Consider the following 144,179-nt stretch of genomic DNA (forward strand, 5'->3'; position numbering starts at 1 on the left):
TCCAAGGTATATGTGACTTTCTGAATACTAGCTGTAGTGACCCTTTAGTGATCAATTGGGTAAACAGAAGGTATACAACAGACACTTGACTCAAGGTTATTGTACCAGTTACTCAATGCAAAGCTATAGCATACATGGTTTCCATATTCCACATTCCAAAGTGGAGGGAGCCAGTACTATGTAGGTTTTTTATGCCATAACTTATTTCCCCTGATTTACTTGGGGCTACAGACTGCATGCCCATTTCAATTAACCCCAATCTTGGAAACATGGAAGAAGACAGACTAATCACAAGGATTTCTACTCCATATACTGCCAGGTGGCCTATAATTCACATGATATAAAATACAATCTGTCTGCAGACCATCCAGTCAGTATCCACATGTGGCGCACATGTGATTTATATCACTAGTTTGTGTGAGGTGATTTTACACAGGGGCATCTTACTGGTGATGTTGGCTATACCTTAAGCCTTAATAAATCACACCTATCATAAATAGTCAGAAAAAGACAGACAATGGGTAACAAACCTGGGTCATTGTAAAATGCATTTTCATCCTACTGAGGCCCCATATACACTGTCTGTATGTATCTGGTGGTGTCCTGCAGTATGACCCCACCACATGCAGTAAGATATTTTTTGTCTATGCAGTGTTACATAGCATCATTACTTACACAATGTTACAGTAGGGCACACCCATTTAGGAAGAAGAAGTCACACAACAGGAAGTGGAAGAGAATTCTGATGAGGAGCCCAGGAGGAAGCCATCTGCAGAAAAGTATTATGCCAGGCGAAGGTGAATGATATATGTCATGGGTCTGACTAAGAGGAAGCAGTATGTTCATAACTAAAGGCCAGACTAAAGCAGCATACAGAAAAGTAAAAGTGATTCATGCAAACCTTCATCCAGAATGTGGTGTTCCATGCATACACTGGCTACACTGTGGAATAAGACATAGACTACCCAAATAAGAGTACAGAGGACAGGGCATAATTATCATCATTTGCATAGGTGAGGAGGGCTATAGTGTCAAGTATCATCCATGGGCAGTTGTTGTGTTTGTTGGTATAGGCAAATCTAACTTAACCCCAAGGTTGTGGTTGTCGGATATGGAAGGGGGACTTAGAGTGCACTGGGTAGGGAAGGGGGTCACTAATATTATGTTTGTGTTCGAAGCTGTACCTTGAGGATGACAAGAGAGAGAGTGTGTGTGTGTGTGTGTGTGTGTGTGTGTGTGTGTGTGTGTGTGTATGTGTGTGTGTGTGTGTGTGTGTGTGCGTGCATATGCAGCTTCATTACAGGACTTTGGTAGGATCGTACATACAGGTCAGGGGCACCCACAGGAGATGTGTGTGCAGACTTTGCATGTCCCAGTCCACAGAAGTAGCATCTCTTGTGAGGGTTGCAAGTACTACCAGACCAAAACTAGAATGCTTCATGGATGTGAACAACTCCTGTAATGTGAATCAATGCATCATGCATTCCTGATCATTTTGGATGCAACTTCCGTCCACACTGGAAAGTAGCATTAAAGTGGTGGCACTATGTGTGCCTAATGATAGCCTTCCATTCAATGGTGGCCCTTACATTTGGACAGATAAGTGGAGTGGGCATGGAAAATGTGTCAGCCGTGATGCCTGTGTACACAAGGCAACCTAGATCTTGCAACATGCCTACACAACATGTCAGTGAGGTCACACTTGTGAAAAAATAGTTCCTAGAGGCCAACACACACACACATACCTCATACCTAATAAAGCACCTACCATCTCAGCAAGGCCTAGATGGTGACCCTGCATATTCACTGGATAACAGGTTTTGAGAGACAGCAAGCTTGGGTGGGAAATAATACTGTGTGTCTAACTACTGGCAAAACATCCACCACTGCCACCTCTGTACATCAGTAGAACTTGTGCCATCCATGGGGGACTGCACCACAGGAGAGACATCCCTTTCTCAGTAAACCTTTCTGTACCTCCTGTCTTTTTATGTGATCATGTGTATTTGGGGTGAGCTCCACAGGCACAGAGGCTGTGTCCACTGACTTGAGTGAGTATTTAAAACTATGCCTAGTCACCATGTAATGTTTTTACGGCACTACACCCTTTAAATACTTGACTTGTTTTTTATTAGTGTTAATTGAATATTGAACTTGTGATTTTTTTTTTTTGTATAAAAACAGCTGGTTGTTCTCTTTTGAAATTTATTCTCATGAAGTCCTGACAAAACAAAGGACAAAAGTGCTTAACTGTGATTAAACTTGCACTTCTAATACGCAGGTCATTAATTTATTTTTTTGGTTACCAATTGATTTTACTGAGTGGACACAGTGCATACCTTGTGATTTGTGTGGTTATTTGTTTTAAGTAGCATGGTACTCTACATTTATTGGCTTCGGTTTTCTGTGGAGAACACACTATATCCTCACCAGAACTGCTCACTGTGAATGCTTACTGGGTATGACAGATGAGCAATGTTGTAGATGTTCCAACCAGTAGTTTTGGGATGGTTCATTCTATGTAAATACTTACCAACATCCTGCTACAACTAATACAACTTTTAACTCCTATGGTGCATATATTAAATAAAGATCACCACAGAGACATGTCTTTGAATTATAATAAGGGCAGATTAAATTAAGGGGCTTGTGGAGAAACGCACGACGACAGTAATGTTCCCCCAACTTTATTGGATTCTTCTACAGCTACTGATATAGCTGTGTGACCTTGAGTGGGGAGAGTTGATGGTTTTGACCCACAGCCACAGCAGACTATTAGACATGATGGCCCGACAACATGAATTCTAATGTGTATTTATCAGCACGGTAAAATAAGAATTGCTTGGGATTTACTCAGACTGAAACGATTAAACATGTAAGTGGTACTTTTGATTCACAACTTAAGTCTTTTCAACTAAAACTTTCTAAATGCAAATAACTGTAGCTTGATAAAAAGTACCTCAATTAATTTATTTTGAAAAGAAGGGTACCTAGGGCGTTAAGAGTGTGGAAGTTTCTGAATGGAGTTGCTAAAGATTATGACTTATATCAAAGTATGAGCTCTTTATTTGATGGGTGCGGTTGTCAAATGATTGGTTTATTAGTGCAATGCAAGAAAATTGTTATGGCTGGGTTTTTAAATGATATCAAAAAAGTTGGATTTACCCTTAAAGAACTACCTGCAATTTGAGGTCAAACAGCTAAATCACAACAACATTTTTGAGGTCAAACAGCTAAATCACAACAACATTTCTGGTCACGTAGACACTGCTATTGACAAAATTAAATTAAGAAAAACAAAAAAAAAAATGGTGAGAGGTGAGAATGAATATGTGAACATCATTGCATATCCAAAGAGTGCAGTGCCAATAATCAGAGACTTAATATGCTATCTACTTCAGACACCCACTAAATGGATGAATTTTACGAAAGTGTTACTGAATTTGTTATGAGTGATGATACCAATAATTTTTTAGGGATGGAACAATTTCCATCACTGCACCAGTCTGAAAGGATAGAACAGAGGTATCAAAACCACAGCCCACCCTTAGGAAACCCCTTGAATCACACAAACTTTTACAAAGCTGGAGAGAAGAACAAACGGACCTGGAAGGGAGAATGGCACCAATATTAAGTGACACTGATGAAACATCATCCTTCTTTATCGATAATTATTTTACAAACAATGGGGTAGAACTTCATGGAGGTTTTGCAGAAGTGGCAAAACTGAATGTTGACATTAGCCTGGGGATTCAGTAAACTCCGTGTAGACTTGGCGAGAGGCCTACTCTGAGTTTATGTATTTGCATGATGAGCAGCAATGCTAATTTTATATGCATGCTGTGAATCATGTTTAAACGCAAACAAGAGTGTTTTTTTTGGCCAGCAACACTGTTGCCAGCCAGGAAACAGTGTATACTAATACAGACAGCAGAAAAGTAAATCTGTTTATCTATGGGAAAACTAGGTTTGCTGGATTGTGCATAATGCCACAATGATTACCAGGGTTATTGAAAAAGCAATGCATATAGTTTCAAAACATTACATGAAAGTGTATACAATGCAGACTGTTGTAGAAACCTGTATCAGGCATATTGAGTAGAAGCTGTTTAAATGATCAGTAAGGGTACATAGACTACTTTATAAATAAATAGTCAGCGGAAGTGTATATATTGAAAAGGGACACCAAGATGAATTGTAGAAATGAACACAGGCGAAGAAGATGGTTGAAACATGGCAATGTACAGCAAATGAGGTCATGCCAATGAGAACAGTAGAAGCATGAACATTAATCACATATTGACATGCTACTGTACAGACTGCACAATTATTGTATATTATGTGACAGTCACACAAGGTGACATATCAACAGAGATGATATTTTGTGATATAAGTATCTTGATATGAAGAAAGGAGAGGATATATGTCAGAGATTGTATATACAATTGGGATTATGTGCATATTATGAAGCTGTGCAAAATGAGTTGCCTGAATATGAATATAATATAAGCATAGGTCCCAACCAAGTGGTCCACAAAGTAACAGGCCCATGGACAACAACAGACAGAAGCATGCACAATCATGGACAATATCAGAATAATACCACCAGTAATCCCATGTCTTTGACATTACATATGCAGTTGTGATTGATCATAGATTGCTCTGCAGGAACATGCTTATACAACTATTATGATTTATCAGCAATCTCTTAGTGGAATCAAGCACACCTCCCTCAAAATGTAACATCTGCTGGAGGTGTTTGCAGGGACACTGTTACACCTGTATTAGAAATAATGAGCAATTCTGGATATTTGATATGTGCACATATCATTTGGTCTACTCCTAGGGGTGTGTTATTCATATTGTAATGATCTTGTGTATTTGAATTCATACTGAAACTATCCACCCACAAGTTTCCTTCATCTATCTTGCCCCCATGGCTGTGGCATCAGTCCTGTATGCATGTTGATACTGTCTGCATTAACCAATACCACACGTGAATTCAGTGATTGTCTGCAATTTGCAGTCCTCCACAAAGCTGGTTGGAGAAAGGATGTGTAGGTCAGTTTTGATGTGTAACACTTATATAATGGATTGCTAAGAGCATACCATAGAGTCCTAAGGTATGGACCTGGTCACTGGACTCTGAATAGAGGTAATTTCACACACTGCAACATATTTCTCTGTCACGTTTGTGTTCCAGTTGTCTACCCACTTGGTGATGTAGGGTTTATGGCCACTTGTGACAGTTTCTTTGTAATACCTGACTGTGGATTTCTGTCAAATGCCTTAGCTTGGTCAAGTTACACAGGATGATAGTGGTGTCATCAAGCATGTCCTTGGTGACCTTCTTGAAGAGAGTGGACAGATGTAACAGATGTAATGTAACCTGAGCAAATCAAATGTGGGTTTAGTACAAAGTCAGGAAATTACATGTGTCCTTTTAGGCAAGGTCCATGATGACTCCTTAGCCTTTCTCATATATGAGGAGTGTCAGGATAGGTCTATAACTCCATACATCAGGTGATGGTACCCCTGAGTCAGAAGGATGCATGTTGCTGTACACTCATCTATGGGAACATAGACTTTCTGGAGGCTGTGTTGAAGTGACAAGCTGACTGTGTCTGTTAAATCAGGTTCCAATGAAAGCTATTGGTAACCTATAATGTTGTCAGGACCTATTGCTTCTGTTTTATTAGCTGTAGAGACCAGACAGATGTGTTGCCCTGCTGAGAATAAAACATGAATAATGATTCCATGTATACTTTGGCTGACGGCCAGTGACAACAGGGTGGTGACATATGAGACAAGCTGTCAGCTAGTAGATTGTCTATGCCCTCTGGGTTGGTATGTCTGCTGACATCCACACACAGATCCATGATTAAGTTGCATATTCCACTTAACATTTCATATGTATTAGGATAAATGATGTGTGACAAGACCTTCTGACAGCCTTGGCCATTCACTGCATTCCACACAATGGCGCTATGCACACAGCCATACAACTGTACCAATGTCACATACATACATCACTTGCACAGCATATGCCTATATGAGTTTCACGGACAAGCTGTGTTTTAGTGGCCTGAAGTCATATTATGACACATTAGAAATCAAGTTGTTTTGTGTTTCATGCAGAACCTTTCCTGACACAAATGTTAATAGTCACACAATGGCACTGCTGACCACCTCAATCATCCTTGGGTGTAGCTACAAACCTGCTCAAATAAGGAATTTCACAAGGCAGCAATTGCAAAAAAAAACATGTGATGCACTGGTTGTGTATATCACAACATAACAAATGTGTATGAGACAAGGCTTATGTGACCATGTAATCAATATGAATTGATATCAATGTCAGTCACAGAACCTTTAATGATGGTATGAAGACACACGCACACCTGTGCCGTACTGCAAATTTCACTGTGATGGCAGAATGCGAACTGTGTGGAAGGTTGATCTGCTCCACTACAAAAACCTATGTCCTAATACACCAACAATATACCTAACAGTGTATCATACCATGTTGACAGTTCTCAGGAGGCATATTACTGCAGCTGTTATAAAAGGATAATGTACTGCAATGGCATCAATTGCCATAAATACATTTTCTCCCATCACAGATTGCAAGACTCTTTTGTAACCATTCTGTACATCCAAACTTCAATATAGCACATGTCAATGACAGGGACATTGACATGCCAACTGTTCATAGGGTCATAGGACATTATTAGGCTAATGGGCAATATCACAATATCACATGGAATTCTAGCCATTATTAAACCCTTTAAAAAATCTCTATATCTATATTATGGAAGATAGTAAGTCGATTGTGAGTATGTGTATACTTGTTTGATTGCATTACATCCTGCCACTGTCCAAATGGGACAAATGCAACACACCATGACAAAACTGGCAGTCACACATGTAGTTATCTTGAGATGACTTGCAGAGGCTCATGGAAGGACTCTGCTTCATGATGTGTGTATGCATATTTGGCATGAGGACATCCTCCACTCCTGTGCAGGAAGGATGTCATGTGGCCAGTGGAAAAAGGAGGATGGTGGATGCATGGTGCTACATGAAAGTTTTTTCAAGTGATAGTGCAATGAAGAATGATTCCAAAGATCATGCAATGGCCATAACATACCACCAGCTCCACACATACACAGCAATAGACTGGGCCTGGTTTGAGCATCATACCTGTGTAGGTGTAGAATATAAATGCTATGCAATGTCACAGTAGCAACTACATGTCTGACAGCAACACTGTCACATTGCACTTTATGAATTATGATAGCATCATTATATGCTGAGGAAACTTGCTGGGAGGAGTGTAGGACATGGATGTGGAGTCACATCCCTGTGTAAGATTGTCTAAAGACTGACAGATGTACATACAGTGAGATGTACATACAGTCATACAAGTCATCTCCTGTCAGATTAGAACCCCTATATGTGTAGATAAAGTAGTTTACAAACACAGTAGTTAATGCTACTAACACAACAAATGTGTTTCTTGAATACTATCAGATTGTATATTATACAGGATGACACCATCATGAGATGTTTAGAGTAAGATTTGACATATCTGTAGACTCACATATCATTTTAAAATTGTCACCATAGTGAGTGCTGACTGCACACACTGTTGACTGTAGTGAGACAAGAACCCTTACCTAACTATTTACAAAGTCCAGTACTTAACTCAAGAGCCACAGCACAACTCTGGCTTTTATGCTGACTGACAACACTTTATAGCCAATGACATCAGCAGTGTCTAATGAGAAGACCATGGTAAAAGCACTGTCTGACATCTTGGCATAAAATGTTCTCTCAGTGTCAACCAAGTAAACACACACACACACACACACACACACACACACACACACATGCACACGCATACCAATTGACCACAGTGTAAAGATGACCCCTATCTATCTATTTACACAGCACATTACTTAATGCAAGTGCCACAGAGCAAATCTGGCTTTTATAATATCCAACAACACTTTATAGCTGATGACATCAGCAGTCTCTGGTGAGAAGGAGGTGGTAATAGTACTGTCTGACATGCAGGTGTAAAGGTTTCTCTTGAATGTCAACCAAGTGAAGACACACACACTAATTGACTGCAGTGAGAATAGAACACCAACTTACCTGTTTACACAGCACAGTATTTAACACAAGCACCACAGAACGAGTCTGGAATTTTTAATGCTGCAGTACAATTCATAGTATATGACATTACCTTTGGATGTTGAGAGTAAATGTTGTGAGGTCTGCATGAAATGGATGAGTAAGCATGTACAACTTTCAAAATAAAGGTACTCCATGGGGTTGCACTTATGACCGAAGGATACACAGTTACAGTATGCCCTTTTGACTAGACAGACGCAGACACACACACACACACACACACACACACACACACACACACACACACACACACACACACACACACACACACACACAGACACACGTGCATTGGCCACAGTGAAAACGGAACCCCTACATACCTATTTACACAACACAGTACTTAATGCAAGCATCACAGAACAAGTCTGACGTTAGCAAACAAGACAGTTCATAATGGGTGACATCACCATTGGATGTTTGAGAGTAGATGTTGGAAGGCCTGCTTTAAATGGATGTGTAGGCATGTAAAACATTCAAAATATCAGTACTTCATTGAATTGTACTAATGACTGAAGGATACACAGTTATGTTCTTCTGACTAGAAACACACACACACACACACACACACACACACACACACACACACACACACACACACACACACACACACACACACACACACACACACACACCAGTTGAGTGTAGTGAGAGTAGGGCCCCTAACTAGGTCCATTAGATAGACAACTTAGTACTTAACATAAATGCCATGGTACATGTCTGACTTTTACACTGCTACAGGACAATTTATAGTTGATGACATCAGCAGTGAATGTTTGAGAGAAGATGTTGGGAGGTCTTTATGAAAGGGATGTGTAGGCATGTACAAATTTCAAAATACTGGAATTCCTAGGGATTGTACTGATGACTATAGGATGCATAGTCATGCTATTCTGGCTAAACACCCAAACACACACCAGTTGACTGCAGTGAGATTAGAACCCCTACCCAACTAAGTACACCAAGTAAATAACTCCCTATTTAATGCAAGCACCACAGCACCACTCTGTGTTTTATAATGCTGCAGGACAATTTATTGTGGATGACATCAGCACTGGATGTTTGAGAGCTGTTGGGAGGGCTGTCTGAAATGGATGGCTAGCCAATTACAACTGTCAATATATTAAATTTCTACATGTTACCAGAAAAAGAGTGTGCAAAGTTTAGCATTTGCTGTTTTGTTTCCAGTGTGCATGTATACCTTAAAAAGACAACTTTGCAAACTATATGCAAACAGCTGTCCACATTACAAGTATTGGAAAATCTGAATGTTTATTGTCAGTATAAAGGTGCATATGGCATATAATAAAGCATTTTTTTATTTCTGTAGTGTAGTCACTGTATTTGGGAACAAGTACTGACAGACCAAGTTTCAAGTGCATGGGTGCAGGTAACACATGGCTACAGTGTAAATATGTGCTCTTTCCTTAAAAAGTGCATTCCCTTAGTATTTTTACATGTACTTCCATGGGAAGAAGACTAAATGGACAGTAAGAATAAGTAATACATGCTAATGAGTACATTCCATAGTGTACCACCGATTAACTGGTTTGCACAATGGATGGCAAAGTGTTTGCTCATGATATATACACATTTATACTGCTTTCCCCATTTGCATGTAGTTAATCTATGAGCAAATGTAATCCTCTGCTTCACTGATAAAATGATGAGAGTTCTACTGGTTTGCTTACTTCTGCACAATCATGGCAAGTGAAGGGGTGTGTCAGTCAGCACTGTGGATAGTCCTGAGTGCAAGAAACACTCATGCAGCCTAGATAAGTCTGTGTGAGCAGGTTTAAATGCATTGATAGATTTCTTTTTGAGCTCAGATGTTGCAGGGTTTGAATCCAGGCATATCTAATAGTTTTAAATATGAATTTATAATTCACTGAGATAATTCTTTATTCTACATTCAGTGTGTGTTACCTTAGTGCAGCATGTTTAAGCACCTTTGTGCAGAGGAAAGTGCACCATTGAAAAGCCAGTCATGGTCACTGGGCACTGATGCATGGTGCCAAACTCCACGTAAAGACAAAGGACAAAAAGTGAAGGACTTCATTGTTTTTTTGTTTTTTTAACTTATGTGTGTGGTTTGTGATTCTAGTTTTGACCAGATTAAAGTTAATAAAATGGTATAGATAGAAAAGTGGTGAAATGAGGGGCAAGCAGGGGGAAGAACAAAGGGAAAGCAATATAGCAATGTGCAGAAGGGAGGTAGTAAAAAAAAACATAACTGTCCACTTCTTCAACAGTGGAAAAATGAAAATATGTACGGAATATTAGCTGAATTTGGACTTTCATCTCAATAAAGGGGGGGAGGGGGGCAACAATGTAATCAAATTTATAGCCAATTTTACTGCAGTGTGTCAAAAAACATGTGTGATGTGGAGATCTATGTATGGGACAACATTTTTTTTACTTCAGTAAGAGAGGAATGCTTGGAAAGAGACATATTTATGGGTCATTTAAGTAGGGTAGGTAAGGAAGCAGATGCAGACAAACAGGACAAACAAGCGATGGTGAGGGGCATGACATGTTGGGAGACCATCATTGGGGTTAGGGAGGGGGCAACTGATGTCCATTCTTGTCAAACATGGGGACGGTGAGAATTGAGTCCTCACCCACAGGACTGTCATTACTCTCCCCTTACTCCACTGGCTGTTGGAGTACTTGACATCTTCTCCTGTGGACCATAAAAGAGCGCATCTTCTCCATCCAGAGTAGGCATGCACCAATGGTGCTGTGCATGACCCTATCCACCGATCCTGGCAACTTCTGAAGGGTGATAAAATCCCCACCTCTGCCAGTACTCCCAGAATGTACCACAGCACCAGCAGCTAGGGTAATGCTACCTGACGTGGAGGGCCCAGGTAGTGCTGAAGCAGCAGAGGCAGTACTGCCAGGTTGTGTCCCAGATGTGCTGGGTATCAGTGCAGAAGCCAGTGGTGCAGGGGCAAGCTGAGCCATTGGGGTTGGCCTACTACCTTGTGCTGTAAAGCATTTTTTGATTTGTCACAGAAGGATAACATAGAAACGTTTTGATGACACACAGAAAAATAAAAAAGAGAGATAAGGGTTGGGGTAAGAGAAAAAAGAGATAATTAGTACCATCCATATGTGACACATCACGCATTATCACAATAATAAAGTATTTATCTATACTTATATATTTAAGTATACTTCTTAGCAACTACAAACTCTAAATAATGATTGCTCAAAATAATTGTTGAAATGTTTACACATTGCACATATACTTGGCCAAGTTACAGAGATTAAGTTAACAGCAGGACATTTATACCATTTCTGTTGAAATTAAATTACGTAACATTTTAAAAGATTTTACTATATTAGATTTCTTACTTGTGGTATTTGAACCCATTACATCTGACTACAGTATTAGATATGAGTGCTGCAGATGGCTTGTGCTACAGACTGAAACATGTATGCTTGCTTTTACAGTTAGGATATGCATGCTTAATTTGCTACTCCTGTGTAGAAGAACAATACTTTAGCTAAAATAATAGTTATGTTGTGCTACATACATAGAGCTTGCTTCCCTCAGTCTCTCTAGATTCTCAGCATGGACCTTACTATTAACTATGATCTCTTAGTTGGCTATGGAAAAAAAAGAAGAGAACAAGAGAAGAGCATTAAGCATACCAGTCTGGCATTTCCGCAGCTGCTTATCTAGGTTTAATTCTCTGTATCAATATGCTTACACAGCTGTGGGATGTCAGTAGGCCTAAGCTCATCCAGCCAGTTGTTGAGTTTATCCTGTTTGCACCTATAGAGATCATTATACTGATGCCTACACTGTTCTCCTAGTGTGTGGAATGTCAGTCACACTGGATACAGCCTTCACCAGACTATTCAATGCCTCAGACATCTACTGGGAGCTGGTATATTCCCTTTGCAAGAGCCTTTGGCTGTGACACTTTACAAGGAGTCCAATGAAGATTCAGAACTCGTCAACACCCCACCTCTGCCCCTTAAATTGGGTACCTTCCCTTCTACCACCAGACATGTCCAACCAGGAAAAACAGCAATAGTTAAGAATGATTTCCTGCTTAAACATTTTATCATGTTTACTACTACTGAGCAAATCCAAACAAGCATGTCAAGTGAGTTTTCATGAAGTTAAGCAGAGATCAACAGCGCCAAACAGAAAGGAAAGCAGTTTGTCAACTAAGAAGAGCAATGAGACTCTTGGAATTATTTTTTTGGTTTGGATGCTGTTGTACCTGTTAGTTGAATTAACTTTGCACACATGTATTGGGGGTATAAATGATATGACCTGACACATTTTTCGTTTGGATTTACACTCTGATAAAAGTAGTTTATACAATGTGGGATTCAAACCTATGCATTAGAAACAAATTATGTCCCTCCATATAGGTGATTTCTCGTCCTTCTCACAGAAGAAGTGTTTGTTGAACATGTTCATTAATTATATATATACACATATACACATGACAGACTGAGGGGTTAACGAGGTATGTGTCTAACCTGATGAGGTCCTGGTTTTTACATTCATGTGTGTATGAGTATTCTTCTGAATTGGTTGTACATATGTTAATTTTAGAAATAGTGCAATGAGTGATCCTGCAACAACTTATGACTGCTGCTTGCAGTAATTCAGCTCTGTCTTCTCTTTGAATGGTGTTCATTCTTATCTTATCTGAACAAACTAAAACAATAAGTGAGAAGGACACTGAAAAAACAATCAGTAAAAACAAAACGAAAACTCCAGCAAAGCTAGAACTTCCACTGAGTGACCTCCCAAACCTTGCCTCTAACACAAGAGGTTTGGGAGGTCACTCAGTGGAAGTTCTAGCTTTGCTGGAGTTTTCATTTTGTTTTTATCTGTTATCTTTACAGTAATTTGAGACAAGCAGTCTGTAAAGCATTTTGTATCATTGTCCTTAAAATATATGAGAATATTAAATGGCAATAATATACTGCTTTCAAGAAAGGCAGGGGAGTTTGGATTTTACTGAAAAAAACTGAGAAATGTGGGCTGCTTACTTACAATTTAAAACCTTGATACAATTACTTCTACACTTTGTGAGTGTAACCTGAAGGACACACCCACTGGAGGTAAGGGAGTTTGAATTGCTGTTGTATTTTCCTTCTCCCTACCAGAAATCATTCACAGTTGCAATTCATTAGCAACAAACATTTTTGGGATTGCCTGCACTATGCTTACACATGCTACATTTAGCTAAGAATTTGGGAATCAACAATTTTAATGAGGTCACACCTCATTTGCATATTCACTGTGTTCACAGGCCTGAATCTACACTACTAAAAGGTAACCATGTAGCAAGGGAACCTGAAAGTGAGGAGAGCTGTGTATGTGGATAACACAGAAAAAGATTGCTATTACACTAGATTAATCTGCACAGAAGACTACAGATCTTGATATGGTATGATTGAATTTTTTCATTTATATACTGGATTTACTCTCAGATTTTTATATGTATATATGCATTAGCAAATGCAACTTTTATCTGTATGTACTTCTTAGAAGTTTTTTGATGGCATAGGCATTTTTGCCAGGGCATTTTACTTTCTCAAAGAAACAGTTATGGTTACAACTGTTTTTGTTTACACTCTTCTATGGTATTTCAGTAAAATGTAAATACCCTGTATTGTCAATGCTGCAGTGATGTTAGCCTTCTATAATGGCCCATAGACATCTCTAAGTAAGTGCTGGGCACAGGCAGAGGTGACTGGCAATTGCATAAAATAACTGTTCTGTAGTAAATGTGCACACATGTTTTTGGGACAATTTGGTTGAAAGCACTTATAACAGTTGACTGATGTGTAATTCCTTGTTTAGTACAAAATGCCATTTATCTGCTGATGTTGGGGTGAGTAACCCAAGTTCCATATCTGTGTTACCACAATCAAAAAATGTCTTTAAAAAGTTTTGCTTTGCTATTGTTAGTCTTTGCTTTGGATCAAGCTTGGTTTGTGTGTGACTGTAACATTTTTTTATTTTAATAACTGAAGCTTTTTGTTTCTCCAGTGGGTAATATTGAAAACTATTAATATGTGTTATAGCTAAGCAGGACTTTTATTTATGTGATATTTATGTGTAGTAGCCTTCTTTTTCATTTTATGTCACCTAGGACCATGGCACCTAAACTTCCCAATCCAGCAACCCCCCCCCCCCACACACACACACTTCAGTGAGTCAGAGGACAACATGATTGTACAAGTATTTCATCAACATGGTGTGGCCAATGGATATCTGGCTCCTGGGGGGGGGACTGCTACAGAGCCATCACTGACAGCAAATGAAGAGTTTATGTCCACTGTCAGGGATCCAGAGACCTCAGAGGAAAGTGTAACAGTATGTTATTGATGGTGGTGCTTCTGCTTCAGGGAGAACAAGAACAAGTATTCCTTAGAAGGAGATTCCAGGTAAGCTTACATATGTTTTAAACATTTCTTGTATAGTAAAACATTGAAAGCAATAGTTAAGTTTGTTTAATAATCTTTTTTTTGGGTGGACCTATTTATAGAGTGATACAGTTAACAACACATTGTGGTTCATTAAACATGGGCTTGGGGTGGATGTGTTATCCAAGTTTCGGTTAAATGTATTGTTAATGGACATATAAAGGCCAAATATGCCTCCCCTGTGCTATTGTTATTATGATGATGGTGTCCTTAAGTGTTGCCTGACTTCTTCCAAGATCATCTTCCCTAGCAAGTGTGGAGCCATCTGCATATGGTAAGCTAAACATTTTTATATCAGTACTGATGAGCATTTCATAAAAATATTCATTTAGCTGTAAGTGTGAGGTGGGTGACAAGACTGTGTGTATATTGCTGTACCATCTGTGATAGCAGCACTAGTGTCAGTTTGTTAGCATATGTATTAAACTGTAGTTGTGTAACTCTCAATTAATTTCCTATGTTTGTTGCTTATTATGACACGTGATTCTGACAGTGGAAGTGTAGGACTCTTACCACCTGGTATCAGACTCTGATGATGGTGGCCAAACACAGGCACAGTCATGGGGTGCATAGGTTGAATCTGATACTGAGGTTGATATTCAACCATCTCCTGTAATTCCGTCAGACACAGCAGACAGACCTACAGAAACCCATTGCATTGAGCTCTCAGATATTGGACAGGTGGAGGGTGAAACACTTGATCAGGGTACTGTGGTTACTTCAGCTTCATTGTCTGTTGACTGTGGCCATAGCCAAAGTGTGGGTGAGGTGCCATGCAGGACAGTTGTTTGGGTTGCTAAGAGGAGGCCTCCTGTCCATCCTCCACCTTATCCTGGTGTATCTTTCCATGCCACTTGAAATATGTTTAGGACCATCATGGAGGTATAGGTACATTCCAAATGGGCCTCTGAGGAAATGTTTAGGGTTGCAGATGTGGCACAGACTGACATGTGTGACTGCCTCGACCATGTTGCCTATTGAATGGATCAAATGAATAACATTGTGGAACAGATGGTGTCTGTGATGGAATATGTACTGGGAGGAGGACAGGATCTATTTGGATGTAGGTCAATCTGATGTTAGTCAATGTGGCCGTGCCTGATCATGGTCTTGTAGTGGCATTACTTCCACTGCTCCATTAGTAGTTGACGTGTCCACACCCGGACATGGCAAGCCACGGGGTTGTGGTCCTGGGAGTACTTGTGAGGAGAGCTCATTCAGCAGACATCAATCACATTCAGATAGCAGCAGTGCATCTGACCATGGGCATCAATGTGCCAGTGCAATTTCTGGCAGAGACAGTTCTCGGGGTCAGGGATAATGACGGTGAACTGTCACCTCTTCCATGCACAGCTCACACCTGTCCAACATACCAGAATGTAGAGCTAGCACAGAGTGTGGATGCGCTTTTGCAGAAGCTCACACACCAATTTCACCTAGAGTGCCCATGCAGACACACACATAATAGTTACATGGGTCAGTTGTGAGGCTTACAGCTCATTCAGTCTCTGTGGCCATTTGCTACTTTATCCAAATGTCTGTCTATTTCTCTTTCTTACTCACATGCACTAATTACCTTTTGAGTCGGCCTAGGCCTCCTGCCCCCCCCCCCACACACACACACACACACACACACACACACACACACGCACACTATTCACACACAGCACCCTGTGCAAATTATAATAGTTGTGCCATACCCTTGTTTTCTAGCTTTTGGATTCAGGGGTACATAATGCTTTTGTCTGATGCTCAGGATGCACAGCTGACTTAGTGCTTAGTATCTCTGTGTTTGTGATGCTGTTTTGTGAATTGTACTGCTTTCTTACAGGTTTTTGTAATGTGTACATCCCTCCAAACCTGTTAGACCAACAAAGCTGGACCAAACCCCCCCCCAAAAAAGGGTGACAAAGGCCCAGCAATGGGGAGTGTTTTTAAAAATTGTAATCTTACAAACTTAGACAATTGATAGAATAACAGATTTTGCATTTTTATTTTTCTGCTTTTTCTGAGTGATTTGAAGTCAGAAACTGACATTTCTGTCATTATTTTCTAACATCACTCTTTAATTAGGTGCCAGTACAAAAGTATGAGGCAAAACTGTAGACATTCAGTGAAAATATGTACATTTTAGATGAACGAATGTGTGAATCGTGGATACATGAGGTCTGTCAGTTGGCACAGGACACATATATTCACATAAGTGACTGCTGTCGTATGCTGATGCAATTGGTGCAAAAATCACCCACTTTATACTTACTTTACCAAGTAAAAATGTGTCATTCCTTTATATTTAGTAACATTTATTTTTTATTCCCAGTTCAACCTTTACCTCGAAAATATGGCACCTGCAAGAGTTTTAGTTCAGAGATGAATCTGTCTGATGCTAGCAGTACACAACCATTACATGGGTATGTAAAGGTTGTGAACATTGTCTGGCATCAATGTTGTTGTATGTATGTGCATAATATAAAGGCTTTACCTCTTAGGTAGTGAGCATGTATGCTATCTTTTGCCTCTTGGCCAGTGAGAGAGCATATTGTGCTTGCCTAAATCTGCCTACACCCACAGCAGCTGCTGACTCCCCCTCTGACTCTTCACCTGCGTGTGGCTGTGGTGACCTTTTCAGTGGTGGTGGGATGTGTGGTCCTTCCCCTTTCTGTTCCTACGTAAGCTATTTTCTCAGGATAATGTTGTGAAGCATGGCACAGATGGTGAATATTTCAGCACATGTACGGGGATTGTACTGCAGGGCTCCCCCATATGTATCTAGGCTTTAGAACTGTGACTTCAGCAGCCCAGACACACAGTATATGATATTACTTGTTTGAGTGTGTGTGACTAATTATAGGATTCTTCAGTTGGTGTGTGTGCATTTCTGATGGGCATCATCAGGCATGGTTCTAGTACATAACCTGTATCTTCCAGTAAATGACCCTGGGAGATATCCCCCTTAGTAAACATCTTATACAGTTGACAGTTGTGTCAGATATGTGAGTCTTGGTAACTGCCTGGGTTGCCAGTACACATATTCAGGATGATTCCCTTAGCATTGCACAGAAGCTGGTAGTTAATGGGATGGTAGCACTTTCTGTATATGTACACCCTTGCCTGTTCCCCAGGTGGTGCTTTGATTTCTACATGTGTACAGTCTATGGCACCTGGGATGTCAGCGTACTGTGCTACAGGTCCGCAGGTGTACAGAAAAATTATATGAGGTCACTAGCATGTTGTAGCATAGCATTAAGGAATTGATGGAGGATCCTGCATGCTGATGCCTATGCCACCCCCAACATGTCCCCTGTTGGCCACTGGAAGGATTCCGTAGCTAAAATTCTATGTGCTATACATACCGTAGTCACCAATGGGATTGGTTCCCCCAAGGTAGTGTGTCACTATCTACCTGTAGTGCTCCATAGTTTCCACCTCATGCTGATTGTGAAAAGTTAAACAGGGTCTAAACACCCTTCCATTTCTTGGCCACTGTCTATCAGCAGCAGCAGCATAGACTTGAGCCTGCTGCACATACACACAAATAAGAGCAACAACAGCCCCTAACATTATTTCCATGTAGCCTAGTGTCCATGGCTGTATTCCAATAGGTTTTGGAATTTAGGGAAAGCCAACACTGAGGCTACACTGTTGCTTTATAGCTTTCTGAGGCTACACTGTTGCTTTATAGCTTGTTGAATAGCTCCTCCATCTTGGATTGGCTGATTATCATACAATTCAGCTGCTTATGCTATTATTAGCATGTCATGATTTTTACCATATTTGTGTGTCTCTACGTGGCTTGTAGTGCTGATTACTGAATTTAAAACAGTGTGCTGCCATGACGCACACACAGTTTTATCGGACCAGGTAGACTTTATTGAATCTGCACCTAGATCTTTTATAAGTGAATATGGATTTTTAAGACTTATAACTACAGCCACTTAGAAATTGACAAAAGGCATTTTGAGCTGTTTAGCAAAGGATTTACATTTGTGCCTAGAATAAGAATTGAGATTGTTGAGGTTATAATTGAATTAAAGTTACATGTTCAAAAACTTAATTTAAAATTATTGTTTCAGGGCTTGGGCACTACTGTTAACACCCATGTGGGCGTTGCAGAAAAAGTACTTTGACCCCACCACTGCACCCTACATTACAACTTTTTGAAATGTTTTGTGAGAGGGATGTTAGAAATCCATAAAACACACATTTATGTATGTGGCATCATCTAATCAAAACCGAATAAGATTTATTAAAATTATTGAGTCTCCAAAGAGAAGCTAGATTTATGAAGCCCAATAAAGGTGGAGGCATTGTCTTAATTGATTATAAAAGTACAATGTTCAAAATTTTAAACAATACATCACAATATATTAGAGTCTCCATCAATAAAGTCAATATGGTGCATTACAAGATTGATGCTTTTTACAAGATCTACTTGAATGGATTATAAGTTGTTTAAATATGTAAAAGGTGATTTTCCAATGACTCCAACTATTTTCAGCATTCTAAAGATACATAAAGATGTATCAGACCCCTCTACATCAAAATGTAGCCATTTCAGGCTCTAAAATGCACCCCTTGGCTGTTTATATGGATGGGACACTCAGATTTTCTTAATGGCTATCCCTACATCTTAAACGATTCTTGGGATTTAAAAAAAAAACAGTAAGCAAGTATTTTATGATGAGAACATTTCATCAGCTACATTTGATGTAGTAAATCATGTTTCTTACATCCCATATGAAACAGGGCTTAAGTGATTTAGATAAGCCTGTTATAACACTGACTTCTTATCTAACAGACACCATTATGCTAGGTAATATAACAACTATATTTACTTTTAGGATGAGTATTTCAGATAGGTGTAGGGTGTTGCCACAGGGGTTACCTGTGCTCCCCTTTATGAAAATGTTGTGTTTTGGTATTTTGGGAGCAGAATGTCATTTTTAAATCTAGATTTATGGAGTGCATTTTTAATTGTTAAAGGTTTTTAGATGACCTATTTATTTTATGGAAAGGCACTAATTTGCAATTTGAAGAATTTTAAATTTTTTTTTAAGTAACACTACTGATTTTTTGAAATGATAACCAAGTAGACAATCTCCAGAGAAAGTTTTTGGAAAGAGGGTACCTGATGGCTATGCTAGATGAAATTAAGTGTAAGGTTTCATAAAACAGAAAAGACCAACTATTTTTTCAACTACCAAGTGTTGGTCTTTCAAATCAAAGTGATATTTGTACCAGAGTATTTAACAAGGAGGGAAATGGTTTAGACAATTATGAACTGACCTTGACTATTAAGTCTGGCATTGGAAGTAACAAAATTAAAGAAATATTAACTAACAGTTGGAAACACAATAAAATGTGATGATGTTTGTAACGGTATATTAGGTGATCAACCAAAATGTATTTACAAATGAAAATCTAATTTAAAAAGAAAAGCTATTGGTAGGCATTGCAAAACCTTGACATGAAATCATGTGGTGCATGCCCTAAATGTAAATATATATATATACATATATATATATATATATATATATATATATATATATATATATATATATATATATATATATATTTAAGGGGCACAATATCAGGTTAATGTCCATTAACTTTGAGTTTAACATTAATATGCATTCTGATTGCAACAGCCAAGGAGTAGCTTATTTAGCATTTCGTGATTTATGCTATGCATACTATGTGAGTAAGACTGAGTGTGTATTGAAGAAGAAAATTTATGAGCATTATTATGATGTTAATAAATGCAACACTAAAAATACATCATACAACATTAGGCAAAATGTGAAGAAATTGCAAAGTTTTATTTTTTTTCTCATGGAAAAGGTTCCATTTAATCCCCGGTGTGGACCATGGGAACCAAAACTCGAATACAGGGAGCTGTTGTGGGAAATTAATTAGAAGCCATCTCCCACTCAGGAATGAGTGATTCTATTTTCATAAGTAGCATTTTAAAATTATGAGCAGCTTAATTATAACTTGTTTTGGAAAGTTAATTAATTTGATTTTATTATAATTTTTATTAACTTTATTATATGTTATTAAGGCGTACATTTTATAAACAAATCACAGAAAAAATACTAAAACCAATGACTAACAGCCGAACTGTGTTCAAAAAATAAAAAATAAACAGCAAATAAAGCACAGTGCAGCAACCAGGGCAAACGGCAGAAAAACAAAGAGGCTCCATAAAAGCTCTAATAAAACAGAATTGTAAAAGGATAAGTGCTTTCACATATCATGCTTCATCAGATGCTAACAGACAAAAAACAGAACAATCTATTTAAAAATAGGCAGCCAATAACAAAATTCAAGCAATTAATGATGCAATGGTCTAGATTTCAAAGCAGATTTTAAAGGTATAGTATAGTTTAAACCAGGTAACCTATAAGCTTGGAGTGTTGCTATCCATTGCATTTCGAATAACTCTGTTTTGTTGACGATATCCCCCCTTCTGGCAGACTCACTAACAAAATGCATAGGGACAGGCTTGCTTACGATAATGGGTCGGCCTATCCAGAACCATCTTCAGCTCAAATTTCTAATGCAATGAAGCCCTTTATTGCTGTACAGCAGTCCAACAACGTTGTGCAACCTGATGACAATAACCAGACTGTCATTAGACGTAGTGAACAGATTCGTAACAACAACAGTAACAACTGTGACTACAACCAACAACAAGTGACTGACAATACCAACGTCCCTGTTAATAACAACTGTGCAAATTTTCGGAAAGACAATCCTACAGGAACTATTCCAAAGAACAAATAATTCCAACAGAACCAGAAGAACAATCGACACAATTTCAATCGCAGGAAGTAATAGCTAATAATTGTCCCCATTTTAACATTGTTACTAACAGTGATGGTGACTTTAATATTTACAATTTGTCATCATCTTCTATTGATTTGTCATTGGTGAATTTATTAGCTAAAGGTAGTACATTTGTACCTGACAAACCATTTAACTTAGTCAAAACTGTAACAGATCTTAAATTGTATGTGAGAAAGTTAAACTTTAATTTATTATTTGGTGACAATAACTCTCTGGTCACCACGAGCTAAGGGTGGCTAGTACTTATAATCCCCACTACATCTTACCCTGAAGATGTTTGAACAAGTATGCAAACTGGATTTTCGATTTATTTCTAATTCCCATTCTTGATCACCAAAAAGACTAAGTAATGTGAGTCGTAAGGAAAGTGCATTGCTGCAATCCATGAGGAATGCTAATGTCAGGGTGGTTAAACCAGATAAAGGTGAGGGATTAGTAGTCTTTGATCAACATGACTACACAGAGAGAATGAGACATTTGTTAGACACAGAAGCTTACTCTAAAGCATCCTTGAGTGAGGTCAACACTGCATTTAAACGGATAAGAGGCTATTTCAATGACCTCTTCATAGACGCTACTGTTGACATTAGTACATTTAATTTCATCTCCCTTCCTTGGCCAAAAATCCCAGTTATGTTTAGGATACCGAAAATCCACAAGGACATGGAAACCCCCCCATGAGACCATTAATAGATGGGAGGGACTCATTAACTTATCCTTGTGCCAAGGTAGTGGTCAATATTTTGAAAAAATACTTGGTGTCTGAATCACAAGTATGCAAAGACTCATGGACCTTTCTTGACAACATTAATAACTTGGATTTTAATCCCAATTACAATTCCTTAACTATTGATGTTAAGGACTTGTACACATCTATACCATGTTTAGAGGGTATAGAATGGGTGAGTCTCTTGCTTAAATCTAGGAAAGCTACTTCACATGAAATCATTTTAGTGGAGTCCCTATTAGACATCATTCTTGCTAATAACTATTTTTTATTTGATAAGGATTTTTATTTACAGAAACGAGGGTTTGCTATGGGTTCACCCTGTGGTACCAGCTTTGCCAATTTGGTGATGGCGTACTGGGAAAGAACTTTTGTTTTCAAAGCTGAGCACTTCAGGGCGAACCTTGTTTACTATACCCATTTCCTGGATGACATCTTCATGTTATTTCATGGAGAGGACATCCAGGCTAAACATTTCATTTCATTTCATTTTTGAATTCCACATCTGATTTCTTTGTATTTACATCAACATTTCACACAACTATGATTGATTATTTAGATGTGAAACTCTCAAAAGATAAAGTCAATAGGGGGTATGTTTCACGGATTTTTAGAAAACCCACGTACTGTAACTCATTTTTACATTTTTCTAGCTGCCACCCATTCCATCAGAAGCGGTCCATCATAAAAGGCCAATTGATAAGGGCAGCTAGAATGACCACACTTGACCTCGATTTTTATCAAGAGTGTGATTTACTTAGGAAGATGTTTGAAAAGTGCTGGTATCCCAGCAACCTGATTGGAACTTTAGTCAGTGAAATTTCTGCCAAAAGAAGACTTGGTACTGTCTCTCCCGTACTTGGGTCAAACAGTTTAGAACAAAACAGTACAGTTCCTCATATGTTAGATTGTGGAAACAGTGTTTTTGTTCCAACTCAAACTTCATCACAAACTTTAACCCCTAACTTCAAAAGTGGATTTATTACTACTTTTAGTAATGACAGTAGCCAGGTTAAATGTATTTTATGTAAAAACTGGCAGTTTATTTTGAGTGATGTTTCACTATTCAGTAAACTAGGTCCAGTACAAATATTGTATTTCGTAGAGGCCACAACCTTAAAAACTTACTTGAATGTGAGGGGCAACAATCTAAAACACATAGGTACGCTGGAATGAATTTGTGTGAATCTTGTAGGATGTGTAGATTCATGGAAGTGGGCAACACATTTTGTATAGGTGACAACAAGTATAAGATTAAATTTAAACTTAACTGTAATTCTAGACTGGTAGTCTATATAGCAAGATGTGTCTGCTGTCCCGCATTCTACGTGGGTAAGACTGAACGTAGACTGCGGGACAGGGTTTATGAACACACCTATGCCATTTCAGTCAACAAAGTTGACAATCCACTAGCAAGACATACAGCAAATAATGTGGGCCATAAATTTATTTTCAAAGCTATAGATCAAGTTCAAGCTAATTTGAGAGGTGGCCCACTGAATTTACTTCTAGAGGAACACGAACTGGAATGGCAAATCCGTTTGAACACTTTTGTTGCACCAGGTCTAAATGATGCTTGTAACATCACCTGTCTTCTGAAACTAAGAAGTCTGAGACGATAATTGGTATGTTTGAACATAATTCTATTTATTCCAGCTTTATAACATTTTAGAGAAACATACCCAGTTAGTGGTACCGTAATTTTGAAGCTTAGTTTAATTATGTTATTGTTTGAGTTCAACAGTTTAATGCCTTCTGTATAATTATTTATAATTACTTATAATATTCTGAACAATAATTGTATTGACAAACTTGCAGCTTTTGTATTTAGGTTTTATGAACACGTGATCTTTCAGCAAATGTTTCTTCAAGTATTTGATTTATTGGAGGTGTGGTCATCATGTGATATGTCTCAATTACTTAAAAACTGCTGTTTGAAACTGGGTACTTTTTCTGAAGAAGTTGCTACATTACAAGCAATGAAAAGCGCTTCAATAAATGGTTTCATTTTATATTTTTGGATTCCCGATATCTCTCGTGGTGGGTCTTGGTGCTGCTGACTTGGTTTTTGTGTTTAGTAGACTCACTAATAATGCCAATAATAGTAAACGTAAAAGAATTACCCTCATTGTCTCTGTGTTTATACAAAGCATTCAAACAACTCATTCACACCCTGCACTAATAGTTATGCCAATTTGGTTTTAGCCGACTGGGAATCGCAGGTTGTTTTTTCTGATCATGCATATAGGCAAAATCTTATTAATATAGGCATTTTGTTGATGATATTTTTATTTTATGGGATGGTACAAACTCTTTGTTTTCTGATTTTGTTGATTATTTGGAACATAGTAGTTCCTGTTTCAGATTTACTATGCAATGGTCCAGGGAGAGAATTGATTTTTTAGATACAACTATAGTCATCAATTCTGATGGCAGTATTGACTCACAGCTACATAGAAAGGAATGTAGGAAAAATAACCTGTTGGCTAGGAGTTGTATGCATCCTACTAGGATATTTAGTAACATCATGAAGGGACAGTTCTTACGTATGTCCAGATTGCATACATGTGACAGTGACTTCCTACAGGCTACGAGCCATTTAGCAGATAAGTTGACAGGTAGGGGATATCATGAAGCTGATGTAGCTCTGAAACTAGAAGAGGTCCATGACCTTAGACAAACTGCAGATACATTTTTCCTATATAGGAGATTGGTGTACCCCTGTAATAATGTCAACAATAGGCCTAGGTGTGGTCTTTCTCTCAAATATAGTAATGATATTAACTCTATCTGAGAAGTTATTAAACATGATTGGTCAATTCTACATTCAAATGACACCATTTGGTGGATAGTTGGTGAAGTCCCAGGTTCCTATCGCAAAATCGAATGTTGAGAATGCCGAATACCAAAAGACCAAACTTGGTAGTTCAGAAGTTGAGAATGTTGAAGCTGCAGAAACCAGAATTCTTTCCCAGGGAAAGAATTCAGTTGGCCATTTCTGCGGCTTCGGCATTTTCAAACAGACAAATGGCATTTTCAGACAAGGTAAGTGTACGAATGGGTAGTGATGGACTTTTGGGTTAGGGCACGGGTCAGTTAAGTGTGCGATAGTGACGGACTTTAGAGTTAGGGCGCGGGTCAGGTAAGTGTGCGGTATTGATGAACTTTAGGGTTAGGGCTGGGTTAAGGATAGTGCCTAGATAGTGGTGTATGTTAAGTTTAGTGTAGGTTTTGAAGGTATTTGGTGTGATTGTGTTATGTGTGTTTTTCGGAACAGCAAATTTTTCCCTGGGAAAACATTCACTGTTTGAAGTTTCAATGTTTTCCGAATTCGATCTTCAAAGTTCGAACTTATGGTGTTCGACATTTTGGAAGTTCAGTTTCGTGATATAGACCTGAGGTCCCTAGCTTTATTTTTAGGAACAACCTGATATTAAAAAGGCAGCTCTGTTCTAGACCTTTAAGGAGATCTAGTAAGGTTTCAACTAAATTTGGTACTTTTCCCTGTAGATCGTGCAAGGCATGTGATTTTTATGTCATGCAGTAATACTTTTGTTCACCTATCTACATCTAGGCTATATATGATTAAAGAGTATGCTGAATTTAAGTCAGTTAATTTAGTTTACTTGGCAACCTGCATGGACTGTATTTCATTCTATGTAGGTAAGACTAACCAGAGGTTGAAAGTCCGAGTGTTGCAGCACCTGGGTGATATTAGAAGAATGAGTTATTTGAATGCTTTGTATAAACACATTAGAGACAATGTGGGTCATTCTTTTAAGTTTACTATTACTGGCATTGTTAGTGAGTCTGCCGGGGGGGGGGGGTATCATCAACAAAACAGAGTTATTAGAAATGCAATGGATAGCAACACTTAAGGCTCATATGTTAACTGGTTTAAACTATACTATACCTTTAAAACCTGCTTTGAAATCTAGACAATTGCATCATTAATTGTTTGAATTTTGTGACTGGCTGTCTTATTTTTAAATAGATTGTTCTGTTTTTTGTCTGTTAGGATCTGATGAAGCATGATATGTGAAAGCACTTATCTTTTTACAATTCTGTTTTATTAAATACAGTTTTTTTTACGATGCCTCTTTGCTTTCATGCCGTTTGCCCTGGTTGCTTCACTGTGTTTTATTTGCTGTTTATATTTTATAAACAAATGCTCAGATAATTAAAAACATCAGATTTTATACCATCATGGATCTTATTAATAAGTAGTGTTTTTTAAGACACAACATACTTTAAATGTTTGAATTGTTTTTTTATTAGTGTTTATTGAACAGTAATCATGTGATTTTTTTTTTTTTATTTTGTATAAAAACAGCTTAATGTTCTTTTTGAATTTTGTTCTAAGGAAGTCCTGACAATACTAAGGATGAAAGCACTTACCTTTGATTAAACTTGCTTGTCTGATATAGAGGTCATTAATTAATTTCTTTCTTTTTTTTTTAATGGGTTTTACCGAATAGACACAGTCCACATCTTGCGATTTGTGTGGCTATTTGTTTTAAGTAGTGCAGTACTCTCCATTTATTGGTTTCAGAATAAAAGCTAACTCTATGACATGGCCAGAAGAATTAGAGCTTCTACCATCTTACTCTTATCTCACCTCTATGCTTTCTGAATCTTCACTAGTCTTCAGGTCTCACAACTACCCAAACTTGTGCAATATTAGAATAAAATAGCCATTGCCTAGCATTCAAAGAATTAAACCGATTAGAATTATTGCACTACCTAGCTCTTTCTGAGCTAACTACAATACACTGACTTCTCTATAAGATTTAAAATTGCCCAGCCCATACTACCTTAATACATAACACTACTCCCCTGATAGAATTTTATGTTCTAGAGAAACATCATTAAACAGAATAACCTGATCATCTAATAATGCAGGACCCAGTCTGTAGTCAAATGCTGTAATTAAACTATGGAAACACATCCCACTACCACTGAAATCCATTCAGAATTTAAGCTTATTTAAAAGAAAACTAAAACCTCACCTATCAAATACATTAATCTGCTCTTGCATATCTCCAAGATAAATGCCACTGTAATCTTCACCTTGCCATATTGTCAAAGCATTTTCTTCTCTCAGAATTCTATGCCCCACAACTAGTCTTCCTTAGTACCTGAACAGATTAACTAGTATCTCCCACCATATACATAGTTTCGCTATAGTGCTTTACACCCCACTTTGATACTTCCAGTGTAAACATTACCATTGCCATATAAAATTGTCTCTGAACCAGCTTATCTCCCGACCTCTTAACTACAATATTAACATTTTCAGGCCTACTAAGTTTCTTCCATCACTTACATTACTTCCATTTCTTTGACTTTCTAATCACATGCTCTGTTATCTATTTGACACTCACTGTTCAACGTCTGCAAAATGCATACGATTCTTTTTTACTCTGAGTTCCCATTATCTCATAGGAATGCAATGTAATTTAGCAGTAAGTCATGGCTGAGTGTGCGAAGTACTTCATATAATCATGGCTGGCCCAACAAATCCAACTGTGGGTAAATCAAACATTGCCCAAACTCACCCATGGGTTACTGCTATTATAATACAATTCTGTTATTTTTGTACTGTGTTCTGTGCTTGTTGCAGTTATTTCATTTTGTCTGTTTCCAAGTGTGTGTTCATCCACTTTGTTATGAAAAAATAGTCCCACAATATTTCTTGATTATGATTTTATTCAGTTGTTGTACACTTTGCTTTTTCATGAAGTAAAATTTAGATACAGTAACCAAACAGCCATGGAAATGGCATACTACAAAAACTGCAAAACAACAAATGCCAACCCAAATGTCACAAAGAAATGCTTTATTAAATATTTCCTATATAAATGAAACTTAATCCGAAATAATTTGTCCAGTCACTGTCTACTTTTTAAATACCCTAACATTAAAAAAAAATATATATCTATATATATATATATATATATATATATATATATATATATATATATAATAAAAATGCAAAAACCAGTAGGCAAAGAATAAAATAAAAATCATTAATTTATAAGAAATATATGAAAACATAAAAAATATAAGCATGCAGCTTTAACTTTTAAAACAGGTTTGATAGGAATAAGATCATTTAAACCTGGTGGGGCACTGGCATTTAAAAATAGCTGCTAGTAAAGCTCTCTCTGTTCCACTAATAACTCCCAATCACCACCTCTGTTAGGATTTGACACTTTTTTAAAAATGGGAACTGCAAATTTCCTAAATTCCTTGCATGTTACAGAATGCTTATAAAATGTATTGATGTTATTTTCTCTACTAATGGCATAAATATGTTGACATATTCTTACTTTCAGTGGACCAGTCATCTTTTTGATGTAAATGCCAAACAAGACACATAAAAACAAATATAAATAACACCTTTGCTGTTACAATTGTAGTTGCCCTTAACAGAAATCAGTTTGGAATAATCAGGATCACAGAAATGGGATCCCCTCACAATATATCTTTGGGCAGATAAAAAGGCCAAAAGAGTTGTAGGACTAGAAATACTAGTTAAAAATAACCTCACATTGCAACTATTAGATCAAACTACCCAATATTTCAACAATGGTGAAATACTCTATACTAAAGTGAAAATTAATTCCAAAAATACTTAGTCTTAGTTGGAACGTGCATATCACCTTATAACAACCTGGCCAGTATAGAGCACATCCTTCTCTGGACATCAAAAACTATACTCCATGAAACAATCATAATGGGCCATTTTAATAAACATAGTCTCATTTGCAATTCATTCAGTCCCATTAGCCATAACAACCTACATGGTTTTACTCAAATTGTTCAAAGTCCCACTAGAAGTGACAAAACCTCAAACAGGCATTCCATCATTGATTGGACTCTTAACCAATAAATCATCCCACTCATACTATTCTGGCTACCTCACCAATGGTTCCCAACAGTCTAAAAGACCATATATCAACCTGCTTACTTAGACAATGCATATATCCTTTTAAACGCACCATTATCAACATGTCCCAAACAAGAAAAATTTCAACTCCCAAACCTTTATATCAATACTCAGTTGGTGTAACAGGACTCCTCTAAATGAGTTACCCCTAGATGAAGCTGTAGGATATTTAAATTCCACCTTCATCGGTATAAAAGGCAAATTAGCACCATCCAGGACAATAGAGTCATGTCAGACTATGCCCCTTGGTTAACTAAAAAAAAAAAACAGAGCTCTTATCAAACTGTGAGAAGTCTTTGGAAAGATGGTACAGAGATACAATTCAATCTAATTATGTAGCTTATCAAGAACTAAAGAACAAAGGCAAAAAATAAATCAAGCAGGATAAAATAAACTACTACACCAATATCCAAATGAAACATAAAAAATAACCCACAAATCTGGTCAGTAATTAAAAACTATTCTGCACCTGGAGCAATCATCAACCCCTTACCCCTCTTCTGCAAACAACCTAGGTACTATGACAGAGCAATTTAATACATATTTCACTGAAAGCATCCTGTCACTCTTGAAAAAAACAACTGCTTCCCCCTGTAATAACAGCCTTTTCAGGAAACAACAATGAAAATACCTTTTTCTTCCAGCATGTTTTGACAAATAGTATAAAAAAACTTCTCAGGAAACTTTAACCAACAACTTTAGCAGCTGACAACTTACCAGTTGAATATCTAAAGCTATCTGCTGATGATATTTTTTATCCTGTATCAATTTTATCAAGTGTTCTATTTTCAAATAGCAAATCCCCCTACCCTGGAAAGATTTATATATAATCCCTCTACAGTGTGTATCTGTAGGATGTATACTTAGTGTAAAATTTAAAATAAAAGAGTTGTGTAATTGCATTAAAGCATCGTATGTTACAATATGATGATAATAATTTTATCACTTTTTTTTCACCCCAACCCTTATCTCTCCTTTTTTATTTTCTTTATTTTTTTATATTATTTTATTTTTAAAAATATTTTTCTTTTCTTTTTTCTTTTATTTTCTTTTTATTATGTGTCATCAGAATGTGTTCATGTCATCCCTATGTACCACATCACTAAATGCTCCATAGCATAGTGAGGTAGGCCACCCCAATGAATCAGGCTGGCCTTGCTCCACAGGTTCCAGCACTGATGCCCAGCCTATCTGTGAGTCAACCTGACAGCATGGTCTCTGCTGCCCCTGCACTACCTGTATCCTCAGGTAGTCCTGCCTGGAGGCTGATTCAGTGGTACCCTCCAAAAGCAGTGGTGGAGGTGGTAATTTCATCAGCCACAGCCATTTGCCAGGGATGGTGCATATGGTCATCTTGGTGCACACCTATACCAGATGGAGAGGCTGCTCTCCCTCATGTTCCATAGGAGTAGGAGGAGACACCAAGCAGGCCAAACACTAGTGGAGTAAGGTGACAGTGATGACAGTTCAGTGGGTGAGGACTCGATTCTCACTGTCTCCATGTTTTATGGTCATGGGCCTGGGTTGTCAACTCCCTCACCCCAATCATGGTGTCCCCCAACCTTTTATGTCCATCAGCATACATGTCTCTTGTCTTGTTTGTCTTGTCTGTCTACAACTGCTTCCTCACCAACCCAACTTACCTGACCCAGACATGCCTACATACCTTACCCAACACTCCTCTCTCTCTGAAATAAAAAAAATATGTGAGCACCTGTCATACTGTGTCCCATACAGAGCTCTCCATTTCACACATGTGTCTTCTTAACACACTTGATTCAATCCAATTGCCTATACAACATAATTGTGTTATAGTCACCCCTCTTTGTGGAGGTGACAGTCCAAATTCAGTTAATATTCTGTATATATTTTCAGTTTACACTGTTAAAGAAATGAATAGCAATGGTTCTTTTTTCCCTTCCTCCTGCACATTCCTATACTGCTTTCCTTTTGTTCTTCCCCCTGCTTGCTCCCCATTTCACCACTTTCCTATCTACTTCATTTTCACCACTTTAATTTTGTCAAAAATAGAATCACACACAACACACGAGTAGCAAAAAAAAAAACAATGGATCCCTTCACTTTTTGGGCTCCATGTTTGTGCAGAGGTGTGCATTGCACACCAATGTGCAGTGATGGTGAGCAGTAGCAAAATGCTGTGGCTACATTTGCGCAATATCAGGTAAACACACAGCAAAACATGTACTGTAAAGAAAGCATGTCACTGCATTATCATTGATTATTTAAAAGTAGTTAAAAGTATTAGATACACCTGGATTTGAACCCAGTGCCATATGTACTCAAAAAGAAATGTGGCAATGCATTTACACCTGCTTCCACAGAGTCACTTAAGCAGCAGGTGTGTTTCATAGGCTCAATACTAACTGTCAGACCTTAGCAATTCAGCTCATGTTTGCGCACTGCTTAGCTCCACATACACATGGATAGTATTGGAAATGTGTACCTTGCCTGTGCAAACACTTTGCCAGTCATTGCACAAACCTGCTGATAACCATGTTATGGAAAAGTAAATATTATGTATTACTGCTGTTTACTATCCATTTCCTGTCTATCAAATGCAATTATAGGTGGAAACATAACAAACTGAAGGCCATATCTAACAATATGTCACATACTTAAAATACAGCCATGTGTTGCCTCCCCCCAGCCACTGCAATCCTGGTGTATTAGAAAGTTTTCCACATACATATCACCCACATTACATAAATTAATATAAAATGTGTGACATGCAATGCACATCAATCTGGTAACATGGAGAACTAGAACTATTGACCCATAAGCCTAAAAAGCTTTATCTGCAAGGCTAGGGAAGGAATCAGAATAGACCTTATCCACAGGACATAGGTGACCTTCACCACACTTGACATGATCCATGTTGGTTATGTCAAGGGTAGATCTTGCTTATTAAACTTAGTGGACTTCTTTGATACTTACCTAAAGACCTGAATGAGGGATAACAGGACATACCACCTATAATGAGTTATCCAAGGCCTTTGAGACTATACCCCATTCATGTATCATAGAGAAAATCTCCCATCTGGGAATTAATCCATACTAGATGGATAGCCAAGTGGCTCAATGACAGAACACACACTGTCAAAGTTGGGGACTGCACCTCAACCACTAAAACACTTACCAATGGAATACCACAATGATCTGTGCTGGGTCCTCAACTGCTTGGAAATTATTTCTCTGAAGCCCAGGCAAAGGTAGATGGCCTGTGGTTTACCAAGTTTTCAGATGACTATTAACTGGATGGAGTAATACAGACTCCCCCAGTGATGGTAGCATATTACAGAAGGGACTGACACAGACAAATGATTGCTGCCAAACCCAAGGACAAAACCTTAAAGCAAACAATGCCTCACTGTCCCCTTTTGTAATGAAGTTATGGTATTGATAACACCCATCTAAGCTTAAACACAGTGTTGCAAAACTTGGGAACACATGTTGATTAATAATCTACACTTCAATTACTATGTGCCCATAGTGGTGGGACATACATTCTACATTGTGCACCTCATAAATAAGTCCATTACATCCAAGACCAGGGAGGTCATAGCTCTGCTGTACTCTACCCTTATCAGGCCACTAACTGAGTACAATGCTCCCTTCTGGCTGTACCTCACCAGACAACTGCAGCAACTGGAGAAAACACAGAGGTTTGTGACCAGAAAAATCCAGGCCCTCCAAACATGACATACATGGAAAGACTGAAAGATCCGTCATTGTACTCGGTATCATGCAGGCTGCTGAGAGGTGACCTATGCCGGCATACAGATCAGGCTCAGACCCTCTCCTTCTGGAAATGCTGAACATTTGCAAATCAAATGGTACAAGAATAACTTGCTCCAGGGATCTCAGTCTAGCCTGAGACATAAAAAGAATATGCTGGGAAGACATATATATATATATATATATATATATATATATTTCCACTCTTTAATAGGCTCCTATTGTGTGTGAAGTAGTGGTCCTCAATTAACCTATTTAAGCTCAACCTTGACAACTAGATGGGTGACTGTAAATTCACCTCTGGGGTGGCACCTGTGCATCTCATGTACAGAGCCAGCTTGTTCTTCTTCCAAATTGCTCTGCTAATAACGAGCACCTCACTATGCTCAATAAGGGTTGTTGTTGTTTTCCAGCTAGGCTTGTAAATACCTTAGGGCCATTAGGCTAGTAACCTCTTTTGAACCTATGAAGCTGTGAACCTATGCAGGCCTCCCACATCTTCTCTCCAACGTGGTCTGCTGATGTCATCCACTATAAGTTGACCTGCAGTCTTGTGCTATGGTGCTTGCTTAGCATACTGAGTTCTTTAGTCTGTGTACTTAGATGGGTAGGAGTTCTGTTCTCAATGCAGTGAACTGTGTGTGTGTGTATGTGTGTGTGCGTGTGTATGTTGTGTGTGTGTTTATTTGTGTGTGTGTGTGTGTGTGTGTGTATAGACAGAAGAGCAGAATTGTGTATCTTACAGTTACTGCTCCAATGCCATGGATTGAGAATATTTTAATACTTGCACATGCCTACACATCCATTTCATGCATCATCTTCTCTCCAACATGGCCTGCTGATGTCATCCACTATAGGTTGACTTGCAGTCTTGTATAAGTCAGACTTGTACCGTGGCACTTGTGTAAAATACTGAGTTCTGTAGTCTGTGTCTTTAGATAGGTCGATGTTCTGTTCTCACTGCAGTCAACAACGGTGTGTGTGTGTGTGTGTGTGTGTGTGTGTGTGTGTGTGTGTGTGTGTGTGTGTGTGTGTGTGTGTGTGTGTGTGTGTTTGTTTGTGCTCTTGCTTGACATTCCAGAGAGCCTTTTATGCCAGCATGTGGGACACTGATATTGACATTTTCTCCTCAACAGACACTGCTGATGTCATCAGCTATAAAGTGTTGGCTGAGAAACTCCAAGTCAGACTTGAGCTGTGGCACTGCCTTTTTATAGAGGTCTATAGTCTGTGTACTTAGATAGGTAGGGTTTCTGTTCTCTCTGCAGTCAACTGTGTGTGTGTGTGTGTGTGTGTGTGTGTGTGTGTGTGTGTGTGTTCTTGCTTGACATTACAGATAGCCTTTTACACCATCATATGGGTACTGTTAGTATCATATTCTTCTCAACAGATGTTGCTGATGTCATGAGCTACATTGGATTTGTGGATATGCACTATTTACACCAGGGCAGGGTCAGAGACTATCCTGGAGCCCAGGCTGAAATCACATCATCCTATACAATACAGATTACAGTGACATGACTTTCAGTCTACCACATGGTATGGTTTGTAGGTCCTGTATTTTCTTGATGAGAAAGGGATTACTGCTGCAGTATGTGTCTGGTGAGATACATGCAAAAGAAAGCATTATACTCTATTAGTGTTCTGATGAGGTTCGAGAACAATGCTGTCATACAATTCTGGAACCTGAATATGATGGTGTGATTTATGATGTGCACAGCATAAGCTTTCAATACCAGTGTGTAGACACTTGGTGGTCAAAGTTCAAATTGCTATCTACATGTATTCCCAGTGCTTTAATCACTGGGTTTCAGTATTTCAGGGCTGTTGTCAGTGCAGTAATTAACATGGAATTCTGCTTTTCAGAAGGACAATACAAAGACAAATTTCTGCATTTATTTGTAGATTGTGTAGCTTTGTCACTAATCATTTTTCTGTGTTAGCTCCTCCTGTAGTATGTTATAATCACTGGTGCACTCAATGATTGCACCCAATATGCAAGAATCAGCAAACTTCGGAAGTCAAAGTGACACACCTTAGCTTTAACTGTTGAGAAATAGATTCCAAACAGTAAAGGGCCAATCACAGATCCCTGAATTCCACCAATGGTGACAGCTTTACTAGCACAGGTTGGTTCAACAACTTTCGTAGTATGTGTTCTGTTGGTGAGGCAATTGGCTACCCATCTAGTGATGTAATGGCTAATCCCCAGCTGGGGGAGTTTCACAGTGATACCTGTGTGGGAGACTGTGTCAAAACCCTAGGCCAGATCACAATAGACAGTATGCACTTTCTTACCTTAATCCAGGCCTTTCACACAGAACCACTGGACATCACAGATCATCTATGGTGTGGCTTAGCACATATACCTTCCTGATACAGTTGAATATACACTTCAACACACCCTCCGCATGGACTACACTCCTGTAGAAGGGTGTACATCAACATGCATCCATCTGATTTTGGGGGAACAGCATCTGATGCATGCATGTATAGACACATTCTGACTTTCCTCAACTGTGAGGTAGACCAACATGTCATCATTGATCTTTTCTAAATGGACACTAGTAATATCCTGGCTGTGTGCAACTGATTTGTGTGAGTTGTTAGTGCTACATCATGTCTGTTACATCTGCTAGATGTCCTCAAACAGGTCATAGAGGGCATGCATGATGACAACACTATCATCTTGTGGAACTTGACCAGATCAAGGCATATGACACAAATCCACACTGAAGTATTCAATCAGCACTGTCAGATGTGGCCATAAACAGCTATATCACCAAGTTGGTAGACCCAGTGTATCACATTTTATGATTACCCTCATACAGTGTGTACATATCATAAGAGTTGTACAAGCATGTTTGTTTAGAATAATCTCTTATCACCCTGTATCACATATGTTATTTTAGAGGCATGGGTTACTGGTGGTATTATTCTGATTGTCCAAAATTGTGGTTGCTTCTTTTAATGTTACTCATGAACTTTTACCTGTGTCCCACTTGCTGGAGACCACTGCTAAGATTACACTCATATTCAGGAAAATCAGTTTGTGCAGTTTCTCAATATGTAACTTATCCCAATTGTACATCAGATCCCTGATAGATGTCCTCTGCATTATTCATGTAAGGATGCTTATCTCTCATAGACATCTTCCCCATTGTAATGTCACGTTGTGTAACAGTCACATAGTATACATTTTCACTGTACAGTCCCTACTATACCATATAAATATGTGATTGGTGCTGCTGCTACAACCATCTTCCATTGACATGCCCTCATCTGCTGCACATTAGGTTGTTTCACCTGTCCTCTCTCCCTGTGTGCATTTCTACAATTCATCTGTGTGTCACTATTCAATACACACACTTCCCCTGAGTGTTTATTTTACATGGCAATCCATGTAATGTTACATATCATTTAACAGCTTCAGTACAGAATGCCACAAATAGGCTAGCACAATACTCTGCACTGTCATGGACTGTGTTTGGACCATATACTTTGCAGTCATACCTTTCATCTGTCCAGATATTCATAGGATGTCTAGATGTGTCCCTCATCAAGTCTGTGGCTTTCTGCCATATCACTATAATGATCTCAGGACTGATGTGACTTAATATTACATAAATCTGTTTTCCTACATGTCAACTGTCCAGATTTTTGCAGAATGTCCATATTTTTGTCTCATATTTTTTATCTTTTCCTTATAAAATTTTAGTTTTCTGACAAATCATTGGCATGTCCTTGCAAATTGAAGTCAGAAAATAATGACAGACATTTGAGTTTCAAATTTCATCCTCTTCAGAAAATTCATGCTAATGTAAAACCTATTATTCTGCCAACTTTCTAAGTTTGTAAGAGCAATATGTCAAAAGTGTCCCTGTTGCTTAGCTTTTGGTCCCATTATGTATTGCTTTTTCCAGATTTCTTGCTCTAAGAGGTTAAGAGGTATGTTTGAATTTAATACTTCAAATTGTTCAGAACATGTATCTTAACACAGACCCATGGTAATTTTAGTACAGTTCTATACAGCATACAAGTCATATATGTCCCTATTACTGAGTCATTGTCCCCACATTATATTGGCCTTTGTCCAAATGTCTTGCACTAAGAGATCAAGAGCTATCTGTGAAGCCCTGGTGATCATAGTGGTATTCATTGCAAAACCACGGAACGTCAGTGCCCCGGATTCAACAGGTGTTTTATCCAAGTTCACTTACATGGTTTCCTGGCCATCAATACTGTTCACAGCCATGAAACCTTGCTTAAACATGGTCCGCTGCATGAATATGCATTGCGCTCTGCTGCTCACCGCTCACCACCTTGCACCACTGGTCACACATGTAAACTCCATGTAGACTTTGCGCAAAACCTACATGGAGCTTATTAAATTCCAAGGAACATTTTTTAAGTAACAACATTTTTTAAGTAACAGTACCAGAAAGAGTGCAACTTTTCTGGTTTGGACACAGTGTGCATAGTTTTTGTGCAAGAAATCTAAAAGCATGCTAAAGGTGTTTTTTTTTTATGATACTTTTCAAATGGGATAGCTTGTATGTGGAGTTGGCACATCACCCCTGTGTATTTCTGCTATGTGGGTTTTCAGTGGCTGTTACAGTTTACACCCACACAGTAAAAACATGTCATAATGAACTGGATTGACAGTCATCTAAATTGTCCTTATATTTAATCTGCTTGCATGTCACGTGTCAGTCTGTATATGTATGCCAGTGTGTGTGTGTGTGTGTGTGTGTGTGTGTGTGTGTGTGTGTGTGTGTGTGTGTGTGTGTGTGTGTGTGTGTGTATGTGTGCATGCACATGTACCAGTATGTGTGGATCTGTTAGCCATGTGTATGTGCATCATTTAAAAGACTGTCACCCTGATGAGTGTTGAGCCACTGACCATAAAATGGATACATGATGTAATCAGACAATGAGCAAATGGATGCTGTTGACTATCTATTGACTGTAAGCCTGTAAGTTTTCATTGACTGACAACATGCCTTTTAGTTTCTAAGCAAGCGATATGGGGGTTTACTATCATAATGTGGAATGGATCTTACATGAAACTGGGATGGTCAAATGCATGTTTCCCAGTTTCCATGATGTCTATCTGGAAATGTTTGAATCTACATTAGCGAATGGTAGTGCATATTTACTAATATGAGATAGATGTTCTGAATAAAGATTGCGCTAGAGTGGGTATCGAGCGATTTACCCTTTTCCTCACTGTAGTGTGATCTCAAATTTGGAATATATAATCTGCAGGGTGGGTGGGGTGCAGCGGGGATTGCCCCCCCCCTGCAGAACCATAAAAACATGTGCTTTATACTTACAATTTCCACGGCAGCTTCTCTACAATAGCCTGAGGTTTTCACGTCATGTCCTCATATTTCAAATAATTTCTAATGTGGATGTTTAGGTGATGATCGCCCACATTCTATTAAAGCAAAATTACCAAATTTGATAAGGATATTTGACAAAATGATTAGAATTTGTTGTTAATTTCAACATTTTGATAGTAAACTGATAAGGGCTGTGATCCAATATCCTTGAAATGCAGTAGTGTGTGGCAGTCTGACTTTAATAATTGATGCTATACTTAACAATATTCCTTTAAAAATGTGCAACACACAATACAGTCACAATGTTGCAAGTATCTCTGCATATTTCCTGTACTTCAAGTGTTGTTCATCAACACACACACACACACACACACACACACACACACACACACACACACACACACACACACACACACACACACACACCCCAAGTAAATATTGCCAGGATGCCATCTGACAGTGCTCCTCAGCCAATGTCATGACCAGAAATGCAAAAATCTAAATTGAGTCTCTAAATAAGGCATAGCTGTTGTCAGTCAGTCAGTCCTCCACATATGCACGACAAACCTACTAGCAGCATGGCTGCTAACAAATGGAGCTGCATACAACACTTCCCATTTGCCTCAGAGGAGAAAGATGTAATTTCCTTGTAAGAAATTATTTGCAATAAATGCATGAAGTCAGGATTATTAGAATTATTTTCCAGCTCCTTGCAATTACTTTCCTTTCAATTGCTAAAGGCTCCAAAGAAGAAAATAGCAGTCTCTGTTTATTCATGTAGGGCTCTGAGCAGTATATAACATTAGGTAACATGTCATTTCTTCTTTATCTATTCACAGTCATTATGCAAAGTATTAATAGCCACTCTAATATTCAGATAATGATGTGCAGTCAAAGAGCACAGGATTTAAGTCAACTTTCATCTGAATGTTGCAACTCCAGCATATGGAATTGTTTTGGCACATTTCTCACATTTTCAGGTGTGCAAATGAATCAATGCATACACCTAGAAATATTAATTTAATGTTGCAAGCTTTGCGTGTTACTCTAATGGCATGGAAGTGTGACAGCATGACTGCCATCCCAATCTACACATATACAACACACACACACACACACACACACACACACACACACACACATGCACGCACGCATGCACACACGCAAGCAACACTAACCTAGCCCATTCTCTCCCTTACTAACCCACTCTGCCGCTACCTCCAGGCAGACACACACAGCTATAAACTCACACGTGCAGACCCTCATATCCACTCACTCATACACATGCCCCTTAACAATACCTGACTACTACAATCTCCAGGACTTACTTTTGTTGTAATAGATGAACATGACCAATGGAGTGATGAGCTAATTCACACAGTGGAGCTATTCACTTGGCTGGGTAAATGCTTTACCTGAGGTAGTTCTGAGGGTAGGGAACATATGGCTAATAGCATATGCATGTCTCCTGGAATCTCTCATTAGCATATAGCATGACTGTGGAGGCAACCTGCCTTGCTGATGCACATCTTCATGCAAAAGCGCTGTAGTAGGCCTGTTTGGGAATTCCCCAAAATTATAAGGTTCCTGAATTTGTTCCAATGTTATTTTTGTGAAATAATATCTCTGACAGATTATCTTGTAATTTTTTTGGGGGGGATAATTTAATATAATTAGTCTATGAAGTGAAGATATTTAGTCTATAATTGCTGTAAATGATCATAACATAAAAATGTTTATTAAAGGATTTTATTTTAGTATATTTTACCTGAATTTTAAAAATATTGTTGCACTCAACATTTTGATATTCAAGCAGCTTTAATGACTCATTGATTTGATCTTTGTCTTTGTTTACCTATTATGTGCTTATTTCTTAAGTTTAGACTCTCTATGAATTTTATTTTTCATATTCATACAGCTACACATTCTATTATGTTGCTCTCAGCAACAGGTCACCCAGTGTTTTATTGTATTACTAATCAACCAGTGTATGTATTATTGTTGCCCCTGCAGAGAGAGACAAAAACAAATATCGGTTTTTATTTCAAAAGTAGTATTTTATTGAGAGAAAACATTTCTTTTCAAATGAGTTTTCCTTTTAATTTTTCTGCCTTCATTTTTAATTATTTTCATTTAATTTATTATGTACACACACACACACACACACACACACACACACACACACACACACACACACACACACACACACATACACCTACAAACATATCTAAATAACTTACATAAGAGTAACGGTTTGTTACCAGATCTCTAATAACAATTTACAGTTAGTATGCAAGTCGGTCCTTAATCTCATTCAGTATAACCAATAACATCATAAATAGAAGTGCCAGTGAAAATCTACACAATGTGTAGCATACCATACTTTTCTTATTATATTAAAATATAACAATCTTACCTCTTTGTTAAACTATGTCATTATTTTAGTTCATTGTTTTCCTTTTATCTTATTTATGTTGTGCACCTGCTATTGCTTCTTCTCATTTATTCCCACATCTATTATAATATATTTGGATTTTAAGATATCAACATGTCAAAAAATTCATTCATTTTCAAATTTCATGTGCATTTACATGCACTGAAATATTTCTTTCATATTCTCAGTCACAAAAAAATATTAACATCAATATTTTTCTGCAAGCACCTTTTCATCTAAGTCACACTTTCTACTTGTGGTAAAAATATTATAGCAAAAGACTACCACATAGATCAGACCTATTATTGACCTCATATAGCAATAACCCACTCCTGGGTGTGGGTAATGTGGGATTTACCCACGGTTGGTGTGGTTTGGTCCCGAGGGTGAAGCCCAAGGGACCAAACAAAACAACCGTGGGTAAATCCCGCATTACCCACACCCAGGCGTGGGTTATTGCTATTATACTATGACATTATTTAAGAAAAGAAATAATTACTTTTCTTAAATAATGGCATTGTATAATGCCTCTTTGCTGCCCTTCCACAGCTGTCTGGTATCCGCGGCAGTTCTGATGTACTGCGCATGCCTACGCAGTACATCAGAGCTGTGGTCAAAAGAAACTGAGAAAGCAAGATCTCCATTGCTTTTTGCTGTTTTGCTATGTTAAATGGGTTTAACGTAGCAAGACAGCTTTAAAATAAGCAACGGAGATGTCCGTTGCTTATTTTAAAGCTGTCTCGCTATGTTAAACCCATTTAACATAGCGAAACAATAAAAAGCAACGGAGATCTTGCTTTCTTCGTTGCTTTCTTTTTTTAAACCTGTCTCGCTATGTTAAATGGGTTTAACATAGCGAGACAGCTTTAAAATAAGCAATGGAGATCTCCGTTGCTTATTTTAAAGCTGTCTCGCTATGTTAAACCCATTTAACATAGCGAGACAGGTTTAAAAAAAAGCAACAGAGAAAGCAAGATCTCCGTTGCTTTTTACACACTGTGTCGCTATGTTAAAGGAGTTTAACATAGCAAGACAGCTTTAAAAAAAGCAACGGAGATCTCTGTTGCTTTTTTTAAACCTGTCTCGCTATGTTAAACTCTTTTAAGATAGCGATACAATGTTTTAAAAGAGACTTATACTAATGGAAAAAGTCCAGGTGACCGGACCTTTTTCCATTAGTATAAGTCGATTTACAACATGCACGCTGGCCAATCAGCGTGCACGTTTTGGAATATTAATGGGGGGTCATGGTATAATATGTCTTCTTATCTGAAAATTTTAGCAATTATTATACAGTTTGCATTTGTAAATCATCATCTTCATGTGCTAATATATATTACAAATCTTGATTTGAACAACTTAAGTGAGCATTTAATTATCCATATTCCTATCAAGATCTCATGGCTTTATAGCATATAATTTCATTCAGTTCAACCAATTTCCTTAATTTCCATTGATTTTTTACCAACTTATTAACCAATTTAACGCAAATGTAGTATGTTTCTGTTCACCAATGTAAGTGGTATAATTCTGTAACTGAAGTTATGTGTGTCCATTTAAAATACACAATTTTCATTGAAAAAAATCTATTATCTATCATTACCCCAACCAAAGACAAAAGAATTTTATTGAAGTTTTACATATCTGACTGTGTATCTTAAGATTGTTTTTATTTTTTATGTTCCATTTTTTGTTACTTTAGTTTTCGTATCCAATCACAATAACATAACATGCAATCCTTATGATTTTTTTTTTAATTTACACCAGTTGTCTGCTGCATCTAGTTAATTCCACTCACCTCTCCCCTTTTGACTGGTAGTATCTCATCATCTCTTTCATTTCTTCATTTTCTTTTTCTCTCTCGCCTCTCATTTTCATCTGCTTTGTACTTCTCCTTACAATGTCTAGAAATCTTCTGTCCACTCATCTTTCTGGTACTTGCACATCACTTTCTACTTTATAGTTATTACACCCTTCACCTCCACGATTAGACTCACTGCCAACATTTCATATCCATGCCAGGCACCCCTTCCATTCCCTATGCGCTACATGCAAAATTCTAAAGAGTTTTGCCCGTCTTTTCCATATATCCTCTTCCATATATCCAGAGCCTCTGTTTAGACCTTTTGTCCCAAGTACACTCCCAGAACATGCGTTTAACAACTGTGTCTTCTGTTATACATCTCTGGCAACATCAGCCTGTTTCCTTTTCATCTTTATATAATATTTTTGTGCTATATATTATTTATGTGGCACTCTTAATACCTGAATCCCACTCCATACATCTTCTGCATCTTTACTGTAACTTTGAGAACTTTTTGTAATTTGGCTTCCTAGTTCTGCTGCCATTCTTCCTTGTTATTTCCTTTCCTTATTTCTTTCTTTCTTTCCTTTTGTGGCTTCCTCTGCTTTCTCTCTCAGATCTTCATAAATTATCCTGCTTTTACATTCCCCTGTTTTTCTTATTTCCTCATAGACTTCTCCTTTCCCTTCACTGCTTTTTTTCTTTTCCTGGGTTTCTGCTCCCTTGCTCTTCTTCAGCCATTTTGTTCTCCACCTGACATATGCTCACCATTCATTTTACATTAATCCAAATGCCTGGATTAATTCCTGTAGGGTACTGAATATTGTCTATTCTTCTGCTCCTCTCTGTATTAACTCGTAGTCTCCTTTTATCCCCTTTTATTCCCTTTTCCTTCCATTTTTCTACTTGTTTATTTTCTATGAAACTGTCCAATCATCCATGCTCCCACACTTCTCTTCCTTTGCCTTGCCTCCATGTCATTTTGCTCCCATCTCTTCAGTGCCTCATCATTCATTTGTTTCTTTCCATCTATCTATGTGCCCTCACTCCTCTTGCCTTTTGGTGTCTCCCTTACTTTCTATCCAACCAAGTAGGTTATATGCCAAGGCCTGAATGGGTATGTGTGACACTCCCCATACACTTTTTTTCTGTTCAGTCTTTGCTCATTTTTTGAGACCCCCATCATCTTACTTTCCTTTTTCTCTCTACTTCTCCAAGCCCTCATGTAATGTTAGACGTTTTGTTTGCATGCAGGTTTCTTAGTATGTGCACTATGACTGAGAGAATCATCATTCTAATCACATTTATTTTACCTAATTGTGTATATATTTTATATCTTCAACTGTCCATCATCCTCTGTATATTGCCTTTGTCCTCTTCTCCAAATGTATTTGTATTGTATCATTTAATGCGTGTTCTACATATATTCCCAGACATTTTCTGTTCCATGGCTCCATTTCCTTTTCCACATCCTTTCCTGACCACAATTGTTTTTGTTTTCCTGGCTGCATCTAAGTCTTGAGGCCTTTTCAAAACTCAGAAAAAAATGGTACTATTTCCTCTATGGCCACCTCATTATTTTCTGACATAAGTGTATAATCATCTGCTTGTTTGGCATCTCTGAATGTATTCATGTTCTGCCCTCTAGTTCTGCACATTTTTTACTCCCCTCAACTACCAGCTCTTCAGTAACAAGTACAAAGAATGCACTGAGAAGAGAAAGCGGCCATGTCTGGTTCCCCTTCATACTTTTATTGCTTTGGAAACTCCACCATTTACTACTACTTCTGTTTCTGGCTCACTGTAGATTGCGTTTAGCAATCCTATAAATTTTCCGCATTTGTCTTTTTTACAAGTATCTTCTGGAGGAATTCATATCTGACTGTGCATGTGCCATTTGTAGGTCACAAAGGATATTCGTTGCCTGTTTCCTCTCATTTTGATCTCCTCTGTCTATAAACTCTGCCAGGGACAACCAATTAATTTCTGCTCTTCTTCCTTCACAAACCTATTCTTTCCCTGCTGTAATATTCTCCACAGAATCTCATCCAGCCTCCTGGATAATGCTTTTGCCATTACCTTGATGTTGGTGTTTTCTAAGGAGATTGGTCTGTGATCAACTATGTCCTTCCTTCCTGTCTCCTCCCTGTTTTGGAATCACTAGCACCCTTGGAATCACTAGCACCCTGGCTTTTTATCATGTCTGGTATTCCCTCTATTTCACTTATCATTTTATACTACTCCTTCACAAATGTTCATATTAGCTATCTGCTCAACTCTACCATCTATCCATCTAGGTGCACTGCCTTTCACTGACTTTTTGTCTTTCATTGCCATTACTGCTTCTTTAATCAACTCCATCATATTTTGTATTCAGTTTCTCTCCCTCTCTATTCCTGTTACTTGGTAGGTTAATGCTTTGTCTCAACTGGCTTGCTTTCCCTGTTGCTGATATAGTAGTCGGTAATATTCCGTAAAGGCTTCTCTAAACTTGCTATCCTCCTACATGGTCTCTTCCTCTACAACCCTAAGGCTTGGTACCTATTTATCACCCTTTCATGTTTAGCACTTCCTTGCTAGATGTTTCTCTCTGGTCCCCTACAATTATACACTAGTGGTCTTTCCGCTCTCATACCTCATCTTTCACTGCACCTGTTACCTCTCCTTTCACATCAGGTGTTCTTACTGCTTTCTCTGCCCTTAGTATTTCTCTGACTATACCACTTATTCATATTTCCCTTTCTATCCTGCCCTGTCATCCTTCTAGTTTTATCTCCTCCTCCTATTTCCTTTTTAACCCATCCTTACTCATGATTTTCCCCTAACTTCTGCTTTGATTCCATGCCAATATGTTTCCAGTCCTGCATTGTCTACTGTGTTCTCCACCACGGTCTTGTCTATCAGTTTTCATGACTGTTGTTTCCTTTTTTTTAATATTTGCACTTATAGCTCATCCATCTTCATTCCAACCACTCATCTTGTTTCCTTTCTGTCTTTATTATCATTGTAAGCTCTTCATGGTCTGATATGTATCTTTTTGATATTTCTAACTCCTCAACCATTTCTGAGTTTCCTTTTTCACTTGTAGACTGTCCAGCCTACTGCCTTGAATCAAGCAGTTTCCAGTAAATGTGTCATTCCTTGCATACATCCTTCCTCTCTCTTTCTTTCATTTCTTTTCAACTTTATAATGTATTTTCTTTTGCCAAATAGTATGTGCTTCTTGGGATGTAGTGTACACTGAAGACCCTTCCAATTATTAGATCTCCATCTCTTTTCCTCTAATCCCATTCTTCAAAGAACCTGCTGTAAAATATCCTTGTCTGGGATATGCAGATCTCATATTGTTCATCTCATTCCTTCTTTTCCTCCTACCAAATGATTTATCTCCCCACCCCACTTTTCTGCACTCTTTCAGTCTGTAAATATAATCTTGGGATCTAGAGTGCACTGACGTTCCCTCCAGTGAGTCCCTCTCCATCCCTTTTCATCTAATTCCATTCTTCAAAGAACTTACTGTAAAAGTCATTTGTATCCTTGTGTAGGGCATACAACTCCCTTATTGTCCATCTCCTTATATTTATTCTTCCTTGCCAAATGATCCATCTCCCCTCCTACTTTTCTGCACTCTTTCAGTCACTGCATGCAGTTTTTTTCTCAAAAGGATCTAGTCCCCTCTTGTCAAATCCTGCTTTATTGTCTGTTTACCATTGATGTACAGTGAGCCCATGATCTGCCCTTCATCCTTTACTTTTAATTTCATCTCCTGGATAGGATACCAATGACTTTTACAGCAGGTGCTTTAAAGATGCCCTTACTTCCTACTGTTCTTTATACACTATTTTCCTATTGACTGGGTGTTTATACCCCGCCCCCTCCATATTCCAGGTTGCTACTTTCAGTCTGTGTTCATTCCTTTCTGTTCTATTTGGTTTTGTACTCCTCTTTGATGCATTTGAATGGTTCTCCTCTCATGGATTTCCTTGCCAAACTGGACCTTCTGCTTTTTGGCTTTTGCCACAATTGCTACTTTTTTTCTTTTGCATGTGATCCCACTTTTGTGAGACTTTCATGCATTCCACTTCACACTGCTCTAATACATTGCATTCAAACCTAAAACTGGTGCTTTCACAATTATTTTTTTTTGTTTCCCTCATTTTTTTTTTTTTTTGAAGAAAGGTATACTAAAATGCCTTTTCCCCACAACTTCAAAGACAAAGCTCACTTTCGTATGAGACTACAAACATTAGGAAATATGGTACTTTACAAAAAAGATGAGGTAACCACAATTTGCCTATTTGCGCTCCCTCCTTTCCACCAGTACCTTTATGTTACTACCAGTGCAGAGTACATTAAAAGAAATGTCATACCTTTCAATAGTGCCCCATTGTTCACAGATCCCTTTAGTCCTTTTCAGTCCCATTTACCTCCCTTTGTCCCGTCACTTCAGTGATTTTAGTCTTTAACTAGACTAGTCAAGTCAATTAGTCAATTAGACAAGTTTAACAAGTAGGCATGACCCTATGCTTACATATGCAGAGTTTACTCAGTACATCCACTCACGTTTTTTCTTACACTGCCTCTCATTTTTCTCAACTCTCTCCATATGTTATGAGGTTTTATACCTCTCAGCCCTCCAGATTTTGACAGAATGCATAGATTTTTGCCTCATAGTTTTGATCTGTCCCGCATAGAAGTTGTGCTTTTCTAGCAACTGAGATAATCTGAGGATTGAAGTCACTAAATAATGACATACATTTGAGTTTCAGACCTCAAACCCATCAGAAAAATGTATGTTTACACAAACATTGTTACTCTAGTACCTTTCTAAGTTTATAAGAACACTATCCCAAATCTGTCCCTATTTTTGGGTCTTTGTCTCCCCATTTTGTCAGGCTTTGTCCAGATTTCTCACACTAGGGAGGTTGAGAAGGTATGTGAGGTTTTCCAGTTCCTGGTGGGTGTTCTCTTGACCTCTTCCTCTGGTCTTAGTTTCCTGCCGCTGTTCCATTTTGCTTTTCTTTCCTTCTTTTTCAAACAATCTGGCCTGCCCAAGCCCTCAGGAGTACAGCAGTGGGCATCTGAATCCTCTGAGGTTTCAATTGCAATGTGTCTTCTTTGATGGTATCTTTTTGTGCAGCCCCCCCCCCTCCCATATTTCCTCTGTTTACCATATTCGTTCCCTCATTCCTGTTGAGTGTTATGCCCTGGATGTTGTCCTCACCACTTATCTTGTCAACATCACTCAATGCATCTTGGTTCACTTCTTCTTTAGTTCTTTTTTTGTTCTTTTCCCCACGGGTGCATCTGTGTTAGATGTTCTATGTGAAGCATGTAATTTATTTATTTATTTATTTATTTATTTATTTATTTATTTAATCTTGATAATTAGGTAAGCGGACTAGTCGACAGACACTTATCTGCCATGACTCAGGCACCATGATAAGAACCACAAACAGAAATTACACATAGACTAAAGAATATACATCCATACATTTTACTGTAACAAAGTAGATACATCACATGGGTATGTTATTTGCAATTATAAATATGTACATGAAAGATATGACTACAGTGTGAGCTGCAAGGACTAGCCACAAGAACTATCCATTGTCACAATAGCAATAGCATTTGGTATTCTTAAACAGGTGTTCTTTTAGACTGTTCCTACACAAAGTATCTCTTGACACCTCACTTGTGCAGGTAGCCAATCCAAGTATCTGGGTCTAGCCTAGAGATAGCTTTTTCTCCTGCTGAGGTTCTAAAACAGGGATTATTGATGTCAATGATATCTTCTTGTCTGTTTCCCTTCTTGTCTGTTTCTAAGGTTCTAGTTAGGCTGTTTTAATATGTTGTATTGTTTTGGGGGGTCACTTCTTGTCTGTTTCTAAGGTTCAAGTTAAGGTGTTTTAATATGTTGTATTGTTTTGGGGGGCCACCTTCTTGTCTGTTTCTAAGGTTCTAGTTAGGATGTTTTAATATGTTGTATTGTTTTGTGGGGCCATCTTCTTGTCTGTTTCTAAGGTTCTAGTTAGGCTGTTTTAATATGTTGTATTGTTTTGGGGGGCAGTTTCCCAATGCCTTTTTGATTTGCCAGTTCAGCAGAAATGTGACTGTCATGTACAGTTAGCCAGTTCCACCACTTTAGATTCTAGCAGTGATGAGTGTGGGGTTCTGGAAAAAGATGTGATTTATGGTACATTGCTTTTGATGTGCATTTGAGCTGGAATGTAAGGTTTCAATTGGGACTCCATATTCAGTTATAATACAAGCACATTTTTAGTTAAGAAATTACAAGCTGTAGAGGTGAGGAGGTGTGAGATTCTATAACTTTGTTTTAGCTGGTGGAGTATTTACTAATAATATCATCTTTATACTTGGTTAATAAAAGAGTAGGGTCCAAGATTTTCACTACGTACTTCCATTTTGTTACTACCTCCTCTCTGGCCCTTCTTAAGTCCATCTGCCAGTACATTGCTGATGGAATATTTGAATTTATTTCTTTATGTCTGTTTCTACAGCTTCCACTGTGCAAAATCATTGTAACAAAAGTTTGTGCGTCTCTCTCTGTGGAAACTGTGCTTGTTTCCCTTCCATATTACAGATAAGATACCAAGGAAGTTAATCCATGCAGCAATACCCTGGGATTTCAGTGGGTCCAAAAAGTCAGCCATCCCTTTACTTTGTTTATGTAGTGAATCAAAATAATCTTCCAGCAGTTTTACAAACATACAGCTAAATGGTATAAGTTAATTTCTCCTTTAAGGTTTTAGCTGTGCAGACATGCTAATATGTGTCCTAGCTGTCCTCCTCTTCTGTGCAGACATGCTGATATGTGTCTGGGGTATCCTCCTGTTGTGTGCATACATGCTAATATTTGTCTTGTCTGTCCTCCTCTTGTGTGCCAGCATGCTAACATTTGTCTGGGCTGTCCTCCTCTTGTGTGCAGACATGCTAATACATGTCTGTGTTGTCTTCCTCTTGTGTGCAGACATGCTAATACATATCTGTGTTGTCTTCCTCTTGTGTGCAGACATGCTAATACATATCTGTGTTGTCCTCCTCTTGTGTCCAGAATACTAACTTGTATCGGCTGTCATTCTCCTATGTGCAGGTATGCTAACAAGTGTCTCGGCTGTCCTCTTGTGTGCAGGCATACTAACATATGTCTTTGTTGTCCTCTTCTTGTGTGCAACATGTTAATATGTGTTCCAGCTGTCCTCCTGTTGCACCTCTAATTCTACCACATCTGTGAGCTCCTTCTATTAACAGCTGTTATAGTCTGAGTATGTGAAGTTTTGTTTCCAGAAATTCTAGCACCATTCTTTCAGTTCTGTGTCCAGAATACAGTCTGGCCTTCCTATTACACATCATGGCAGGGTCATCAGATTCCATTACATAGTCAGCGAGCATTTCCAGAGACATACAGAAAACATTTTCAGATTGTGACAGTTTTACTTTCATTTTTTCGTTTAATTTTCAACTTTAAGTTTAGCTACACTTTATTGGTTAATCTGGTCATCAAACCCTCATGAATTCTGCTCTCTTGTATGTGAAAACAAATGCAAAGGCTGTGTCTGTTTCATTGTTAGACAAACGCAGCACATGCACAGAGTCCATAACTCTGTCTCTGATTTTCTTAATGTAACTGAATTTTAACTTTCATACGTCCATGTTTTTACAGAACATCTATGATTTTGCCTCACATTTTCAAATTGTACATCCCACATAAACCATTCAATTTTCTATTAAATCACTTAGGATTACATTTCAACAAAAATAATAGGTATTACAGTTTCATAGTTTATAGTGCATTTTGCCAGGAAAATGCATGTAATGCAAAACCTTTTCCATCAATGAACAGACATACTGCACTCAGCACATGTGCAGTATTAACATGATTTTCATTTAAAAAGGCAAGGAACAGAAACCCAAGTTAGAAGTGCAGCAAGTGCAGGAAAGATCCTACTTTCCTTCATTAAGGTGACAAGCATGATGTTTTTAAGACATGAAGTGCTGTCCTCAAAAGTTAGTGGAGAGACAAAGTTTGAGAACAGTACACTGAAACAACAGAATAACCAGTAAATTGGATTTGCAGAGCAGTAATCCATTCTGTCATCATAAAAAAAAAAGAGAAAGACTGCTGGTATGTGCAAATAAATGGTTGCACATGATATTTAAGCTTGGTCATTCTCTAGCTTTTTCAAATCATATATAAAAAACTAACTCAGTTCTATCTCATCTTAAACTGTACTACTGAATTTTTCATTTGCTCTTCTTTCAGCTCACTTTTCCCTAGCCAAAAATGTTCTTTTCTCTAAATATGTGATTCCTCTTATTATCTGTTACTTAGCACACATTTTCCAAAGACTTCAGATCAAAGAAAACAACATTTCCACATTTGCTCTCCTTGCAGACAGCAGATTTCACCATTGTAACCACCTGCAACAAAGGTCAATTCATCTCATGGACAAACTTATTCATTAAACACTAAACAGTCGCTGTTGTGTACCTTTGAGATGGAAACTACCCATCCAAGACCAGATTTACTCCCTAAGAAGTTCCCATGGGAAAGCTATCACTTTAAGCAGACCTCCGTAGAAAACAGCTACCGAGGAACGTGCCTATATCACCTATGCCAGACATTATGGAACAGACTCTCACCTGAATTAAGGGTCTTGGATTCTCTCAATGACTTCAAAAAGACCTTCTCTGAACACCTTGTGATGACATGAGGTAGTGTCAGCTGTAACAGAGGGAGTAGGGCAGTGCATGTGTAACATATGCTAGCATAGCTAGCTGGAGTTTTGTAAAGAATTATATGACATTTGAATATCAAACTGATTTGTAAAGTTATTTATGTTAAAAATGTATCAATAGTGGGTACAGCTGGACAGAAAAGAAATATACATGTGTGTCAGACTGTATTTTTGCAATTGATGAAATGCATATATTTTAACACAGAATACTGGAAGGGAAGAGGTTAAGCTTAGCCCAGCTAACCTTAAGAACAATAGCCTGAAATTAAATGACTTGGTTTAGGCCATAAGATTAGCTGCGCTGAGCTAAAATCATTAAGAAAAATAGCTTGAAATTCAATGATTTCGTTTACACCATAGATATTTTATCTCAAAGGTCTGAATGCAGCCAGATAATGGCTAGCTAGTCTCTGCAGGAAGGGTGAAAGTGTTGGAATTATTATACAGTTTTCAGATGCTGTAATAAACCTTAGCTAAAGTTCTGTGTGTGTATTATGACACATCAGTGCCAGATCCTGGCTCAATTTATAGTGAAGGGGTGGTGTGGGATCAACAGAGTCAGATGACCAGATGTGATGCCATTCTGTAGCCAGCACTGAAATTGTATTTGAATGCTAGTGGGAGATGTGATATGTGCACTCTGTTGTTGGACCTGACAAAAGACACTCAATCACTTTCATCTTGCCTTGTTTTAGTAAGTAACAAGGGAACAATAATTTTTCAGTTAGAAAAATATAGTGAGATTTTCTAAATGTAGTTTTTTTCTGTATCTGTCTGAGTCTTTCCATCTGTGTTTTTTTTTATAATATTTGTTGTGGTTGGTTGAAACCCTGGAGTTTATTGTAAATAGATATTCAGTATTCTCATGTTTTCTTTTTATTATTTATTTACATTTATTTACATATGTAAACCTTTCATGGTGGTTGGCCATTTAGAAAATATTTAACCTTTAAGAGTACTTGCATTCATTTAGTAGCACTGTAGTTCCACATTCCTGAAAGTCTTGCTATTTGATTAACACTACCATTTGAATAAGTATTAATTTTAGCAAGTGTAATTGTGTACCCTTCTAAGAGCCTTAAAGTAGTGGGTTTTGTGTGTTCTGATTCTAGTGAATCTATCATATAGTCTGTGTGAAGGTGGTAGAGAGGGTAGCTATGCCAGCCTTTCCCAGATGTGTGTGTGTGTGTGTGTGTGTGTGTGTGTGTGTGTGTGTGTGTGTGTGTGTGTGTGTGTGTGTGTGTGTGTGTGTGTGTGTGTGTGTGTGTGTGTGTGTGTGTGTGTGTGTGTGTGTGTGTGTGTGTGTGTGTGTTTGTGTGTATGTGTGTGTAGAGCACTGATTTCATGAAGAGGTGGTGGAGGGTTTGGTTTAGATCACCTGGCTAAGAATGCAGCTCTGTAGTGGTCAGTAGGGAGTCTTAGTTGGGGCCTGGAGAGAAAGCCCAGACCCAGGACTAGAATATGCATCCTCAGTGTGCTCATAATGGAAACTGTGCTCGGTGCAGAGAACTTCATCTGAAAATACTGTGTGTGTCTATTTTTTCTGAAAGTGAATGTTCCCACTGGTGTCACTGGTGAGGATTGAGGCTCCCTTATTACTGGCCCACAAAAGGGATGTCACACACCTGCACTGGAAACTTGAGTGTTAAGACTAACCTCACCATTTGCTATCAAACAGCATACTAACCTCCAGCAAGATAGTTATTTTGAAATGTTGAAATCTGAACATCTTGCTTCCTCTAACATAACAGTCTTTCCAAAATCCAAAGCATTATGCTCTTTCCCCACTGTAGCACGACCCTGGAGTAGGAATAAATATTTGGGGGGGGGGCATAGTCCCCCACATTATTTACATGAATATAGTGAATTCCATTAAAGGTATCCATATGTATGTTTACAATTTATAACATATGTGGGGGGCTTCACCCCCACACCCCCCAATGTGGGGGGAATGTGCACCACACACACCCACTAATTATTTATTTTTACTCCAGGGTCACGCTACAGTGGGGAAAGGGCATAATGCTTGGGATTTCATGTGTCGATGTTATAAGTGTTGATCATATGAGCTTTAGATGTTTTGAGCCTTCAGTGTTTTTGTGTCAGTGTTATGGTTGTCGATCATATGAGCTGTCGATCATAGGAAGTAGACCTCTCTCTCTCTCTCTCTCTATATATATATATATATATATATATATATATATATATATATATATATATATATCTATATATATATATATATATATATATATATATATATATATATATATATATATCAATATATATTTATCTATCTACATATACACACACACACACACACACACACACACACACACACATATATATATATATATACACATATATGTATGCATAACTATATATATATATATATATATATATATATATATATATATATATATAGATTCACTTTTTAATCTCGAAATACTGAAATGTCGAATTTTAGTATCTCGAGACTATAAAGCCTAAAAATCAAAAACCCTAAACTTAGAAACTGTGAACTTTCAATCCACGAACGTCACACAAACAAAACACTACACAACACAAACACAAATACACCTATCTGCCGACATTACAAAAAAACCAAACCAACACACACAAACACAAGAAACCTAACACACACACACACACACACACACACACACACACACACACACACACACACACACACACACACACACACACACACACACACACACACACAATCTTACTAAAAGCAGCTGCACCCCTCTTCCCCCCTACTTACTTATACTAATTCCGAGGTCTCACTAAACACACAAACACGAAAAACTCACCACTACACACACTCACAAACACTAAAATCCCTACCCAATATCCTTACAAAAACACCACTTACCTCAAACCACAGCTAAATCCACAAACCGCACATCACGTACGTGAACAAATAATGGCGAATGCGACATTTCCACATTCGTTATTATGCAGTTTCACGTAACTACACTTTCGACTTTATAGTCTCGAAATATTGAAATTCGACATTTCAGTATTTCAAGATTATGAAGTGTAACCATATATATATATATATATATATATATATATATATATATATATATATATATATATATATACATACATACATATATATATATATATATATATATATATATATATATATATATATATATATATATATATATATATATATAGTTTACTATTAAAACATGGAACACCAGAACGTATACCGTTCAAGAATAAGGTTTATATGTCTGATGTTCAGAATATGAAGTAGGTTGAAATACTGAAAAACAATACAGACAAAGTCGAATTCAACTTCTGAAGTCCGTTGCCCCCTTAGCAGCAGTACATATGGACCAGATACTGCACAGTGCTAACAGTAATGGTTTTGCTGGGGGGCAAGTCCCCTTGCACCCCCTGTGGAGGCTGCACCCCTCACACTCCCCGCCATTTATATATAACTACTTTGAGATCACATTGCATTGTGGAAAAGAGTAAATCTCCTGGTTGACTGCAATGAGTCAACTGCCATTATAGTCGGACTTTTTGAGTCCTAATTCTCACTCCCGCACATGTCATTGTCACACAAGGCGCACTCAACATTACAGTAGTAAATATATATATATATATATATATATATATATATATATATATATATATATATATATATATATATATATATATATATATATATATATGCATGGGTTCCTATCGCGTGATTGAAAATTGTAAACGGCAAACGCATATTGAGCAAACCTGATTGGTCGAAATGTCACGTGTGTAACACGGAAATCACTGTAGGGAATATTTTCCCTTTACTTCAATGCAGTGTGATCTCGGAGTAGGAATATTTAAATAGCGGGGGTGTGGGGGGTGTAGGGAGGCTTGCCCCCCTGCCTACAGCATTTAGGTAAGTATAGTTTTTTATTTTTATTTTTGTATTATATTTTTGAAATTTCAAACATCGCTCATATGGTGTCGACCATGTGGTGTTCGATGTTTGAAACTTTCAGAAATATAATATAGACCCTTTATAAATAGATAGATAGATAGATAGATAGATAGATAGATAGACAGATAGATACGGATATCGTAAACACCTTTGGTTTTATTGTTAGCACTATCTCTCAATTATTTCTCTGTATATAACACATTGTAACAAGCTTAAGGATCTGTAACATGCATTGTGTTTCTTCCAAGATCCTTTAGAAACATTTGATTTTGCATTTGTTCTTATGTATTGCATGCTTCTCTTTTGTTCATGTTGTTTGCTTTCCTTTCTGTCATTTTGGGTTATGGGTGAAAAGGATCTTCAGACTAGTCTACTTACCTGGTAATAATGACAAGTAAGGACACAGGAAATCTCCAGACACTGTACCAAGCCAATTTGGTTTTGTTAAAGGCAGGTCATGTCTACTCAGCCAAGTGGACTTCTTTGAAAAGGTCACCAAAGCAAATGATGAGGGCAAAATGGTTTACACTGCCTACCTTGACCTGGGCAAGTCATCTGACAAAATCCCCTATGCAAGGATTTTTGGGAAACTCAGCAGTTTAGATACAAACCCTTATGCCTTCAAGTGTATAAACAGTTGGCTCACATAGAGGATCCAGACCAGTCACAAGCAGAGTGTTTCAGGGATCAGTCCTGGGACCGCTGCTTTTTGGCATTTACTTCTCTGAAGTCAAGGCCAATGTCAGTGGCCTCTGAATTGAATCCCCACTCACACAAATATTCTTCAGGAAAAGCAAAACAAGTGATGTCAGACCCATGGACTAAATCTAAGTGCCAAGAAATGCATAATAATATCCTTCAGGAAGCCATCCACCCTTAGTTACTATCATATTGACAACACACCCCTAACAGTTGACCCAGTAGTCAGGGACTTGTGGACACACATAGACAGTAATCTCTCCTTTGACCATCATGTCCCTACAGGAGTGAAGAAATCATTCTATGTTGTGCACCTTTTAAAGAAAGGTATGGCATCTAGGTTCAAGGAAGTCTTTATTCCACTCTATTCAGCATTCATTAGACCTGTCATTAAATACAATGCCCTCTTTGGTATGTACCTAGCCAGGCATGTCCAACAAGTGGAACATCCACCGAGGTTCCTCACTAAAAGAATACAGGGCAGAAATAACAAGCAAACAACTTCAAGGCCCTATCCCTGTTTTCTGTCTCCTACAGGCTGTTGAGGGGAGATCTATGCCTGGCATACAAGGCATTGTCGAACGCCACTCTGATGGACCTCCTACATATCCACAAAACAAACAGCACCAGAACTACCCATTCTAAAGACTTCAACCATGCCTGTGATACAAATAGGACCCACTGAGGAGAGAAAAGTATGTATACAGAAAATACCCGATCTCTGGAACAGGCTCCCCATCTGTGTGAAATAAGAGTTCCTCCTTAACCCAATTCAAATGTAACTTGTACAGTTGGATGGGGAACAGGAAATGTATCCCTGGTTCTGTACCTATGTCTCTGATGGACACAGGCAACTTCAAAATGGTTAATCTCCCAGACCCCTGTTTCTAAATGTTTCATTTGCCAAACCCCTGCTTACACTTATCAAGGGTACAATAATTTGTCAGAGATTTGGGATGCATCACTAGTTTTAAAAATACCCTTGTGATTGTTAGCCTAGTAAGCACCTATGAACATATGAACCTATAAATATATTAAATAAATGCTGAGGCTTATCCCAAATTAATGGGTTAGCCAACATTTGAAATCTGGGTGTACAGACAAGGTTATAGACAAAACTGCATAGGGAATAATTGATGTACAAACCCAACTTTACATAGTGAAAGTCAGTAGTGTAGTATTTAGTAATGGCCTCCAACAGTTCTGATAATGCTCTTGCATCATAATTCAAACGTATAGCTTACTGGTGACTTAAGGTAAGTGTGTAGGTCTGTTGTTTAAAGCAGAGAAGGAAGGAAGTATGTTGCTGCAGTTCTCACTCTTGCACTCAGTGAAAGAATGTTTTGAACCTGCAAATATAGCCTTATTTTTGTGGGCTTTTTTCAAGGTGGAATCTATATGAACTTTAGATTTTAGCTGGTTATCAGGAAGAACTCATAGCAATTAAGTACTTTTAACTACCTGAATTCCTGAACTATTGAAAGTGGAAATGATAAGGCTGTCAGTGAAAGCTGATTTGTGGATTGTCCTATAGATAAAAGCAATAGTTAGAAAGAGAGATGAATCTCTTATACTACATTACATCAGTCTGGTGACAGAAGGAGAAAATAACTCTATATAGACTGATCTTATAATTGCCTTAACATTTTACCTCTCCTCCATTCTTGCCTTTACCAGAATTTTTAACTACCTGTCACATGCCCTCTTATATTCTTCAGGATCTCCTCTCCATCAGTCATTCTCATAGTCCATTCAATGGGTTCCCAACTCTCTCATTGATAAAATGCTTTTGGAGCTCCAGCGAATTTCTACTCACTGTTTGCTCACTGTGGCCCCTCCTGCCTCCTATGTCCTTGTTCAGAATGATTCATTCATATCACCAAGACATGATCTTGTGTATCAGTGTCATTATACTACTGTCACTTCTAGTTTCAGGTGACAAGAGCTCTAACTTCTCTAGCCTCTGGTCATATTCATTCCTCCACCATTTCACAAATCTTTCTTAATTTTTCTCTTAGTTTTCTTTATATGGACTCAAGTGTTGCACAATATGCAAAGCATTGTATGACCGAGCCCCTGTAGAAAGGAAGGATTACCTGTTTTCTTTTGAAATATGTCCCCCTGAGGATACACCCCAGCCTTCTCTTAACTGCTGCCACTGGTCTCTCGCTTTACTCACAGTGGCCCAGTCCAGGTAGGATAAATACCTGCATATTCTTTTCCTGGTCCATTAACCTCAGTTCCTCTCCACCAAATAAATGCTTCTACCAAGGTTGCTGGAGGGCAAGTACAGTACTTTGTCTTTGTGTGATCTGAACCTCAACTGACACCTTTTTTAGCCACTTGTTCAACTGTTCCATACCCTTCATTGAACTTTGTCCACACATTCTCCCCAGCTCCATCTATCTTTGTTTCATTAGTAAAGAGGCCGATCCTGTCACCTATTTGCTCATGTATATCTGAGGCAAACACATTGAAGGATACTGGACCCAGTACAGATACTTGTGGTACAATGCTAGTAACCTCCTTAATTGCTCTCATTGCCCATCTCATCACAGCCCACCGTGTTTTGCAATTTAGTCATTCAGCTATCCATTTCCTCAGTCTTGGTGCTACCCCAACCCCTCGGGTTTTCTGACAATTATTTTGTGTGGGATAAAGTCAAATACCTTTCTGAAGTTCAGGCAGAATATGCAGACTGGTACTTCATTTCATGTTCACTAGTAACCATGTATAAAAGTAGACCATGTTTGACTGACAGCTCTTCCTGGCTGTAGCCACTGTGAGGGAATATTTTGTCCAGGGAACACAAGTATTTGTCCCCTCCCAATTGCCCCAATGTTCTCAGAAAATCATGGTTACTTAAAGATAGCTTGTAAACTGTAAAAAAAGAGAAAACGTTGAGACAGTTTACAAGCTGTCATTAAGTGATTGTGATTGCTCATAGACAACATGAAAAATTATATGTCATACTGTTCTGTTTTTAATGGCAGAAAGCCTGTGTTCAACTTATAAAAACAATGCATTTTGACAGTTTACACTTTGTCTATAAGTGATATAAATGATCAGGATCACATCTGCTTAACTAAGGCTTGTAAACTGTCACCTATCAAACTTTTGTTTTTTAATTTGACACTTCCTACAATCAGATGCCTGGGGACAAGCTCACGTTTTGTTCACCCCTCATGTAACACTGCTTACAGTCATGACTCGTCTGGGAAACTGCTGTTGTTTAGAGATGTGACTAACTCTCCTCTAAGGATTCTATTACATTCTTTACCATTGTTGGTAAACTATCAAGTCTGTAATTTCCTTGATTTATTCTGCTTCCTCTTTTTATAATGGAATTCCATTTGCTATCTGTCAGTCATCTGGCATATTTGCACTAACCAGTGATTTTTTGAAGAGCTCCATTAGGGATTCTGTTAACAGATCTCTGGAAGACAACCCAACTGATCCTTGAGCTTTATTCTTCCTGAGAGCAAAACCCCCTCCCTTTCTATGCCAGAAACTGTCCACTTATGCTGGCCTGCCTACCTTTCAGCATAACAGCAACGTATTACTTTCCTTTGTGAAGTCTGAAGCAAAGTGCTCATTCAGCGACTTTAAATTTGTAGTAGTCTTCTGTGACTTCCTTCCATCTTTGGTCATCCTGGTCAGTTTTGTCCCTCACTTCTTTTTTTTTTTTTATATTTATCTAAAATGACACTGCTTTGCTTCTTGGTCTTTTTTTCTAATTGTGTTTCAGCTTTAGCTTCTCCAGCCTTTGCCATCCTTGCTGCTTTTTGTTTCCTTTCTCATACTGTGCAGCAATCTCCCTGCCCTCCAGCTCCAACCTTTGCAGTTCCTATCTGTTTATTTAATTACTAGCCTCACTATCCTATATAGCTATACTGACCTTCTCTTTTTTCTTTCTCAACTTTGTTAACTTGTTTAAGCCCTTATTATTCCATTGTTCTCCCATTCCCATAGCTTGTTTACTGTTCCAGTTTTATGTCTATCACCTCCACCTGCATAGCAAAAATCACTCTACTAAATTCCCATTCCATAGTCTTTTTCTTTTCACCATTCCCCCCACCACACAATGTCATCATCACTTTTGACTAACGATGACATAATCTGGACATCCATGACATGCTCTGCATTAGTGAAAACCATGTCCAGAACTCTGCCCTTTCCTTATACAATCCTACACCAGGTGGCTGAGCTATTCATGACTGAAAACTTCATGTCAACTCAAAATCTGTCTCTGACTTGGACCTCAGAACCTCTCTGCCTCCTCCTCCTCCTCCTGTAACATTCAGATTCTCTATGAGTATTACCTTCTTCCTCCTACTCAAAATGCTTTCTTGATGTGTCTGGTAGGTGGTAAACTGTATCAGTCCGGGAGACTTCTCTGCCATCCTCTATTTTACCCATGAAGGCACCTACCTTAGCTTCTAACTCTAGCTGTACTCTTGGCGCTTTCCTGGTATGAAGATTTCCCCTTCTCTGATCACACATATTATGCCCTTCATTACATGGATTGTTTATACACCCCATGTCTTCCTTCTCTGTCAGTCATGTACAACCTATGTCCAGGTGATTCCACGTACCATGTATTTTTTAGCCCATGTTTCAGTGATTCAAGAAATATGTAACTTCCCTTTCTGGAGCACTGCTTGCAACTTCTGTGTTATCCAATTCAGACTCCTTGTATTTCCAAGTTCGAATACACAGTTGGTTATTTGTATTCACATGAAATAAAGCAGTACTTGTATAGGAACGGAGGCATCATTTGCATATTGCAATTGTTTGTTGGATCCATGCTGACTTGCCATATCACTGATAAAGACTGTGAAAAAAGGGATGTCCAAACAATAACTAATGAAATACCCTTTGCATCACTGCAAATGAAGGTGAAATTGCATTATTCCAACTTAGTGATGCACTCTTATTTTATAAGTAACTATCAGACAGGAATGAAGATATACTACTTTTATGGAAGGGTAGTTGATGACTGCCACTATCTCACTGAAAAGATGTTGCTGTCAAAAACATAGACAGGATTTGCTAACTCATCTGGTAGATACATGACAATTAGCATTTATGCTTAATGTAGGAAGACTAAACTGACAGCAAAATGTGTAGATATATATATATATATATATATATATATATATATATATATATATATATGAGTCTATTTCTGTTCTTTGAAAGCACACATTACAGAAGAACAGACAGCCAAACCCACTTTAGCGAAAGTGCATTTAAACGAAAATGCACTTTCATGAACAACAGTTTAACAAAGCATGGTTAGCGGTTCTGGACTACTGTGGTAGTACAGGTGCTTTCTATACTAATTAATCGATCTATTCTGGAATCAACTGTCCCCACCCTTTGGAAATCTTTCTTCACTATCCCTCTTCATAAAGGTGGAAACTCCACTGACCCCTCAAACTACCGACCCATTGCCATTCTGCCCCCCCCTCTCCAAGATATTAGAAAAATGCATTCACTCACAGCTTCTCAATCACCTCCTCACACACCACTTACTTACCCCTACCCAACATGGATTTCATCCTCACCACAGCACCAGCACTGCCCTCCTCCCCTTCACTCATATCATTGCAGACACCCTAGACAACAATAAACTCATTTCCTGTCTCTTCCTAGATCTCTCCAAAGCCTTTGATACTGTCTCTCATCCTCTACTACTATCCAAACTCACAAATCTCCACCTATCCCCCTCTGCACTTGCCTGGTTTAATAGTTACCTATCTGGCAGGGAACAATCTGTCAAATGGCTCTCATCCTCCTCACCTTTCCTTCCCATCTCCACTGGTGTTCCCCAAGGCTCCATCTTGGGACCCCTTTTGTTTAACATCTTCACCAATGATCTTTACAACTCATGCAAAGAATCCTCCCTTATTCAGTATGCCGACGACTCCACACTTGTATCCATCTCAAATAACATTCCTGAACTATACTCCCTGACGCAACAGGCCCTACTATCCATGGAACAATGGCTCTCTCACAACCTATTGATCCTAAATCCCAAAAAGACCAAACTCCTACTTTTCCTTCCCCGTTCTCTTTCTCATCACAAAACCTCCTTTTTTATTACATCTTCTAACAATACAAATATCCAACCTGACACCCACACAAAACTACTTGGGGTCATTATCGATGATGAACTCAAGTTCAACCTACACATACTCCAATGTATAAAAAAAAAAAAAAAACAGAAACTAGGTCTGCTATATCAGAACAAAAAATTCCTAACCCCTGAATCTAGACTTACCCTGGGCCAGGCACTCCTCCTCACCTCCCTCTTATACACCGCCCTAGTTCTTACCAATATCCAGGCCTCCACTCTAAACAAACTGCAACAGACTTACCATAAAATAGCCAGATTCATTACTAACTCCCCATACAACTCACACCACTGCATTTCTTTAAACTCTCTTCAATGGCTTGAATTTCCCCAGTCCTGGAGTTAGTATATATAAGTCGTGGGGGGGGGGGGTTGGAGTGCAGGGGGTTTGCCCCCCTGCAAAAATGTGTTTCCAGTATTTCTTTTGTTTTTGTGGTTCGATAAACTGTTGTTCTGGAAAGTACATTTTCGTTTAAACGCACTTTTGCTAAAGTAACTCCAGCTGTCTGTTCTTCGGTAAAGTGATGAGCCATATTAGACATCTGTGTTTTACTACTATTTGCACCTTTCTCTGTAATGGGATTGTTTTATGTTATTGCTTGTTTTTTCAGTGTCATATTACATGCTCGTCTTGTATCTTGTTCCCCACATACACTAACAACATCATAATTTTTCTGCCTTACACCATTATGACTGTGCTAAGACATCATTTCAAATATATTTCTTTGAGATTCTGACTACAGTAGCACATGAACAATTCAAGCATAAATATAATATGAAAAAGTTAGTATAACATCCTGAAAGTCTCAACTTTTAATGTGTTATCGGATGTAATAATCTAATATATCTTATGCATGGGAAATGCATTAAGTTCCTGAATAAAAGTATTTCTTTTTTTTTTGCTACTATCTGTCATGATCTTTTTGTCATGCAGGAAGTGAACATATTTATAGGCTTTCGTTTTGTTTTCTTTTTTTTTAATGCTAGCTTCATCATTTGTTCACAATGAGAATGTAAGTAAAAGTAGATGTGATGCATTCCTTTCTAATAACCATAAGCAAGTGTCACTTTTAACTGTCATTCATGTCTTTGTACATGTTAGGCTGAAGCCATAATTAAAATCAATCAGAATGAGTCCTTACAAATCACCTGGCTACCAATGAGACATGCATCAATACAGCTGTGCCAAAAAATGATACTGACTGTGGAATATAAATTGAATTTGTAGACAAAATAGGTGTCTATCAAGAGCAGTCGGCAGAAAATAAGGACTTGGGTACCATGGCAACACTAGGACATATATGGGCTGTTACTGCATCTCTCAGTCTGGTAATTGTTGTAGCTTGATAGAGAAAAATGTCTCTTCTTCCTGTGCAGCATATACTTATTGTACCTGATGAAAGTCTGTCACACAATAATGCAGAAGTAAACAAAGCAAGTAATGAAAAAAAGTGTTGTGTCTTTAACCACACAACTGAACACACATACATGCACACACACACACACACACACACACACACACACACACACACACACACACACACACACGTGTGCACTCACACACACACACACACACACACACACACACACACTGACATCTGGATCGTATTATTCAAGAAATCAACTGCAGAAACCACAATTAGTCTTTCCTGTGCATTCAGTTGCGTTCAGAAAGAGCGCTGATTTCTAGTTTTTGGTATTAAGTCTGATTAGTACATGTTAAAGTCAATTACACATTCTTCTTTTACATTTGTACATTTTGTTGGTTAATAAACACAGAAATTATATAGAATATCCTGCAAATATGTTAATATTTGCACTTTCCTTGCCTCACCATATGATAACTAAATTATGTTCCATTAGTGTGTCATTTCTGGAATTTTTCTTCTCAAGCTCCTTCTGAAAATGGAATCTCCCTACTAGGTATCTTACAATTAAGAAAATAAAAATAAAAATAAGTAAATTACTACATTTCAGTTAGAACAGGAGGTTACTGATTCTTTCAATGACCCTTGCAGCCAGAAAGATCTATGTATTTGTCATTATGGGAAACATGTACTAATAATGTTTGTTATATTTTCTTTCACACCTCAGCATTGGAGATAGCCCCTTTTGTAGGAAGTACACATACATGCAATGGTTATATTTCTTTAAGAAAACACCTTTACTTTTAAAAGAGACACAAGTTAAAAATGCATTTCTGAAGCAGTTGCTAATATCCAACAGACAGTGTATCTGCTGTTGCATTATTTATGATGATGTTTTACCTCTACCTCTCCTAGTCACATCCATGTGTATACATATATATATATATATATATATATGCTTCATACTGTTTAGTGGATACTACTTCCTGATTTATGAAAGCTATTGCTTCATGCCAGGATGGTTTTGTTTTCTCAGAGGGATAATGCATCTCCACTACAGTTGCTGAGTCTTACATTTATGGGTTTTTCAGTGTGAGGATATCAGCATACCAAGAGCTCATATAATACCCTTATGGGAACACTGTGATGTGAAACTCACAGTTAACATTCGGTATCCAGCTGACATGGATTCACATCTGCTGTTCTTCAATAACTGTTCAGCAGAAAAAAAGTAAGCAAGCACAAAATATTTAGCTTTCATATGCAGTGCAGTTCAAAAATATTTGTTCGAAGTGCAATTCTTTTTCATAAGTGCATAAAAGTGAGTTTGCTCTGAATGTTTTGTGTTTTCTTGTTACACAGTTTTGCAAATAAATTAATCAGCTCTTGGTAATACTCTGAGGGTAGTAATTATATTTCCAAATGCACATATGATTTGGTTCATAAAAAGTTATCAAATCTTTCTTGCCCTTTAAATTAAACACTGCACATGATCATATACCATTAATTTAACAAACATATGTATCCTGCTACTAATAAAGAATGAATTGCTTCTTTGGTATTCTTAAACTGTAATAAATTAATATGCAGTAGATTTGCAGTACATATTACAAGTAAACATAAATGAGCCTCATAAAAGTACAAATGTGATTTGTTGGAACAAAATTCAGCAAGACTACAGTAAAGTGTTGGCATCATGCATCAGCCTAGCAGCAGATTATTTGTCTGCAAAAAAAAAAAAAAAAACTTACATAACAGCCATTATGTAGTTCCAAGGCTGAAGACAACAACTAACCAATACCTACTAAAAGGACAGAAGATATTGGTCCAGATAAAATTAGTAGTCTTACAGCAGTAGTACAAAAACATGCACATACAACCTCTCCTCTCCCAGGATGCACCCCAGGCATGTAATGATTACCATGCCACACACACACACACACACACACACACACACACATATATATATATATATATATATATATATATATATATATATATATATATATATATATAGATATATATATATATATAGATATATATAGATATATATATATATATATATATAGATATATATATATATATATATATATATATATATGGGTCTACTGCTCTATATCGAAAAAGCACTTCTTCGAAATAGAGCAGGAGACCCACACTTCAGCGAAAGTTCGCTTTAACGAAAGTGCACTTTTGCTGAAGTCTAGTTCCCTGGGCGATCCAAAAAAAACAAACAAACACTAAAACATATATATATATGTATATAAACTGATCCATACTTGGCATATTGTAATTGTACAGTTATAGTGACAAGGATTTATGTTCTGTTATCACCATATGCCATGCATGCCAATAAAAAATTAACTAATGTCAATGTAGGGTAGTGAAATTGTCAGCAGAGAGAGAGAGAGCAAAGCTTAATGAAATGTAAATACTTTTCCAAACTCTCCGTCATTATAACAGTAAACACACTACAAATATTGAAGGAATTTCACCTCTCAACATCACATACCATGTTAGCCATATCAATGTCGTGTCTGAAGAGTGAGTGTCTTCAGGCTGTAGAAATATGGAGACACACGTACATATGAAAGTGGACTGGTAAGTGTGCTTAACTGCATGTATTTGAGTGGTGTGTGTGTGTGTGTGTGTGTGTGTGTGTGTGTGTGTGTGTGTGTGTGTGTGTGTGTGTGTGTATATGCATACCTGGTCTGAAAACACACTGGCATGCTTTGCAAATGGCCTCAGTTCATGTACAGAGCTCACAACTGGAACAGAAAGCTCCTTACTGTGTGACAGCATACCTTAGAATGACCCCATACAGCTACTGGTGTCTTTTTTTTTTTTTTAACCATCCATCTCCTATTAGTCTGGCTGGTCCATTTAGGTTTAACTCATTGGCAGATAATCACATGGGAGGGGGGAGTGTTTTCTATTTAAAGGCTGTGGTGAAATTTGTTGATTTGTCTGATGAAGTCCAGTCACTTGACTGGACAAAAAGCGCTTTATGTTTATTGATTTTATCTATTAAAATGTTTAGTTTGGAGTTTTTCGTTTTTCCCTGTGGCAGTTTTTTGGTTGGTCATTTTCTGTTTTTTTCCTGGTTTGTTCATGGGATGATGGCCGCTGGAGAAACGCTGAATACTTCCATTGATTTGGTTTCTCAACCTTCCCAGGTATTCCAACTTCTTTCAATGGAAATTGGTAATTTAACTGCACTTTTGAGAGTCATGAACCAGTGGTTGGAAGACCTGATGGTTCGGGCTTATCCTGAACCACCCCTTCACAAAATATAAATTTTATTGGAGGAGGGCCTACACACCCCCACAACCAACACTTCAGCTTGGAGACAAACAATGAGGAAGTGGCATCACCCATCTTAGGCCCGAGTAATTAGGACGGAGATGAGCAGAATAGGCAAATTTCTAGTACACCAATCCAAAAACCAAACAACTCAAGATTAAAAAATACGCTTTTCAGCAGCAGCATCAGGATCCTCAGGGTTTTTACAATACAGGGGGCAGAATCACCAACAGGTCTACATTACACGGGGAGCCAACAAGAACAACAAGAAGAGAAGGTAACTGCTTGTCCCATGAATTTGCCCGTTGATAATGGAAATGGTAATGAATGCAGGATAGTCGTTAGCAAGGATGAGGATTTTAAAATCTACAATTTCCCTAGTTTTGATATAGACCCGGAGTTAATTGAACTTTTCTCGAAGGGACTTACTTTCATACCTTCATTACATTTTCATCTTCCTAAGACTTTAATAGACTTAAAATTATATATTCAGAAGTTAAATTTGACCCTCTTGTTTGGCAATAACTCTGTGGAACACAATGGTGAGAGGGTTTTAAGTACCTATAACCCCCACCCCATATACTTGTTATTATTGTTGTTTGAGAATATGTGTGAATTTGACCTTAGGGCTTTAGCTGACCACTCAATAAAGTTAGAGAACTGTAATATATCTAAAAGAGAAATAGAGGCACTATGTACACTTAAATCTTTACCATTTAGAGTACTAAATCCTAACAAGGGGGGTGGGTTGGTACTCCTGGACATTGAGGATTACAACAAGAGGATGAGGGTTGTTCTTGAATGTGATACTTATGAAAAAGCAAGCTTAAATGAACTGAATTTGGCATATAATTGCATTAACATTTTTTTGAATGACCTGTTTATTAATGGGATGGTAGATGTTCATACATTGAAATTGCCTGTCAACTCTTGCACCAGGAATACCCTCTTTATTTGGCATCCCTAAAATACATAAGAGTATTCGTAACCCCCCCCCACCCCAATGAGGGTGTTAGTGAATGCTAGATCTTCTCTTATGTATGCTATTGCAGAGTTGGTAGATTCTATTTTAAAGAAATATGTGGACAAAGAAAAACAGATCTGTAAGGAATAGTGGGCATTCCTCGCTGCTATCAATGAATATGATTATAGCGAGGATGTGAACTTCCTTACAATATATGTTACAGACTTGTATTTTTCGATTCCACAGGAAACAGGCATAGAATAGGTGGCAGATAGATTAAGATGGCATGGAGCCACAAACCCTGAGGTTAGGCTTTTTGAAGAGTCACTAGATATCATCTTGTCAAACAATTTTATTATGTTTGACAATGAGATATTCTTACAAAAAGTGGGTGTAGCAATGGGAACACCATGTGGAGCAAGTTTTGCTAACTTGATGATGGCCCATTGGGAGCACCAATACATTTTCAATTGCACTGATGTTAGTACAAGGATTGGTTTTACACTAGAATCCTTGCCAACATTTTTGTTATGTTTAAAGGTGCTGCTGACCAAATGATTAGTTACATGAACAATACTACTAGTTTCATGAGGTTTACTTGTACCTTTCAGGATGGAAGGATTGCATATTTAGATGTGGACTTGAGGAAAGATAAAATTAGGAAATAATCTGCAAGAATACATTGTAAAAAAACATATTCAAACTCTATGTTGCACTTTACAAGCTCACACCCAATTTACCAAAAAAGATCAGTTATTAAGGGCCAATTGGTGCGAGCGGCAAGAATGGTCACTGATGAGGAGGTTTTCCGAGAAGAATGTGAAGTGTTAAAACAAATGTTTTTTATGAAGGGGGTACCCTGTATCTATAATTATGGATTTAACTTATGAAGTGCAACGTAAAAGAGGAATTGGGACCTATAGACCCATCTTAGGTAATGTTCAAGTAGCTAACAATGTTTGGACCCAATTCCGCAAAGTTTGCCATGGTAGCTCCTTTGGGATGGAGCAAGGAGAGCAATCTCAGGGAATAGGTTATGTTGTTAGTTTTATTACACCTTTCAGTTTAGATGCTTATAGTATTAAAAACATCTTGATAAGGAATTGGAACTTACTTCTCACTGAAAGGGAGATTGTGGAAAAAGTAGGTTAATGCCCTATTATGATTTTTATGAGTGGTAGGAATATGAAGGCCCTTCTGGAGACATGTAAACATATTGTACACAGGACATTAGGGATGTATAAGTGTGAATCTTGTAACTCTTGTAAATATTCCAATGAATAAGCTCAGGATCCACCAGTAAGTGCCACACGTTCGATAAAAAGCCGGTTTATTATAACAAACATAAAATGAGGACGAACAGTACTGCTAAACCAAACGGAACATAAATTATATATTTCACAGGTTCAGCGCTTTCACCCATAACAGCTGGGCTTCTTCAGAACTGAATAACAAATGCTAACAACCAGTTTATAAAACCTATTTGGTGCCAAATAAAATTCAAATTCTTAAAGAGATATTAGTGGTATAGTGTGTAGCGCTATAATATTTTAGGTCTTACTGACAAGTTTTAGATCACATAAATATTCACAGTGTATTTCTCTACTAATATATTTAAAATCTATTACATAATATACTGGAACCATACTGATAAATAATCTATGTTGTATGTCTGTATTTTATCATTTATAATACGTAATATAACTTCTAACAAGGTGCTGCAATGAATATCAAAAATATATAAAAAATATATCAAAAAACATTCCTATCCCTTAAACCTGTTAGTCTAATTAATCATATCACTGTATACATATAATAATATCTTAAATATGTCAAAAACAAGTTGTCAAACAGTAACATGAAATATCAAATAGTCCAATAGTATAAAATTCATATCTGTTGACTCACAACTAATAAATGTCATAAAACCTGTTGTTGAGTATTTCCTAATATTATTTTGTATATATATATATATATATATATATATATATATATATATATATATATATATATAAAGCTGTATATGAAATATAAAAATATATAAATATATATTTACAGTGTGCAAAAATCGTATGAGTTCATTTAATTACATATGAGTATCATTTAAATACATAAAAATATCAATAGCATGATGCAAATAGAAACAGAATAAAAAATGACATGAATATAAAATGAAATGAATGAAAAAATTCATAAAGATATCAATGGTTTGACAGGAATAAATTCATTAAGACCCGGGGGAGTCATGGCATCTAAATATATTTGCCACCACACTTCTCTGTAACTTAATAAACTTTTGTAGTCACCTCCCCTAGGATCCATTTCAATATGTTCTAAAATACAAAATTTAAAATGATGTTTGTCACCTTTAGATTTAATGTGTCTATATAAGGCATTGGTTTTGTCATTTGTTGATGCTGTAAATATGGTCATATATTCTCTTGGGTGTCTCAATTTTTCCTACGTAATAAACTGGGACATATATTGAATTTCACAAGATATATCACCATTTTTGTGTTACATTTGCCATATCTGGTTCTAATAAATGACTTATGACCATTATCTAACTTTATTTTTGTCTCTTCCAACATGTATTTACATTGATTGCAACACCCACATTTCGTGCTTCTAATTAGACACTTAAAATCTTTTTTTTTGTTTCATTATGTTCCACTAATACTTTCATGTTCTTACCCATTTTATATATAAAATTCGGTTTATTGCCCAGTATTTTAAATAGGTTGGCATCACTAGATATTATATGCCAAAATTTACACATTAGCTTTTTAATACTGTCTGTGGCCGAGTTAAATTGTAGAACACATGCTCTTTGAACAGGTGATGTCAAACATGTATTTACTTTGTCAAAGTGCTTACCTAATTCTATGCCAGCTCCTAATAAAGCTTTATATTTCACTTCCCAGTGCTGTGCAACATATTCTACTACTTCCTCCATCATTTTTGTAGGATAACATCTTTGTTGGAATAAATTTTTTATAAAATCCATTTCTTTCTTCATATTCTCGTAATTAGATGTCATGCGTGCAGCACGAATGCATTGCCCTTTACACACATTATGTTTTACCTTAGGAGGGTGACAACTAGTATATGCTAAGTAGTTGTTTGAAAAAGTATTTTTTCTATATATTTTAGACTAAAGAACTCCCTCATTGTGAAAAATAAATGTGTCCAAGTAAGGTATGTGCATATGTGAATTTCAAATATTCACTGCTTGCATTAATATAGTTAATAAATTGTTGTAGAGTGTCATAGTCCGCTTCCCACAAAATGTAGATGTCATCTAAATACCTAGAATAGTATTTAATGTTTAAAATATGTACTAGGAAACAAATGTAAATCCTCCCAATTTAACATGACTAGGTTAGCAAAATGGGGGCACAAGCTGCCCCCATAGCCACTCCCCTAGTCTGTTTAAAATATTCTCCTTCGTAATAAATGAAGTTGTTATCCAGTACGATGGACATCATTTCTACTAATAAACATATTTCATCCCATTCAAGATTAGAATATTTAATAATACTGTTACTGAAGGCTTCTAAGCCTTCTCTTTTAGGAATGCAAGAAAACAAGTCAATGACGTCAATTGTGACAAAAATAATATTGGTTTTCCAAGCTGCAATCGGATAGTTATTAAGAAAGACCCATGAGTCTTTAACCATGTGAGTTATATGGTTGTACATAAATATTAATTTGGTATCAATATATCTTCCTAATGGGAAGGTTTTGGATTTGCTTCCTGATACAGTTGGTCTAAAGGGTGGGTCATTAACGTCCTTATGTATTTTTGGTATTCCTATCAATGTAGCTAATTTTGGAAATTTAACTTTTAGAAAATCATATATTTCTTGTGAAATTCTTCCATCTACTAAATATTCTTCTAAATATGAACCTATTCTTTGGTTCTTTGGTATGCTATATTTAGCTTGTTCAGTGATATAGTTTCATAATTTCCCGACATATATAAAATGTCATAAATCTTTTTGGTATATTCAATATTGTCATAAAGGACTACCACCCCCCCTTTATCAGGTTTCATAATTCTTGTGTTATAGTCATTTTTTATCTCTCTCAAAAGTCTCTCTTCATCTATAGACAAATTTTTAATAGGCGTCATCTGTCTCAAAGAATTGCAATCCTGATATATTTCCCTTGTAATAATTTTCTCATACATGTCCGTCGTTGGATGACTCAGAGGTATAAAAGTACTAGCCTTTTTTAACAAATTTGTACTACTGTAAAAAATAGAGGTATTGTGCATATCATTTTTTGGCTGATTATTAAAAAATATTGCCAAATTGATTTTTCTAATGCATTTCTTAAAATCAATTAAAAAATCAGTGATATTGAAATGAGGGTTAGGAATAAATTTCATACCCTTTGCCAATAAATCAAAGTGTGTTTGATCAATTATAACATTAGAATAATTGTATATGTTAAAGTTCTTATACAAACATATATTTCCTGTAATAACTATATCATTATCTTTTTCATTCTCTTTTGCTACACCTTCATGTCCTGTTTCTATAATATTATTAGGCATCACTAATTCCAATTTCTTTGATTGTTTCTCTTTCTTGAAAATGTCTGTTTCGCCTGACTCTTGTTCTGATATGGTTGAGATGTATCCCTCATTTCCATCTGAAAATCCTGTCTCCCATGTGTGTATGACTTATCCTTTAAATCCCTGCCATTTTGATTAATATTAGTACAACCCTTGATTTGTGACTTTATTGCTTCCGGCCATACATAAGCAATTCCCTTGTTGTACTGCTCCCTATCTCTTTGCATTTTAATAGTTTTCCTCTGACATATCTTGGAAATCCACTTGTCTGCCTCCTGATATTGTTTGTTATACAGTTTCTCCCATTCAGAATATAGTAAATCATTCACTATTCTAGTATTAAATTTCTCAGCTTCCTGAATAAGATTACTTGATTTTTCATCATTGTATGTGATCAACATATGCATGTAATTAAAACCACATTCATCAAAAAACTTATTAAATTCATTTTTACCTTCACTTGTCAATTCCAACACCATGAGTTGTTTGAAAAATCTAAGCCCCATAGGGACTAGCTTGTTGTCAATACATTTAGACAAATAAGCATTGTCCATTTTCAACCGGTTGATGTTTTTCAATTTTTTTCCCCAATAAGTAAATCATACTTTTAAAATTACCAGTTACTTCTGTGTCAGGGGTTTTGAAATTAAAATTACTTTTCACATTGTCCATGTTAAAATTAAAAGTCAATCTATGATTATGGATTTAACTTATGAAGTGCAATGTAAAAGAAGAATTGGGACCTATAGACCCATCTTAGGTAATGTTCAAGTAGCTAACAATGTTTGGACCCAAATGGGTTCCACAAATGTTGCCATGGTAGCTCCTTTGGGATGGAGCAAGGAAAGCAATCTCAGGGAATAGGTTACGTTGTTAGTTTTATTACACCTTTCAGTTTAGATGCTTATAGTATTAAAAACATCTTGGTAAGGAATTGGAACTTACTTCTCACTGAAAGGGAAATTGTGGAAAAAGTAGGTTAATGCCTTATTATGATTTTTATGAGTGGTAGGAATATGAAGGCACTTCTGGAGACACATAAACATATTGTACACAGGACATTAGGGATGTATAAGTGTGAATCTTGTAACTCTTGTAAATATATGGCCTCCAGATCTACCTTTACCATCAGGAATAGGATGTATAAAATTGATGGGAAATACAACTGTAATTCAAAATCTGTGATCTACCTTGCCCAGTGTCAAGTTTTCCCAGCATTCTATGTTGGGAAAACCAACAGAAAACTTAGAGAAAGGGTATATGAACATACCTACAGTATTAGTAGGGTTAAAGCAGAGAATGCTTTGGCAAGACACCGTCCTAGTTTTCCATCACATCTATTTCATTTTAGGATTATTGAGCAGATTGCACCTGATATTAGAGGGGCATTTTTCCAGTTATTGCTGGAAAGGCAAGAGTTGTTATGGCAGTTACGGCTGGACTCTTGTAGAGAGCTGGGCCTAAATGAGATTATATCAATTACATGTATTTTGAAGTTGATAAGTTTGTCTAGGTAATGCTTGCCCTAAATAGTTCTAAGGTTTAATAATGTTCCAGTCAGAATACTGTAGCATGTATGTATTATATTTTAGCAATAGTTTATAATATAAGTACAATATGAATATTTTTTCCCATTTTAAGCCTATGTGTAGAGCATATTGTTATTGAATTTGTTATAAAGACCATTTATTCACATACATTTCTAAGTAACTGGTGATCTAAGTTTATTTGAAATTTAAAACTCGTAACCTTATTTTTAATTTTTGATTTTACTACTTTAAATAATTGATCTGATTTTGGTTATAACTTATTGGTGGATAATCACATGGGAGGGAGAGTGTTTTCTATTTAAAAGCTGTGGTGAAATTTGTTGATTTGTCTGATGAATTCTGGTCACTTGACTGGATGAAAAGTGCTTTACGTTTATTGATTTTATCTATTAAAACGTTTTGTGTGGAGTTTTTTTCCCCTGTTGCAGTTTTTTGGTTGGTCATTTTCTGTTTTTTTCCTGATTTGGTCCATTTACGTGACTGCTCACCCTGCCCACTGTATGCACTGCATGCCTGTGCAGCACAGTGGTCTCATGCCTGGTATGTTACGTCTATTATGGGAGTCCAACCTGCACAAAGTTTGTACTCTAGAGAAATGGTTTCTGTAACCTAAGTACCTGGTGCCCTTCAGTATAGCTGGAATACTGTGTACTAAGCCATGCACCCTAGATACCACCGTCCACTGCTTAACCTGCAGTTACCTTTAATATGTGTTGCTGTACTTCCAACAGGGAATACATACCTTAGAGTGCTGTTATACCCTACCCTGATGCCAAGTGCTTTAAGTATGTGGGATTTACAACATATACACGCTGTGTTTATTGTACCTGTCATTCTATGCTGGAAACTTGGTTCCTTTATGCACAAGTGGCATACAACCTTCACAAGCTGTGCATGCTGGAATACTGCTTAATTCTCCATAGGTGCTGGTGCCATGATCTGTCAGGAGTGCACATCCCATCTATGCTGTGTTAACTGCTGTCTCACTTTTTCTGTAATAACGTGTGAATTAATATGGACTTATCCAGCAGACAAAATATACAGGTAAATTAAAAAGAATTATCTTTGGTTGAATCAGAAAAATAAAAAGATACACAAAATTTCCCTAGTCATGAAAGCAAGTCTAAATTATAAATAACAGTACCTATGTTTTGTGTCAACTCTTCTATATCTAACAATTAACTCAGTTCAGTCTAAAAGCCTGAAGGAACAATACATTATTTAATTACATGAAAGAAAGAAAGAAAAGCTTAACATTATAAATAACCAGTCAGCTACTCACCCAGACATTGTATGTGCTTACAGAAAGTAATTGTGCAAACTTGACAATAAACTAGTTAAGCAACATGATGCACTAGAGCTTCCTCATGTCCGAATAATGATCAAAAAAGTCCCATGCTGTATATTAGCTAGATATCGATAGATATAGAACTCGTATGACAGTGCCTATCTACAGGAACTTGAATCACTCAGTAGTAAACCCAATACCTTTTCCCTAGGTTATCTAAACTGTCCAGCTATAGTCTGGGAAACCTACACCACTACTAGTGCACACGCACAGAGATTCCTGGACTTTGTTAATACAAATACCCTGGTTCAATTAGTTAAGACTACCCACTAGGGGGAATAATATCTTGCATCTTGTCCTTACAAATATAGAATCATATTGCAATATCCCATACATATCTTCATAGCATCTTAGGTGACCATAAAGCAGTCTCCTTTGAAATAGAATTGAAACTAGAGATCCCTTCCACCCAAAATACCTTTACAAATTTCTTTAAAACAAATGACCTACTCCTAATTGATACATTGACAATCAACAAATCCCCACAAACCCAGTTAACTCCACTGAATGCACAGTAACATATGTCACCACACTGTACCAACATGTAAGCAGCTTCATAGATGCAGTTGTACCTCACAGGAACAAGAGCAGGGCAAACCCTAGAAACACACACACATGGTAGAACCATAATATTAACCACTTTATAATAAAATGAAAGGAATTTCAACCAAAAGACAGAGGAGTGATTCTCAGATTGTTAGATCCCTACTCAGGAGCTTAACAAAATCCACCAAAGCCAAGTTTGATTTATTTATTTAATTTTACATTTGTTGACCAGGCTAGTCTAGCTGGATATATGTCCATTTTCACTAGAGGCCAGGGAGATAAGCTCCAAACAGTTTAAAATAATTTCTCATCAAAAGTAGTACATGTTTATAATGCAAATACATTCACAGTACAGGGCATAAACAAACTTTAACTATTTTTGTCATCAATGTATTTCTACAAAGTTAAGTCTAATACTCTACATTTTTTAAGTATTATTAATATTTGACCACATATTAATAATGCTTAAAAATTTAGAGTATTAGACTTAACTTAGTAGAAATACAGCAGAAATACATTGATGCTAAAAATAGTTTCCAAAGCAAAAGACAATTACAAGACATTTTAGTTAGATTCGTAATCTCAAAAGCACAACACAGCAATGCACTGAGCTGATTGTGATCAATGTTACCTACACTGAGGCTGAAGATATAGTGAGCCTACTGGCTAATAAATTTAGCTCTAACTTTCTCTCTCTCTTTCTCCTCCCTCTGTCCATCAAGTACCTAATTTCAGCTTTCATACAATAACAACTTCTAAAAGTGCTATCAGAGCTAAAAGTACTGCATCAATGGGTCCTGACAATATTCCTGTATGCATCTAAAATTGAATGAATCGTGATTTAGCTACACCCCTAGCAACATTGTACAACCTCAGCCTCCATACAGCTACAGTAATTCTCCTGGATAACGGAAGACCTTCCCCAGACCCAGGCAGTTGCAGACCCATACGTCTGACCAGCCTCATATGCAAAGCCAAGAAAAGACTTATCATGGAACAAATCAATCAGGACATAAAGGAATTCCAAACAGTGAAACTTTCTCAGATTGGATTCTTCAAGAGTAGGTCATGCTCACTCAACTTGTTGATCTCTTTTGAAAAGTTTGTCAAAGCAATGGATGAGGCAAAACAGTACACATTACATACCTTGACCTGGACAAAGCGTTTTGCACAATTAATCTCTCAGGCATAGTAGAAATGATAAACTAACTGTGAATAAACCCCTATTTCATACATTGGATTGCCATCTGGCTCAAAGATAGGATGCAGGAAATCATAGTGGGGAGAATTATCTCCACAAAGAAATCAGTCAACAGTGAAGTCCCTAGGGATCTGTGCTGAGACCTTTCCTATTTGGTATCTACTTTTCTGAAGTAAAAGCCAATGTCAAAGGGCTCTGGCTGACTAACTTTGTAGATGACAGCAAACTAGGAGCAGTTGTTGAATTCCCAAATGACTTAGTCATCTTACAAGAAAGTTTTTCTCAAATAAATAACTGGTGCCAAAATCAGGAACTGAAACTAAATGCTAAAAATGGATTATTGTACCATCTATGAAGTCATCTATCCCAGGGAAATGCCATATTAACAATACTCCCTTAAGTGTTGACATAGTTGGGAATGTATGTGGACTGTGACATAACTTAGTTGGGAATGTATGTGGACTGTGACATAACTTTTGACCAAATAAGAAAGTACTTCTATACTGCACAGCTTATAAACAAAGAGACTATGTCTAGATCTAAGTATGTTATTGTCCCCCTTTATGCAGCCCTCATTAGGCCAAACATTCAATATAATGTCCCCTTTTGCATGCATACATGTATCTGTCCAGACATGCAGCAACTGGAACACCCACAGAGATACCCTACTAAAAGGATACAAGACCTAAACAACATGTCTTACATGGACTGACTCAAAGCCCTGTCACTATACTCAGTATCATACATATTGCTAAGCAGTGACCTGTGTCCAGCATACAAGGCATCCTCCAATCCAGTAGTGCTGGATTTACTGCACATCAGCAAGTCAAGTTACATCAGAAATACTTGGGATCTAAACCTCTTCTGCAACAAGAACAGAACAGTTTGGATGGATAAGTATATCTCACAGTGGGTACTATTGTTCTGGCACAGCTCACCATCCAATAGAACAAAGTTCATCCCTGTCCATATTCAAGTACAACTTGGATCTATGGATGGGCAACAGAAATTTTACCCCCACAACTTCCCCCTGTACTACTAATGGACAGAGGCAGCTCCTGAATTATGTATTCCATGCATGGGTCCCTTCAAATTGCCTATGGTATGCTCCCAGTTATTCTCATTAGGGGTAAATATAATTACTGACCATGTCATGGGTAAGGCCAAACTCTAAGGAAATGAGATAGAGTAAATGGAGCACAAAAAAATGAAAATTGGCTGGACATAAAATGGACTACAAGGGCAGCTAGGCCAGTGCTTACCTATGAACCTATAAAGAGAAATAGTAAGAATGTTACACAAGTAAGGGGAGATCTCTCTTACATTACAACAAAAACTTATAAAAGTTTTAAAAAAGCAAAAATACTCAAATTCCATGAGGCCAGGCAACATACCTGGTGATATCATATACAGAATCAAGAAACTAGAAAATAGCACCACTGGGTTATAATAGTCAAAGCTTCCTGAAGATCAGTACAACATAAACTGGATAACTGGACCCATGAATCTATTATCCTTAATCAGGAAGCAGGATGATATGAAGATGAGTCACAGATTTTGAATTCTGTTTGTGAAACCTAGGTTGCCAAGCTGATCACACCTCTTAATGAGGAAACTTTGAACCATCTCCAGCTAAACCAGGTGTTTGGTAAATAGAGTACAAAAGGGTGATTATACTATATGCCTTCCTAAATTTGTGAGTCACATGTTTGTATGGTTTTCACTTGAGTGTCATATGGATCTCACTGAAGGTCTGACCTCTAATAATGCTAGGATTGCCTTAAATCTCAGATCTTTACCAATGATTGTATCAAGGTTAAATTAGAGAATCTTTCTTAAGTGGGGTTCTTTCAGCACAGTAAGTAACAGTAGCCTCCTGCTGTCTTAGTGTTATTGTGCTACATATGCTAATGTTGGAGTCCAAGCTATTAGCTTTTGATCAGGTATGAGTTGTGACCAACCTTTTCTGAAGAACTGGTGTGACTAAAGAGACAGGGCAGTAATACTCTGTATTAGTCATCTTCATCTTTAGGAAGCCATTATCTGTGACTATTTTTAAACAGCATATGGATCTGAAAATCAAGAAGTCAGTTCTCTGTTCCACACTCTCCCTGGAATTCTATAACACTAAAATCCCATGTCCGAATAGTGCAGCAGCTGCTGCATGGAATATGGCCGCCCAGTGATCCAGTAAACCAGGCTGGGGGCGTGCACCAGCCTGCTAGCACTATTCTTGCATGGGCACCACTGAATAATGCTAATTACCTCATTTGCTGGTGAAAAACATGCAAATGAGGACAATTATTGATTCAGTTAGCAGGCAGGCATCCGTGCAACAACAGTGTGAGGTGCAGAAATGTATCCGGTTACTAACTGACTACATTTCTGCAAAAATCAAAATGGAGGCATGGCAGCTCAAAGTAAAGCATGTATTATAATCATTAGGTATGTCAATTGCCATAAATATGGCCTTTGGCATGGAAAATAGTTGCAAAATTATAAAAATCAAAGTTTATTTTTTTTGGCAGATTTCGGACATTTAAACATAGCGCAGCGGCACTCAAATGGGATCTTGTCGAAAATAAAAAATAATGTGAAAAGACAATTTTAAGTGAGATCTGCATTTTGTCATTTTAGTGTATGGCATACAGAATCAAAACAATAACAGGTAACACTGGTTGCTAAGGAGGAAGGCTCTGGTGTAGTGGTGTAACTAGGGACTAAAGCAATGGGGTATGCAAATGAGTTGATTTTACAGAATCACTAAATGGGAGACCATTCTCTGGCTGCTCCTAACCATGTAGGAGTTATAAGGCAGTGGGTTAAGCAGGAAAAGCAGCTGACATGAAAAGGGAGCATGTCATGCTTGGTGTAATCACACTGGAGCTCCACAGCTCCCATTTGAGTTTTTGGCTAAGCAAGGGGTGAGTCTGAGGCTGTTTACATTTGGGCTGCAGGTTTGCGTGGCACACACCGGTACTTAAAAGGGGTGGAAATGGGAAGGGAAAAAAAAAGGAAATAGCAGAATAAAAGCAATCAAGTACAAATAACATAACTGGCAGGTGCAATGCATCATAGTCAGGCAATCATGCAGGCAGCATCTGCAGCATAGCAGTATAAACTATGCAAACACCTTTCAGTCTGGTTTTTCCCACAAACTCTGCACCATTGGTGTAGACACCCAGGGGAATTTTAACTGACAAAATGTTAGGGGCTGCTGTTGCTTTGATACATCTGTGTGCGCTAGAGGCTGATGGGTGGTGAGGAGGATAATGTTGGCAACTGCCCCAGACTGAGGAGGAGGAGAAGAGTATTTAGACCCTGGGTAACGTACCAGGGGCTACATGATCTGGAGATAGTAGAATGCTACAGGGTGGACAGGGACATATTTCAGCATCTCATTGAACTGTGTCGGCCTCACTTCAGACCCAAAGCCAAAAGAGGGGACCCATCCCAGTGGATACCAAGGTATGTGTAGCCTTAAGAATACTAGCTCCAGGTACTTTCCAAAGACCTACTGGGGACATCATGGGGGTCTCACAGGCATCTGCATCCAGGGTACTCCAACACTTCCTGGATGCCATGCTATCACATGCTGGTGAGCACATTTACTTCCCCAGCACCCGTGAGGAGTGGCTGAGCAATATGTGCCTCTTCCACCATGTAGTAGACTACCCGGAGGTACTGGGTGCCATGGACTGCACGCACATCCGCATCAAAGCACCACCTGGGGAACAGGGTAGGACCTGCATAAACTGCAAGGGCTTCCACTCCATCAACTTCCAGGTCATGTGCAATGCCCAGAGCATTATCATGAATGTGTGTGCTGGCATCCCGGGAAGCTATCATGGCTCCCACATGTGGCATTCCTCACAGATGTATCAGGGATATACCCGAGGGAACATCCCATATGGCCATATAGTGGGGGATGCTGGCTATGCACTGGAGCCATGGATGATGACACCCATCAGAAATGTACACAGACCCACTCAAGAATGCCATAATGAGGCACATGCACAAACCAGGATCATTATAGAGTGTGTGCTTGGGATGCTCAAATCACTGTGCTGCTGCCTTGAAATATCTGGTGGAGCCTTGCAGTAATCTCTAGCCACAAATGCACACATGTTCATAGTATATGCCAGGCTACATTATATGATCCTGTGGAAGCAGCTGCAACAGGAACAGCATGGGAAGGGCCACACAGCCCCCCACCATTGCCAAGTTCCCCACAGGCACAGAGGGACCTGGAGGAGGATCCTCTTGAGCCAGCTCCTGTAGGCAGATGGAGGAGTGCTCAGTATGGCCTGGCCTTGGCAAAGAGGCAATGCATAGCACACACTGTAGGGACCCAGGGACTGACACCTTTCTCTTACTCACACATACAGTAAAATGGATGGCACACACATCACACTACCTATAACTTACCATGTACAGGCAGTGTACTGCGTGCATCTGACATAGGCAGCCTCAAGCATCATCCTCACAACTGCTGCAGGCACAAGGTAGGTCAGTCTTCTTTACAATAGATGAATGGAGTAGTATGCTCTGGTAGCATATCTATGGCATCGCAGCATGCATGCAAGTGAATGGGGTGACCTACTGCAATAGCAGCAGACAATTGACAGCTATGTGGGACACCAGGAAATGTTTGCCCAATACTGGCCCCCTCGCACTATGCAGTAGTACCCAAGGTGACAAATCCCACTGCAGTATGTGTGGGGGGGCCAACTAACTGGGGGGTCATAGGTCACAGGCATGGATGTTAGTGTGGGGTCCCATACACACTCCTCAGCCCCAACCAGCAAGTCAGCTGTAGAAAACCATAAAGAAATGTCTGGAAAAAGTCCAAAAATGGAGACAGTGATGAAATACGCCCCCTACAGACTTACACAGTGATAGCACAGCAGGTCTTGCAGTTGTATTAAGGCTCTGAAGGGTAAGAAGTCTGAAACTCAAATGTAAACCATTACAATCTGACCTGTGGTCTTTAGTGATATGCTTCTAGTCTCCAAGACAGTACACAATACTATGCTAAATGGAACCAAAATGTAAAGCAAATATCAGCATAGTCTGTGCAAATGTGTACAGTTGACAGGTGTGCCCTCCCCACACCCATATTCCCATAGAAATGCAGTAGCAAGTATGTTTGCAGGGAAATAGCAGCAGACATTGCCAGGGCTACCCCAATCAACATGATAACTTGTTGAATGTCCACAACATACAGGGGTCAATGACCTATGTATATGTGTGGTTAATGCTGTCAAGATGTGGCCAGCACTTACTATGGGCTGTTGTGTTGTAGTGGCCAAGGTACAGTGGTGTCTTTGACAGGGCCATGTTCCAAGAACTGCAGTGTCAAGTATTCTGTATGTCAGCTACAGCTACGGTAGGAGTAGTACACACTGTCCAGATGTCAATATCTGTTAACGCAGGAAAGCTGTACTCATCATGGAAGCTGTACTGGTCATGGACAGGGATCCACACATATGGACAGTACACATCTTGAGGTAACATACACTGTACCAACAAGACCACTCAACTGTACAGACCTATTGCAGAATGTCCAGAGGTTTGCATCATAATTGTGGTCTGTATAACATAAAATAGTGGTTGTCTGGCAATACATTGGCAAATGACACAAGACTAAGAACAGAAAATAATGACAGATTGCACTGTTAGACTTCATACCCTATAGAAACATGCACGCTAATGTAAGACCTGTTAGTGAATCACCTCTCTTAAGTTTGTAAGGCCAATACTTAAAAATGGTTCTATTATTAAGGCCTCTGTCCCCCAATCACTTATGACTTTGTCCAGATGTGTGGCTCTCAGAAGTTGAGAGGTATGGTCCCTAGTAGGACTGCAGGTATCTGAAGGAATATGTACTGCCACTGTATAAAAGATTGCCACCTTTCTGTGTCAGCACTGAAAACATGTCACTGGCCAACACCCATACCCCTGGAATGACACAGGTTGTCACAGAAGGAGCACAAGTATGCCTTGTATATCTGTTCTGTGTGTCCTAACGTTGCAGTTGCCTACCAACTATCTGCAAAACAAGAAAGGGTCATGTCAAAACAGCAATGGCAGACAGTGGGGAAGCAGACATCAAACCCATAAGAACAAGCAAGCAATTACCACACAGTTTTTCCAACTGTCTATGTTTGGCAGAACATTATTAACACCCTGTCCCCATGTGTGAGCCTTTGTCTGACTGGCATATTTGGGACTGTCCAGATGTCAGTCTGTGATGGTATGACAGCTAGGCACATGTAGACTCATAATAACATATAGCAACACAAACCGTCTAAGGACCACAGCAAATGGAGTGGTGCAGTGATGGACAACCTGCTAAATAGGTACACTCAGAGGTATGAAGTCCACAACCCTGCATTCAATGTAACAGCATGTACCCGGGCCACCTCCGATTTACAAATACATAACAACAGCCACCATGGCCAAGGCCTGTGAGTGGACTACAGAAGGACAAAGAGACACACATAAGGGGAAGGGGAACCACTGGCCAGGCAAATGGAAAAAGTGCATATCAGAACATATTGTGCAGTAACATAGGTGCCATGCAGTGTAAGGAGTCAGCAAACATCACCTGCAAATGCACAGCACACACCCATTAAGTGGAGGTCTGCAACAAAACAAACACACCTTAGAGGCAAAATCACATGATAACTCCAGAAACCCACATACCACAAACCATGTAGACTCCACACAACAGGGTCTTGAAAACACTAAGGCCTTACCCCAAACACCTACCCTACACAGATAGGCTAACAGCACTGTCCCTCTACCCTGTTCCATACAGACTCTGCTGAGGTGACCCCTGTCTGGCATACCAAGCAATCCAGACCCTGCCTTGATGGGACTGTTGCACATCTGGAACTCAAGGCCCAGTCCATCAACCTGTAGGAACACTATCAGCCTGGGCTGTGATATTAGTATGTGTTGTTGGTGTGACAGATATGATAACCACACACTCACCAGTCTGTGGAATACACTCCCTGTCAACAGCAAAACAAGTTCCTCAATACCCCTAGTGATGTGTTCCCTGTATAACTCCACGGTAAACACAAAGTACAGGCTGTGATCCTACCTGTCTCCCTGCTGTACAGGACTCTGTGTGCTGACATGTTGTAACATGGGCTACACTCTTGTCTTTGTGGGTTCTAAGAACTTCAGGGCCAATACTCTACTAATGTCATAGAAACCTATCAACCTATATACAACTGTCTGTCATTGGTTCACACCATTACTCTGCCACTGACATACCTGGAAGTCACAGTGCTATGTGGAATATACTACACATATGATGGACATTTCTGCACAGTAGAATATATTCTGTATCCACACCCATACCTCCCAACCTCTGACAGCAATACATCCGGACAAGGTCATAAATATAAGTGGTACAAAGGCACAATGAGAGGCATGTATTGTAAATATTGCCCTTACATATTGAGAAGGTTGGTAGGATAATGGGTTCTGCATTAGCAGGAATTGTCTGAAGGTTATAAAGTCTGAAAAACTAATGTCTGTTATTATGTTTAACGTCACTCTTCAATTATATGCAACTAGCTTGACATAAAAACACAAGTTTATGTAGACTAGATGAAACTTATAGACAAACACCCAGACAATCTGGCAACAAATTTACAGTTGAGAGGTATGGCCACACCAGGATATGAATTTTCAGGTAAGAAGAATAACACACAAGCAGGATATCTCCAGCCAGTATATCACCAAGTTGCTGGAATGTTTACACAGCTTAATCAGTCGACTGGCTGTAGCCACACCTCTCAACTAGCACTTTTGGGCAAGAATGTATATAGTTGAGCTCATAATATTGGTCTGTGCATCATACATCTTGTATTCCTCTGGTAAAGCACTGTGATGATCTGAGGATGTATGTCACTAGGTAATGATGCAATACACTGCAGTGTTAGAGTTCGGATATGTCAGAAAATGTCTGCTAAAACAAATCCAGTAGCTGTAGGAAAGTCCTGTTTACTTTTGAGAGGTACAGCTATAGCACATAAAACTCTAGACCAGAGTATACCTATCTCTGGAATGGACTCCCACTCTCACCATAGAAGGTCACACTGGGCATGTTCCTACACTTAGAGAATCATAGGCTATGTTGGAACCCACATCGGACTATATAACTGTGTTGTGCATATATGTCATTGCATACAGACAGTTATGGAACTGTCCCTACACACACCCATCATACAGAATTACCCTCTGCTAGCTATAGGTGGCCCATATGTGTTATATCTGCATCTGTTATGTGTGGTATACAGACATATATATGGACAACAGATAATATGCCAAGCATACCCACACATAGACATGGGGAAGAGAGAGACAGACAGTGATAAAGAGGGACACACAGGGAGATACAAACAGAGTGAGTCACACACACGGATACCCTGAATGGCATAGAGTGATGTCCTGCTGTAGACAGTGGCATACCAGTCATAACCAGCCCCACGTGCCAGCATGAAGGCAAGCTCCATTGTATAATAGTACTGAAGTGGGGGTTATATCACATCACCTGCCCCTGTGTTTGTGTGTGTGTGTGTGTGTGTGTGTGCGCGCGTGTGTATGTGTGTCTGTAGGTTTAAGTATTAAGAGGCCTTTCCCACCCAGGACACTTCCATTTGCCCTACTTTACAAAATCTGCTGATGTCATTCACCTTAGATGTACCTTTAGAATGGTCTCTGTCCTCTAGGTTTTCTGGTGCATGCAATAACTGTGTAACACTATAGTACAAATAACCAGATAGGTAGTGGTTCTAATCTCAGTCCTGTCACGTGAGTGTAGGAATAAGAGTATTAGGCCTTTCCCATCCAGGACACTTCCCATTGCCCTACTATACAAGATCTGCTGATATCATTCACCTTAGAAGTAGCTTTGGATGAGTTTCTGCCCTATAAGTTATGTGGCATGTGCAATAACTGCATAACACTATAGTACAAATAACTAGGTAGGCAGGGGTTCTATTCTCAGTACTGGTAAGTGTGTGCTTACATTTGTAAGATAAAGTGTTTTGCAGACCATCCCATCCACAACATGTCCCAGTGCCTTACTTTACAAGGGATGTTGATGTCATTAACCTGAAAAGCACTGTTGGACAACCCACAGCCCTATAAGCTCTATGGTGTGTGCAATAGCAATGTAGCAGTTTACTACAAATAATAGATAGGTAAGAATTCTAATCTCAGTCCAGGCAAATCTGTGTGTGTGAAAGTGTTTGTAGGCATGTTTATTTGTAGGCTACAGTATTTTGAGGCCTTTGTCTCCCAGTACACTTCCCCATTGCCATACTTTACAAGGGATGGTGATTTCATACACCTTAGAAGTACCTTGGGAAACTCTTCAACCCTATAAGCTCCATGGTGCATGCAATAACTGCATAATACTATACTGTCAATAACTAGACTGGTAGGGTTCTAAACTCAATACTGGCAACTGTGTGTGTGTGAGTACAGTATGCTGTGTGTGTGTGTGTTTGGCTGAGGCCACATCCTCTGGGGTTGCAGGTTTTACTATTTGGAGGTGTGTTCCACCCAGTACACTTCCCACTCTTCACATTGACTGCTGGTGTCATCCACCCTCACACCTCTCAATTTCCATGATTTCAGGGATGTCCCTGATTTTGACTCAAAGTTTAGCTCTGTCCCTCTTAGTCCCTCCAAACATTGGTGACTTTTGGAGAAAAGCTGGTGAATTACACTTACTAAATAATGAAAATAATTAGAGCTATAGTATTCTCTTACTTCATGAAACGTCTTTAAGTCACATTGGCGTAATCTGTCAATGTCTTAAGCTAATAGCACTGACATTTGAAAAGTGTTTCACTTTGTCCCAGATTATTTCCCAATTTGTCCCTGGCTGAGGCACATCCTCTGGGGGTGTGGGTTTTACCATTTGGAAGTGTGTTCCATCCAGTACACTTCCCACTGTCCTCTTCACAATGACTCCTGATGTCATCCACCATAGAAGTACCTGCATACACTTCTCAGCCCTTTAAGCCCTGTGGCACATGCAATAAATGTGTAATACTACAGTACAATTAATTAAATAGGCAGGGATTCTATTCCCAGTTCTGACAAATGTGTCTGTGTGTATAAGTGTGTTTGTATATTTGTAGGATACAGTATTTTGAGGCCTTACCCTCCCAGTACACTGCCCATTGCCATATTTTACAAGAGCTGGTGATGTTAAGCACCTTAGAAGAACCAGGGCACACTCTTCACTCATATAAGCTCCATGACATGTGCAATAACTGCATAACACTGTAGTGCCAATAACTAGACAGTTAGAGGCTCTAAACTCAATATTGGCAACTGTGATATTGCGTGTGTGGGTGTCTGAGAAACATATTTGCTGTTGTGTGTGTTGGTTATACCATTTTAAGGGCTGTTGACTCCCTCACCATGGCATTACTTTGCAAAGCCAGTTAATGACATCTGCTGTACATGCAACATGTTAAACTGTACAGGCCATACCAGCCATCTGTATATATGTGTATGGAATATCCGGATGTTTGCAAACAATATTTTGTCTGTGACCCCTAACAATGGGCATTTTATGAGACACATTGCCAAACTGTCAGAGCCACTTCCCAGGATTCAATAAACTCAGCACAGGAATAGTGCTATTCCTGCATGGAGTGGTTTGTGTCTGTGTAGTCACAGCAGCAAGCTTTGTATATTCATGAAGGCATGCTGCTGTTAAGGCTAAATGGACACAAACCATGAATGAGTGCAGGGGGCATGTTTAAGTAGTGCATGGACTACGAACATGCCCACTGCACTCAGAAGCTGCTGTATGTCAATTTTTAAATGAATTTCAGTGTCCGTGAACACTAAAAGCAAAAATAAATGTTCTTTCAGTGTCCGCGGACAGTGAAATAATTAGTAGATCAGGAAATAAATGCAGGGGGTGTGAGACAGGTCTGTTACACACCCCCTGCATTGTAAAAGTGTGGTACGGCATTTTGCAAGTGCTGTCAGTGTCCGTAGACACGGACATCTAATAAAATAGCTCATGTCAGTATCTGCGGACACTGAAATAGGCAGAAGATGATTAAGGAAATGCAGGGGGGGTGACAGGCTCTGTCACACACACCCTGAATTGCAAAAGTGCTGTACGGCATTTTGCAAGTGCTGTCAGTGTCTGCAGACACTGACAGCTAATAAAAGAGTTATGGCAGTGTCTGCAGACACTGAAATAGCCAGTAGATGATTAAGGAAATGCAGTGGGTGTGTGTGACAGGTTCTATCACACACACCCCTGCATTGAAAAGTTCTGTACAGCCATAGCCATCAACTGTACAGGTGTCTGCAGAATGCGCAGATGCCTGCCTCAGATACATTTCACCCTCCTAGAGCAATAAAGCAGTACAAAGCCATAAATAATGGGGGACAAAGCCACAAAAACATGGAAACATCCAAAATATTTCACTGACAAACCGGAAAGTTGATAGAACAAAAGGTTTGCAGTAGCACAGACTTCCTGCAGGGTATGAAGACTGAAACAGAAATGTCTGCCATGTGAAAGCGCTGTATGACCATAGCTGATAACTGTAAAGCTGTCTGCAGAATGCTCAGATGCCTTCCACACATACTTCTCACCCTCCTAGATCAATAAAGTTGTACAAATTCTCCATGATGCTACTGAAGTAGGTTCCCTGCTACACCAAAAACTAACACAATGAGGCAAATGACAAACTTGGAACCAAAAGAAAAGCACCAACTACAGATGAACTGGAACACTGTTTATTGAAACACAAATTCAGATAAGCGCTTTCATCCCTCCTGATGAAGGATGAAAGTGCTTAACTGAATTTGTGTTTCAATAAACTGTGTTCCAGTTCATCTGTAGTCAGTGATTTGCTTTTGGTTCCAATAAAGCTGTACAAAGCCATAAATAATGGGTGGACAAAGGCACATAAATATGGACATGTTTTACAAAGTGCACTGACAAACCCGAAAGCTGACAGAATAAAAGGTTAGGTTTGCAGTACCACAAACCTCCTGCAGGGTGTGAAGATGGAAACAGAAATGTCTGCTATGTGAAAGTGCCTTATGGGCAAAGCCCTCAACTGTACAGGTGCCTGCAAAATTCCCAGATGCCTGCCTCACATACCCATCAATCTCCTAGAGTAACAAAGCTGAACAAGGACATAATTTTTTTTTTCCATACTAAGGCATGTTTAAGCATAGCTGAGTGAGTGTGCATGTTATGGCCCTTTGCCCAGCATTGCTTAAACACCCTAGAGGAGATAAATAAAAATATACAGCTGAAATTCCTGAACCAAGATAGTGTAGTAGTTAGAGTCTCGGCTTTACATGCAATCATTCATAGTTTGAGTACCAAGACAGGCACTTTATTTTTACATGGGAAAACAGTGTTAAAATCATTATTTTCATCTTAAAGCATGTAGTAATTGATTTTTGTCAACCAGGGTAGTGTAGCTGGTGTAAAATGGAAGTGTGAGTGCATATAACATGTGAAATCACCCATGCATACATAAGTGTTCCATACAGGATAGCAACACACCTTGCTAATGTAATGAAAGCACACAGAAGGATGTCATGTAAAGTAAATCATATGCACTTACTAAATTAAGTCATTATTATAATATATTTTTTTTAATTTTACCTTTAAGCATCCCTGTGACTAGCACTTACTCTAATACCTGCTGGAAACCACTAGGAAGCCTTAAACTGATACAAGCACTCAACTCTCTTTGTTAATAAGGAGAAATTAAAAGTAGGTACTAAACAGCCCATAATTGCAAAGTACCTTGCTAAGGTAAGGGAAAACAGCTCCTGTACTTTACAAAAAAAAGCACCAAACCAGGCATGTCCAAGGGTCAGCTTCCGGTGATTTCTCCTGTCCACCTGGTGAATCTGGGCATACTGGGGCAATGCAGCAATTGCCTCATGTACACAGACACCCCTCTACTCCTACCCCCCAACACTACAACCTGTGAGAGATGCACTTACATAGCCAAAATGGAAGCAAAGCTCTCTCCACCCAAAATTGTGTTAGACAGTCAAGAGGAGAAAGTTAACACCCACAATACACCTCAAGCAACACATAGCCCTTCTAAACCCACACCACCAACACCCACATATATCAACACTAAATCCACATATGCAGAGGCACTTAACTGTAACCTGCCCAAGCAACAAGGACCTCTGAAGCTGAAACGCAAAAACCAATCACAACCAAAGTGTCACATAGTTCACAACACCAGTGTGCCACCCAGCAACAGCCCCTAAGGCAAGACAATGTACCTAACACTTTAGTCATAGATGACTCTATAGTCCGGCACACTGATGTCCCACTCACCAGGTTGAACAAGGAGAAAATTACAGTCAGCTGCCTGTCGGGTGCCAGAATCCACCACATAACGCATGCACTCAAGTCACTCTACAACAAGTACAAATATGACTCTGTCATTGTCCATGTTGGAGTGAATGACTTCAGATGTACCTCTCTGGACGACATGAAAAGAGACATGGAAGAGCTCTCAGATCATGTGGCCCAGGCAGGTATGACCCTAGCCCTGAGTAGCATCCTGCCTTCACCTAGAATTATACCACAATATAAGGACAAAATGATTGACTTCAACAATTGGCTAAGCTTCTGGTGTCATTCAAAGGGGATCCAGTATTTATCTTCCTGGGATGACATGATCGACAGACCACAATGCTTTGTCAGATATGGTCTGCACCTGTCACCCCTGGGATTCAGGTTACTTGCTAAGGCTCTTGCCACCCCTATAGTGCCTTTTTTAGGCAAAGTTCAAAGGACAAAACCACCACTGTAACAGGTACAAGCATGCAAAATCTGAAGGTAATGCTACTCAATGCTAGAAGTCTAAACCTCAAAATGCACTCTCTCGAGGCACTCCTAAAAATGGAGAACATCGATATCTATGCAGTAACTGAGACCTGGTTCAAGGCTCCAGAGAGCACCCCTGCAATACCAGGCTACAACTCTTACCACACTTTTTGGCAACCAAACCAGGACCGAAACACTAAAGGTGGAGGAGTGTGAATATTCACCAATGATATTCACACCACCAGGCTAGTTGCCCTACACAATGCATCTGAAATTCTCCAGGTGCAACTAACACTAGGTAAGACTGCAATCCAAACTGTAGCTTGCTACAGATCCCCCACCATACCCCAAGATTCTCACTACACCTTTCTAAACATACAGAAAAATATTAAGATAGAACCAAACACCCTAATACTGGGTGATTTTAACTACCCTGCCATTAACTAGGAAACTACTCATGTACCAACACCTTTGTCCAACGGTTCTTGGAATTCATAAATTCCAACGCCCTGGATCAACTAATCCATAGTCCCACCAGGGGCTCTAATATCCTAGACCTGGTCATTACCAACATGGGAAATCGATGCTCTACACCTTTGGTCACCCTCTCATGAGTCAGGTCTGACCATAAGCTAATCACCCTTAACATCCACATCCCACCCCCACTCCCCAGTAAGAAAACCTCCATAAAAAACTTTTCCAAAGCCAACTTCATGCTACTCAAGTCAGAAGTGACAAACTTCATGACACCCATGCAGACGGGAGCTGAAAGTTCAACTGCTGAATCCTACACTAAGGCAATGTACGAGTACATCCACTCATGCATGAATCGTACCATCCCAAATAGAACCAAGATGCTCTCATCCAAAAAAAGGAAGCCAATCTGGTGGTCCCCTGCCATAAACAAACTTTACAACAAAAGGAAGAAACTGTTGCAGAAAAGAGGAAAATCCCAGGATGCAAAAAACTCCCTTACCAGCCTCAGTAAAAAACTGAGATCCCTCATAAAATCCTCCAAAGCTAGTTACAAAAATAAAATTGCCAAAGATTCCAAAGACAACCACAAGGCATTCTATAACTATGTCAAGAATCTAAATGGCAATGCTCAGATCTACTCTGAGCTAAAACAGAATGGCATTAAATATACTAATCCCAAGGATATTGCCAATATCCTGGCAGATCGATTCAGTGCCAACTTCACCCCCCTCTCACCCCCTAAATGGCCCATCTCAATACTGGAATATTGCCAAATTCCAGTAATAATGGCCACACAGGTAAGAAATGCACTCTCCAAAGCTAAGAATACAGCATCCATGGGATCAGATGACATCCCGGGCTGTGTACTACATGAACTACAATATGAACTAGCACCTCACCTAAGTGTCATGTTTAATCATAGCCTCACCTCAGGTTTCGTGCCCACTGAGTGGCACAGAGCTACAGTTATCCCACTCCACAAGGGGGGATCCACCTTGGATCCTGAAAACTACAGTCCCATCAGTCAGATGAGCCTTATCTGCAAGGCCATGAAGTGTATTATCACGGAACTTATAAACAAAGACTTTGGCAACCTTCAAACACTGGACCCCACCCAGTTTGGGTTTATAAAGGGCCGATCTTGTCTCCTGAATCTGCTTGACTTCTTTGAATCAGTCTCCAGAGCCATGGACAAGGATAAGGTGGCCCACACAGCCTATCTAGACCTTGCCAAGGCCTTTGACACCATTCCCCACTTTGGAATCATAGATAAACTTACTAAGCTGGGCATTAATCCCTACGTCACCCAATGGGTTGCTAACTGGCTTACTGATAGAACCCACACTGTAAAAGTAGCCGACTCCAAATCCAGCTCCACACAAGTGACAACTGGAGTACCTCAGGGTTCAGTCCTGGGACCGCTCTTGTTTGGCATCTACTTCTCTGAAGTACAGGCCAACACTAAGGGACTCTGGCTAAGAAAGTTCGCAGATGGCTGCAAACTGGGAACCATTATTGAATCCCCAAATGATGTGGATACTCTACAAAAGGGCCTTACAGAAACAGATGCTTGGTGCCAGAGCCATGGGCTCAAGCTCAATGCCAAGAAATGTATAGTTATCCCCTTTGGGAAAAAAACATGTACCCATGAATAACCATATAGGTGGCAGTACACTAAACACCAAAAGTGTGATAAGAGACTTAGGGACACAGGTGGACAGTGGTCTCACCTTTGATAACCACATCACCAGAACAGTCAGGAAATCCTTCTATGTGGCACACCTCATCACTAAGGGCTTTTCATGCAGAAAAAAGAAGGTCATTGTCCCACTGTACTCATCCCTCATTAGACCCATTATAGAATACAACGCCCCATTTGGTATGTACCTCTCAAGACATCTGCAACAACTGGAAAGGCCGCAAAAATACCTCACTAAAAGAATCACAGGCCTAAAGCAGATGCCCTATGCTGACCGCCTTAAAAAACTCCAGCTATACTGTGTCGCATATCGTCTATTCAGAGGCGATCTCTGCTTAACATACAAGGCCATGTCAAACCCAGAACTGTTGGACATGCTACACTTAAAGAAATCCCAATCCCTCAGAGCCACATGCTCCAGGGATCTAAACCTTGTCATCACAATAAACAAAACATGCTGGAGGGATAGGTTCCTGACCCAAAGACTCCCCAGACTCTGGAATAGATTGCCCATACATGTCAAGCAGAGTGCCTCTTTGGCCCTCTTCAAAAGGAACCTTGATGATTGGATGGGAGAAAGGAAATTCACCCCAGGGATCATGTCAGTCGCCCTGCTATACAGGGGTCCAGGGAAGTAAATAGTGTGGGAAGAAATAGCCAGGGAATTGTTATGGCTAGGCTTGTATAGGCCCTAGGGCTGATAGCCTAGTACCAACCTATGAAGCTATGAACCTATGAAAAGTGAGCAATGGTTAACAATGCTCTGCATTGCTTACCAGATTTAAGCATCGCTTAGATGTGAATGCTATGCAGCAGGTAGCTCAGTTAAGTGGATTTGCGCATTGTTAAGCAGTGCTCAGCAGTTACCCCTTTAAGTGCTCTTAAACTCAGCTTAGCAGATTTGCACACTGCTTAGCAGAGCTTAACATCTTCAAAATGGCCCCATGACAGCAAAGGGTGGGAATATCACCTTATTTAAATGGTGCAGGTGGGAATACAGCCAGAATCTGTTATAGTTCATCTGTGCAGGTACTATGGCTTGTGTAAGTGAAGGAGCGTGCTTTCAGACACAGCTCAGGAGCATTCAGGAGTCCACAGTCATGGCTGGACTTCTTGTAGAAAACCATGAGGAGAGACTGCTGCAGGGCCAGTACCAGCACTCACAATACAAAGCAGAGGCCTGATACCATCTCGCATGTGATCTTACCAGCGGTACTGGCATCCCCTGGACTGGTGAGCAGGTACGGCAACACTATGCTGATCTAAAGCAGAGAAAGGGATGCTCTTGGCCCAGTGGATCCATGATGCATGGGCACAGAATGCTCCAGTAGTGAGTACATATCACTATCAAGTAGTTTGTAGCAAATACTAGCCTGAGAATCTGATAGACAGGTATGCATAATATTTGTTTTTCTCCCCTACAGCTGCAGCTGAGAAGGCTAGTAACATAGAAGCCCATGCCAACAGACTGCTGAGGCTGCACAGACAGGCTGGTAAGTACAAATCTATGTTGCAGTATATTGTTCAAATAGCTAAGAAGGTGTACATTGCTTACTTCTAGTAGGTATACTGTTATTGTGTGAAATTAATAAATAAAAATGTTTGACTGACTAATACTGATGTGTAATAAAGACCCCTACAAAAAATGGTTGTGTTTATTCTGCTATGTTGTTGTAGACATATAGAATGTATACAGGTTCTTCAGAGCAAATATGGCAGTGACAGCATACATTAACTAAGGTTGTCCTGTGAACCAGCTGTTAAAAAAAACTGTAGATGGAGGAGCTGTAAAACAAGATATAACTGAAATGTGAAATATATACTGCACTATAGTCTGAACCTGGAATAGTTATGTGTAAAGTTTCAAAATGTGTTCCATCCAGCATTGCCTTGTGTTAACAGGTCAGGTAGTCAGTGTTAACAGATATTTTCTCCACAAGTATTACAGGTAAGGAAATGTTGGCAGTAGCTATATGAAGGGTATACTAATAAACTGTGTTTAACTGCTCAACTGTCCCACCACATGCCTGCAAATGACAGCAGGATAGGTACATACAAATGCACTCTTCCCGGTACATGTCTCTCAAGTGTCACGCTGTCACTGCTAGTGGTCACTGCTGCCAATAACCCTGGACACAGATAGGAAACCAATTGAAGTATTCCAGTAGCACACTCGCATAACAGCAGTTCAGGGTACCCCTCCTGTGCCAGATATGTAACCCTTATATGTAGGAGTCCCCTCTAGTCATGTACCCAGAGTTGTCACAGTTTGCCCCCATACCATTTCAGGCTGATAGTTTAATAGGTATGTTTTTGCTAAAGAAGTTGTCGGCCTTAGGCAGATGTAAAGTGAGGGCAGACCCATAGAGTATTGTTAATAGACTTTTTGTCACTCCCCCACCTCTCATCTGGATCAATACTATAACTCATATACTACAGGTATGTTTTTCTCCAAACCTAATGTTGGGACTTGTGTTCTATTATCATTAATATATTTGATTGGTTGCATGTTAACATACCTTGTTCAAATACAATTGTTGGTGCTCTGTTGCCGTCAATGTTACTGGCATGCTCTTACGATGCATACTGTTGTTTCATTTATGCATATGTTCATTTTGTTATGCAACTGTTTCAAATCTGTTTTATGGGAATAATTGGAACACCCATGCATGCTGTTATAACTAAACTTGAAATGTGTTGTCAATGACTAAACAACATATTTTTTAAAACCTCAACACCATAGCACATTTGGAAAGGCAGACTCTGGTTGATCCACCTGTTCTGCCTCATCTGGCAATGTCACTGGGCTTCAGCACATCTGGGATCCATCCTGGGACTTCCTCGTCTGCTGGACCTGCACCACCTTCGATTGGAACTGCCTCAGGGGCAGGGCCTGTCCCCTCCTGGGAGTGGGCACAGGCAGGTGCCTGTTACCTCGCAGTCAGTTCCAAGGTTTGGTGTGCAGTGCCATCCAAACAGAGTTCGGAGAGCAGCTGCATCAGATTGAGGGTCACCTGGTGCACCTCAAGAGGCACCAGCACAACCACCTTCGGGCCCATGAAGGAGCAGTGGTAATTATCCATGGGTGGGACCTCAGTCCCACTGTATCCATTTGGGGACTCATGGGCTTCGGATTGTCAACCACCCCCCCGTCAAAGATGTTTACACCCCTCATGTGTCATATATTGCCCCTGCCTGCTGTCTTGTCTGTCTGCAAATACAACCTATCCCACCCAGCCTACCTACTCTAACATACCTACAGCCCTTCCCCAACATCCCACTCTCACCTTAAAAAAAAGGGCATCTGTCCTGCAAAAAAAAATTACATCATACATAGCTCTACATTTCACCCCCATGTACAGTGAACCTAATCAACAAATCCACAGATTATTCTGTAAATGTCTGTCACCAACACCCCTCTCTGTGGGGTGTGAGGTTGTAAATTCCAAATTCTACACATTTTATTCACAGCTGTTGCTTCTCGAGAAATGTAGAGCTATGGTCCTTTCCTATACCCATCCTGCACATCCCTATCTGCTTTTCATAGTGTTTTACCCTCTGCTTGCCCCCATTTCACCACTTTGCTATCACCCTTTTTTCTTTTCTTTAAAGAAAATTAGTGCAAATGTAAGTGGGAGTAAGAGGTGCTAAGCGGAGCTCACAGGGCTTAACCATCTGTTAGCATTACTTAGCTCCATGCAAAACCATGCAAACCCACTTACAACTGATTAAAAGTGCCTTAATCATGGTATCTCCATCATCCCTTGTTCTGTCTGGCAACAAAGTAATCAGCCCTGCCAAGTCTCAAACACAGGATGCTGTGCATTACAATCACAGCAACAGACCACTGCACCATCTGAGCTGTTGAATCTGTAATGCTTTCAGACAAATATCATTCATTCTGGTCATTTAACATTAATGAATAAAGTAAGCATGCCCTAGTGTGGAATCCTGACCCAGTGCACAACAATCACAGCAACATACCTCTACACCACCCGAGCAGTTGGAATTTCAAGTGTTTTTACAAACATATCATGCACAACAGTCATTCAACATAAGGGGGGATTATATATCTGTAGTACTGTTTATATATATATATATATATATATATATATATATATGTGTGTGTGTGTGTGTGTGTGTGTGTGTGTATTCATTCATACAGAGATATATAGACAGATAAATAACCTCTTACTGCAACACATCTGCAAAAAGCCTGACAAATTGGGTGGATAAAGGGCAAACAATAATGACATCTTTGAAATATGGCTGTCATACGTGTAGAAGTCTGCTGGAGTGGCATGTTGTGCTTTAACATACAATGCCAGATAAATTCCAGGTCTGAAACACAAATTAATGTCATTATTTACTGATGTCAATCCTTACATCATCCCAGTGATTTCTCAGAAACCCACAGCTGTTCTGGCCAACAGACAAAATATATGAGACACGCATCAGGACAGTGTCTAGACATCCGGACAGTGTATAATTATGACCGCAGTCATGTAAAAGAATGGGAAAACCCATGACAGCTGCCAACCACGTCACTTAGCACTTCTGAACCACAGTAAGTCCAACACGACACTAACCCAACTCAGCTCTGGGCAATTACCCATGTATATCCAAATATATCATGCACTACAGGAATGGAACTGTAGGGAAAAGCAGATAGTGGTGCATGAATGTCCACCCACAACCATTTGCACCACAGTCACAGCAACATATTAGTATCCCAAATGAATGCTAAAGTAGAATGACTGTTTGAATGAACATATCCTGATTTCTAGTAACACACTACACTGACATATACTGGCCCAACTCACAGTGTACTGGGAATCCTGATGTGTTACAGGACATTTCTCAGTCTGTCCCTACAAACATACACACCTGATAGATCACCAGCAGCTGTAGCAGCATGCACAGTCAGTCAGAAAAAGGACCTGTGACACTCACATCTGCTACTCTCCCTATTCAGCCAAACAAACATCTACACACAGCACTGCTACACAATCTTGGCAGTTGTTTCACAATGGTCAGACATACATTACTCTCATATGTGCAGATTTCCACAGAATGTCCAGGGAGTTAGTCCATATTAATGGCACTGCTGCATACCGCTTACAGGAGTCTGCTAAGTCAATGGGATGATACCTTGAGTGCAGTCACTAACTAATGGTATCACATACCTCTGACCTTCTTACTGCAAAAGATTTGGACAAATCATCACATACTTGGGGCCAGGGGGACAGAAAGCGGGACATATCTCACATAATGGTGTTACAAACTGAAACAGTTGTTAGTGTCACAGGCTTTGTTATAACATAACATCCCTGAAGGATATGATGTCTGAAACACCAATGGATGTCAACATTTACTGAATAAAATCCTCACATTATCCTACTGCTTCCACAAAAGCAGACGTCTGAGGAACAGATCAAACTTAACAGGCAAACCTCTGGGAAGTCTGTGGACATCAGGACAGTTGAGAGGTATGTCAGAGACATATCACTGTCAGACGTCAAGTCACGCAGAAAATGCATATCCAGACAAACCCTGTTAAACTAGCAACCCTCTATGTGTATAACAGCACTACTGACTTACAATCTGTACCCATTTCTGGAACTTTGTTCTCCATGTTGTTGGGCTGTCTCCACATGTCCTCTCCTGAGAGGTATTCCCACCTACTGTCTGTGAAGCTGTAGCCCCACACCTCCATAATGTCCTCCACACAGGCAAGGAAAAGGGGCAAGGCACACATGAAGGCCATAATTATAGCACGGTGTTGCTATGGCATTGGCAAATGGAAAGACAACACAGCTGCTTTGGATGCAAGTAGCACATGGGAGACACCGATTGGTGCACAGACCATCACTTGCTTATGAGCAGTACCTACAAAAGGCAAGCTGCTGCCTATGCAACACAGGTCACAACCCATCTACACAAAGACAGACTGCGACTACACAAACCTAAACATTTGCATTGTTGTGAGGAAACTCCTAAGCACTATAACAGGTATGGCAATCATGTAAGCTTGTGGTGGAATGCAGAAGGGTGATGCAATGATGTCAAATGGGACATTATACACTAGGCCACAACAATACCTGCTGGAATCACACACTGCTGTCCAGCACCTATGGCCATTTCTGCTTGCCCTGCCTGCATTGACATGGAGCACATCTCTGTCCCCTGAGTCATCCCAGCAAAGGTCAGCTCATGTATGACTACTAATGGAGTCTCTGTTGTCCAATACTGAGTGTGTCACTGGTTGGCCAGCTACCTGGGATGTTGTAATTATTCATATGTCACCTGTAAATGCTATTCTGATACATATGCTTGTCTTACAAATGTTAGGGATGTACATAGGGTATGTGCATACTACATGACAGGTGTAGATGTGTTTGTTGAACTGTATGTGATATACTGAGCCAATACCTGACAACTGTCCAGAGTTCTGCAGACTGACCACATGTCTGCCTCATATATGTAGTCAATGAATCAGGCAGTTGTGTATTGTCTCGCACATCACTGGCAACCTGTTAAAGATTGAAGTCATAACAACTTAGCATACATTTCATTGTCAGATGGCATATCCTGCACCTGTGAACGTGACACCATCTTTGCTGGCAACTTAGTGTATTTCATCTAGATTCATAATGTGACACTATTTACTGGCCTTTGCCCACCACCAATGTGTGCCTTTGTGCAGATGTCTTGCTCTAACAGGAGCTAGATGTCTCACCATGAAACCCATGTCAATGCAAGCGTACCTTGTCCTGTAGGATGCTGACATTTGTGCAGTCACTGACACCTGCATTCTAGCTGTGGAGAGCAGATCAACCTTGCCAGTTCACTCATCACATCATACGTTTAGACCCCAAATGGAGGCCTGCAAAGCCACAGGAGGTGGAGTGTTGAAGATTAGCATACACATACACACCCCCAGGCTGGCCAAACAGTATGATGCATGGGTGACATCCTGAGTGCAGTTAACAGTTGACAGAACACCCACTCAAATCATAGCTAGCTACAGACCACCAACCATGACTATGGACACACATCACACCTATTGGGACCTGCTGGAATGCATCAGGATTCAATTGTCTGCCCTGCCCCTGGGTGACTTCAAATACCCAACCATAATGTCCATCACCTATGTCAACTGAACATGAATGCACATAGATTCCTCGGCTTTGTCAATGGCAATGCAGTGCATCAGCCAGTCAACACTCCTACGGCAAGTTGAAATCTCAAGTACCGGGTCCTAACCAACATGAGTTGCCACTGTAGCACTCCTACAGTGCCATCCCCCTTGGTAATATCTGACCACATAGCCATCACTGTTCAGGTCACCATCTCCCCTGCCCCCCCCCTTTACAGTATCAAACAGAATGAACTGTGCACAAATGACTATGACTATAAATCCCCTCAGGGAAGGTTGAAGTAGCTGTGCAGCCAACTTTCCATTTGTTGGAAATAGCAGCAGTGTTCAGGCCCACACCACAATTCTATGTGGGCTCCTACATAGCTGTATGGACTCAGCAGTACATGACAGGACACATCATCTCCCACAAGGTAGGGTAAATACCTGTAGTGGACATCAGCAATACACAAATACCATAATAGGTGGAGACAATTGCTGGGTGGGCCAAGAAAGAACAGATGCCTCATTAGAAGCAATGCCACCTAGGTCTGAACATGCAAATAAGGGCACAGGTTTTGTACCCTAAGGCTGTCTTTGAATGAAAATTGGACACATCCACCAAGGCATATCACTAGACCTTCCACACATGTGTCTGCAATTCCAGAGGCAAATCTTCTCTGCAGTGGTGGTCAATAACTCCACATGCACATATGGCATAGATATAGACAGTCGGCTGCAGACAGGCTATAAACACCACCCCTCTGTCCCCCCAGTGGTACACATATGCATATACAACACTTGCCCCCCTCCCCTCATCATCAGGAACCAGAACCATAATGCCCTCTCAAAAACAACACACAGAAGTCTCCATAGGCATGCTACCATCCTTGACTGCATCCCACATGAACACAGGCATGTGGTCTCAGATTCATTTCACACTGTAGTTAACTGCAACCTGAGCACCGGTGTCATCCCATCTGCACAGAGAACAGCCACTGTCATCCCTATACACAAAAGCAGAGCAATACACCAACCCATCCAATATTATGTACATCAGCCTAACTAGCCTACTGTACAAGTGCATGGAAGGCAATATCAAGGAGATTATGAACAGGGACATTGGCAACATCAAAATGTCTGGGCCCACACACCATAGTAATGTCAAAGGGAGATCAGGCCTGCTAAACCTGATTGACCTCTCTGCAGTGGTCATCAAACACAGGGACTAGGGGAAGATGGTGAACAATGCCTACCTTCACCTAGCCCAATCCTCTTACACTAATCCCCAGGTGGACAGAATACATACGCCTTTACAGCTAGTCACTAACCTGTAGGTTACCAGATGGGTAGCTAACTGGCCCAATGATAGTACCCACTCAAAGTAGTAGAACCCACCTCAAATAGTAGATTCATCCACAATGGTGTACCCCAAGGATTGGTCTGGGGCCCTCTACTGTTTGAGATATATGTATCTGAGGACCAGGACAAAAGCAGTGGTTGTGGCTGACCAGGTATACGGAAGCTTGCCAGCTGCCCACTGTCTTACATTCCCCTACTGATGTGATCATTACCCAAGAGGCACTCACTCAATTACTTACTGGTACAAGAAGCATTACTGCAAACGGAATACCAGGAGAGGCATCAACCCTCTTGCTGTGGCAGATGTCATCCACACTAAGTATGGCAGTAATAATGTACTGAGCATGCAATCAGACGTAAGGTGACTTGTGCACTGAGGTTGGTACCAACCTGACAGTTTCCCACCATGTGGGCACCATTGTACGGAAGGCCGTCTACATGGCCCACCTCACAAATATGGGTATGTCATAGGTAGGCCATAGGGAGATGCAAAGTGAGGGCAGATCTCTACAGTATTGAGCAGTACTTTTGTGAAAATAGAAGCATATGCAGTTGTTAATGTACTTTTCTTCTCTCCCCCACCCCTCATCTGCATCACTAATTATTAGTCATATGCTACGGGTATGTTTCTACCAAACCTAATGTTGGGACATGTGCTACATTATTGTTCATATAATTAGTTGGTTGCATGTTAACATACCTTGTTCAAATACCATTGTTGGTGGCCTGTTGCCATCATTGTCACTGGCAAGTTGTTACAATGCTTACTGTTGTTCCAGTTATACATGTTTTCTGTTTGTTATGCAACTGTTTCACATCTGTTGTTTTGGGTTAATTTGAACACCCATTCATGTCTTTAAAACTAATATTGAAATGTTTTGTTCATGACTAACCAATATATCATGGAAAACCTCAACACCATAGCACATTTGGGAAGGCCGATCTCAGCGGATCCACCTGTCCCACCTCATCTGACAGTGGGACTGGATCCCAGCAGATCTGGGACCCATCCTGGAACATTATCTTTTGCAGGCCCTGCACAGGCACGAAGATGAGCCTGTCATCCACCGTCAGTTCTTGGGTATGGTGTGCAGTGTCATCTGCTCTGAGCTGGGTGGCCAGCAGCACCAGATGGAGGGCTGCCTGGTGCATCTTGAGAAGCAAGCTGCCTGTCCTGTCCAGCCCCCAGCACACCCACTGTCAGAGCTGAGAAGGTGCAGTCATGGCTGCCTGTAGGTGGGGATGTCAGTCCCACCATATCCATATGGGGGTTCATGGGTCTCTGATTCCCAAACACCCTCTCTGTCCAAGGTGTTTATCCCTGCACATGTGTCATACTGTCTGCTGTCTTGTATGTCTCCCTACCCAACCTACCTCTCCAGACGTACCTACAGTCCTTCCCCAACATCCTACTCTCACCTTAACAAAGAAAAAAGGGGCATCTGTCCCCAAAAAAAGTATTGCCCCATACATAGCTGTCCATTTCATACAGGTGTCCACTGGACACATGTAGTCTGGTCCAAATGGCTTATCAACACATTTCTGTTGTCCTCACCCCTCTCTATGGGGTTTGAGTGTCCAAATTCACCTCCAAATTCCATACAAATGCACAACTGTTGCTGTATAAGAAATGGGCAGCTATGGACCTTCCCTACACCCGTCCTGCACATCCCTAGCTACTTTTCATATTGTTCTTCTCTCTGCATGCCCCTTTCTCACCACTTTCCTATAACCTTTTTTCTTTTTGTTTAAAGGAATTAGCACGGGTGTAAGTGGGAGTAAGCAAGCTTAGATGATGCTAAGTGAAGACAAAACGGATTAAGCATCTGTAGGGTTAACTGTATGTTGGCATCGCTTAGCGTCATAAAAACCCATGCAAACTCACTAAAAGATGTTTAAAACTACTTTAATCACTCAATCTGCATCAGCTACTGTTCTGCCTAGCAACAAAATAATCAGCCCTACCACATCTCCAACCCAGAACACTGTACACTATAGTCAGAGCAATGTACCACTACACCATTCGAGTTGCAAGCATTTCTGCAGCTTTTTCAAACATATATTTCAGTAGAGTCATTCAATAATAGTGGAATCACTCAAGTCTTGTATATATACATATACAGATATATATATATATATAAGGAGATACATATATATATATATATATATATATATATATATATATATATATATATATGGATCTACTTTACATGGTCCACATTTCACAAAGCCAAAGACCATATGGCTGAGACCATATGATCAACTTTTGAAATGTTGATCATGTAAAAAAAAAAAAAAACACAACAATCATTATCCTAAACATTGGGGGCTCCTTCTTTCACACCTCCCAAAACTTAAATATACCAACATTGAGATCGCACTGCAGTGCAGAAGATGGAAATCTTTCCATTCTGCAATGCACGGAGATGCCTGTTCCGCATAGTCGACATTTCAAAAGTCGATCATATAGTCTCGGCCATATGGTCTCTGGCTTTCTGATATGTTGACCATGTGAATGAGAGGGAGGATAGAGGAATGGTGAGGATGCAGGGAGTAGAGTTGGCGAAGGTGGATGAGTTTAAATACTTGGGATCAACAGTTCAGAGTAATGGCGTGTTTGGAAAAGAGGTGAAGAAGAGAGTACAGGCAGGGTGGACTGGGTGGAGAATAGTGTCAGGAGTGAGTTGTGAAGACTAGTACCAGTAAGAGTGAAAGGGAAGGTCTACAAGAGGGTAGTGAGACCAGTTATGTTTTGTGGGGTGGAGGCAGTGGCATTGGCTAAAAGGCAGGAGTCAGAGCTGGAAGTGGCAGAGTTAAAGATGTTAAGATTTGCACTGGGTGTGATTAGGGTAGACAGGATTAGGAATAATTATACTAGAGGGTCAGCCCAGGTTAGATGGTTTGGAGACAAAGCCAGAGAGGTGTGATTGTGTTGGTTTGGACATGTGCTGAGGAAGGATGCTGGGTATATTAGGAAAAGGATGCCAGGTAAGATGAAAAGAGGAAGGCCTAATATAAGGTCTATGGATGTGGTGAGAGAGGACATGCAGGTGGTTGGTGTGACAGAGCAAGATGCAGAAGACAGGAAGAAATGGAAACAGATGATCTGCTGTGGTGACCCCTAATTGGAACAGCCAAAAGAAAAAGAAGATATATATATATATATATATATATATATATATATATATATATATATATATATATATATATATATATATATATATATATGTATATATATATATATATATATATATATATATATATATATATATATATATATATATATATATATATATATATAGTGCAGTCATACCTCAGAACCATACCTCTCAACCTCTTAGTGCAAGATATCTTGGCAAAGGTTGTCATAATGGGGGGACAATGGGCCAAACATAGGGACGCATTTTAAATATTGCCATTAGAAATGTATACAGTTGCAAGAGTAACAGGGTTTGTTTCAGCATACATTTTCTGAAGGATATGAGGTCTGACACTGAATAGTATATCATCATTTACTGACAGGAATCCTCAGATCATCACAGTGATTTACCAGACACATATAAATAATTTGTGGAACAGACCGAAAATATGAGAAATAAACCTGGACATTGGGAAACAATCCAGCCATTTGACAGGTATGCTCAGAACCCCTTAGTGCAATGAATTTGTACCTAGCCTGACAAAGAGGGGGGAGAAAGCCATGAACATAGGGACATATATGAAATACTTGTTCATAAGCTGAGACAGTTGCTTCAGTAACACTGTCTGTTCTAACATATATTGACCGAAGTAGCACAAGTCCAAGACTCAATTGCTTCTCATTAGTTAGTGACTTAAATCCTCACATCATCCCACTGATTTGTCACAAATACACAACAGTTATGAGGACCAGACCAAAGATATGAGCCAGACAATTGGACATCCTATGAATATCTGGACATAACATGACATTAGGGAAACCACAATGATCTACTAAGCATATCACCAAGCACCATCCAAACTACAGTTAGACTGACACAACACTACCCCAAGTCAGCTATGGGGAATTACACATTGTTAGAAAAATATGTATTAATGTGTGTATTAGTAATACGCTTAGTGCATTTAGAGCTTAAAAAGGGTTAACACATTTATTCTATTTCATACTGAATAAATCTGTACAAACTGCAGTTGCTTTCTGACCTTGTATTGTTAGCTAAAATCTTGCTTGTGCCTTGGAAATTTATTGAGAAACAGGTGATTTCTGCTTGCATTAGGAAAATAATAAATAGAACAATACTACTTGTATGAAACTTAGACAAGAAGTTCCGCTGTGCTGTGAGAAAGTACACAGCTGTAGAAGTTACAGATAATTAGTACAAAGCCTGCTTGAAAATATGAACCGCAATCAGCATTTGCTTGTATCTGAGTTAGAAGAGTACCTTGAAATTTAACACTGTACAATAGATGCTTGTAAACAGATTAATGGTCACCAAGGCCAGGTTGTTTTTCTCAAAAGTTTCTCACAAATCTAGTCATGTCAGCAGAAAATCTGAGCAACATCTGCTGTAGAACAATGCTAAAAGTTGTGTTTGATTACGTCAGCTTAGAAGGCCATATCTTGTAAAATAGTATAAGAGTAAGCATACTTCCTGTTAGTAGTTAGACAAATCCTTGTATTTGCATGTTTTTGTCTCCTTACGGCAAGTCAATTAAAAGTGCCTTAACTGAACTTTACATGTATTGGTCTTTGAAGTTTTTTCCTTTGACAGATTGGTGCTTCGCACCGGAAACCCTCACTTCGCCTCCGATCAGACAGGCCAGGTGGCTTGAAACCGTACGGGGAAGAAACCACATCAGTTCTTCTTATTTGAAAAGCCCTCCGACTGAATTGTCCTACAAAAGAGGCCAGCCACTTTCTGATCTGCAACTGAAGGATGGGTTTACTCAAACCAGGTGATCAATCACGAAGGCTCAGGTAAGGTGAATCTACCTTCTTTTTCTGTTTTAGATCAGGGACTAGATTTGTTTTTGTTCTGTTAAGACTTTGTTTATAAGTCAGGGACAGAAAGATTACTGTCTTGTCATAGATCAGGGAAACAGAGCAGGTAGGCAGTCATTCTGAAGAGACTATAACAAAATCCTTGGTACAATGTTAAAAATAAGGAGTTATGTAACGATTGAAAGAGTAGAACAAAATGGGTAATAATTGTACAAAAAGGTCCCAAAATCCACCGTTAACCGAAGACGCTAAATACATGCAGTCACAGCCTGCTGATAATATTAAATACTACTCAAAATGGGTTAATAAGTATGAATTTGATGGTAAATTAGAAAAATCCTCACTTGTCAAACTTGTCAAACAGCTTAAAACTGATTCTAGAGATCGAGTAAAAAAGCAACGTCAATTAGGAATTCCTTAGGCACACAGATGGATTGAGGAAGTAAACCGAAGGGAACAAAAGAGTAATAATTCAAAAGCAATGTTTTTAGATAAGGAGGACAATAACTTAATAATGACGTCAGCCCCTCCGCCTTCCTTACCAGAATATGAGGCAAGTGAACAAGTTAGTCCACCCCTGCGATATCCTGCTGTCACTGTAAGTAGATACACTACAAAAGTGAAACCGTTTATTAGAGATCCCCTCAAGACCAGGTCTCGAACACAGGCAGGAAATTTAAAAGGGGACATTGAATTATATCAAATGGGTAGAAATTCACGATTTATGAGTGAAGAAGAAATATGCAAACGTATAGAAGTGCCTAATCCTCAGGCAGGGCATGAAGGTCAGGATCCAACTATTATAGTGTATAGACCCTGGACTCCAGAAGACATCTGGAAAGCCACTGATGGAATTCCCCATCCAAAAGTTAATTTTAGAAAGTTCTTAGAAGATTTGCAAGGAATGAGGCTAAGTTATAATTTAAATGGAGAATAGGTATAAAAAGTAGTCAGACAAATTATGGGACCAGATTGGCACATGATTAGTGGCGACTGGAATCCCCGTGACGCTGCCCTCAGGCCCCTCCCACATAGCGCAGAAGTAGACAACAGAGTGAAAGGTCTTACAGACCGCATCTCTGAGAAATGGAAGCCTAGGGCAGACTGGACTTGCATTAATCAATGCATCCAACAGGAAGGTGAAGCTATTGACAGATATTATGCCATACTATTAGAATGTTTTAATAACCATTGTGGAATGCAGGTTCCTGAAGATCAGACACATGATTCCCCATATGAGCAGCAGTTAAAGAATGCATTTTTGAAAGGCAGTATTGCACCTATAAGCAGCTTTATTACAAAGCGCATGTTAGATCATCGTACAAGCAGGTTACAGTCATTACTTGAATATGCTAGGCATGTTGAAAGGCATTTTAATATCAAAAAGAAAAAGAAAGCCCAAGTATTTTCTGTAGAAGATGGAGCAGAGTATATGTAGTACAGTCCGGGAAAAAGGGCAAGAGAAATGCCCAGGGAAACAAAAAAAAATCTGATCAGCGATCAGAGGACTTTGAAAGGCGAAAGAAAAGGGGTGAATGTTTTAAATGCGGTAAGAAGGGACACTTGGCAAGGGATTGCTAGAAAAACAAGAAAGCAACCATGGAAGATAAGGAGGGTGAGGACTGACTATATGATAGTCAGGAATCACTAGAAGGGGATAGCAGAGAAAGGACAAATGAGAAAGTGAGAGAGGGAGTAGAGAATGTGGCAGAAGAAATAGAGGAAGTGCAAGAAGTCACAGATAGTGAAGAAAATGAAATATTGGATTTGGCTTTATTGAGCTTAGAGCTCAATTTAGCAGACACAAAACCAGAAGTTACACTCCTGGTAGAATGGAGGGAAGTCAGATTCTTGTGTGACTCAGGGGCATCACGGACCCTGATACATCCCTCCAAACTGCCAGAGAACTTAGAGTCACCTGATTACATATTAGTGAAAGCAGCTAATGGACAGCTGTATCGGGAGCCCCTCTCCCATAATATTGTGATAACTGATCCTGTTTCAGGATTGACCCAGAAAAGCAAAATTGTTGTTTCTGCAAAATGCCCAGATGTCTCTTGGGCAGAGACCTTATGCAGCTATTTGGTATAGCAGTAGTTCCGACTATGCAGGGTATGGAAGCACAGCGACAAATTGATACCTTTGCAGTGCAATCGGAGGGTGAAATGATTTATTGGTACAGCCAGGACTTGGTTACGACTGGTCCAGGGGCGGTGACTGAGGAGTTGATGAATGTAGCCATCAGCAAGTTCCCCCTCCCTTGACAATGATAGACAACATTTGTTGCACTGTACTCTGTATTATTGTAACACACCAGGACCTGATAAGGAATATGAGCAAGAATTGTTTAGAAATCGTGCAAACAGATTAATATTACGTAATCTGTACTGGGACACAGAAGTGAACAGTGTAGTCAGCTGTTCATTGCCCCAAAAGTTCTTTGCACTTTACAAATCTAATCAGTTACCACATGTTAGCTTAACTAAGGACAAAAATGTGAAATGGGTAGACTTGGGAGAAAAAGTCACGAGATGGGAGAAACAGACAGAGTTAGAACTGTCAGAACAAGGAATATTTATTTTATTTTATTTTACATTTGTTGACCGGGATAATCCGACTGGATACATGTCCATTTTCAGCGGAGGCCCGGGGAGAAAAGCTCCACTTATAAAATTTAATACATAGTCATAAGATATCATTTTTTAACATAAGGAACATACAGATTTAAGTATATAACATTGAGTAAAGAGGACATAGGTCATTATAATCAGAAACTAATATTCATTTCAGCTCGCTAAGCCTCAGAAGAGAGGTATCTAGAGTTTCTGGGAAGAGAAATATTGAAAAGATAGGTAAGATGAAAAGAAGGGTAATAGAAAGTCCATGAGATATAAATGAAAGGTGAGAGGTAGTTAATCTGGGAAAGAACATTGGCAGAGCCAGTGTGATTTGAAATATTGGAGTAGACTTTTCTTAAAGAGGGGTAAGGAGGTAATGGTAGAAATGCTAGGGGGAAGAGAATTCCAATTTTTTGCAGTGACATTAGCAAATAGAGCCTCACCTCCTGCATTATGGGATTTGACCTTTTGTAAAAGAAATCTATCAGCAGAACGTAGGCTGTTAAGGTTGTTATATGGTGTAATTAGGCCTTTTAGTGCAGGAGCTTTATCCGGGTGTTTAAGTAACTTAAATGCTTCAATAAGTTGATTTTGCTGTAGAAGGTTTGGAAGTTCTATCCATCCAAGGGCTTTTAGGTTATTACAGTGGTGCGTTCTATATGGGGCGCCTGTAGCAAATCTAGCAATGTGATTATATGAACTTGATAGTTTATTAAGCTCACTTTTGTTAAGTTTGGTGAAGACTGGGGAAGCATATAAGAGAGTAGATAGTAAATGAGTGCGGGATATAGTTGTTTTTGATGTTGGGGTTAGAAAGGCTTTAATTCTATATAGTGACCCTAGTTTCTTGTTCAAGGTTTTGATAGTATTATTAATATGCGTATCAAATCTAAGTTTATTGTCAATGGTAACACCTAGTAATTTAGTATGGGGGTCAGGTGAGATGGTTGTCCCATTGTTAGATTGAATGGTGAAGTCAATAGAGGGAAGTTTACAGGATGGCTGAAAAAGAAGCAGTTTTGTTTTTTTAGGATTTAGAATTAGTTGTCGCTCTGCTAACCAGTTTTCCACCGCTTTGAGGCAGGATTGGGTTTTGTCCAATAGTTTCTCTAGGGATGTATCGGAACAGATTAAGGTGGAATCATCAGCGTATTGTACACAGGTTGCCTCAGGGATGGCTGTATGAATGTCATTAATAAAAACAGAGAAAAGAAGTGGGACCAGTATGGATCCTTGTGGAACCCCTATGGTATTGGGTAAGAGTTTAGAGAGTTGATTGTCCCAGAGTATAGCTTGTTTCCTATTTGAGAGATAGGCACGGAACCAGTTTAAGGTTAGATTGTCCAGTTGTAGGTTTTTTAAGGTATTATGGAGTAGTTGGTGGTTAACCATGTCGAAGGCTTTAGAGAGGTCCAGAAAGAGCGCTGATGATATTTTTTTGTTATTACGGTTAGTATTAATTGTATCTGTGAAGGAGAGTAGCACAGTAGTTGTACTGTGGTTAGGTCGAAACCCATGTTGTGAGTTGGTAAGTAGATTATTTTGAGTTAGATATTGAAGGAGTTGCTTATGAATACATTTTTCCATGATTTTGGCCAATGGGGACATAATGGCTATTGGCCTATAGTTAGATAGGTCTGTGGAATTGCCTCCTTTGTGAAGTGGTATGACATGGGATGTTTTCCAGATAGAGGGGATATTAGATTCAGAGATGGTGCGATTAATTAGTATGGATATTGGGTAGGCGATGACATGTGAAGCTTTTTGTAAATATTCAGCTGGGAGGAGGTCGGCGGAGAGGGTGGTAGGTTTAAGCTTTTGAAGTAAGGATCTTATAGTAGAGGTGGAGACTGCTTGTAGCTGGAAATTTGGTTTAGTTTCTGGTTGAACTTCTTTTATTGAACAATGGGTCCCTGATAGTTGGTTAGCTAAGGTTTGAATAGTGTTCGTGAAGAACGAGTTGAAGGTATTTGCTATTTCTATTGGGGTTTTATTGGATACCTGTTCTGGGGTAGGAGTAGAGGATTTGCCTGGGTGGAGAAGATTATTTAGTCCAGCCCAAAATTTTTTTGGATTGTTTTGGTGTTTGTTTTGAAGTTGGCTGGAATAGTTTTTTTTTGTCAGTTATTACTGATTTTTTAGTTACATTTCTTAAATGTTGAAATCGAATGTGGTCTTGGGGTAGTTTGGTAGCCCGCCATGTATCCCATGATTTGTTTCTGTTTTTCATTTTGGATATAGTTTCATTTGTAAGCCAGAGTGCAATGTTAGATTTTGTTTTAATTAGTCTTTTTGGGGCATGATTATCGAGTATGGCTAGGAACGTATTATTAAACTTAGATACTGCTTCTTCTAGGGGGAGATATTTAAGTTCTGTCCATCTATGGGCTCTGAGTTCTTCTTGAAATTTTGAAAGGTCAAATTTCTTCCTGCTTCTAATTGACCTGTAAATAGGAGTTGTATTGAGGGCAATTCTATTTTTCTGTATATAAGTGATAAGGTGATCGCTTAGGTCATTTGGGGCAGTCCCAATTTTATATAAATGTGGTTGGCTATTTATTAGAATCCAATCTAAGATACTTTCTTTTTGGTTGGCATTACTAGGTCTGGTGGTGGTATTTATGATTTGGGTAAATCCATAAAGGTTGATGTGGATGGGGTGAGATTCTGAGGAGCTTAAGTTCCAGTCAATGTTGACGTCACCCATGATGATGGTTTCTTGGGGGTAGTTGTTAGAAATCCAATTTAGTATGTTTTCTAGTGTCTCCACATTGTTCCCAGGAGGGATATAGACTGTGATTCGATTAATACATTTATCTTTATTTACCTGTAGTTTTAAGGCAAGTATTTCAGCATTAGAAGTTTGGGGTGGTTGATTGGTGTTAAAGGTGACATTTAGATTATTGTTATAGAGTATAGCAATACCACCTCCCTTTCTATTCATACGGTCAGCCCTATGTATATTATATCCTGTTGGTAGGATTTCATTGTCTTTGGTTCCTGGTTTTAGCCAGGTTTCAGTAATACATACTATGTCTGGAAGGTGAGTGGCTAGGAGGGCATGTAAACTAGGTACTTTATTGTTGATACTTCTAATATTTAAGTGATAGATCTGGAAGGGGTTGGTTGTATTAGACACAGGTGAAGGGCAGTTTGGGATGTTATCAGTTGTTGGGCCAGGATTTGGGTGAATATCTCCATATTTAATGATGTTTCTGCTGAGGTACTCTAACAGTTTAGTAAGCTTTGTTAACAGCTTTTGATTTTGTCTGGATTTGGGTTGATTAGGATTGATTTTAAACTGGTGGTGGTGTATAGTTTTGGGACTAGTGCCACCTAACTGTTGGAGGTTTGGTCTATTATAAACTTGTACTGGAGGAGTATTGGTGCTGCCTCTGGGGTAGGGGTACCCTAAGTATGGCTGGTCTTCATATTTGGTAGCTAGGTAAGTGATAGAGACAAGTGGGATGATAAGGAATATAGTTCTTATTATTGTCATTGCGTTAGGAGGTTGGGTTGGTTGCATATTCTAAGTAGAGAGCCGTGGAAGATTGTGATATACGTGTGTGCAAAGGGTAATAAGGTATATCTCTGTGGGAGGAGACAGAAGGGGAATTATGGGACTGGGTGTGGCTATGAGGTAAAAATTAGGGGGCAGGGATAAGTATCTATAAATGTAGAGGTACTGGGGCGGGTGGGATATGGGGGGCAGGGTGGGGCGCGGACCCGAGCCAGCGCAGGCGAGGGCCCAGGCTGAGGGATAATCCAGTTCCAATAGTATCTTATGGGATGAATTATAAGGCAAGTATAAATACAAATGCAGAAGTTGAATTGGATAACTCAGACCCACCCAGCTGTACACTTGCAGTCCAGCAAGGACAGCTGATTAGCATTCCTATTGAAGGAGGAAGAGAATGCCTTACAGAATATACCAGAAACTCTCTGGTCAACAGGAAAATCAGATGTAGGGCTTATTCGTACTATTATGCCAAAGTCAGCATTTAGACCACAAAAGAGACAGTATCCCTTAGGAAAAGATGCAGAGGTAGGAATCAAACCTATTATAGCAGCTTTACTTAAGGAAGGGGTGCTGGTGGAATCTCCTGATTCACCATGTAACACACCCTTATTTCCTGTTAAGAAAGCGAATGAAGAGTGGTGTATGGTCCAAGATTTACAAGCTGTAAATGACGCAGTAATACCAAGGGCACCTACAGTGCCAGACCCACACACCCTGTTGAATGATTTAAAACCTCAACAGAAATATTTTTCTGTGGTAGATATCAGCAATGCGTTTTTTCGATACTGATACACCCTGACAGCCAGCATTGGTTTGCATTCACATTTCAGGGGAAAAGATATACATATATGCGACTACCACAGGGGTATTGTGAAAGTCCAACAATATTCTCACAAGAAATGGCAAGCAACTTGGCGGGATTTACCCTACCAAGAGGTAGTCAAATTTTACTTTATGTTGATTATATCCTGCTGGCGTCCCCCACCCAGCAAGATTGTAAAGAAGATACCAAAACGCTATTACAATTTTTAGCCACTGAAGGACATAAAGTAAACAAAAATAAACTGCAGCTTTGGAAAAAACAAGTTAAATACCTAGGATATGTAATATCCAAGGAAGGTAGGACATTAGATGAGGACAGAAAAATAGCGATTTTGCAAGCACCAAAACCCAGTACCAAGAAGGAAATTATGTCCTTCCTGGGTACGACTAATTTTTGTCAGAGTTGGATTCCAAACTATGCCTTGGAATCTGCACCGTTGACTAACCTGATTTATAAAAAGCCTATGGCAGCACAGGGTTTATTACCATGGACACCAGAAGCAGAATCTGCTTTCTGCAAACTGAAACAGTTAATAGCATCCTCATTAGTTTTGGGATTACCAAACTATCATAAACGTTTTTTTCCAAACTGTAGATTGTAAGCAAGGTTATATGACATCAGTGTTAACACAGCAGCATGGGGACAAGCAACACCCTATTGCTTATTATTCATCACAACTGGACCCAGTGGCACGGTCTTTAACTCACTGTGTACAAGCAGTAGTTGCAGCTGCAATAGCAGTACAGGCTTCGGCCTCAGTAGTGTTGTTCCCCCTCTCACATTGAGAGTGCCTCATGCAGTCACGATTATTTTACTATAAGAGAAGGTAGCATATCTTTCCCTTGCTAGGCATCTTTCCTGTATGACTATATTGTTGAGCCAACCTCATATGACAATTGAACGATGTACAACTTTGAACCCTTCAACTTTGCTCCCAACCCCTGCATATGGCACACCACACAGCTGCCTGCAGGTGATTGAGCAAAAGACACTGCCTAGAAAAGATCTTACGGATGTTTCCTTGGATGATGCCGAGGTGACATACTACGTGGACGGCTCATGCAAAAGGGCTCCTGCAGGACAGAACCTAGTAGGATATGCAGTAGTTTCTGACACAGACATTATAGAAGCGAAATCCTTACCACATAGTTTATCTGCACAGGCAGCAGAATTGATTGCCTTGACACGAGCATGTACCTTAGCAAAAGGTAAAAGTGTGAACATTTTTACTGACAGCCAGTACGATTTTTCTACTGTACATGTTTTTGCGCAACAGTGGAAAAATCGAGGAATGATAACATCTACTGGCAAACCAATCAATCATGCACAGTTTATTTTAGATCTTTTAGAATCTATTCAGTTACCTCAAAAAGTAGCTATTTGTAAATGCACAGCTCATACCAAGAAACAGGACAGGATTTCAAATGGTAATGCGAGAGCTGATACAGCTGCAAAGCAGGCAGCTTCAGAAGTATTTCTTTTGAATGAGGAACTACAACCCTCTGAGATTTTAGACTTAGAAATGTTAAAGACACTGCAGACACTTACTATGCAAGTTGAAAAACAAAGATGGGTAAAACGAGGAGCAATTCTCGAAAAGGGGCTGTACATCTCTAAAGAAGGAAAACTGATATTGCCGTTTAATTTGTTTAGATATGCAGCTTTGTTGAGCCATGGGCAGTGCCATGTCTCAACAGGGGGGATGGTACAGCTGGTGAACCAAGTGTTCACGACGTACGGATTTACAAACTACTCTAAAAAATTTTGTTCTTTATGCCACATCTGTAATAAACATCATGCACAAGGGGCATTAAAGCCCAAGCAAGGGAGTTTCCCTACACCACCATATCCATTTCATGTTATCTGTATGGATTTCATAGAGTTGAATAAATGTGAAAATTAGAAGTATTGTCTTGTCATTGTAGATATGCTTTCCAGATGGGTGGAAGCCTTTCCGACTAAAAATCCAGATGCTACAACTGTGGCCAAAGTTCGTGTTAAAGAAATCATCCCTAGATTTGGCATTCCGGAAAGGATCTACAGTGACAATGGCACACACTTCATAAACCAGACCATACAGCAGTTAAGTAGACATTTTGGCATTTCTTTAAAAATTCATTGTGCGTATCACCCACAATCTGCAGGGCTAGTAGAGAGGCATAATGGGATTTTAAAGAGTAAGCTAAGAAAATTAATAACAGAAACGCAGAGAAATTGGGTGTACTGTCTGCCCCTGGCACTGTTGAGCATGAGAACTGTTCCGAATGCAAAAGGATTGACTCCTTTTGAAAAACTCTTTGGAAGGGCTTACTATATACCTCAGTGGAAATCTCTCATGCCCACAGACCAGGAAGCTGACAGTACATTAGCTGACTATATGCGAAACCTTTTAAATTCTAAACATTTGTTGCAGTTAAATTCTGTTTCAGATAAAGAACGAACCAGACCGTCAGAAGTGGCAGTGCCCCCTGGAGCGTGGATCTGACTGAAGATAGTTAAGAAGAAGAATTGGGCATCTCCGAAGTGGGAAGGTCCATATTAAGTGCTTTTGGCAACACCCACTGCAGTCAAAATTGCGGAGCGTGCCTCCTGGATCCACCTGATGCACTGTAAATTAGTTAAAAACTTAAACTGGACAAAAATCTTGTTACATGCCAAGAGCAAAAATTATAGAGTCCAGAAGAAATAGGAATGCAGAACAACCCTTTCCTCAGAAATATTGCATAATCACCCTGTTAAGTGTATTAGTGACAATAATCTTTTTGTTGTGGCCTTTCCTTTTCCCAGCCACACAGACTGAACTGAATAAATGTGAAGCGTTACTCATCGACTGGCATCCAAACTTTAACACTTACCAGGCAATTAAATATGTGTATGCTGAGACTTTCAATGTTTTGAATTGCTGGATTTGCACAGCTTTGCCGACAGCATACGGGGGGTTATTAATGACTACAGTCCCCCTAGGGGTCAATAAGACCTGGGAAAACTTCATTTATGATACCTCAACCATTACATCACAAGATAAAATAGCATTGCACTTGTCTGTTCCACAAAAGGGAACTGTGTGTTTTTATAAAAATGATACTGTTCAGATGGGTTAGAGCAATTGCAATGTGACTGTTCCTTATAAATGTTACACTAAAGGTAACAAAGTAGATCTTTATTGTAATACAAATTATGATTCATTTCTTGGATTGATGCATAAAACACTTAAGTAAAACATAATTCTTTTCTTTATAAACAACTGTCCATAATAGATAGAAAAATGTTTCATGCAGGGCGAGTGTATATTCATAGCAAGGTTACTACTAAAGTAGAGGACTGTTATTTTGTGTGTGGCAGAAAAGCATATAAATGGTTACCTGAGAATTGGTCTGCCGGTAGTTTTTTGTGTTACCTGGTTCCGGCCATATGAGACACTGCAGTTTTGCCTCGTGGGAAAATTTGAAATGTCTGAGAAGTCATCAAGAAACCTGTAAATCCAGTGGGACAAATCGATGCGGGTTGGAAAGACCATCACTCTCCAGGCAAAGGACTGACACACATGGACTTGAGTGATAGCATTATATCGTGGGCAGGCATATTACCAGCATATGGAGCAGTGAAATTGATCTGGGAGCTGAGAAAACTGTCAAAACTTCTCAAAGTAATGAACAACGCAACTTTTTCTACTCTCAAATTGGTGACTGATGAACTGAATGCTATGAGAACTGTAGTGGTCCAAAACCGCATGGCTCTCGACTTCACCCTAGTGGCGAAAAGTGGTACGTGTGCTTTAATCCAAGAAGAATGCTGTTCATATATTCCTGACCATAAACACGAGATAGACAATCATCTTGAGGTAATTCAGCAAGTGTCGGCCATGACCAAACCAGGCCCAAACCCACTGACGGACTTTTTCCAGAAATGGTTTGGGGGTGGGGTACCATCCTAATGAACATCCTGATTGCCATTTGTGTAGGTATGCTCCTACTGGGAGTATGTTTTTGTTGTGGTATCCCCTGCATGAAAAGACTGATTAAAGACCTTATAGACATGTCTGTTTCTGAGACCTTATATCAAAGTACTGAGTTTGAAGAACTATTAAAAGATTGAAAATGAATGACTCTCTTAACTGCAAATCCTGAGTGGAAGAGGTTAGGAGAAGAAAACAAACTGTTTATGCTTATTTTGAAAGTAGAATAAAAGTATTAATAGGGGGGAATTTTAGAAAAATATGTATTAATGTGTGTATTAGCAATATGCTTAGTGCATTTAGAGCTTGAAAAGGGTTAACAAATTTATTCTATTTCATACTGCATAAATCTGTACAAACTGCAGTTGCTTTCTGACCTTGTATTGTTAGCTAAAATCTTGCCTGTGCCTTGGAAATTTACAGAGAAGCAGGTGCTTTCTGCTTGCGTTAGGAAAATAATGAATAGAACAATACTACTTGTATGAAACTTAGACAAGAAGTTTTGCTGTGCTGTGAGAAAATACACAGTTGTAGAAATTACAGATAATTAGTACAAAGTCTGCTTGAAAATATGAACCACAATCAGCATTTGCTTGTATCTGAGTTAGAAGAGTACCTTGAAATGCAACGCTGTACAGTAGACGCGTGTAAATGGATTAATGGTCACCAAGGCCAGGTTGTTTTTCTCAAAAGTTTCTCACAAATCTAGTCATGTCAGCAGAAAATCTGAACAACATCTGCTGTAGAACAATGCTAAAAGTTGTGTTTGATTACATCAGCTTAGAAGGCCATGTCCTGTAAAATAGTATAATAATAAGCATACTTCCTGTTAGTAGTTAGACAAATCCTTGCATTTGCATGTTTTTGTCTCCTTGCGGCAAGTCAATTAAAAGTGCCTTAACTGAACTTTATGTGTATTGGTCTTTGAAGTTTTTTCCTTTGACACACATGCATTTGCAAATATATCAGCCACTGCAGGAATGTAACAGTAGTGAAGAACAGGCACCAGTATGAAAGTGCATACCCACAATCAGTTTCACCACAGTCACAGTGACATACAGGTAAGCCAAATGAACATTAGAGCATAGCAACTGTGTGAACAAAAATATCATGTTTGCCACTCACACACTACCCCTATATAGACTGGCTCAATTCCCAGTGTAGTAGGAATCCTGAGGTGGTACGGGACATGTCTCAATCTGCCCCTACAAATATTTACAGCTGATGGACCACCAGAAACTGGAGCAGCATGCACAGTCAGATAGAAAAGGAGCCATGACACTTACATGTACCCCCCTTCCTACACAGCCCAACTAACATTTACACACTACACTGCTAGACAATCCTGACAGCCTGTTAACAATCACCAGACATACACAGACCTCTCAACTGTGCAGATTCCCACAGAATATCCAGGCATTGCCCTCATACATATGGCCTCTACCTCATAACATGTTTGGCATTCTGCTACATCACTGCGATTATATCAGGAATGAAGGCATTAAATAATGATATGCCATACCTATCAGCGTCTTACTGCATGACATCTGTAAAAAGCCCAACATAACTGGGGGACAGAAGCCCAAAAACAGGGGCATAATTGAAATATCGCTGAGAAAGTTGCTGGTGCTACACAGTTAGTTATAATATATCCTTTCTGATGCTATGAAGTCAGAAACACAAATTGATGTTAGCATTTACTGACTGCAGTCCTCAGAGTATGCTACTGATTTGCTAAGGACAAAAACTGTGTGAGGAATAAACCAAACATAGGAGTCAAACCTCTGGCCATTCTGAGGATAACTCTACAGTTGAGAGTTATGTTAACCACATAACACTGTCAGACTTAATATCACACAGAAAATCCATGTCCACACAAACCTTGTTAAACTAGCATTGATCCAACTGTATAACAGCAATACTTACATTCTGTCCCTACGTCTGGAACCTTCTCCCCTATTTTGTTGAGTTGTCTTCACATTTGTTGTTGTACAAGGTATTTCCAACTACTTTCTGTGATGCTGTTATTCACACACCTCCATGATATCCCCCTCACAAGCAAGAAAAAGGGCCAACACTCACATGAAGTACTCAATTATAGGAGTGTGTTGCCATGGCATTGGCTATAGGAATAACAACACAGCTGTTCTGCATGCAATTATCAAGTGGGGGCACCAATTGGTGCACAGGCCATCAGCTGCTCATGAGCATTATCTACAAAAGGCATGCTGCTGCCTATGCAAAACAGATGTATACCCAACACCTCTGAGAGAGAGAGAGAGAGAGAGAGAGAGAGAGAGAGAGAGAGAGACAGATAGACAGATAGACAGATAGACGGACAAACAAACAAACAAAAAAAAATGAATCCAATTAGTTGCCAGTGCTGGGTTTGGAACCCCTACCCATCTAGTTAGTGATACTCCAGTGTTATGCTGTTATTGTAGGTGGTACAGAACTAATAGTGTGATGACTGTTCCAATATATCTGTAAAGTGAATAACATTACGTGCCCTTGTGACGTATGGCTATGGAGGTGTACTGGGTTTGGAAGGACTCATTAGACTGTCAACTACAAGTCTACCCACATAAATACTGCTATATACCCCAATGCACACACAATGGCCAGTACTGACATTATCAGCACTGCCTATCATGTTATTTATTCCATATTGTTACATAGCTGTTGCACATGGCATGGTGTTTATAGGACTGAAGCGTGCCCACAAATACCTCTATGGTGCATGTGAACAGCGACCTTTGTAAACTGGACCTTGGGACGTCTCCTGGGAATACAGGATACTGTTCCACACACACACACACACACACACACACACACACACACACACACACACACACACTTGTTAGGTCTGAGAATAAAACCTCTACCCATGTAGTCATTGTTATTACAGTGTTATACATTTATCGCATGTTCCACAAAGCTTACAGGGTGATGAGCGCTCCTAGGTAATTCCAAGTTGAACAGCATCACCAGGCCTTGTACAGTATGGCAATGCATGATTTACTGGGTGAGAATGGACCCAAAATATTTGAACCTACAGTTATACACACTTACACACACAAATACACTAATACACACATTTCCCTGAACTGAGATTAGCAGCCCTGCCTATCTTGTTAGTCAGTCCATAGTGTTACATAGTTCCTGCACATGGTACAGGGTTTATTGGGCTGAAGAGTGTCAACAGATACCTCTATGGTCGATGAATACAGCAGACCTTGTAAAGTGGACCTTGGGATGTGTACTGGAGTACCACAGCCTAAAAATGTAAAACCCACTACCCCAATGGATATAGTTCTCACTCAAACAGATACACAGGATACAGTTCTCGCACACACACACACTTGCCAGAACTGAGATTAGAACCCCGACCTATCGAGTTATTGTTAATACAGTGTTATGCATTTTCCGCTCATGCCACAAAGCTTATAGTGTGAAGTGTGCCCCACAGTTCTTCTAAGGTGAACAACATCACCAGCCCTTGTAAAATATAGCAATGGACAATGTACTGGGAGAGTGAGGCCTCAAAATGCTGTATCTACAAATATACACACTTACAAACATACATTTACCAGGACTCAGATTAGAACTCCTACCTATGTAGTTATTGGTACTATAGTGTTATACAGTTAGCACATGTACCACAGAGCTTATAGTGTGAAGAGTGTCCCAAGGTACCTATATAATGAATAACATCACCAGCTCTTGTAAAGTATGGCAATGGTAGGCATATTGGGTGAGAAAGGCCTCAAACTACTTTCACCCACATGTTTACAAACTCCTAAACACTTTTCTACACACTAATGCACACACACATACACACACACACACACACACACACACACACACACACACACACACACACACACACACATTAGCCAGTACTGAGATCCATAGGTTCATAGGTGTGTACTGGGCGAATGGCCATGGAGCCTTTACAATCCTAGCCCAAAGTATTACCCTGGCATCATGCCACTAGATAATAATCCCCAGTGTTTCTAATGAGTATAGCCAGTGGAGTTATCCCGGGTGGGATTTGTATTCCCCACCCACTCTTCCAGATTTATCTTGAAGAGGGCCAGTGAGGTGCTCTGCTTGAAATGTATGTGAAGTCTATTCCATAGCGTGGGCAGTCTCTGGATAATGAACCTGTCCATCCAGCATGTTCTGTTGATTAAAACAGGAACCATGTAGTTACGACCACTTGAATAAAACACAAGAAAAAACACTGTGGAAACCAAGAACGTAGCTGCTCAAACTTCAAATGAATATAAATCAAATTTATTTAAAAACAATTCAAACAAGGTTAAGCGCTTTCATCTATATTACTAGACTTCATCAGAACACTAAAATCACTAAATTAAAAGTTTATATAATATGTTCTAACCAATGGCATTCAATAATTAGCGTTCAGACAAACCTCCACATTACATCATTTCCCCTTCATGAATATGTGAGTACACAAACACTTGCATATATCACATCTTAGCTTCAATTATTTGTTTGATAGGTATATTTCCATTAATGCCTGATACAGTGGTGGCATTTAACAATATCTGCCATCTCACCTCCTTCTCACTCAATAATGCCTTCGTACCCCTCCCTCTATGGTGTGGGAATAATACTTCCAACATGGCAAACTTAAATGTATTACATCCAGGGTTGTCTCTAATATGCCTGAATAGGACGTTGTTAATGTCCCCTTTTTTAATGGCATATAAATGATCATATATCCTGTCCTTCAAGCGTTGTCCAGTTTTACCCACATAAAATCCGGGACATCTTGTACATAGGGCAAGATATATTACATTCCTAGTTTGACAATTGCCTTTCACATAATTTAACTTAGTTTGACTCCTATTTCCTACACACATCATAGGTTCTTCTAATATGACAGAGCACTGATTGCATCTGCCACATTTTGTAGTACCAGACTTACATGGTTTTGTGTGTATATAACCTTTGTTTAATCTGCTTTTCATGTTGCATCCTATTTTATGAACAAACTTAGGATATTCCCCCACCAGTCCAAAAATTTCTGGATCACATTTCAAAATACTCCAGTTATTGCGAATGATATTCTTGACATCTGTCGTATTTTTACCATAGGGCAAAATGCAAGCTTTATTGAACTCATTAGTGGTTGTGCCCTTTCCCTTAACCATACCTGTACACAACTCAACTCCTAACAATGGCGTGTATATTTTACCCCATTCACTACTTACATATGTCACAGCATCATCAACCACTATGGGGGGATACCGACATTCCTTAAATAGTATTCCTATATAATGCAACTCCTGTAACATTTCATTATAATCTGAAGTCATACGAGCTGCTCTTATACATTGCCCCTTTACTATATTTTTCTTTTGTATATTGGAATGGCAACTATTATATTCCAAATAGGAATTACTAAAAGTTTCTTTTCTGAAAATTCTAGACTTAAATCCAGTACTAGTGTGAGAAATATAAGTATCCAAATATGACATACCTTCTTTACTTGCATGATATGTAAACTTAAGAAAAAAATTAGATGTATGCAAATATCCGACAGATTCCTCCACTGCAGATTCACTACCATCCCACAGAATAAACACATCATCTAAAAATCTGATATAACATCTAATATATTTCATCCATTTACTTTTAAATATATCTTGCTTTTCCCAATCCAATAGGACTAGGTTGGCATATATCGGGGCACTGGCAGCTCCCATCGCCACCCCTTTATTCTGCCTATAGTATTCTACTTCAAAATATATGAAGTTATAATCAAGTACAATGCTCATAAGTTCACTAATGAGCAGTGTTTTCTCCCAGTCCAAATTGGCAAATTTGCTAATATTATTGACAAAACTATCCATACCTTCGTCCCTTGGAATACAGGTAAATAAATTCACCACATCTATGGTAATGAAAATTACATTTTCTTTCCATAAACCAGGTGTCAGTCGACTTAAAAAAATCCCAGGAGTCCTTAACTATATGCTTAATCTTAGCATAAATAGGTTTTAACCAGGTGTCTACTACCTTCCCAAAGGGGTAGGTCTTGGACTTGCTTCCTGAAATAATAGGTCTGTATGGTGGATGTAATATATTTTTATGGATCTTTGGAATACCCATAATTGTGGCCAATATGGGATGTTCTACCTTCAAAAATTTATACAAATCTATCTCTATTCTATTTTCCAACAAATATTCTTCCAATAAAGCATCTATACGTTGATATGCGATGTATATCTCATTAATTGATGATGTTTCATAAGTATCAGTATCCTGTAGGATGGTGTGCATTGCATTCAAATAATCATTATTATCAATTAACGCTACCCCTCCCCCCTTATCTGATTGTAAAATCCTAATGTTCTTGTTAACACTCAGTTCATTTAATAAATCATATTCCTTTTTACTAAGATTATATTTCATTCTCTGATGTTTACTATTATCAGATAGTTGGTATAATTCATCAACAACCACCTTATCAAAACTTGCCAATAAGGGATTGAGTGGGGGGGGGTAAAGGTGCTTCTTTTTTTCAACTGTAAATCACATTTCTTCATTCCTGCTTCTTTAAAATATATGCCTAAATTCAATTTACATAGAAATAACTTGAATTCTATAATGTTGTCCACCACATTAAATTTCATATTGGGTACAAATTTAACCCCTTTTCTAAATAATGTGAAGTGTTCAACTTGTAGTATAATTGTAGTATCATTATAAAAAAATTCCCTTTGCCATACTTAATTTCATTATACTTTACTATCAACTCATTATCAATACTTTTCACCTTTTCACTCTGTCCTCTCTGTATTTGGGAGATCGGAAGTTCCGGGTGTTCCCCTTTCCCCTTCCTACACTCTCCCATTCTATTTCCTCCTACAAAAAAGATTGAAATTCCTCATTTTGTGGTCTCTACGACCTCTCCGTTTCTCTTGGCTGTCTTATTGCAACTGCCTGTTTTCTCTTCTCTCTATATACCTTTTCCCAATTATAAACCTTCCCCTCCTTGTACTGTATCAAATCTATATGTAATTTAGCACACTTCCTTTTAAATTTTTTTTTGATTATTACTTTTAGCATATTGGTACTGTTTATTATATAACTGCTGCCATTGGTATAACTGCTGCCATTGGTCAAACAGTAAATCCTGAGTAATACGTTCATTCAAAGTTTCAACATCCTTCACTAATTTACACAGTTTACCATCATTACATTTAATAAGAAACTTCATAAAAGTACTACCAAAACTGTCAAACATAGCATTACATTCATGCAATAGTTTGTCAGTCATATCTATACCTAGGGGCTTCTTAAAAAATCTAAGCCCCATAGGCACAATATTTAAAGCAATACAATGGTGTAAATAAGCGTTGTCGAACTAAATCCCCTTGATGGCATTCAGTTTTTTACCAAAAACAAATATCATATGTTTTAATGTTCCATCAAGTTGGTCGCTTGTATTAGTATTAGCAGCTTTTCTGTCATCATTAAATTGGAAGTCTTCCACATTAGTTAGAAAACTGTCAAGCCCTCCAATATTATTATACACCTTATTTGTCCTATGCCTACCGGGTGAACTAATAGGAGCTTTACCAGAAACAGTACCTTGGTTGCCGGAGTTATTGACAACTGAATATGTTTTTTTAGGCACAGTTCTCTTTGGAATAGCTCCCAAGCTATGTACCTCGCCCACCGTATTGTTGCCTTCATCTTTGTGATAATTCGTCGCCTGCTGTTGTTGGCCCGCAACTATACCATAAGAGGAACTGGGTATGCCGTTTGAAGTATTAATGAAATCATCTTGCTCACACCGACCAGATAAAACTCCTGTACTTCCAGGTTGGTTACATGACGTCATAGGACGTACAGAGTCACTATTTTGACTCATAATTGATTGACTAAGCAAGTCAATGAGTCAAGTTACCTCCCCTTTTAAGATAACCATCTCGGATTGTATTTTGTGAATTTCATCCCTTCGTATAGGGGAGAATATTGAAGGTAGTTCATCCAGCGAGTTCATGGCAAAACAACTTAATACAAAAACAGGAACCACGTAGTTACGACCACTTGAATAAAACACAAGAAAAAAAAACACTGTGGAAACCAAGAACGTAGCTGCTCGAACTTCAATGAATATAAATTGAATTTATTTAAAAACAATTCAAACAAGGTTAAGCGCTTTCATCTATATTACTAGACTTCATCAGAACACTAAAATCACTAATTTAAAAGTTTATATAATATGTTCTAACCAATGGCATTCAATAATTAGCGTTCAGACAAACCTCCACATTACATCATTTCCCCTTCATGAATATGTGAGTACACAAACACTTGCATATATCACATCTTAGCTTCAATTATTGGTTTGATAGGTATATTATCATTAATGCCTGGTACAGTGGTGGCATTTAACAATATCTGCCATCTCACCTCCTTCTCACTCAATAATGCCTTCATATTCCCCCCAGAAAAACTGGACGACGCTTGAAGGACAGGATATATGATCATTTATATGCCATTAAAAAAGGGGATGTTAACAATGCCCTATTCAGGCATATTAGAGACAACCCTGGATGTAATACGTTTAAGTTTGCCATATTGGAAGTATTATTCCCACACCATAGAGGGGGGAATATTAAGGTATTATTGAGTGAGAAGGAGGTGAGATGGCAGATATTGTTAAATGCCACCACTGTACCAGGCATTAATGATATACCTATCAAACCAATAGTGAACTAAGATGTGATATATGCAAGTGCTCACATATTCATGAAGGGAATTGAATGCCATTGGTTAGCCATATTAAACTTTTAAACAATTTTAGTGTTCTGATGAAGTCTAATAATATGAAAGCTTAACCTGTTTAATTGTTTTAAATAAATTTATATTCAAATGAAGTCGAGCAGCTTAATTTCCAATAATTTTCTTGTGTTTTATTCAAATGTTCTGTTGATTGTTGAAATGGGATTGAGGTCTCTGGGGCATGTGGTGCAGATGGATTGGGTTCTGTAGATGTAGCATTGCTGACAGAGCTGGGTCAGACATGGCTTTGTAAGTCAAACAGTGATCACCTCTGAGTAGCCAATATGAGACAGAGAATAGTTGGAGTTATTAGTCTGTCCATATAAGACAAGTTTTCAAGGCCTAGGATCCTCTTTATGGAGTACTTTTGCAACCTCTCCAGTTGTTTCAGGTGTCCAGTGTGCTACATGCCAAATGGGCCATTGTACTCATTGATTATCCTAATGAGGGGAGAGTAGAGTGAGACAATGACCTCTTACTTCCTGGATGCAACACCCTTAGTAATGAGAAGTGCCATATAGAATAACTTTCTGAACACAGTGGCACTGTGGTGGTCAACAGAGAGCTTGCTGTCAACCTGTGTTCCCAGTTCTGTTATAATGACTTCAGTGTTCAGTGGACTACCATCAATGTGGTGATTCATGGGAACCATGTTGCTCCCAAAGGGGGGTGTTGGCACAATTTCTGGCACTGAGCTAAAATCCAGCATTTTGACACCAGTCGCAGCTCTCAGTCAGGCCTTTCTGCAGGATGTCAACATCATGTGGGGAGGTAATAATAGCACCCACCTGGCAGTTGTCTGTGGACATTGTCAACCAGAGTCCCTTCATGTTGGGCTGGACTTCAGAGGTGTAGATACCGAACATGAGGACCAAACCCTGTGGTACTCCACTCATGAGTGGTCGGCAGTCTGACATAGAGTCTGCTGATTTCACACAGTGGATTCTATCTGTGAGCTAGTTTGCAAGCCATCTAGTGATATAGGGGTTGATGCCTAGCTGAGTGTGTTTGTCTATGATTCATGAGTGGGGAATGGTATCCAAGGATTAGAAGGCCCACATATCTTGTTAGTTATTCCATAGTGTTACATAGTTATTGCACGTGGCACAGAGCTTATAGGGCTGCAGAGTTTCTACAGCTATCTCTACAGTGGATGACAACAGTGGGCCTTGTAAAGTGGACATTGGAATGTGTACTGGGTGGACTATAGCAAAATATTGCAAAACCCACCCCAATGGATATGTTTCCCCACATTACATAGTTACTGCATGTGGCACAGAGCTTATAAGGCTGCAGAGTGTCTACAGCTACCTCTACAGTGGATGACAACAGTAAGCTTTATAAAGTAGACATTGGAATGTGTACTGGATGGACCACAGCAAAAAATTGCAAAACCCACCCCCCTAATGGATATGTTTTTCACCCACCCACAGGATACTGTTCTTGCACATACACACACATTTGCCAGGACTGAGATTAGAATGCCTACATGTCTTGCTATTGCTAATACAGTGTTATGCATTTGTCACATGTGCCATGGAGCTTATAGGGTGAAGGGTGTCCCAAGGTACATCACCAGTCCTTGTAAAGTATGGGGGTGGGTGATGTGCTGGGTGAGGAAGGTCACAGAATACTTTGGCCTACACATATACACACTTACACACACAAAAAACACTCACACACACACATATATTTGCCAGGACTGAGATTAGAACCACTGCCTAACTAGTTATTTGTACTACAGTGTTACACAATCATTGCATGTGCCACAGAGCTTAATGTACTGGGTGTGAATGGACTCAAAATCCTTAACCTACAGACACACACACACACACACACACACACACACACACACACACACTTACATCTGCCGGAACTGAGAGTAGAACTCCTACATAGCTAGCTATTTGGAATACAATATTACACAATTATCGCACATGCCACAGAACTTGTATGGCTGTGGGTTGCCCGAAGGTACTTCTAAGGTGACTGACATCAGCAGGACTTCTAAAGTAGGGCAATGGGAAGTGTACTTGGTGTGAATGGGCTCAAAATATTTAACCTACAGACACACACACACACACACACACACACACACACACACACACACACACACACACGTTTACATTTACCAGTACTGAGATTAGAACCTCTACCTAAATAGTTGTTTGTACTACAGTGTTTTGCAATTTTCACACTTGCCACAGACCTTGCAGGGCTGTGAGCTGCCCCAAGGTACTTCTAAGGTGACTGACATCAGCAGGACTGGTAAAGTTGGGCAATGGAAAGTGTACTAGGTATGAAATGGCTCAAAATCTTTAACCTACAGACAGACACACACACACACACACACACACACACACACACACACACACACACACACACACACACACACACACACACAGTTTTAAATTTGATAGAACTGAGATTAGAATCCTGACATAATTATTTATTTGTATTATAGTGTTACACAATTATTGCATGCGCCACAGAGTTTGCAGGAATGGTGGCTGCCCAAAGGTACTTCTAAATTGACTGACATCAGCATGACTGCTGAGGTAGAGCTATGGAAAGTGTACTGGGTGTGAATGTGCTCAAAATGTTTAACCTACAGACACACACACACACACACACACACACACACACACACACACACACACACACACACACACACACACACACACACACACTTTTACATTTGCCAGGACTAAGATTAGAACCCATACCTAAATAGTTATTTGTACTGTAGTGTTATGCAGTTATCACACACACCACAGAGCTCATAGGGCAAAGGCCAGCCCAACGGTACTTCAACAGTGAATTACATCAGCAGATCTTATGAAGTAGGGCAGTGGGAGGAGTACTGGGTGGGAATGGACAAAAAAACTATTCCTACACACACACACACACACACACACACACACACACACACACACACACACACACACACACACACACACACACACACAAACCCATTGTTTTATTTTATATGCTGGGAAAGTGATTAGAACCACTACCTATCAAGTTATTTGCATGATAGTGTTATGCAGTTATCACACGTACTATAGAGCTTACAGACTCAAAGCCACTCCAAAGGTACTTCTAAGGTGAATGAAATTAGCAGATCTTGTAAAGTAAGAAAATGGGAAGTGTACTGGGTGGGTAAGGCATCATAATACTTAGACTTACAGACACACACACACACACACACACACACACACACACACACACACACACACACACACACACACACACACACACACTCACACACACACACACACACACACACACACACATGCATGTAAAGGTAGGTGATGTGATATTCCAACCCCTACCTATGTACCATCAGACAATGAATCTCATCTTCTTGCTGGCACATGCCAGTGGTTACAACTGTTATGCAACTGTCTACAGCAGGACATCACTCTATGCCATTCAGGGTATCCCTGTGTATGACACACTCTCTGTTTTTTGTCTCCCTGTGTGTCTCACTCAATCACTGTGTGCCCCTCTCTTCCCCATCTCTATGTGTGTGTCTGATTGACATATTGTAATATGTTGCCCATATATATATATATATATATATGTGTACCACATGCAACAGATGCAGATATAACACATATGTGCCACCAACAGCTGACTGTGGGTAATCCTGTCTGATGGGTGTGTGTGGAGACAGTTAGGTTTACATAGCTGTGTGTATGCAAAGACATTTCCACAATACAGAGATATAGAGTCCAATGTGATTTCAGACATGGGCTTCACTTCTCTAAGTCTAAGACCATGCTCAGGGTGACCTTCTATAGTAAGTGTGGGAATCTATTCCAGGGATATTTGTACTCCATTCCAGGGTGTTGTGTGCTACAGCCATATCTTGCAATCTGTTTGTGCAAGATATCTGGAGATAGGATGTTAATATGGGGAAACAATGGGACAAACATATGGGGTACTGTAACTATCACTCTTATCAATGTATAAGTTGCTTGAGTTACAGGGTTTGATTTAGCAGACATTTTCTGACATATGTAATGTTTGACACTGTACTGTATTGTGTCATTACTTACTGACAGATATAGTCGGATCATCACAGTTATTTACCCGAGAAATACAGGATGGATAATGCACATACCTATATTATGAGGTAAACACTGGACATTCTTGCACATTCTGGAAAGTTGGGAGGTATAGCTACAGCCAATTGACTGATGAAGCTGTGTAAAAGGTCCAGCACCTTGGTGATATACTGGCTGGGGAATTTCCTGGTTGTGCAGTATTCTTCTTACCTGAAAGGTCATATCCTGGTGTGGCCATAACTGTCAACTGTACAGATTCTCACAGATTATCCAGATCCAATCCTCATATATCTGGTCGGTTTCCCTTAACATTGTAGTTTTCTAGCACATTTGTTGCAAATCACTCAGGGTTGCAGTCAGGGAATAATGACAGAACATTAGAGTTTCAGACTTCACACCCTTCATAACATCCATGCTACTACACACCCCTTCTGTTATTCTATCAACTTTCTAACATTATGAGAGCAATATTTCAAATGTGTCCCTATAGTTGGGCCTTTATCCCACCATTATGTATGGCTTTGTCCAGATTTCTTCCTCTTCAAGGTTGAGAGGTATGCTACTAGCATTTAGCGGCATGGCCTTACATTTGCATTTTGTTGACTATGTTATGTTGGTAGCATGGACCCCCATGACATTCCCTACAAAGGCACTATGGGTGAGGCATGGGCCTTTTCAAGAGCCCTGTAGGTCATGTGAGACTAATGCAGGCCATCTGTAGCAAGGCAGTGCATTCTGTCACTCATATGTTTCCAGGCTGCCAGGCAATGGACTCCTCCTGGGGTGACAATGGTAAGTGACAGAACACACTACTGTGCTATTAGGCACCATACCTCTCTACATATGTGAGCCAGACATCTGGACAAAGCCATGAGTTATTGGGTGACAAAGGCCTAAATATACAGAATATTGTAACTGTTGGCCTTACAAACCTGGAAGGGAGATACAATAACAGATTTTGCATTAGCATGGATTTTTCTATAGGGTATGAAGTCTGAGACACTACAATCCATCATTATTTTCTGACTTTAGACTTTCATGGTTTGCCACTGATTTGCCAGACAACCACTATTCCCGAATAAAGACACCGCAAATATGATGCAAACCTCTGTACATTCTGCAAAAGGTCTGTACAGTTGGGAGGATTGGTAGGCATTGTGTAGGTTACTCCAACCTGTGTACTGTTCATATGTGTGGCCCCCTGTACATGACCTGTCCAGCCTCCCATCAGTAATGGATAATGACAACTGGACAGTGTGTACAACTCCCACTGTAGGTGTAGCTGACAAGAAAAATAGTTGGCACTGCATTTTGTGGAACATGGCCCTGTCTACCACAGTACTGTACCTAGGCCACCAGAACAAAACAACCTTGAGAAGTTGCTGGCCACATTCTGACAGTAGTCCCCACACATATGCATACACTCATTGACCCCTGCATATTGTGGACATGCAACAAGTTGTCATGTTGATTGGGACAGCCCTGGCAATGTGTGCTCTGCTGCTATTACCTTACAAACGTACATGTTACTGCATTTCTTTGGGAATATGGGTGTGGGGGGGGGGGCACCTGTCAATGGTACACATTTCCACAGACTGTGCTGATACTGGCATTACATTTTGGTTCCATTTAGCATAATATTGTGTCCTGTCCTGGAGATTAGAGGCATATCACTAGAGACCACAGGTTAGGTTGTAATGCCATGCAATTAAGTTTCAGATGTCTTACCCTTCAGAGCCTTACGTGGCACAGAGCTTATAGGGCTGCAGAGTTTCTACAGCTATCTCTACAGTGGATGACAACAGTGGGCTTTGTAAAGTGGACATTGGAATGTGTACTGGGTGGACCATAGCAAAAAATTGCAAAACCCACCCCAATGGATATGTTTCCCCACATTACATAGTTACTGCATGTGGCACAGAGCTTATAGGGCTGCAGAGTGTCTACAGCTACCTCTACAGTGGATGAAAAACAGTAAGCTTTATAAAGTAGACATTGGAATGTGTACTGGATGGACCACAGCAAAAAATTGCAAACACCCCCCCCCCCATGGATATGTTTCTCACCCACAGGATACTGTTCTTGCACATACACACACATTTGCCAGGACTGAGATTATAATGTCTACATGTCTTGTTATTGCTAATACAGTGTTATGCATTTATCACATGTGCCATGGAGCTTATAGGGTGAAGGGTGTCCCAAGGTACATCACCAGTCCTTGTAAAGTATGGGAGTGGGTGATGTGCTGGGTGAGAAAGGCCACAAAATACTTTAGCCTACACATATACACACTTACACACACAAAAACACTCACACACACATACATTTGCCAGGACTGAGATTAAAACCATTGCCTAACTAGTTATTTGTACTACAGTGTTACACAATCATTGCATGTGCCACAGAGCTTAGTGTACTGTGTGTGAATGGGCTCAAAATCCTTAACCTACAGACACACACACACACACACACACACACACACACACACACACACAATTTTACATTTGCCAGAACTGAGATTACAACCCCTACATAGCTAGCTATTTGGAATACGGTATTACACAATTATCGCAGATGCCACAGAACTTGTAGGGCTGTGGGTTGCCCGAAGGTACTTCTAAGGTGACTGACATCAGCAGGACTGCTAAAGTAGGGCAATGGGAAGTGTACTTGGTGTGAATGGGCTCAAAATGTTTAACCTACAGACACACACACACTTTTACATTTACCAGTACTGAGATTAGAACCCCTACCTAAATAGTTGTTTGTACTACAGTGTTTTGCAATTATCACACTTGCCACAGATCTTGCAGGGCTGTGAGCTGCCCCAAGGTACTTCTAAGATGGCTGACATCGGCAGGACTGCTAAAGTTGGGCAATGGAAAGTGTACTAGGTATGAAAGGGCTCAAAATCTTTAACCTACAGACAGACATACAGACACACACACACACACACACACACACACACACACACACACACACACACACACACACACACACACTTTTACATTTGATAGAACTGAGATTAGAATCCTGACATAATTATTTATTTGTATTATAGTGTTACACAATTATTGCATGCGCCACAGAGTTTGCAGGAATGGTGGCTGCCCAAAGGTACTTCTAAATTGACTGACATCAGCATGACTGCTGAGGTAGGGCTATGGAAAGTGTACTGGGTGTGAATGGGCTCAAAATGTTTAACCTACAGAGACACACACACTTTTACATTTGCCAGGACTAAGATTAGAACCCATACCTAAATAGTTATTTGTACTGTAGTGTTATGCAGTTATCGCACACACCACAGATCTGATAGGGCAAAGGCCAGCCCAACAGTACTTCAACAGTGAATTACATCAGCAGATCTTGTGAAATAGGGCAGTGGGAGGAGTACTGGGTGGGAATGGACAAAAAAACTATTCCTACACACACACACACACACACACACACACACACACACACACACACACACACACACACACACACACACACACACACACTACCATTGTTTTATATGCTGGGAAAGTGATTAGAACCCCTACCTATCAAATTATTTGCATGATAGTGTTACACAGTTATCACACGTACTATAGAGCTTACAGACTCAAACCCACTCCAAAGGTACTTCTAAGGTGAATGAAATTAGCAGATCTTGTAAAGTAAGAAAATGGGAAGTGTACTGGGTGGGTAAGGCATCATAATACTTAGACCTACAGGCACACACACACACACACACACACACACACACACACACACACACACACACACACACACACACACACACACACACACACACACACACACACACACACACACGTGCAAAGGTAGGTGATGTGATATTCCAACCCCCACCTCAGTACCATCAGACAATGAATCTCATCTTCTTGCTGGCACATGCCAGTGGTTACAACTGTTATGCAACTGTCTACAGCAGGACATCGCTCTATGCCATTCAGGGTATCCCTGTGTATGACACACTCTCTGTTTGTGTCTCCCTGTGTGTCTCACTCAATCACTGTGTGCCCCTCTCTTCCCCATCTCTATGTGTGTGTATGATTGACATATTGTAATATGTTGCCCATATATATGTGTGTGTACCACATGCAACAGATGCAGATATACCACATATGTGCCACCAACAGCTGACTGTGGGTAATCCTGTCTGATGGGTGTGTGTGGATACAGTTAGGTTTACATAGCTGTGTGTATGCAAAGACATTTCCACAATACAGAGATATAGAGTCCAATGTGATTTCAGACATGGGTTTCACTTCTCTAAGTCTAAGACCATGCTCAGGGTGACCTTGTATAGTAAGTATGGGAAACTATTCCAGGGATATTTGTACTCCATTCCAGGGTGTTGTGTGCTACAGCCATATCTTGCAATCTGTTTGTGCAAGATATCTGGAGATAGGCTGTCAATATGGGGAAACAATGGGACAAACATAGGGGGTACTGTAACTATCACTCTTATCAATGTATAAGTTGCTTGAGTTACAGGGTTTGATTTAGCAGACATTTTCTGACATATGTAATGTTTGACACTGTACTGTATTGTGTCATTACCTACTGACAGATATAGTCAGATCATCACAGTTATTTACCAGAGAAATACAGGATGAATAATGCACAGACCTATATTATGAGGTAAACGCTGGACATTCTTGCACATTCTGGCAAGTTGGGAGGTATGGCTACAGCCAATTGACTGATGAAGCTGTGTAAAAGGTCCAGCACCTTGGTGATATACTGGTTGGGGAATCTCCTGGTTGTGCAGTATTCTTATTACCTGAAAGGTCATATCCTGGTGTGGCCATAACTGTCAACTGTACAGATTCTCACAGATTCTCACAGATTACCCAGATTCAATCCTCATATATCTGGTCGGTTTCCCTTAACATTGTAGTTTTCTAGCACATTTGTTGCAAATCACTCAGGGTTGCAGTCAGGGAATAATGACAGAACATTAGAGTTTCAGACTTCACACCCTTCACAACATCCATGCTACTACACACTCCCTCTGTTATTCTATCAACTTTCTAACATTATGAGAGCAATATTTCAAATGTGTCCCTATAGTTGGGCCTTTATCCCACCATTATGTATGGCTTTGTCCAGATTTCTTCCTCTGCAAGGTTGAGAGGTATGCTACTAGCATTTAGCGGCATGGCCTTACATTTGCATTTTGTTGACTATGTTATGTTGGTAGCATGGACCCCATGACATTCCCTACAAAGGCACTTTGGGTGAGGCATGGGCCTTTTCCAGAGCCCTGTAGGCCATGTGAGACTAATGCAGGCCATCTGTAGCAAGGCAGTGTGTTCTGTCACTCATATGTTTACAGGCTGCCAGGCAGTGGGCTCCTCCTGGGGTGACAATGGTAAGTGACAGAAAACACTACTGTGCTATTAGGCACCATACCTCTCTAGGTATGTGAGCCAGACATCTGGACAAAGCTACGCGTTATTGGGTGACAAAGGCCTAAATATACAGAATATTGTAACTGTTGGCCTTACAAACCTGGAAGGGAGATACAATAACAGATTTTGCATTAGTATGGATTTTGTATAGGGTATGAAGTCTGAGACACTACAATCCATCATTATTTTCTGACTTTAGACTTTCATGGTTTGCCACTGATTTGCCAGACAACCATTATTCCCAAATAAAGACACCACAAATATGATGCAAACCTCTGTACATTCTGCAAAAGGTCTGTACAGTTGGGAGGATTGGTAGGCACTGTGTAGGTTACTCCAACCTGTGTACTGTTCATATGTGTGGCCCCCTGTACATGACCTGTTCAGCTTCCCATCAGTAATGGATAATGACAACTGGACAGTGTGTACAACTCCCACTGTAGGTTTAGCTGACATGAAAAATAGTTGGCATTGCATTTTGTGGAACATGGCCCTGTCTACCACAGTACTGTACCTAGGCCACCAGGACAAAACAGCCATGAGAAGTTGCTGGACACTTTCTGACAGTAGTCCCCACACATATGCATACGCTCATTGACCCCTGCATATTGTGGACATGCAATAAGTTGTCATGTTGATTGGGACAGCCCTGGCAATATGTGCTCTGCTGCTATTACCTTACAAATTTACATGTTACTGCATTTCTATGGGAATATGGGTGTGGGGGGAGGCACACCTGTCAACGGTACACATTTCCGCAGACTGTGCTGATACTGGCATTACATTTTGGTTCCATTTAGCATAGTATTGTGTCCTGTCCTGGAGATTAGAGGCATATCACTAGAGACCACAGGTTAGGTTGTAATGCCATACAATTAAGTTTCAGATGTCTTACCCTTCAGAGCCTTACTGCAAATGCAATGCTTGCTGTGATATCACTGTGTAAGTCTCTAGGGGATATTCCATCATTGCCACCATTTGTGGGGCTTTGCCAGATATTCCTTTATGGTTTTCTATGGCTGACTTGCAGGGTGAGTCTGAGGGTTGAGTATGGGATCTCCACCGTGACATCCATGCATGTGACCTATGACCCCCCCCCTTAGTTGGCCACCCCAAAAATACTGCAGTGGGATCTGTCACCTTGAATGATACTGCATAGTGTGGGGAAGCCAGTATTATGCAGATATTTCCTGGTGTTCCACACAGCTGTCAGTTCTCTGCTGCTAACACAGTAGGTAACCCCATTACCTTGCACGCATGCAGCATTACCATACATATGCTACCAGAACATACTAATCCATTCATTTATTGTTAAGAAGACTGACTTATCTTGTGCTTGCAGTAGTTGTGAGGACAGTACTTGAGGGCTGCATATGTTGGATGCACACAGTACACTGTCTATACATTATAAGTTACAGGTAATGTGATGTGTGCGTCATCCATTTTACTGTGTGTGCGAGTCAGAGAGAGGTGTCAGTCCCTGGTCCCTACATTGTCAGTGTGTGTGTTATGTGTTGACTCTTTGAGACTAAAACTTCAACCTTAAGGTCTATCTTCTTCTCTATTCACCGACTCAAGTATCCAAAAGACAACGTGAATAATAAAAAACTCACTTTAATAAACAAACAAACCTTTCGGGTATAACCCTTCTTCAGTGTCATCTTTTTACTGACACTGAAGAAGGGTTATACCTGAAAGCTTAGTTTGTTTATTAAAGTGAGTTTTTTTCTTATTTGCGTTGTCTTTTGGATGTGTTGACTCTTTGCCAAGGCATGGGAATACTGGGCATATCTCCATCTGCCTACAGGACCCGGCTCAGGGGCTTCCTCCTCTGAGTCCTTCTGTGCCTGTAGGAACCATGGCAATGGTGGGGGGGGGGGCTGTGTGGCCCTTCCCCATGCTGTTCCTGCTGCAGCTGTTTCCACAGGATCATTTTGTGTAACATGGCATACTATGAACATGTGTGCACATGTGGCTGGAGAGTACTGCAAGGCTGCACCAGATATGTCAAGTCAGTGGAACCATGACTTGAGCATCCCAAACACACACTCTATAATGATTTTGGTTTGTGCGTGTGCCTCAATATGGTGCTCTTGGGTGGGTGTGTGTGTATTTCTGATGGGTGTCATCATCCACAGCTCCAATGCATAGCCAGCATTCCCCACCAGATCACCATACGGGATATCCCCACTGGCAAATGCCTGGTACAACTGTGATAAATGCCAGATGTGGGAGTCATGATAAGCTTCCAGGGCTGCCAGCACACACATTCATGATAATGTCCTGGGCATTGCGCATAACCTGGCAGTTGATGGAGTGGAAGCCCTTGCGGTTTATGTAGACCCTGCCCTGTTCACCTGTTGGTGCTTTGATGTGGATGTGCTTGCAGTCTATCACACCCAGTACCTCCGGGTATTCTGCTACATGGTGGAAGAGATGCATATTGCTGGTCCTCTCCTCAAGGGTGTTAGGGAAGTAAATGTGCTCACCAGCATGTGGTAAGATGGCATCCAGAAACTGGTGGAGTACCCTTATGCAGATGCCTGTGGGACCCTCATGATGCCCCCAGTAGGTCTTTGGAAAGTACCTGTAGATAGTATTCTTAAGGCTACACATACCTTGGTATCCACTGGAATGGGTTCCCCTCTGTTATCTCTGGGTCTGAGTTGAGGCTGGCACAGCTCAATGATTTGGTGATGTATGTCTCTGTCCATCCTGTAGTGCTCTACTATCTCCAGATCATGTAGTCCCTGGTAAGTTAACCTGGGTCTGAACACTCTTCTCCTCGTCCTTCGTCTGGGGCAGTTGTCAGCATTATCCTCCTCACCACCTTCCACCTCTAGCACATACTGATGGATCAAAGGAATGGCATCCCATAACATTTTTTCAGTTAAAATTCCCCGACATGTGTACACCAATGGTGCAGAGTGTGTGAGAAAAAACACACTGAAAGGTGTTTGCATAGTTTATACTGTTGTGCTGTAGATGCTGCCTTTATGATTGGCTGATTATGATGCATTCCACCTGCCAGCTATGTTATTTGTACTTGATTGCTTTATCTTTTTATTTTTTTTTTTTTTTTTTCCCCCATTTTTGCCCTTTTAAGTCCCAAGACACGCCGTGTAAACCTGGTTCCCAAATGTAAACAGTCCTGCTATTTCTTACACCAAGCATGACATACCCACTTTTCATGTCAGCTGCTTCTCTTGCTTACACCACTGCCTTATAGTGATTCTGCATGCCATAGACTATAATGGCAAAATGTTGATTTGCCTATGGATAAGAATAGATGCTTTAGTTTGAGCTGTCCTGCCTCCATTTTGATTTTTCCAGAAATGTATTCAACTAGTAGCTGAATACATTTCTGCATGCTTCACCATTCTGCCACAGATGCCCTGCCTGCATAGGTGTGCCCATGGCCTTCTCCGATGTAATGTTGACAACACCCCCCCTTTTGGTACTGCTGGTTGTACTGCTACTACGGGACTGTGATCATGCATGGCCCCGTGGACCCTCAGCTGATGTTGGTGAATGGCCATCCCCTCTCACTCTCTCCAGCACAGACATTCCATGGTGGAGGATTGCCAATGTCTCACCCAACTGTCTATCCATGACCCCAGCATAGCAACAGTTGGCCTCAGCAACATCACTGAGGTCATCATACATGGCAAGAAGAGTTGCATCCAACACCTTGATTATTTGTCTGGTGTTGCACTCATTACATGCCTGTGCCTCCATGATGGTCTGAAACATGCATCTAGTGACACCTGTTGTGGCACTTTGAGCACCCCTGTCCATCTGACTGTGTGGGACCCAGCCTGTTCCCTGGCTATGGCTAGTGTCTACACTCACATTTGCCATGTTGCATGTTACCACCACCCAACAAACTGTCCATTATCTGTGGCCACTTGGGACTGGGTATGGCATTGCATAACTGTTGTGTGCAGGGACATAGTGGTCTGTGGTAGAGACACTGACAACAGGTTCTGGATCTATGAGGGTAAGAAAACACACACACACACACACACACACACACACACACACACACACACACACACACACACACACACACACACACATGGCATGCACAACACAATCCAGAGACCACAACATACACACTGTGCACAGGCCCTCAACATCATACAGTGAATCCATTTCCACTTAATGTTAGTACAAATATACACCTCTGGGATATGTGAGTAATGTCAATAGGTGATGGGCCTTCACCTAGCAAACACTGCACCCATGGACACATTATTGCACTGATCACTGGTATAGCACAGTGGCAACTCCTACAAAACATACCTCTCAACTGTACAGATTTCCACAGATTGACCAGATGTTTGGCTGCTATATCTGGTCTGTACCTCATAGAAACTGTGTTATTCTGACAAAGTTCTGGGATGATCGGAGCTTTGATGTCACATATATTTGAGTTCCAGACTCAAAATCCTCCAGTGATTGTATGGTAGAACAATTCCTGTTACCCCAGCAACCTTCTAAGCTTACAATAATAGTAATTAGAAGATGTCCACATGGTTTTGCCTTTGATCCCCCCCCCATTATGTCAGTCTTGTCCACATTCCTTGCACTGACAGGTTGAGAGGTCAGCTACAGAACTGTTACTTCTCCTGCAAATAGGTGCCAGTGATGACCACTGTGATGCAATGCAGTGAATCCCACCACAAGTGAATGTGCATATATCCCAATATGGCCAAGAGTGAGAGTTGTGTGCATGGTATTATGCATGCCCTTGACATGCCTAGTGTATTGGTGAGCCATGACAAGACATCTCCATACATGCCCCAGGGCAGATAGCCTAGTACTAAACTATGAAACTATGAAACTATACCAGCTGCAGGCCGCTGTTCCACATCCAGACCAGATGGACCAATGTAGTTGTGGGAGAGAGGTACTGTCAGTAAAATTACTTGTGACATTAGTACAGCATGAATGCTGCATTCCTGCACCTGTACAAAACCAGCTCTGATACTACAAGGTTTGCTTACATTCACCATAGATGTGCACTTCTGTGCATTACAAAGCTCCACTCACAAATGCAGTATGACCTGATATATTTTTCTGCTGAATAGTTGCATACGTGAGCTGTTTGGTTAGCTTTTACATACCTACATCAACTTTATTACAAGCTGAAATAAGTACAAACTTGCAGTGTTATAAGATAGTACTGCATTTTATTTTTTCTGTTTTATTGTTTCATTGAATATTGTGTTAAAAATAGTACTGCATTTATCTGCTTATTTATTTGTTCACAGAAAATTGTGAGCTCTCTCTGTGTTTGCCGTTAGTGGGTTTATTCTTCTCACTTCATTGATATTTGGTGTAGAAGTCAGCCTAGAGGGTTTCTCTGTGCCTTAAAGTCTTAGTCCCTTACCTCTGAAATTATTTCTGCTGAATAATTGCATACTTGAGCTGTTTGGTTAGCTTTTACATACCTACATCAACTTTATTACAAGCTAAATACAAACTTGCAGTGTTATAAGATAGTACTGCATTTTATTTTTTCTGTTTTATTGTTTCATTAACTATTGTGCTAAAAATAGTGCTGCATTTATCTGCTTATTTATTTGTTCACTGAAATTTGTGAGCTCTCTCTGTGTCTGCAGTTAGTTTTCCCTATCCACCCTCCCTGTTCTTGTTGTAGTATTAATCTTGGTAGCTTTGGAATTGACCGCCCCTCCTGTAAATTTGTGTTTGAACACTCCTCCTGGGCCCATTTCATTTGTTCACTCATTTGAGTACAGTGAGATCATATTTCGATTTCAGACACTCCTACCATTCCCATCTGTTCTGCCATATCCCAGCTCTATCCTAGTATAGTCTCATTAGCTCATCCTGCCTAATACAAAGAGAACATTTGAGTAGGCATACCCACTTAGGCCCTGAACTTGTCTGACTGAAGATTGCTGAAACAGGGCTCAGTTCTGAGTTTTTTTACTGGTTAATTGGGTAATTTGTTTAAATCAGTTTGCTTTTTTTTCTATTGTTATATATAAAAAAAATTGCATTTTATCTGCTTTTACTGTATTTGTGTTTCTTCCTACTTTATTACCTTATTTTGCTTTTGTCTCTTCTTAAAAGTACTCAATTGTGTTTATTCTGCTGCATTTATTACTGCTTGGTAGTAGCCTGATTAAATTGTAACTGTTATTCTAAGTCTTTTGGTTAAAGCACTTGGGCTTTAGACCAGTTGTTTTATATTAAGAAGGTCTGTGGTCTGCACTGTTGTGGCAGGACAGGTAGCTTACATCCTCCTAAGTTTGGAATTGCTGATTGAAGGCTCAGTGTCTATTATTCTAAAAGTGTATTAGTTTTGGTTTAAGCACTTGGGATCCAGGCCAGTTATTTTACATTAAGAAGGTTTGTGGTCTACACTCTTGTGGGAGGAGAGGCTAGATTCTGCCCTTCTGAGCTGGGAATTTTTGGCCAAAGGCTTACTGTGCCTGCTTATTTTAACTGTTTTTCTGATATTGGTGCACCTTGTCTGCTGTAGCATAGACTAGATTCAGGCCTGCTGAATCTAGTTTTGTTTGTATAACTTGAGCACTAATCCAGGCCATCTTTTTTGGAGAAGGTTCCCCAGCACCCTAGTAGCAGGAGTGTGCAGTTAGAACGTGTCTGATTGAAAACTGCTGGAACAGGGCTCAGTTTTGAAATTTTTACTGGTTAATTGGGTAATCTGTTTAAATCAGTTTGCTCATTTTCTATGGTTATAAAAAAATTGCACTTTATTCATCTGCTTTTACTGTAATTGTGTTTATTCCCACGGTATTACCTTATTTTGCTTGTGGTTCTCCTTAAAAGTACTCAGTTGTATTATTCTGCTGCAATTATTACTGCTTCGTAGTAGCCTGATTAAATTGTAACTATTATTCTAAGCCTTTTGGTTTAAGCACTTGGGCTTCAGACCAGTTGTTTTACATTAAGAAGGTTTGTGGACTGCATTGTTGTGGCAGTACAGATAGCTTACATCCTTCTAAGTTGGGAATTGCTGATTGAAGGCTCAGTGTCTGTTATTCTAAAAGCACATTAGTTCTGGTTTAAGCATTTGGGCTTCAGGACAGTTATTTTACATTAAGAAGGTTTGCGGTCTGCACTCTTGTGGGAGGAGAGGCTAGATTCTGCCCTTCTGAGCTGGGAATTTCTGGTTAAAGGCTTATTGTACCTGCTTATTTGAACTGCTTCTTTCTGAAATTTGTTTGCCTCATTTGCTGTAGCCCAGAAGTTAGTAGTTTAGTGGCCATTTTGGGCTAATTTCTATCTCTTTCATTTTCCTGCTATAAAAACCAAATTTGCGCATTTTTTTGCTCTTGTATTCAGCTCAGGAAGTGCCTGCCAGGTGCCTGCAGAGTTCTACAGCAGCAGAGAGACAAAAGAAAGAATTTGAGGTGATTAAGTATAATTTTTTCTGCATTTTCTTACTGTCTTTAACTAATTCCGCCTAAAACGCCAATTTTTTAGTGTTTCTGTGATTTAAAAAGCAAGCTTGTTTCTGTTACATATTGTACTAATGTAGGCTACACACTAAAGTGCGATAGCTACTTCTGTGCATTTAAAGTTTTTCTTTTTATTGTATCTGCTTTATTTTCTGAAAAAAACAAACAAAACATATACTTGTTTCCCGCCTTTCTGAACTAGTATAGTCCAGTTTTCAGGTTATTGCTGAATTCAGAACTCTGTTACAAGTTTCTGTGTTGCCCATACCTTACTTGGATAGAAGGAAGTTTATCTGTTCACTTGTGAGAAAGGGGAGCTTTTAGCAGCCTATCTGTCCCTGAAGGAGGGGTTTCAGCCCAGATGTTAGTAGTTTATTGGCCGTTTTGGGCTATTTTCTGTCTCTTTCATTTCCCTGTTATAAAAACAGCATTTGCATGATTTTGCACGCCAGGCAGCACCAGTTAGCTAGGGTTAAACTATTCCCGGCTCCACGAAGTGTACTCTTCAATTTTTCCCTTGGAACTAGACAAACTTTCAACTTAAGCACTCAAACCATTCATTTTACAGCCCAACACTTGGTCAAAACTCATAGCAAACACTAATTAACCCTAGCACTAGACCCCCTATACTGTCCAGAAGGACAAGGCTCTTCTCTATTCGTCCCTACCAGCCAATCAGTAAAATAGCTCACTTTACCTATTCAGGCATATCCAAAGGGCAGTTTCAGGTGTACTCTCCAGTCCAACTGGTGAATCTGGGCATTTTGAGGCAATGTTACAACTGCCTCATGTACACAGACAACTTTCTCCTCCTACCACCAAACACTAATACATGCAAGAGATGCAATTATACCGCCAAACTGGAGGCAAAGATCTCTCAATCAAAGACTGGAACTGACAGTCAAGATGAGAAGGAAAATACTTGCAACATACCACCAGTCTCAGATAGACCTACTAAACCAACACTGGCAAATAACCAACATAAATGCATGAAAACATACTCGGAA

The sequence above is a fragment of the Protopterus annectens genome, chromosome 1.part0 (genome assembly GCF_019279795.1).
Source record: "Protopterus annectens isolate FY-2018-M chromosome 1.part0, PAN1.0, whole genome shotgun sequence".
Taxonomy (NCBI): domain Eukaryota; kingdom Metazoa; phylum Chordata; order Ceratodontiformes; family Protopteridae; genus Protopterus; species Protopterus annectens.